The sequence below is a fragment of the Centruroides vittatus genome, unplaced genomic scaffold (genome assembly GCF_030686945.1).
Source record: "Centruroides vittatus isolate TY-2023 unplaced genomic scaffold, ASM3068694v2 contig_3103, whole genome shotgun sequence".
Classification (NCBI taxonomy): Eukaryota; Metazoa; Arthropoda; class Arachnida; order Scorpiones; family Buthidae; genus Centruroides; species Centruroides vittatus.
Genome location: NW_027121999.1, coordinates 1 through 144,179, shown reverse-complemented (window position 1 = coordinate 144,179; position 144,179 = coordinate 1). Strand labels below are relative to the sequence as shown.

The 144,179-nt window shown below is 32.7% G+C and overlaps 6 protein-coding genes and 1 pseudogene across 9 annotated transcripts in view; 3 read left to right on the top strand and 4 right to left on the bottom strand.

Annotated features, from left to right (window-relative positions):
• Positions 1 to 911, top strand: part of LOC136973190 (glutamate receptor ionotropic, kainate 5-like) — a 7,583-nt gene extending 6,672 nt beyond the window's left edge. Inside the window, exons 7-9 of the mRNA XM_067267895.1 lie at positions 15 to 238; positions 314 to 567; positions 639 to 911. Coding sequence (XP_067123996.1) covers positions 15 to 238; positions 314 to 567; positions 639 to 882 — 722 coding nt within the window. The 3' untranslated portion in view covers positions 883 to 911. The remainder of the gene's footprint in view (positions 1 to 14; positions 239 to 313; positions 568 to 638) is intronic.
• A 4,176-nt stretch (positions 912 to 5,087) lies between these two features.
• On the bottom strand, positions 5,088 to 5,981 carry LOC136973167 (uncharacterized). Its single transcript, XM_067267865.1, has one exon. The coding sequence runs from the start codon at positions 5,979 to 5,981 to the stop codon at positions 5,088 to 5,090; it is 894 nt and encodes a 297-aa protein (XP_067123966.1).
• Positions 5,982 to 28,221: 22,240 nt separating this feature from the next.
• On the bottom strand, positions 28,222 to 45,187 carry LOC136973189 (probable glutamate receptor). The gene is made up of 9 exons (XM_067267894.1): positions 45,134 to 45,187; positions 43,705 to 43,752; positions 43,303 to 43,400; positions 43,141 to 43,231; positions 39,943 to 40,101; positions 39,619 to 39,766; positions 39,316 to 39,548; positions 38,150 to 38,403; positions 28,222 to 28,409 (listed from the first exon to the last, which is right to left on the bottom strand). The coding sequence occupies exons 2-9, from the start codon at positions 43,741 to 43,743 to the stop codon at positions 28,316 to 28,318; spliced, it is 1,116 nt and encodes a 371-aa protein (XP_067123995.1). The 5' UTR covers positions 43,744 to 43,752; positions 45,134 to 45,187; the 3' UTR covers positions 28,222 to 28,315.
• A 12,913-nt stretch (positions 45,188 to 58,100) lies between these two features.
• LOC136973187 (probable endopeptidase p60) lies at positions 58,101 to 73,383 on the bottom strand. Of its 4 annotated transcripts, XM_067267893.1 has the most exons (5): positions 73,304 to 73,383; positions 70,941 to 71,011; positions 67,021 to 67,142; positions 58,728 to 58,885; positions 58,101 to 58,645 (listed from the first exon to the last, which is right to left on the bottom strand). In XM_067267893.1, exons 2-5 carry the CDS (start codon positions 70,961 to 70,963, stop codon positions 58,601 to 58,603), a joined length of 348 nt encoding a protein of 115 aa, XP_067123994.1. In that variant the 5' UTR covers positions 70,964 to 71,011; positions 73,304 to 73,383; the 3' UTR covers positions 58,101 to 58,600. The 4 variants fall into 4 exon arrangements, with proteins under 4 accessions (XP_067123994.1, XP_067123991.1, XP_067123992.1 ...); XM_067267890.1 differs by having other exon boundaries at positions 58,101 to 58,885; XM_067267891.1 differs by having other exon boundaries at positions 58,101 to 58,885; positions 70,941 to 71,008; positions 73,301 to 73,319.
• A 6,177-nt stretch (positions 73,384 to 79,560) lies between these two features.
• LOC136973170 (lysosomal alpha-glucosidase-like) lies at positions 79,561 to 116,642 on the top strand. The gene is made up of 19 exons (XM_067267868.1): positions 79,561 to 79,577; positions 82,799 to 83,486; positions 83,573 to 83,739; positions 91,704 to 91,869; positions 91,937 to 92,033; positions 98,372 to 98,610; positions 98,698 to 98,823; positions 98,888 to 98,998; positions 101,921 to 102,037; positions 102,110 to 102,306; positions 102,391 to 102,521; positions 108,833 to 108,984; positions 109,070 to 109,218; positions 111,637 to 111,721; positions 111,789 to 111,970; positions 112,036 to 112,124; positions 112,201 to 112,238; positions 112,321 to 112,467; positions 116,453 to 116,642. The coding sequence occupies exons 2-19, from the start codon at positions 82,923 to 82,925 to the stop codon at positions 116,516 to 116,518; spliced, it is 2,823 nt and encodes a 940-aa protein (XP_067123969.1). The 5' UTR covers positions 79,561 to 79,577; positions 82,799 to 82,922; the 3' UTR covers positions 116,519 to 116,642.
• Positions 116,643 to 117,311: 669 nt separating this feature from the next.
• LOC136973169 (lysosomal alpha-glucosidase-like) lies at positions 117,312 to 128,423 on the bottom strand (annotated as a pseudogene).
• A 3,047-nt stretch (positions 128,424 to 131,470) lies between these two features.
• Positions 131,471 to 139,415, top strand: LOC136973166 (glycine receptor subunit alpha-2-like; the record flags this gene model as incomplete). Its single annotated transcript, XM_067267864.1, has 6 exons — positions 131,471 to 131,523; positions 132,862 to 132,926; positions 133,873 to 133,940; positions 137,728 to 137,954; positions 138,106 to 138,188; positions 139,250 to 139,415. Coding segments are annotated over exons 1-6 (662 nt in total), but the record flags the coding sequence as incomplete, so codon positions are not given.
• Between the last annotated feature and the right edge of the window lie 4,764 nt (positions 139,416 to 144,179).

Below are 144,179 nucleotides of genomic sequence, written 5' to 3'. Positions count from 1 at the left end.
TATCATTATTTAAGGTGGAAACTTGGATTCTGTCAAACGTTTCTCATCCAGATTATCTATTGGAGTCTGGCTTATGGTAATGGTAGCCTTAGCATCGGGCTATGCTAGCACTTTAATATCTTTTCTCACTTATCATTTGTACGAAGATGTACCGACAACATTTGATGAATTGGCTACTGAAATAAATTCTGGGAAATATACATGCGGTACAGTTAAGAGCGGTTCACGATATATACTGGTAATACGTCGTAAAGAAGTAGAGTATAAAATGTAGTAAATGTGTTGCATAATTAATTAATATACGTGTTTTCAGGATGCAAAATCTGAGAGCGGAAAAATAATTGGAGAATATATACGTTCTACAAAGTTTTTATCGGATAAAAATGAAATAAACGAGTTACTGAAAAACAAACGATTTGCTTTCATACAAAGTCGTCACTTGTTGAGAAAACTTATTGACGAATACAGGATGAAGAACGTTTTAATCTCCGAGGATGTTCTTTTCACGTATAGTTCTTCGTATGTAATGAGGAAAAAATTTCCATTGAAAGACAAAATCCACGAGACGTGAGTATCTTGCTTGTTTTCATTATCTATGTTATATTGCACATATTTACGGAAATCCTATTCGTGCCTAGTGTATCTCGATTGTTTGAGGCTGGTATCATCAACGAAATTGAAAAATTAACAGAAGCTGATAACGTAAAAGATGATTCTGAAATCCGACCATTGAGTATCGAAGATTTCTCAAGCGTTTTGATACTTCTATTATTTGGTTACGCGGTATCCTTTATGTGTTTTGGCATCGAATTATTAACTCGAAAAATATCAGATATGACTCGAAACCGCTCCTCCGAAATAATCCCGTTTAAAAGTATTTAACAGAATTCTGGTCGTAAAACAAAACTGTAGTAAAACCTGTCTAAAACAGAAGCCTGCGTAAACAGAATATCAATCTGGTAACAGAACCATTTGCTATGTAAAATAATAATATAAAGCGGAAACCCTGTTTTCGGGAATAAACCAATTAAGCATTACACACAACTAATGTAATAACAAATTAGCAGTTCTTATACTGGCTTTTTGCACAAAATTTTGCTCTTGTATTATTATACTGAATGTTGTACCATGGTGTTATAATCCCGTGTTGTAAGCATGTTGTTGTACTGGGTTTTTAAGGAGGGAAAAATTGTGTATAACCCCATGTATACTTTGTGTATTCAACACTTCCTTAAAACTCAAAATACTGAAACTGGAGTAGGAGCAGTCTAAATGTAGCTGCAATACTTTTTCAACTTAATTGGCAAGATTCTAGGTCCGAATGACGCGGGAGGGGGGGCAAAACTGTCGACCCCCCATGGGGGAGCAAAAAAGTCAAAGGAACCATACCTGTATATGTGCGCGTTCGCGAGATATGGCCCTCGAAAGTTGGGCCGACGTCACGCGGGTTCGCGGGCCAAAAAGCCGGGTCACGTGACCCAATATTTTTTCCGATTTTCCTCCTCTCAGTGTTTAAAAAAAGCGTGCCTCCCCCGCTTTCCTAGTCCCCCGCGCGCCTCCCCCCTCCTGTCCGAGCGCCGCCGCCACCGTCTCCCCTTCGCACGCGGCCCGCGGGCCAAGTCTCCCGCCCGCAGTCGTCCGGAGTCGCCATCTATTGCCTGTAAATACAAGTATCTATTATATATTACACCTCTTACCTGAGCGGGGATTCGAACCCCCGTCCTGGCAGGCGCCGGTCCACTCCCGTACGCACCCGCCCGTCAAGTCGCTCTGCCAGAACCTATTCGGAACTCATATTTCAGGCATGCGAGGCCGAGGAACGCACTGCGCATGACTGACCGTCCACGCGGGCCCCACCTCCGCCAGAGATGCAGCGCGCCGACCACGCGGCCCCACCTCGGCGCGAAGTTGAAGCGGGCCCCTCGCGCGGCCAATGGCGAGCCGGCCGCGGGTCACGTGACCGCGGCACGGCCTACCGAAGTTTTATAAGCCCGTAGCCGCCTTCGGGCATTTTCGGCCGGTGTTTGTCACCGTCAATAGTCGGGAGTGCAATTCAGTAAATGTTCAATAGTTGTGACATTCGAGGCTACGGAAGAAAGTAATGGTACGTGTTGACAACTTTCAAAATCCGAAACTACGTAATTTACTTTAACTTCTCCCAATACGGGCAAGATTCTAGGTCCGAATGACGCGGTGGGAGTTTAACAGAAGCTGTAGACAATACTGATAGGAACAAAAAAAGTCTAATGAACTATGGGTCTACGAGCGCGCCTTCGCGAGATATGTAGTCATTTGGGGTGCCTATGTAACTTTTCGAGACCCTCAAAAATGGCGTAGAAATTTAAGAATTCTTCGCTAATTCTGTCGGCGCGTTTAACGGCAGTCTTGCCCAAATGAAGCCCTATTCTAACGACACTCGTCGACAACGACCAAAGAAAAGCCACCAAACACGAGAGGTGCCACCTTCTCGACCGCCACTTCCGGGAGCGCCGTCGGGACTCGCCGCTCTCTTCGCTAATCTGTCGGCGTTAACGGCAGTTCTTGCCCAAATGAAGCCCTATTCTAACGACACTCGTCGACAACGACGAAAGAAAAGCCCGATTAACAAGTCTAATTAGGCAACGCTTTCTCCGACGCCGCTCCTATGTAAACAGAGCGCGCTTCTTCTATTTCGAGCTATCTCTAACACGCTCTAACTACCGAAAAGGCCAAGAAAACAGATCCTGCACTCACCTTCGACAGATCTCTCCTCCTCTCGCTACCTGACGACGTCTAGCCTGTTTCCGATCTTGTGTAGAACGGGGTGAGGTCGCCGGTCGCCGCCTCCTCCTTGGCTATGTCCCGGAGTCGGCGACGACGAAGATGGTGTCCGAACAATCGCATATAATCCAGGTTTCGCGTACAAGTATCCTTCGGTAACGCGCACCATATACACACACACACACTTCTTCACGACAATCTTTTTACTAGAAACGAAACAAATCGTGCCTTCGCTGTCGATTTCCTGTCCCTCGAACATAAACCGTTGGACAATTACGTACGGATTATCGTGACTTAAACGGTAGAAGGTTTCCTTACGCTGAGATCGGTTATACTGAAGAGTTTATGTACAGAGGACAAGCGATTCACATCACTCGACCATGGCTTTTATGATATCGCGGAACGAGTTTCCGGTTAATGTTACCTATGGTAGCGAATATGGCGGCTCGTCTCTGAAAACCGTGGGAAACGTTCACGTTCTAACCTAGCCTATTCTAATAAATTACCACAATTATTGTCAACCAAAATTATTAATAGGGGTAATTTATTAGAATAGGTTAGAACGTGCATCCCCACTGTTTCAGAGATGAGCCGCCATGTTTGCTACCATAGGTAACATTAACCGAGTTTCCAGCATCATCTAAAACAGTCTGCTCCGTCACTGAATGATGCTGTTGTTACCTCACAGGTGCAGAACTTGCTCCAAATTATTGTGATATTATTCAGAAAACTTTAGGGAAATACCGAAATGATACACAACTTGCGGGAGCCCCCTGTTCGTCTCATTCGGAATCGTTTCGCGACGATTGTCCGATTCGTTCACTTAATCCACACTCGAGTTTGTACGTTATCAAAAGACTTTAGTATTGGGAGAAGTAAAGTAAATTACGTAGTTTCGGATTTTGAAAGTTGTCAACACGTACCATTACTTCTTCTTCCGTAGCCTCGAATGTCACAACTATTGAACATTTACTGAATTGCACTCCCGACTATTGAGGTGACAAACACCGGCCGAAAATGCCCGAAGGCGGCGTACGGGCTTATAACACTTCGGTAGGCCGTGCCGCGGTCACGTGACCCCCGGCCGGCTCGCCATTGGCCGCGCGAGGGCCCGCTTCAACTTCGCGGCCGAGGTGGGGCCGCGTCGTCGGCGCGCTGCATCTCTGGCGGAGGTGGGGCCCGCGTGGACGGTCAGTCATGCGCAGTGCGTTCCTCGGCCTCGCATGCCTGAAATATGAGTTCCGAATAGGTTCTGGCAGAGCGACTTGACGGGCGGGTGCGTACGGGAGTGGACCGGCGCCTGCCAGGACGGGGGTTCGAATCCCCGCTCAGGTAAGAGGTGTAATAATAATAGATACTTGTATTTACAGGCAATAGATGGCGACTCCGGACGACTGCGGGCGGGAGACTTGGCCCGCGGGCCGCGTGCGAAGGGGAGACGGCGGCGGCGGCTCGGACAGGAGGGGGAGGCGCGCGGGGGGACTAGGAAAGGGGGAGGCACGCTTTTTTTAAACACTGAGAGGCGGAAAAATCGAAAAAAAAATATTGGGTCACGTGACCCGGCTTTTTTGCCCGCGAACCCGCGTGACGTCGGCCCAACTTTCGAGGGCCATATCTCGCGAACGCGCACATATACAGGTATGGTTCCTTTGACTTTTTTGCTCCCCCAGGGGGTCGACAGTTTGCCCCCCTCCCCCCGCGTCATTCGGACCTAGAATCTTGCCCTTTATTTTCTTTTGAATTAATAATATTGGTTAATGTTACCCGTGGTATCGAAGATGGCGACGGGGAAATTTTTCCCCCTAGATACTAGACGCCGACGGGGAAATTTTTTTCCCTACGTTCGAGATGGCCGCGTTTCCGGTCGCCGTCTTGTCTGCACGCAAGCTAACGTGCAAACAAGATGGCGACCGTCGACGACGACGACGACGACGACGACAATAAATTATACTTAACTAGATGTTAAAAGATATTTTAAACTATTTTAAACATATATAATATATAGATGGTATAAATAAACTTACATTAGCGTTGGTCCTTCGCGGTCCTTCGACGCTTTGTTGAAATCGATGTTGAAGACTCGGAAATACTTGATGTCGTCGTTCTTTTCTGTTTCTTTTTGGTAGTACTTTTCTCTGCAATCTTCTTAGTTGCCCCCCCCGCATTCCTTTTTTTCCGAACGTTTTTCCGCTATAGGGGCTGCTGGGACTGTCGCGGGTTCCTTCCATATTGGTTCCTTTCCACGTCCGGGATATATATTCCGTAAATGTCGAACGAAGGTAAAAAAACGATCTCCTAGTTTTTTTGAAGGCCAATTCAGGTATTTTCTATACATAAATGCGTACATGTAAGAATCGGAAAGGTCTTCTGTATAGTGTTTTGGAAGGTTTTTTTTTATTTTTCAAATATCCCCACAGTCTTTCGATATTTTGGGTGTGGACTCCCGTTTTTGGATCGACGAAATTTTCAGAGTGATTAACCGTCCTGTGTGATATTTCGATTCCTTCCAATTTGTCGATATTGTAGTAGCCTTTCCATTCGTCAGTCAATACAGTAGTGCCCGAATTAATAAATTTCGATATAATCCAATTGAGAGTATTTTCCGACCTGTCGTTTACTTGGCAAACGAAACAGCTTTTATCTTCTCGGCAAATGCCTCCGACGACCCATTTTGTGCTTTTAAGCTTTCTACCTTTTTCGTATTTTCTTTTACAAATAACGGTCTCGTCTATTTCGACAGTTTTATTTGGTCCTCCTATTTTGAACGATAGAATATTATGTAGTGCTACTAGCATTACAAATCTGATATGGTTCGACCAATCGACTGCAGCTTTGTTAGATATTCCGGCGGCATTAGCAGAAATATTTGTAGAGCAATCGAGCGCAAGGTGATGCCATATAAACGACAAAATCGAATTCCACGGTAAGTTTCCACATTTACCTTTAAACGTACCGTCGAAGGCAGAGCTGAAGTTCCAACATTTGTGGCATCTCATCGCACACGATTTTCTGTCGTTGCGATATACTACTTTGCACGGTTTGGAACATTTCGAACAAATGTCTACAGTGTGCTGTAACCCCAATTTGACAGCTAATTTAAACCCTCTGTCTATTCGCGAGTCAAGTCCAAGTTCAGTATAATCGTGTTCCAACAATTGGAAAAAAGTCTGGGAAGAACATCCCGCCCAAAATTCTTCGGAATTAATATCTATATCACTCATATCTTGAGTTAAAAAAAAACTACAAATTAAATAACAAAGCTATCGTTAATAATATTATCACACAAAATGCGAATTATCTCGAAATATACAAACCTAAATCACAAAAAAAAAAAAGACTTCTCTTACGAATAAATTTTCGGTTTTCGATAGACGTACCGCACGTCGAAACTTTCCTCTCGTCGAAAAATTAGTATTAATTTGCATAATGCGACAGATAGTACGGGTACGCCCCCAGTAGAGATTATCACTCGAGAATCTGATTCGAGATTACCGGAAACGCGGCCATCTTGAAAGTAGAGAGGGGAGAAATTTCCCCATCGCCGACGAGTCGCTAGGGAAAAAAATTTCCCCGTCGCCATCTTCGATACCATAGGTAATATTAACCGTAATATTATTAATTCAGAAAGATTATTATTAATGCAGAAAAAAATAGGACAGAAAAATGCAGAAAATAACAGAAATGCAATAATGCAGAAAAAAACAGTTACAGGACAGGTTTAAATATGAAGCAATGCTTTTTTAAAGCACTGCTTCATATTTAAATCTGTACTATAATAATAGTGATAATAGTGGAAGATATTACTGTAGGAAAATAATTAGAAAACTTACAATAGTTTTACAAGAAAATTCAAATTTATAAGGGAATCAAGAATAATTTAATGTTAAATAACAATTTTAAAGAATCAAATTATTATGAAAGTTTTGTTTTAAAAAATGTAAGAATACAAATGTACAGTACATGGTAGCTTAACTATCTTCACGATGATTTCGTTATAACTTATTTCTTGAATTAAATAAATTTGTAGTCTTTTTCTACATGTACTAAAAAGTGTATGTTCATTATCCTCAATTATAAGTAATTATAGCTAAAAAATATTATACAATTGTCTGTAACTATAAATATTAACTTTGTATATCATTCGTCATATATATACCTCGTAAAATGTGCTATTATTAAATATATTTTATTACAGTGGGTGGCCAAATTATTATAGTCAAACAAAAATTCGTCACTATCTGTGAAAGTGGTGACTGTAATTAATTTATTATTGGAAGAATGTTATTGTTTTTTAATTTACTGATTAGCCACTATATCTGACAACCTATTTATTAGTGTGGTAAACACATACATGTTTTTTTTTTTTTTTTTTAATGGCGGCCACTAGTGTCAGTGCATATCAAAAATTTTACTGTGTTGGCTTGTGAGAAGTGTTGGAAAAAAAACCTTGGCTTCAGTGTTATCGACTTATTATTCGGTAAGTATTGGATTTTTTACATTTAGGATTATTCTAATACTTGATCAATACATCGTGGTCATGTTTTAGTTAGTTTATTTATTTTGGGGGGGTTGTCGACCGACCTAATCTAAAACTGTTTATTAACAGATATGGGGAAGTGTGCTGGCCTCACACCAAGGAAAAAAGCACGGATTTCAACAATGTTATGGCGCTGTCAACATAACCAGTGTCTAATTGCAGATTTGTGCGATGTATCCCAGTCCAGTGTGCGTAATATCAAGCAAAAACTGAACGCCGAAATACCGATCAAGGCGGATTGAGTCGGTAAATGCAGTCAAAAACGCATTACAACACCTCGAACTGAGCGAGAAATACGTCGCATTACACTTGAAACCACCGAAAGCCTTGGCTCATTATAAAAAAAATTCTTAATTGAAAACAGAGTACAAATATCAGAGCGGACTCTCAGGCGAAGATTTGTAGAGATGAGACTGAAATGTTGTCAACAACTAAAAATCCAAAACACTCTGCCATGAAGGCCAAACGTCTGGCCTGGGCCAAGGAGCATCGACACTGGACACAGGAAGACTGGAGCAAGGTTTTTATAACCCTACTACAAGAATACACATGTTTAGAGTATTTTTCTTTATAAATTTATACAAAAACAATTTCTTGCAGGTTTGTTTCTCGGAGGAGGAGTCAATACAGATTCTTTAAGACAAAACCGAGTTTGTTCTGCATGAAAAATTCAATGAAGACTGCATTGTGGAACTAGTAAGGCATTCTGCTTTAGTGATGATATGATCTGTCATCAGCAGCAAAGAAACTGGAAGACTGTATATTGTCCAAGGAACTATGCATCAGGATCAGTATAAGAAAGTTCTGGACGAAAAACTGATCCCACAGACAGCAGAATGGTTCCCTAATAGGAATTTTATATTCATGCATGACTCTGCACCCTGTCATAAAATCAAATCTATCGCAGAATACCTAAAAACAATCAGATTAACACCCTGGACTGGTCGGGAAACTCGCCTGACTTGAATCTTTTAGAAAATGTGTGGGCAGTCCTGAAAACTGAAATTTCAAGGGATAAAATTATAACAAACAAAAGAGAACTGATTGAGAATATCATTAGAGTATGGCAAAACACTCCAAAACTCCAAAAGGTAGCCATATCATGCATTGAAAGCATGCCACGCCACATTCAAGCCATCATAGAAGCTAAGGGCGGAGTAACAAAATACTGAATAATATGTATTTCTCTTTCAGTACACTATTCAACCTATCTACACATGTTTAATTTTTATTCCTAAATACACTTACTAGTATTAAAACGATATAATAATTTTAAAAACCATATAACTATCGTATTTCGTAACTTAAACTGACAAAATACAAAAAAATAGTTTTGAGTATAATAATTTGGCCACCCATTGTAGTTATTAATAAACTAAGTAATAAAATATATGCTACTTTAATTTCTTTTATTAACTGTTTTCTTATATTGACGGTATTAAATTCTTATCAACACATGCCTATTGACCAGGCTAAATTTTCTGCTTAGCGAGCTGATTAATAAATAACTATTTTGGATCTGTTTCTCGAATTCTGTTAGCTGAATACAGGAAAAAGAAATCGATATCAGAATCCTGAGTCATGTTTTTGGTGTTCTCGTGTGCTGGCTTAATCAGTTTGGTTTTATTGACAAAAGTAAGTAGTAAATACACAAATGACTACCTGCAGCATCATTAGAAAATACAGTGAATTAAGATTTCTTTTTGGTCCAAGTAGTCCAAGTATCGATTTCTCCTCTTTACATTCTCAAGATCCTTCTTTTCATTTTCGACATTTATTTACAAAGACAATATTAACGTTTTTTATGTAAGTAGAATTGTCTTTTCCTAGTATTTGTTTTATTGGATGATCATTTAACAGCTTATGTTTACATATATAAAGGAAACAGAATAACATCTTCACAAATGTAGATAATAACTTAATCGGCTGAGAGAATACACTCCAATTAAATGTAAATATTCGGAAAATTAAATTATCAAGTTTATTCCAGTTCTCTCGTTAGTTTCTTCAATAATTAACGAATTTTCATAGCTATATTGATGAATTATAAATACATAAAATAAGGACGAAACTAAAGGACTTAGTCGATCAGACTAAGTTCTTTAGTTTCGTCCTCGACCACACGAGGTGCCGTCGCGCTAACATGCAAACTGCCCTGACGGATGTTTCCTCGACTTGCGTAGTTCTTCTAGTGCGTCATCGTATACCTGCATACTTCTAGATTCGAATACCGTACAGCCTAAATACTTGACAAAAGCTACAAACACCATTTCCAGCAGCGACTCATCATCGTGCTACTTCTTTCCTTCCCTCTTCTTCATGTAAGCTTGCTCTGATGCTTCTTCTAAGACGGTCAATAGTTCGATTTCTTTTGATTTGCTCACGATATTCCGAACCACTGTGACTATTTCCCATCTTTTATGCCTTCTTCAACTTCTAAGCATTCCAAGTGACGCAATTCGGGCATTGGTCTTCTTATCTTTTGAAATTAAATTCTTAAGCACAAACAATCTCTCGCTATTAGTTGCAATAAAGTTTATATCTATCATAAATTATCATAACTTAAAATACTATTAATTATCTAAGAAAACGAGTTTTTCTTAAGAAGGGCATCCCTACCAACTCTACCCTTTTCCGATTATTGTTAGTAGGCCTTGTAATAGTTCGCATAACTAATAATAAATTTATACTCGTAGTTTATTTATAAATACTTTAAAGTAACACAGTTGACGGATAATTTACTTTCCCGACTGTTCCCGACAGAGGGAAAGTACGGCGATGTGGTCAAAAAATGAACCTCAAGATTTTGGATCTCGGAGAATCTTTACAACGTCGACAAATACAAAAAGCATTGGGGTATTTCTGTATCTTATGAATAGTTAAGTGTCGTGTATGTGTGGCAGAGCCGTAACTAGGATTTTGACGCCTAGGGCCAAGAAAAAAAATGGCGCCTTTTTAATTTTTATTATTAAAAAAATAATAATTTTATTCTAAAAAATGCTATTGTAAAAAATTATCTAATGACATTCAAAATACTGTATAAATATAAATATAAAAATTTTTTTGTGTTATTAATTTCAAATACATATTATTCCGAAACCTTCTCGTTGATGCCTTTATTAAATCAGCACCTATGGCGGGGGCCACATTGGCCATACCCTAGTTACGGCTCTGTATGTGTGTGTGTTGGGGCATGATTTTTTCACTCGATTTGAAGTTTAGTAACTTCTGTGTCTTTTGTCGAAAATTTCTGAAAGTTTGCAGGGATGTTTGTGTTTAGGTGGAAATGTTTCTAGAAATTTTCAAGAAAATCGGACTGTTGGTTCGGCAGACATGGCCCATTTCCTCAATACTTCCCTAACCAATCTGAAGGTACAAACAAAAAACCAAAGATATTTTTGGCGCTGTCCGTCTTTCTCCTTACCCATCGAGGATTGGCAAGGCTTACAATTGGAGTAACCATATAATAAAAAATGGATATCGACGTATTCGGGACTAGTAAGTCCTGAATTCGTCGATATCCATTTATTATTATATCCCTCTTTAAAAGATTCATTTATTATTATATCCCTCTTTAAAAGTTTCTTTGGTTGCTCACCCGAATTTGATCCACTATTCCCAGAGCATTAAGCTAATCCCCTTAATTGATTGATTATCATACTGTTGTATACTAAATAAAGGTATACTAGCAGGTACTTCATAGTAATCTAAGAAAAATACAGTATACAAAATGATTCATGACGGTAGTACAAAACTTCACCAAACTTCTCGAAAATGTATAATCTACAAGGATCGTAATATTACGCGTTTTCGACATATTGGCCCGCAAAAAGTTCATCACGTCCCACACCAACATGCCTTAATAAAGAGACAAAGATACAAATGATATGCATGAAACAACTTTATTCTACACAGCCGTAAAATTTTAAAAATAATTCTTCATTGTGGAATGAAATTAATAAATTATTTGCATCTGAACATTTTACTTTCTCGGTTGTTATATATACATAACAAGGGAAAGTGCTGATATCTTATTAAATTCGACCTTCTTTTTGCAATTCTTCACGTTTCGAGACCCGTAACAAAATTTGGCACTTATGTGTAAGGGCATTTATTCCATTAAATTTTGGTGGTTAAAGGTCGAAAGGGTGGGGAAAGGTCGAAGATACACAGGAGACGTGCTATATTTCGAGAAAGATCGGACTTAACGACGATTTTATTTTTTATTATTATTTACATTTGATTTTATGAAACTCATCTCCCCCGAAATTAAGCGTTTTGTCATTTCATAATTAATGATATAATAAGTTTTTTATGATGAAATCTTCTAACAGATGGCACTATGTACAATTTATTTATTAATATTATGATTAATAATATAAAAGTTATTTTTTTAAATAAAATCTCTTACGCAGGGACACAGTACACACAGCTACAAAGTTACATAGCTCATTGCTGGATTTTTTCAGTTATGTAAATGAATAATTTTGCACATGTAAGGTTTCTTTTCTTTGATGAATAAAATGAATAAAGTTATAATGATTCTAGAATAGAATAAATGTCACCGTATTTCAACAGACGAGCGTGATCAAAATTTCAAAGTTTATTGCAAGTAATTGGTAAAAAAAATAATAAAGTAATTTTATAATAAACTACGCTCACAAAATAAACTATTTTAATCACTTTAATTTCTGCCCAATGTTACCAATATCATGCATAGCTAAGATACCTAAGATAATGTATAATGAAAACTCAATATTAAAGACTATATGTTGGGCTCAAATATTGAAAATCGATATATTTTGACGATAAAGTGCGATTTAGGAATTTTAATACAATCACATCGATGTACAGTACAGTACCATCTTGGAATAAAGGAAAAACAATTTAATGGTAATATCGCATTACAGTCAAACCTGTTTTTATGCGGGGGATAGGGACCGCATTTAAAAAAACGCATAAAAAAAATCTCACGAAACTTCACGAATGGCTCTAAATAATAGTTTTCGCGACACAATTAAAAAATATTTTTTTTATGCGGTCAACAGGGACCGCATAAAAAAAGTCTCACATAGAAAATAACTCAAAACCGTACGAAATAGAATTTATTGACAACAGATGTCAGCACTTGACTGCATCGTCTGGTCTATCGTCTGTTTTACAAATTTTTGTCCAGGTGGTGTTTTGTTGACTTAAAAAGTAAATTATTTCATTTTTCGCATATTCATGCAATAATATTACTATAATAAGTGCATTTATGCTATAATAAGTTTATTTAGCTATAATAAGTCAACGTAAGACATGACGAATCGCACGATACTAGTCGCCAACTATACCGCACAAATTAAAAATTCGCATTGAAAAAATCGCACAAATAAAAATCGCACATAAAAAGAGCGCATAAAAACAGGTTTGACTGTATATAAAATCATAAAATAGAACTTGATAGTAGAATTTCTTATGTTTTGAAGCTAGATGCGGTAAAAAGCCAGAAACACTTATAATAATTTAAGAAGTTAGATCTGACTATTTTATAAGTGATATACAGTAGACCCCCCTATAACACGGTAGACACGTTCCGTGTTATATGAACCCGTGTTATAGGGGAGTCTACTGTATCATGAACCAAATATCTTACATCCCTGTTTGTATGATTTGCTTTCTGAGACCCTGCTGGACAACGATTTTTATCAACAGTTTACAACTTCATACATTTTGTAACTGCCAAGTGAACGACATTATTATTCTAGACCAGTGATGGGCAAAGTACGGCCCGCGGGCCAACTCCGGCCGCGAAAGTATTTAATCCGGCCCGCCGAGGGTCCATCGACATGGATAGTATATGGCCCGCTATAATTACGTTTTGACGGTCGAGAAGTATAAAGTAGATTCTACTTAGTAGAATAATAGATGCATTAAAAGCTTTAACACAAAATGCATTTTTTCTATAATTCTGGCCCTCCTCTAGAATTTCTTAAACTTTGTGGCCCCCCATTAAAAAAGTTTGCCCACCACTGTTCTAGACAATATTAATTTTAGGAATAAATATATTCGATTCGTCGAACTGATTTTATGGAAGCATACCATTCTTTCATCGCGGCAAGCAATTCATGGGTTGAGTCATAGAGCCATTTGTAAAGGTTGGCACAATTTACTCGTCAATCCTTTAGAATTAAAGATCGGCATCGCTGTCTTCTTTTTTCTTTACGCATCGTCATTCAGTTTCATGAAAAGCAGGAACTTCACAATGATAGAAAAATTAAGAAATAAATTTTTTCTAGAAAAAATGTTCAACGAAAGAAATTGTATAATGAAAACTGTTAAGTTGCTGTAAACTTAATAACTTAACTTTTTATATTATAATAGTTATTTCAATAATATTTCTAATTCTAAATGTGAATTTCATTTATAAAGTCATAGAAGAAGTACAGAAATTCCAGGTAGAGGCTTTTTTTTTTTTTTTGTAGCATCAAAGTCGGATTGGCGCTCAACATGTTCATTGGTGGAATTATATATGGGATATTGCTATTGTCGTTGTTTATGTTTGTCGCTGAAAAAGAATTTGAACATCTTCAGCAAGAACTGTCTACGATAAGAAGATGTAACGTAAATCTAAAGTGGAAATTGAAGAAATTTATGACGAGTCACGAAGAATTGTGGCTTTTCACAGAACAATTCAAGAATAAAATGAATTACGTACTGACAACATTTTACTTCGGGATCCCCTACGGAACAAGCTGTTTCTATTATTCATTTCTCTACATAGAAGTAAACAATATTATCAACTTTGTAATGTTTACATTGCTTGTCGGTTCCACTCTCATTTGCATAATTTGCGCTTGCTTGTTGTTTTCATTTATGGTAAAATCTGTTATTCATTAAAAATTAACTTAAATGTCATACCTTAGTTGATTACGATTTTGGTTGTATTACAGATGCAGAATTATTTCCAGGACGTAAGACAATTTGCGGAATCTGATCTGGCAGTGAAACAAAAACTAAAAGTATAGTCTTATATGATAATGTAAATTATTACTATACTAAGATTATTTGTGTATTAAGAAATATCTTCAATTGTGTGAGACTACGATGTCACAGGGTCAGTACCCTAATTGCCACTTACACGTCGAGTTGGTAAATGGGTTTTTATCTAGTGGTGAGGGAGGTGAGCAAGTCGGCAGGTGTCCTTGGATAGACAGAAGACAGGTTTAACAAATAAAACAAGCATTTATTATATTACTAACTATAAGATACAGGATGCTACACAAAGTTCGATACATAGACAGGTTATATGTGGCTAAATGCGATTATATAGTCTAATATTTTATAAGAGTACTATCTACCATCTAGGCCTATTTTACGAGAGAGAGAGAGAGAGAGAGAGTGAGCGAGTTCGCTGTCCGCTGATAATTACCTCTAATGTTGGAGGAGAGCTATATGCGGCGATAGCAGTCCTATATGGAAGCGTTGGGCGTCCCGATGTTTTCTCGCTCAGGATCGGGACAGGAGACCAAGATGGACACCAATACCAAAAACAACTTTCGAGTGCGAACTCCCGAGCTTCCGGTACCTCTCACTTTTATACTATTTTCGTGGGAAAGAGGTCACATGATCGTCAAATGTTGACAATGACGAAGCATTTTTGACAGCTAAGTGTCAACTTTCCCACTGACTTGTTATTACAACCAGTGACCTCCGATCTGATTCTCCGTTTTTTCTATCTTCTATACTAATAAAGAGGAAATGTTTGTAAGTTTGTATGTAACAGGTAATCTCCGAAACTACTCATCCGATTTCAAAAATTCTTTCACCAATATTTAGAATGGACCTTCAGGGTGGTCATAGGCTGTATATTATTCCGTTAAACATTCGTATAAATTATATAAATTAAAAGATATCATCTAGGATTAAGGCTTTTATGTCCAACAGATGGCGCTACTCCGACGACCTATGTTTGCTTTACTGTGAGGCATCATGCTTTTCTGTGAGGATGAACTAAAGCAGATCATCTATCTATCCATATAAATAAAAATGTAATGTTTGTTTGTTCCTACCAATTCCTTTGAAATTTTGACACAACGTTGCATTCGAATACGCACGTGTTTTTATATAAAATACATGTCGAAATTCCCCCCACTGGGGGGAGATGGACAGGATTAAGGCTTACCGTGAAGAACTCGGTTTCTATTGAACTATTTTAGATGCGTTTTTTTTTTTTTTTTTTGCTTTTTAATAGGGTATGTCAAGATAATGTATACTAAGAAGGGATTTTTTGAAATTCTCCCCACGGGGGAAGTGTTATACATTTATATTAGTTACATTTCGAGCCACAACCACGCGTGGCCGGGTCTGCTAGTCGGGGATATTTATATTTTGAAAAAACGATTAACATTAATTTTAATTTCGATTAACACCAATTTTAAAATTCCCTTTAAAATCCACGGGCTCACAATTGTATAGATTATTGATTTAATGAACAGATTCGAAAAGTTTCCTTGTGTCTTTCTATCGGTGGTTTCTATGAAGTTAATAAGAAAATTCTTTTGAAGGTATCGTTATTTTAAAATGAAAATTAAAATTCTCCATAAATATTCTGACTAACATGATAAGGCTATATTCTTATTCTTTGATAATTAATATTGCATTGGATTTTACAGTTAAATTTTTTTTCTTTCTTACTGTTAAAATTTCGTTTGCTTTTCAAATTGCATTTACATTTTCCATTTGCAGATGGCGAGTCTTTTACACTCGGTCTTCTCGTCTCTGTTGAAAATCAGAAATATCTCTGATCGAGGAAGATGATGTAGACATTTGCATCTTGCGAACAAGTTAATAATAATATATTTTAATTGTATTAGTATACAAAACCCTGGCTTTCTGGTTAACCAGAAATGTAAATAAGAACCGTCTTTTAAAACATTTTTATTTTCTAATTTTTAGTTTTATATATAGTCGAAATTTTTAGTATTTACTCTAGTTTTAATTCTTTTCACATGCTAATACAAATTTATATCAATTTAATATATAAATATATAATACAGGAACTGATACAAGAAGACAGAATATTCTTAAGTTTTAAAATTATCATCAATAATTTTATGTAACAGCTGAAAGAATTTGGCGTAATTAAGAATGTTACAGTTGGCACTCACGCTATTGTAATTAATAAATTCAGCCCTTGATACTTTCGTATATATTAAATTACATATTTAACATTTTATTTATTTATATATGTTTAAAATTGTAATTATAAAAACTGAAATTTATTATTCACTTCAGTTGAATGCAATAAAAGTTCAAAAAATCAAATAAATTTATTTTGAATATCTGGCATGTTGCTAAACAGGAACATTTTTAGAAACAATATTTCTCACCATGACTGCAATTTTATAGTAACTGCTTAAATACTTTGCATATTTATTGAGTAGTAAAACACTGTAGACAGAATTGAAACATGAATAGAAAAGGAAATAGGATATGAGATATGTACTATGTCGGCGGTTAAAAAATAAAAACAAACGATACAAGTTCCAGACTATATCAGTCAGAATGGCTTGATAAACATGGTGTGATTGAAAAAAATAAAATGACTTTGTGTGTAATTTGTAACGAAAAAGTCACTTCACGTACAGTACATACAATGTAAAAAGACACATTGAAAAGTTTCTGCCTTTCAACAGACGAAAAAAGAACATAATTTTTACAAAAGAAAAAGAGAATCATTCACAAACTAGTGTTTTGAAAATTTTTTTTCATTCCAAAAAATAACATTTCAGCTGCCATTGCATTGCTAGCCACGGGAAACCTCTTTCAGAAATAGAGTTTGTAAAACAAGAGTTTTTACTCTTGTTTTACAAACTCTAGTGCTACTTTGTATGTAGTGCTACTTTGTTTGCAGATTTTAAAAAAAAAGACTTGACTGTAAAGTGTATAAATGAGTTACCAATAAGTTAGCAAATACAATTAAAGATCGAGTAATAGAATTAGAAAGAAATATTTCTGAAAAATGACTGAAAGCATATTAGATCAACCATTATCTCTAAATCTTTTCTGTGCTCGTATGCTTTTGGGTGCAACCCACATAACAGGTTCACTAACTCCTCAAAACATGAGGTAAGATTTATTGATAGAAACATACTCTCGAAATCCATAACCGTCCCAATCTCATTGTCCATTAACGATATATCACGCAGGTTATTAACCAAACTAAACGGGTCCTTTGCGACAAATTGGTAGTCTTCAATTAGTAGTGTTAAATGCCTATGCATACGTTTTTCCAGAATGTAGGTTGGTCCTTTACCATTATCCAGCAATTACCTGCCCAGGTGTACCTAGGTTGTTTGGGTTCGCAAAAATACATAAAAACAGTAAAGAGATCAGATCGGTTGTAGAGAAATGTAAAGGACCAACCTACATTCTGGAAAAACGTATGCATAGGCATTTAACACTACTAATTGAAGAGTACCAATTTATCGCAAAGGACCCGTTTAGTTTGGTTAATAACCTGCATGTATATCGTTAATGGACAATGAGATTGGGACGGTTATGGATTTCGAGAGTATGTTTCCATCAATAAATCTTACCTCATGTTTTGAGTAGTTAGTGAACCTGTTATGTGGGTTGCACCCAAAAGCATACGAGCACAGAAAAGATTTAGAGAAATATTTCTTGCAAATACATAACGACTTAAATTATGCAGAAATGTATTCAATTGTTTTAGATGAGAGTAATGATGTAAATGGTTATGCACAATTATTAGTTTTTGCTCGATATAAAATCAGCAATATAATAAAAGAAAAGCTAATGAAAGGGAAGTGTACCGGTCTTGATATTTTTAAAGAATTTGATATTACATTTAAAGAATTTGTTATTGCATTTAAAGAAACGGATATTGTCGTACAGAAAATTGTTTCTGTAACGACGGACGGTGCACCCAATACGGTGGGGAAAAATATTGGTTTTATTCAGTATCTTATGCAAAATATTACACATTCTCTGATTGAATTTCATTGTATAATACACCAGCAAGTTCTATGCGCGAAGCAAGGTTTAAAAACATTTTCCAATGTAATGCCAGTTGTAATAAAAGTCATCAAATTTATAAACGCAAGAGCTCTTAATAAACGACAATTTGCGCATGGCCAACGGACTTGCCACGTGGAACTTTCCGAGTTTTCTTCACATTACTAACACCAAAATAGGGGACCGCTTTACATAAATCTTTCCGAGATGCATCCTCCTTGGCAGATCGCTTAGGTACCGCGATGCCGTAACTAAAGAAACCAAACAAATTCTAATAATTTTTCTATAAATGCAATATTAACGGGGATATGCGAAACTATCAGGGAATCTGAACAGCTCGCCCGTTCCTTTGATTTCATTTCCCCTTATTAACACATAAACCCATCATCCCAAACTGATACTGCTTAAGATGTTCTAAAGTTCAGCCAAATTAAGGTACTGTACATTACGGCAACGATTTTAAAGGACAAAATAGAGCTTAAAATCTTCTTGTGCCGATGTTTATTTTTTTAATTGTTGTCATAGCAGCATTGCTTCATTCAAAATTTCCTGTAGTTGTAGTCTGTGTAATGTGCACTTTATTCACATGTTGAGTTTCACTGTCAAATCAGCTTCCAGTATGCTTATGCCACAACTTTCAAAACTTTCCTTTATTTAGTTATTTTTACCTTGGTTTAATTAGGATATTCGAGTGACATTTTATTAACTAAGACGAAGTTTAACAGAAAAAAAGACAAGCATACTGTGATGATAATATATTTATGCCATATCCCACTGGTTTCCAAAGGAATAAAACTGTACCGGCAAGCTTTTTAATATGATTATAAATCTAATAATCTCGCAATAAGGATATGGTCATATATAGTGTTCAATCAAAAAACACTGGTAGCCGGTCGTGAGTTCATGCCCGATCAAGCTACTTTCCTATTTTCCAAGTTTTTACTTGTCTACAACCTAGAAAACCCTCTTGCATCGCCTTATCCCGTCCGAGGATTTAGATGAAAGTTAAGATAGGATATGGAAAGCTTAGTGGCAGGAAGCCCCACCAACTAGGGGGCAGGCCCTAGTTTAACTATATAGAAACTTTCGGTTTGGACCAGAAATCACGTTATTTCAATTTAAAAACTTTCTCCGAAACGGAGTTAGATAGATGACCGGTATTGTTAACACGAAAAGTGTGATGTACGGGGACAAGACACTACTAGAATTAAGAGCATTGTGACGAAAAATTATTACAGCTCGGTATTGTCATGATGTCATAATAAATAATTGCTCGTTTTGTATATTATTCCTTTTTCTTTTATTATTAATGCTACGTAGATTTATATTAAAGCTAGGAAATAGAATGACGTAATTCGGGATATTATTCTTTAAAACCGTCGTCTTTAACCAGTGTTCTACGAACCTTCCTCGAGTGTTCCACGAAAAACAAATATTTTAAAACTTTTATTGTAATGTACTAGAATATATTTTCATATTCGTAGACAATTCCAGGTTCCTATTTTATTCAATGCATTAAAGTTTAATATAGTTTATTGCTTCATTGTTTCCTGAGAATAGTAAACGTGGAATTGCTTATAAAGTTTTGAAGATATTGATGATAATGTTTCGTATAATTAAACGTAGATAAATGATATTTTACAGCATCATAAACGTTCAGAATAACTAGATTAAATAAACAATATATACATATCCATTAAAATTTAATATGAAAAATTACATCCTGTAATTTAATATTAACGTAATATATGATCTACATTTATATATATATACACACACACACACACACATATATATATGTATGTATGTATATATGTTAACGAATATGACGAATATCTTAGTTTATCGCAAGTTGAATCCGCCGTCATAAGAATGTAGCGATGTAAGTTACATTAGATTAATCTATTAGTTATACAAAGACTCATATAAGAGAAGTTGCGGCCAAAGTTTTCATCTATAAAACGTGAACTTCGAACGTTGAGCGCCGCCATCCTGTACGTCTAGAAGTTTGACAATGGCGTTCGGAACGTCATTGCAATCATGATCGACGTTCCAAACGCCATTGTCAAACTTATAAATTTACAGGATGGCGGAGCTCAACGTTCGACGTTCACTGTAAAAAGCTAAAATAGTACTAGAAACCCAAAAAATTAAAGCTGTCGGGTGTTCTTGGTTTGTGGAAAATTCTATTTCCATAATTATCATAAAATTTTCTCACTTAAGCCACAAAACCACGTCAAGGTGACACCCACTTTGTGGTGGTTTTTTCGTATCCAGAAACCAACCCTACTAGCTAGACAGCGTAGCAAGTAGAGAGAAAAACTGGATCGCGCGCGAAGTTCTCATAGGTAAAACGACCAATAATGATTTTTGTCTTTTTCTTTCCTCATCCTCTACCCATTCCAACCCCCAAAATACTCCGTCAATAGCGAGGTTGAGGCCGAAGTCTCAAACGCGAAAACGTGTACGTCGGACGTTCAGCGCCGCTTTTCTGTAAGCCTAGAAGTTTGACAATGGCGTTTAGAACGTCAGTGGAATTATGCTCGACGTTTTAAACGCCATTGTCAAACTTCTAGGCTTACAGGAAAGCGGCGCTGAAGATCCGACGTACACGTTTTCGCATTGAAAACGTCGGCCTCAACCTCTCTATTAATTCCAATTATGATATGAAACTATCACTCTGATCCTTTCACTACTTCCCGTTAATTGTATTCGTTCCAAATTTAGGCTAATTGTTTCACCGCATTGTATTTTGCGGATTTTGTCTTTGTTCCTTAGGGGATCGACGATTCGTTAACGATCCATTTTCCATTCGGGTAACGACTTTTCTGAACCACAGTTGGAAATTCCCACTATCAATCACACAAATGTTCCTGTTTAGGAACAATTGGATTTACTACGGAAGCTCTTTTCCAGATAAAGGGTCCGACAACAGCTCTTTTGCTGTTCACGAGCAGCTGTTGGAGAGTTCTATTAAAGCTTTACCTAAGAGCAAGGAATCAAATCGACAAACCGATGTCTTCTGATTGATTCTTATCTATTTTGAAGCTCAGTTCATTCTGCTGCTAGCACTATTGCATATGAGCTGGAAATTTGTCTCATCGTCAGTTCACTCCGTAAGGTGGCCAAGAATAACTGAGGTCTTAACCACGATGCACTCGATTCCATCTACAGTTCTGTCTTTGTCCCAATCATCACATACGTTTCAACCATCTGCAGGCATGACAGCCGCAGTCTCGCAACGTGCAGCGGCTGAAAAGTGCCCAAAGAAAAGCACTTCTGATTCTGGCTGAAACATATTCAACAGCCTTAACTGGGTCCTTACAAGTCTTGAACAACTTGAACAAAACTGTGCCAATCAATCGTTATGTAGAACAGGCTGAATCTCGTTATCTTGTTTCCAAAGGAAATGATATCACTGTCTCCTCCATTAAATTCCCGGCCGCTCCATGAAACTAAAATTTGCTTCAATAAGCTTCCTCGTCGTACTTAAGGTATAGATTGCGCTCTTCAAATGAAGCCACACATGAAATGGAAGCATATACTGATGGTTCAAAGAAATTCATTGGAAGTAATTTTGCATTTGTGACTTATCTCAATGGAATGAAGATTCACTACGAATCTAACATTTTACTTTTTAATTGCTCGCAATTGATTAAGTTATTCAGTGGTGCGAGGTAACATACACTTATAAAGAGTGGTAATCTTCTCTGATAGATCGTCAGCCGTTTTGGCTTTGCAGAATAAGAACAGTTTGCACCCACTCATCAGGAACATCCTAAACACCTATATCTACAGTACTAATCATTGTTCCAATTGGTTGAGAGAACACTGTGGCAATCAGGGATATAAAAAAGCACTTGTTCGAGCTGTGGCAGGTCATGCAGATCAGACCCCCAGATTACAATCATCCTGTCAGTCATATCAAACAACCGCTCTGGAGGGAAAAGATCGCACAAATCCGATTGATAGGAAAGACCGTATACAAACTCCTAGGCGTTTCGGATGATCAATCCGTATTGACAATCTTATGGCCCTTCATTTCATTTCCAATACTTCCTAATAATGTTAGAACTTCTAGTTAATGCTGAAACTATTTTCAGAAGTATCACCAATTCTTATAATTGATTTCATGTCAGTTCCTAGGTTAAACTGAAACTTCTGGAAACGAAGAGGGTGGAGGTAGAAGCGTAGAAGATCGGATGACATAAAGTATGGAAAAAATTAACTGCGAATTCAACCGTTCAATTTTACACCGGCACAAACTGAACTATCTTTCTCCCAAGTACTATCTGAAAAAAATTCTGACTGGGTAGGCCTATAGAAAGCTCAGAACTTACCTGTTTCATTTGTTCTCTTGCCCACATTATAAAAGACATCGGAATGGAGGAAAACTGATCTTCTCTGCTTCCGTATCTAATGAAGTGTCTTGTACTCATTGCTTTCATTTTTACTTTACTGGCATAAAAGTGCTAACAAAAGATGTCTCTGAATGGGAGCTAGGATCCATACAACACAATCCATTACTTTTACCTGCTAAATTTTGTTTGACCTTAGGAATATCCGCCGCCATCCATAACTTAATTTGGACTCATAGTGCTTCCATTCGCTCCAATAATCCCGAACCATCACTCCATTCGTATTGTGACCGTTAACTAATGTTGGTTACTTTTCTCAGGAAATAAATGGCATTAATATCAAGTCCGAATAAATCACCTACCTGAATCTGAAGACAGCGACCAATCCAAGTATATAACAGGATTATCTTGTTTTACGTTTTCATCCTTAGAACTTTTTTAGTCAACAAAAGACAAAACGTCAAAATACTGCAACCGATTTAAAACGGTTTGCATTTGCTCTCCAACAAGTCGAAACTGTCGTCAACGTCTTTACTTATCTATTAAAAATAGAATATCATAATTTCCTGAATAAAACATTGCAACAATACCACATGTAAGTAATCTTTTCTTACTAATGAATATACATATATAATAGTTTATTTTTAATATTCTCGGAATTGGATCCGCCCTTTGAGGCTGCTCCTCTGGTGAATAGACGGAATGTTTCGCGAGACGTATTTTCTCTCCTTCCAAATTCTCTTCACTTTTCACGTAGGCCTATCCCCTTCTAATTTTATTTTATTCTCAATTCCTTTCCTTTCAAGCCATGCCTCTGAATAAAGCCAGTTTATTCTGTATTTCTTTCTCTTTGGAAGACTAATTATCGTCAGAATCAATGCTCTTAATGCTTTCAACACTTACCTTGTCAGACACTAGCAGAAGTTCGAATTTAAAAATAGAACTGTAATTGGAGTGTCCGACGAAAGCTCTGTCGCCTCAGAATGAAGAATATGTCTTTGAAATTTTACATTCTTCTTCTGGAATGAAGGAATCGTCGACGATCGTTATTCTCCATTAATGTGATGTCATTGCTGATGTGTAGAGTCGGACGAAAACCACGATGTTTGCGAATCTACATAAAACAATGTCGTTTTGATCAGAAATAATAGCAGATATTCGTTTTCTGTTTTAAAATTTATATAACTTTCCAATACCGATTGAAGTGACTCGCGAACGGATCAACATTTCATTGAAATGAAAATTTTATCTTTACAAAGTCAATTGTCCGCAAACAATCACAAGAACAATAATATTTTGTTGTTACGGAAGACAATACTTTTCTATTATTTCGATCTCTTCTATGAAAAATTAAAGTTTTGTGCCATTTAAGCTTTTCTTGCAATTAATCGGACATTTTTTATTACAAAAAATAATTTGCGCAAAAAGAATCATTCGTCGTTCGAGTCAAACGTGACCACGATTAAATTTACCTTCTTGAAATGTAATTGGAATTTGTGAATCGTATCGAATGAAATTCTGTCTTACGTCGTCAATTAAAATCGAAATTGCTTTTGTTTTAGGTGTTTAAAACTTAATAATTTCGAAAATCTCAAATATTTATTATAAAAGTCTAATATTAATTTCCTTCGGATTTTAATACTAAAATATGAAAGGAATATGTTAAAGTATGAAAGTGTAATACAATTGAACGTGGTTTCTTTAAAATGGATTTCAGATAAAAACTTATTAATAAATTGATAATTTATAAAAAATATATAGATGTTATATAGTGTAAATGTTAAGTGTAGCATTAACACGTTAATATATTTTAAATGTAAATAAGCTGAAACGAACTTGATGAATGTTGTATACTTCGGCATTTGTAGACATATAATTTTTGCGAATGCATTTTATTGAACGAAAATCTATAATTGCGTTATTAAGTAGATTGAAAATTACTTACGAGATGTTGAAATTCCGTGAAAATATCTTTTCTTTCTTTCTTTTACTCGAATTTCTCGGCTCTGGCAAATCCACGTTATTGTCGAGTGTAATCAATTGTCGGAATGAATTGTTACGAGGGTTTTGTTGAACAAACTAATTTTAGTTAATTAATTTCAGTTGTAACTTTACTACATTTAAACTGTACCGGAAATCCAAAGGCTTAGAGGCGATACTTATTAATTTCAGCTATTAAAATATTTTATCATTATTTAAATTTTGTGAAGTTTTACATTTTTATCATAACACTATTATTAAGTACATTATATTTTCGTGCCTGTCGCCTTAACCAACGGCCAGATAGCCGAGTGGTTAAGAGAATAGCCACCGCTCAGTAGAATCAGGGATCGAATACGCCGTGCGTATTCAATCTCTAGTCCTTGTTTCCTAGTACGGGTCGAAAAACCATGTAAATTTTTCGAGGGTTAACCACATGCCTTACCACCAGGCAGCCTCATTGTGGGCATGTCCGAACCCATAATGGGCTTGTGAAAAGGCTCTCTTACTGCCTATAGGGCGGGAAGAGTTGAAAGAAGCATTTTACTAAGCTGTTGCCGTGTGAAAGTTTTAATTAGGTAAAATTGTCCATAAAAAATACATCTCGAATAAAGATCAGTTAAATTTGCCTATGTTTTGTTGAAACTTTCTGAGGAAAATAATGTATATATTCTGGTTGATAATTGATGAGAACGTTGACGTTAACCCATATTATTTATTGCACTGTGTAAGTACCTCAGGTTAGAGAAGGCCGGGAAACCTATGAGAAATTCGTTGAACAACTGTTGAAAAACTAATTTCGCTATGAAGAAAGTCATTAGGAATGAGTAATAAAAGTGTAAATAAAATATTACGTAGTTTGGACATTCGTTTCCTAGTTAATTAACTTCTTAAGTAGATTGTCGAAGAGATACAGACAAATCTATCTTCCGGGAGATCCGGGTTTGATTTCCGGATCTGCTTCGAAAATTTATACAGACGAGTCGCCCCAATACGTCAAGCGAAATTTATATTTTTAGTCTGGCTTACGGTCGAGAGAGAGACTTCGTCCCCCTAAGGCGGAAAAATTATAATTAATTAATATTTATTTGTTTGTTGTTTGCATACCGCAGCGCGATCGGCGAGCGACTTCCGAGAGGGGATGCTTCTCGGGAGGAGTTTCTAGGGAAAACTGACCCCTATTTAGGCATTACAGAAGCGAAGAAAATCCGAAAAACTCCACGCGATTTCACGACCAACACATTCAAACAACACTTATAACAACGCGTGTATAATTTCTAAAATCGGAACAGAACGAGTAATTAACATTAACATATTTTATAAACATTTTTTCAATTGAAATATTCCGCCGCAATTGGATAATTTTTTTAAAAATTTGTTAATTTTTAAAATAATTTAATAATGCACTTTATAATTTAGTATAATTATATTATTTAATATCACACGGAAACGATTCATCAGCAATTTTTAAATTAGTTCATTTTTTTTATTAGCAAAAACATGATAAAAAGTTTATCCGACACGTTCTACCCACGTCACATATATATATTTTATAAACAACTTCCCCCTAATGGCGAAAGCAGGAACTAAAGTGCAGGCGATAAATAACAAATCGGTTTGAAAATTTGATTTTATAAAGTGGTGTCAAAAACGATTCATTCCGTAAAGTTATGTTAAAGGAAACAAACGTAAGTTACGCATTTTGATGTTTCTCCGTCGCCAATCCTCGAATTGTTTATATTTAGACGTCTCCATTTGTTTAACCTGTCAACAAAGTTCAATAACTCGTTTAGGCCTAAATCTGTTGGCAAGTTTGGATTTCGTAAGCCCATAAAAGTGACGTAAATCTCAAATTTCCTTTTCTAGATCGCATTCTAGGTTACGTTTCTCTCCATGGATCGTCTCTGGCTTTACAAGAATGTCGATTACTCAATTAAGATTTAACGGCTATGTATCTTTCCGTTAAATGGGGTATGATTGAACAGAGTTTAAGTATAATACTCCAAGTTATTTAAGAAATTTAATTGATTTTGCATTTACTAATAACTATTTTATAATTGGAAAAAAATTTTATAAACAGAGAGATGGCATTTTCATGGGTTTAGCAACCAAAATTGGCTGAAATTAGGGTTAATCTTACCTTAGGTAGCCAAGATGGCGGCTCGTCTCTAATTCCAGCAAGGAAACAATGGGACGCACATTCTAACCTCACCTAACCTGTTCTAATAAACTACCATAATTATTAGCAACCAAATTATTAGAATAGGTTAGGTTAGGTTAGAACGTGCGTCCCACTGTTTCCTTGCTGGATCTAGAGACGAGCCGCCATCTCGGCTACCTAAGGTAACATTAACCGAAATTAGTATGGTGAATATAGATAGGAACATTGCCAATTTAAAATGGACGGTACGCAGATGAAATTTTAGTGATCTATGATAGTAAAATACTTTCAGTTAGAAAGATATTGAAATAAATCAACGTATTCAATTTACTCATGAATGCGAAATCAAGGAAAGTTTAAATTATTTGGATATAACGATAAAAATATTTAATGATCGTCTGGAGGATTGTAAGTTTGAAAAACAATATAATACTGAAACAGTTATTCGTTTTGAAACCTATTTCCACAGAATCCATAAAGAAAACGTGTATTTAATGGAAATTAAAAACGTTCTTACAAGAAAACCAACAGTGATGTTTTGAAAAATGAAGTCAGGGAGATAAATAAGAAATATTTATTGAACAGATATCCCTCAAGATTGATACTTGGATGATACGAAAAATGTTCAAGAAATAGGTATAACGATACAGAGAAAAATAGAAATAAAACAGTATGCATCCTTCCTGTATATTAAAGGTTTATTTGACAAATATAATAAAATGTTGAATATACAAATTAAACTATTTCCTTTTCAAAATAATAGACTTTCGAAGTTAACAACGAAAACAAGAAAAAAAAATATTGTAAAAAGAAGAATCAAGGAACATTACGCAATAGTTAAGTAAAATAATGTAGTTAATTTGAATGTCGGAATGATTGTTGATGCTTATGAGGGTAGGTGATAGAGAAGATAAATACAGCAAGGTAGAATGCTGTCAAAAGCAAGATGTTGGTGATACGAGTATTACAAGTTGTATGGCTATTAAGTCCACTGAACAGGCCTTGTTGTGATCAGGGCAAAATGCACTTGGAGGTAATATAGGTTATTAAAGAAAGTTTTTCTGCTGATTCTTTAAAAAAAATGTGTCGTTTGAGTCTTTAATTTTAACTTTTAATAATGGTTTAAAACGTCTAACTTTTCATCACTATCGAAAGAGAATAATTTTTCGGGTATACTACAATACAAACAATTTTAAGAAAAGTAGCAATATTTTCTTATCTGTGGAAATCCGTAAACATGTTCCTAATTAAATTAAGTTTGATAGTTGTTTAAAATTTTTATGTTTTATCTTAATTGATTTAATTTGCATTATTTATGAATACTAACGAATTACATTCAATTCGAGAAGTTTCAAGCATGATAATTAATAACGTAAATTTATGATAGTTGAAAAGAGGATGTTTTTCGGCAAAACAGGAATTCAATAATGAAATAGATTGTAGACAATATATATCCAATTACAAGTACAATGAATGGACTGAGGAAATCGTCGAGAGTCAAAGAACGTAATTCAGATGGAATTGCAATGTCGTTTCTTTTTCAAATCCTTCGACTTTGTTAATAATTCCTGCTTCGAAAAGTCGAATCACTCTGAAAATAAAAAAGACATTAATAATTATCAATTATTACTTATTAATTTTTGTATAATTACTTTATTTTGTAGGTGATAATATAAAACGTGTAAAATAATGGTTATATTGCAAACACAAATTAAAGATAAAACGGTATTGGCCTAAATGGTTCAAGCCCAAGGATCCGTGGTTCGGTGGGAGGAAGCGGAGATCGTCCAACAAGTACACTCTCCAATTTTAGCGAAACTGCCGAAAAAATGGAAATTTACAGGAGCAAACTTGAAGAAGGATGCATTAACGCCAGAGATGCGGAGGGTCTTCCATCAGCATGGAAGTTTGCCATTAAAAAGCTTACAAGTAGCACATGAACTGAAGTTTGATCCATAATCGCTTTAAGAAAATTAGTAACTACTATTTGGTTTTGGTAGAATGTATTAATGTTTAGCCAATGTTAGTATGTTATTTTATTTTTACACTTATGTACCATTTACGTTTTAATTTTTATTCTAATTAGTTCAGTTGTTAACGGTTTTTTGGTATTTTTGAATTTTATACGTGATGTTCCATTTATAATGTATTCCATTTTCGTATGTTCTAACCTGACGATGGTCTATTGAATAGACCGAAAACGTTCGTTTTGTTTTTATTAAACTCCCTCAGCAACAAATAGGATGTTAGTTACTTGATTTTTAAAAATAAAGGTTTAAAAGTTGAATTTATAGATATTAAAACGAAGAAATTAAATTTTTTTTCACAAAATTTTGGTGTTAGAATCGAAGAAAACATCACAAGACAAAAATTTCATGTATTGACATTGATACCCTGTATAATAATTTATTTCAAATTATATTTAAATTAATTTTATATTTTTGTAACAACGATTGAGATTACATTGTCACGCACTTACAGTTCAAACGAATGTAAAATGACATCTAGAGATTGGGAAAAAGTAGAGATTAATTATACGTCATCTGAGGATGGAAAACTATCAGAGTTAAATTAATTATTTTTCTTCTCTTGTAAACTCTATATTTAGATATGACATAATTTATTTCAGCTTACGTGAAAAGCGAATACTTCAGAAGATTATTGGTTTGAACGTCCCAGTTTTTAACAGTTCTCAATCTGGCAGCCCGATCGTGAATGCAATAGAGTTGCCAGATTTAGAATAGTTAAAAACCGGAACATAGATGCAATAACTTATTGGCATTTTCTCTACACATATTTAAAGTAAAATCGATGGAAATATGAAATTAAACTGTAACTTGATTAATGTCCAATCAACTTTTAAAAGTTCATAATTGCAACTGGATTCGAATATGAAGGTAAAAAGCAAGCATGAACAGATCCTAAGTTTTACTTTTGAAATTTTCTTTGCATATGTTTTATATTGGTCCTTGTAGAGTTTTTTCTAATAATGTTCCTCATGAAAATTGTTTTATATACGTAGTAAATAGGGAGTTTTTTCCGGTTTACTAAAATCTATCGGTATCTTTAATAATAACTGAATTTTTAAATGTTCGGCTTTAGATAATGATAATATGGAAAAGTCGTTTAAAGAAAAAAACAACATTCGTAATCATAATTAGATATGAAACCTGCTGCAGTATACGCCCAATACACAACAATGCCTGAATATTATATGGGCGAAAGTAAATTTGTATAAATATTCCAAACAGTTCAAAGATATTCGCCAATTAAAAACTAAACTGAATTTTCTGATGTAAAAATGTTATTAATTAGGTTTGTACAAAAAGAGAAGAATAATTTGAAATAAGTCGCCTAAATAGAAAGGTCAATCGCTAAGAATGTATTGTCTGGAACACAGAGCTAATAAATGTGGTTCATTTTTTGGGAAGGAATATGTCTTCAAATAATTAATTAAATTTGAAATAGTAAATTGAAACTCGGCAGGAAAAATCTGAATTTGTTTTAGTTCAGATAAAAGGGTACAGAATAGAGAAAATAGCTTCGATAGGAAAATAGCGTCGGTTTATCTTATAACATTTCATATTTGTATATATTATATAGAACGTGCTCAGCAAAATATTAAATAATAATCTAACACCTTTATCGTTGCCGAGAAAGTTTAATTGAAAACAAACGTTTTCGACCTACTCCATAGGTCGTCATCAGGTTAAATAAACCGAAAAATGGAACAGTTCCGTTCCAGAGGATCGAATACAAATATTTAAATTTCAAAAAATTGACAACGGATTAAAAGATGATAAATAATAAACGAATATTGTATAAAATTAAAAACAAGGAATAAAATAAAATTAAAATAAACACAGAAAAACTTCTAAATACAAGTACTGTATCAAATAATAAACGAATATTGTATAAAATTAAAAACAAGGAATAAAATAAAAACTAAAAATCAACTTAGAAAAACTCCTAAATACAAGTATCAACTAATACTAATGCAAATTGTTCAATTGCGTGACAATGTAATCAATATTTCAAGTGCGTGACAATGTAATCAACTAATTTTTTTTATTGTTTTGCATTAGTATTAGTTGATACTTGTATTTAGGAGTTTTTCTGAGTTTATTTTTAATTTTTATTTTATTCCTTGTTTTTAATTTTATACAATATTCGTTTATTATTTATCATCTTTTAATCCGTTGTCAATTTTTTGAAATTTAAATATTTGTATTCGATCCTCTGGAACGGAACTGTTCCATTTGTCGGTTTATTTAACCTGATGATGACCTATGAAATAGGTCGAAAACGTTTGTTTTGAATTAAACTTTCTCGGCAACAATAAAGGTGTTAGATTATTATTTAATATTTTGCTGAGCACGTTCTATATAATGTTCTTATGCCGGCACCGGTGGAACATTACAGAAGTTACAGGAAGTTAACGATTAAGCTGATCAAAACTAACTGTAAGTTTGAGTTTTTAAGGGAATGTTTGAAAAACAAGGTTTTTTCCCATGTCAATTTATAGAATCAGCGTCCCAAAAGAATGCCTTTCACTGAAAGTGAGGTTTTGTCTAGCATGCCTTCGAAAGTCTATCAGGATAGCGAAAAACAGAAAGTATGGGCTTTTGCGTGAGATTATCGACTTTGAAAATAGTATATATAATGATGATCCGGAAAAGTTAATGGAAATTAACAAAGGAGTAGTTGGACTAACAGACTAATTTCATAAGAGTTTGACGAAAAAGTATATTAAGAAAATGAAATGGATTATCGCTAAGCAAACAACAAGAAAGAATAAGAAAAACCTTGCAGCATTTGTTATGTGGGACCAAATAGAGGTACCAGAGAAGATTGAAGAAGTTCTAGAAAAAGGCCCGAACTTCGTCCCTGAGAATCCAGGAAGTTGGGAAACCTCGATTCAAGAGATTGAAAGAGGAATCGTTGGGCTAGATTCGTTAGAAAAAGTTTATATTAGATGGAAAACGGTCATTAAAAACCAAGAACGTTGGAAGCTAGGAGAACTTAGGAATAACGATATTCGGATTACTAAGCGTTGGCTGAACGTAAGCGATTTACTGGTAACAAGAGCGGACAAAAGTAAACAATTGGTGATCATGAAAAGAGAAACTTACAAAAAGGCGATAGAGGATTACATCGAAAAGACGGAATGTGAAAAGGTTAACGTTAATATTATTGAGAACATTGATAGACGGGTCAAGAAGCTAGAAGGAACGAAGCTTTGTACTGTATTACCTTTTCTTAAAAAGTGCCGAAACCCAAGGCGTGCTATTCCAAGATTGTTTGCATTCGCTAAAACTCACAAAGAAGATAAACAAATTAGGCCAATAGTAGAAAAGTGCAGGGGACCGACTTTTGTCTTAGAAAAAAGATAACACAAGTTTATCTCCTCCCAACTTGAAAGCAACGCACTAGTGGCACAAGATCCTGGAACTGTGGTTAAGGAAATTCAACACATATCGTTAATGGAAAAGGAAGTAGGAACGGTATTGGATTATGAGAGCTTATATCCGTCCATAAGAATTCTATCATGCAAGGAAGTACTACTCGAATTATTGTTCAGCAGAATCCCTGAATTGTTACTTTACAACAACGATGTAGTAGAACTGGCTAACCTGATATGCTACGAATCTATCTTCAGCTATGATGGACAAGCATATAGACAAAAAAGAGGGATTCCAATGGGAAGTTTGATCTCAGGAATTCTTTGTGAGTTGGTTGTGAGAAAACTGGAGAAAAGTTTTGTTTGACTTCCGTAAAAATATAGTATATTTTAAAAGATATGTAGACGACATCTTTATATTATGGAAAAATAACCGTAAGATTAATGAGTTCATTGAAAGCATCAATCGTAATAACGACGGCCTAAAACTGAAATTAGAACAGAAAAGTTCCGTAACAATTCATTTTTTAGACATCAACATCCAGTTCAAAAACGGGCATTTATCTATATTTGAATAAATGCTCAGAGTTTTAAAACTTTACTACTCAGACACCTTATATCCCTGAGAAATTATTAATTTAATAGTGCAAACGTTTTCCACCTGTTCCACAGGTCATCTTCAAGCAATTTTTACTTTTGGAATTTATCTCGTGCAGGATCGAACGTATATGCGCAAGATATTTCAAATTTTAAAAACCGTTGGAACATTCCATGTAAAATATAAAATATAAACAATGATAAAAACATTAATAAAATTAAATAAATAAACGTATTGATCCGCTAAATAATAAGGGATGTAAGCTGACATAATATATATCTATATACTATACGGGATGAGGATACGCTGTATGCTTGATTAAATGGGGTGTTTGTCAATCATGAATTTCCACGCAATTGGCAAATTCGTTGCATCTTTATAGTTCAAACATCCACCTGTTGTCCCTGATCTGTATATTTCAAATTTTTCCATGGTTAATGCTAACGATGGTGAGCGTACTTGTTTGATAACTTTGGCTTAGGGATCAGTAATTAATTGGAATGAAGCCAAAGTTATCAAACAAGTACGCTCACCATCGTTAGCATTAACCATGGAAAAATTTGAAATATACAGATCAGGGACAACAGGTGGATGTTTGAACTATAAAGATGCAACGAATTTGCCAATTGCGTGGAAATTCATGATTGACAAACACCCCATTTAATCAAGCATACAGCGTATCCTCATCCCGTATAGTATATAGATATATATTATGTCAGCTTACATCCCTTATTATTTAGCGGAACAATACGTTTATTTATTTAATTTTATTATTGTTTATATTTTATATTTTACATGGAATGTTCCAACGGTTTTTTAAAATTTGAAATATCTTGCGCATATACGTTCGATCCTGCACGAGATAACATTCCAAAAGTAAAAATTGCTTGAAGATGACCTGTGGAACAGGTGGAAAACGTTTGCACTATTAAATTAATAATTTCCCAGGGATATAAGGTGTCTGAGTAGTAAAGGGCATTTATCTACCAGTGTTTACGTTAAACCAACGCACAGTCCGCTTTATATCCCCTCGCAATCAAATGATCCATATCATTATAAAATGGCGGCATTCCGGGCTCTAATCAGAAGGGCCTTTCTATATTGTGACAACGTTATGGACAGAGCTAAGGAAATTAACAGAATTCTACAGGTAGCCGAAACCTTAGGATACAGGAAAAGCGCAATAACAGGTATGGTTAAAAGGTACGAGAAGAACGTAGCAAGAGGCTCTAAACAAGGTCCCGCTAAGATCACTAAATTCACTTATAACAGATATGCCAAAAGCATTATGAAAGAAATTGCGAACCGCAATGAGACATCAATAATTCTGAAAAGAGCCCCGAACCTTTATAAGATTTTAAGGAATGACAAGGATAGCATTAAGAAGGAAGAAAAAGCGGATGTGTATAGGATACCATACGAGAACGCACAGCTGGGAATTAAGAAAGATTATATCGGCGTTACGACAAGGGGTTTGAGTGTAAGACTCAAGGAGCACAAGTATAACATCAGAAAAAGCTCCAACGCCACGGTACTATCCCAAATGGCTCAGACCGAAAGCTCGATAGTTAAATGGGATGAAGCGGACATTATAAAACCCGTTAGCCCCCCAACGTTGGCAAGGACCGCTGAGAAGATAGAAATTTACAAGAGAAAACTAGAATGGGCGTGTATAAATGCGAGGGACGCTGAGGGCCTTCCATCGGCCTGGAAGTATATGGTTAAAAACTCTGCAAGGAACTCTTAATTTACATGTTTATCTTATGGTTCTGCATTAGTTTTAGTTGATGCTTTTATTTAGTTGTTTTTCTGAGTTTATTTTTAATTTTTATTTTGTTTTTTATTTTGTTTTTTAATTTTATACAATATTAGTTTATTATGTATCATCTTTTAATCCGTTGTTAATTTTTTAAATTTAAATATTTGTATTTGTATTCGTTCTTCTGGAACGGAACTGTTCGATTTATTTAGCCTGATGATGGCCTATGGAATAGGTCGAAAACGTTTGTTTAAATTAAACTTTCTCGGCAAAGATAAGGTGTTGGATTTCGTTTATATAAATTTTTTAGAATCAAATCATCTATATATTTTATAATGTGGGGTAAACTTAGTTAATAAACGTTCAAACTTCTCAACTGCTACTTTTATCAAAAAATTTTTATTCTGCAGATCGATAGTTCTCTTTAAAGAGTAAATCAATGTTCTAAGCCAGGGGCGGAGAACTTCTTCGAGCCCGCGTGGCATATAGTAAGCATACTTAGCTTTAAAGATGTTTATGCGTGCCAAAGTGTTAGACTTCGAAAAACGTTATTTATAAATAAATTAAACAAAAATATGCTTTAATTAGAATAAATAAAAAAGCTAATTGAAAAAAGATGATCAGATGATAAACCGAAAGTATGAATGAAAAATAGGTTACGTGTCAGATATTTTCTCCTTACGTGTCACTTTGACCACGTGTGCCATAGGTTCGCCTGTCCTAAGCTGTATGTGCTGTTTCTTTGTTAAACTTTTTTATTCTGTTAAATTTGTTTGGTAATCCGATATTTCTTTCCTTTCATTAAATAACCTAATAATATAAAAAATAGTCATCGGAAGAGAATCAACAACTTGACTTAGAAGCGGAAATATTTATCATACAAGTATACAAGCATTGAAAGCAATCACGTGACTGATTCAAATTAAAGTACGAGGGCTTTTTTTTAAATAAGGTCCGTTTGTGAATGAAAATGAGAATAATGCGCAATCACGGCAGTATGCATGCGCTTCTGCTCCGAGCAAGCTTGGCGAGCGTTTTGACGCCATTTGCAGCCATAGCGTCTGTCTGTATGCTGAGCTGTAGAAGTTTAAAATGTTTAAGAAAATTGAGTCTCCCGCCGACTGTGAGATACGATCTGTTATTCGATTCTTGAATGCAAGAAACTTGGCAGCATCGGAAATTCACCGTCATATTTGTGAAGTTTACGGTGATAATGCTATGAGTGACAGTAAAGTTCGAAAATGGGTAAGAATGTTCAAGGATGGGCGAGTTAATGTGCACGATGAGCCACGCCCTGGCCGACCTTCTCTGATTTCTGAGGATTTGATTCGTGATGTGGATAACAAAATTCGAGAGGACCGACGATTCACGATTTCAACGTTATCAATTGAATTTCCACAGATTTCAAGATCAGTTTTGTATACCATTGTTTCGGAGAAACTGAATTATCGAAAATTGTTTTCTCGGTGCGTTCCAAGACTGCTTTCTGACGATCACAAAACAAAAAGATTAAACAGTGCTTTATCGTTTTGACTCGATACGATCATCTACACAGTCCAGACCTTGCACCCAGTGATTTTCACTTGTTTCGATACTTAAAGGAGTTCCTTGGTGGTCAACATTTCAACGACGAAGAAGTGAAAACTGCAGTCGTGGATTGGGCTTCTTGACAGGCGGCAGATTTCTTTGAAGTCGGAATTCAAAAAATTGTTGAGCGGTATGACAAATGTTTAAACAAAATGGAAATTATGTAGAAAAGTAGATAAAAGTATGTAGAATATGGAAAAAAATATATTTTAACGATATTTACAGTATTTTTCTTCTTATTTAAAAAATGGACCTTATTTTAAAAATATTTCCATGAAAAATAAGATTATTAGTGTTATGACATTTTTAAAAATTTATTTTCCTCATTGAAAATCTTCGAAAATCGTTACATCTTTAATTGAATTTTTGCTTTCAAGTATAATTATTTAATGATCAGATACTAGAATTGCCCCAAGTAATGCCGTGTTTCCCTCATTTGTTAGTGCAAAGACTAATAGACTTGAGGGATCATCACCAATTTTTATATGATAGTGTAAATATGCAATCAGTTTTAAATTTAAGATATTAAAGTGATTATAATTTTCGGTATCGACAGTCTTCCACCCAAAGAGCAATACCAAAACCAATCAAATAAAATAGGGAATGGCTTGGGTACTATACACAAACCAATTGAACAGTGTATAAATTATCAACAATTTATCAACGTCTGAATTGGGAATTCAATAGACAACAAGAAGAATTATCGGATTTTTCTTAAAATTATGTTTACATAATCATGACTTGAATTTTTTTATAACGGAATAGGAAATATTTTTTAATATTGATTGTAACTTCTAATTAGGTACGCCGTCTCCAGCAGATGACACTAACAATTTAATTATTTTGCTATCAGAGAACTGTATTCTTTCATGGGGCCTCCTGTCTCTCTGGTTTTCAAAAATGGTCTCGTCTTTCTTCTAACCAACTCTGTTCTCGAGAGTAAGGAAAGACAGACAGACCGACCACAGTGGGAATTTATAGGTTCACCATTTTTTTTTCAAATTGCAGTCAAACAACTATTACAGTTCGAAAAGTATTTATAAATAAAAGTACTTATAAATAACTATACCGAGTTGATATCTCACAGATTACATGTTTGCGGAAGGTCAAATATCGTGAGAATTGATATGTGAAGTAATTTTATGTATCAAGCTTTTACAGCAGTTATTCAAGAAGTTGGGAATCAAACGATTTTATTTTTCTGGAAATCCCCGTGTTTGAAGATGTAACAAGAGAAGGTAAGTTGAATGGACTTAACATAATTTTGTGCTAGATTTAAAACAATCACAGAATAAACAGCAACGTGCAAAAGAACGCTACAATCAAAATTAAATTCTCCCGCAACACTCTGAAAGTGGCAAAGTGCTTTATTGCAAAGGTCTAAGAGAACATAATTTCGCTGCCCGATTTACTGGTCCCTTTGAGGTTTACACGGAGTTTAAATTTGAACACATATCATTGATTTTTCGGTTGTACCTACACAGATAACTCAAACTTGTGTGTAATGTCGCGGCGTTGGAAAGAATCATGAAGACAATGCTTATGGAAGTGAAGATGAGGAAGGTAAAAAGGAAACATCTGTGTTGCATTTACGTTCACGCACTGTCTCACGTTTCTGAGATTTTGGACTGGAATTCAATCTTAAAATATTAAATATGATGGAATACGGTGTCGTATTAAAACTTGTTTGATTGGAAGTTATGATCTGCTTGCTGCGTTATTTCAGATTTGAGGTCGTAATGGATATCAGATGTGTATTAAATACTAATCGCATTAGTATATACATTAGTTATATAAAAGAATTTATAATGATTTTTCCATTAGCACAATTCTCGCAATTTAATGCACTACGTGGCCGTTAGATCTCCGTATAATTAAATTTTTTATTCAGTTTGGTTTTCTTCAATTTTAGTAATCTATTTATAATTCCACTATTTAAATTGACTAATTTTGGTAAATTTAAACTGAAAATAAACGAAATCTTACATTTTATCCAGATATTTCTTGTATGGAAATCCTTTTCTTACTCCATACGCTGTTGTGTAGGTAACAAGTGTATCTTTTGAATTTAGAATCTTACTGAAATCATTTTCTTTCCTCATTACTCCTATGAAAAGATCGGTTTGTATGAATGCAAAGCGGCCTTTCATGACTTTTTCATATGCCTCTTTTAAATAGAATATATTATTGGTCGAAGTGATATGTTCCTTGAGTATCTTTGCATTCCCAAATGTTGATTCCTAAACAGTCAATTAAAGAAATTAATTAACTTTTCTTTGATTAGTTATAACAAATAAAATTTTAGAATTGAAATCCTAAGAAAAATTATATGTTAAATACAGTGGTGCCTCATATAACGTACTTAATCCGTTTCAGGTGCACGTCCGTTATACGAAACGCATTTTCCCATAGAAATGCATGTTAAAACATCGAATTCGTTCCGCAGCATAAAATATCCGTACTGTATCATAAAAAATGAACATGGAATGCGTTCTTTTATTCCTCCGCGTAACTCTGCGCGAGCGACATCCGTTTAAATATTCCTGCAAAACGCGTTCCTAAATTCCGGTGGGAGTGCACGCCGTCGAACGGCAAAAACGGCCCCTTGTAGCAGTAGTTTACGGTGGAAAGAAACATGGCGTCCTCCATGGCTCAGATAGTTTCGTTTCCGGGTCCATTATGTAGTTTTATGAATGAGAATTTAGAAATTGAAAGCGCGAGTTAGCGCACTCGGTGATGTAAGTGTCTTTACGAAGTTTTTTTTCGAGGCCATTTTGAATGCTTCTTCAACAAGTAATTTATTTTATGGTTGAATTTTACAATTGGGACCCTTCTTTTGCCTTTTAAAGCTCATATTTTAGAATTATAGATTCCTCCATCACGATACTATCGATAGTGCGGGCGCCGCCATCTTTCTTTCTTTCACCGTCGTTCCTAAATGCCTAGAAACAGCAGCGCACTCCCGTAGTAGCGGAGACGCAGAGCTACCGCTATTAAAGAACGCACCGATGAAACAGTCACCAATTATGCTGGAAAGTCCGTTGCTCGAGTCACGTAACGGCCAAACAGAAAGTCCGTTGTTCGCAGCGTACGTTATACGAGGCGTACGTTATACGAGGCACCACTGTGATTACAAAATTCAATATTTTTACCAAAATAAAAGAGGTAATAGCCTCGCCGTTTGGAGCTCCACACGAAAATTCTCCACTTTTTACATCACGTGCTAATTCGTCGAATGTGGTAGGGACGTAAGCCGCCTTTGGAGCCATTAAAGATGCCATTAATTTTCCGCTGTAACTTGATACCAGAATTACGGAAACGAATAACCATATTCCCATGGATAGTCTAGCAGGATCTCTATTGCTGTAGCGATTTATACTTGGTACTGCAAATTTTATCATTTTTATTTTTACGGTCAGAAAGTTTATGTTAACACTAAAACAACACCAACTTACCATTAAAAACTAAAGTACCGAAGAGAAACCAGAAGACTTTCGACAGTGATTCTAATTTTTTTATTCGGTACACGTTCTTCTCTAACTTCATAATTCCATATAAGGCTATTCCAAATATTTTGACTGCGAGAAATATCGACAACCAGAGCTGGAAAATATAGAAGAATTATATTAAATTCAAATTAAATAATAAATGCAGCATTATTATAAACGTAAATATTTGCGTTTATTTTGCTTATGAAGTATAATTATACTAAAAGTTTTTTTATTAAAAGTACTTTATTTTAATGTTATGAAATATAAAAAAGTTTACTGAATTTTTACAAGAGGAGTGAATGGTTTTGTAACTGAATCCCAGTTTGATTCCTGACTACCCATTTTTATGATAAATTGGCCTGTTTCGAATATGACGTGAGAAGAATAGTCGAGACCTTGAGATCGTTCGTATGTCATCAAAAGAGGAGTAAAGGCCAAATCCGCTTCCTAGTAAACAGAAGATTAAATTTCATTATGTGAAATCTGAAATTTATAAAATTATAAATTCTGAGAACAGTTATAACTTTCCGTTGATCTAGATTTGAATTATATAACTTAATACAGTGGTACCTCGGTATACGTCTGCTTTAGAATACGTCCTGTTTGGACGAAACAAATTTTGCTCGGTATACGATTTTTGTTCGGTATACGACTTAATTCAATTAGGCGCACCATCTATGAACAAATAGCACTATCGGTGCACTAGACCAGACTACACGTTCGCGGTGCCACGGTCTATAACTTTGTTAAATTTCTTCTGATTTTAATTTGTAAGTACAGTAGAGAACCGAAAATCGGAATCAATTGGGGACTGGGGTTGTTCAGATTAGTGATTTGTTCCGATTACCGATTATGTACGAATAAATATATTAACCTGTCCGATGTTCAAATTTTTCTCCGTTGCGTGTCGCTTCGTGTTGAATTTTCGTCGATTTTAAGCCTAACGAAAATTTTTATAATAATAATCGAGGCTATCGTATCGTTAAAAATTATTTCTGCATTTTGTACAAACAAAATAAATATATTGAAGAATATAAAAACATAAAAATTATACTTTAGAAGTAAATCTAGTATCAAAAACGTTCGATTCAGCACGACACAGTCCGACTGAAAATCATTCCGATTACCGGCGATTCCGATTACCGGGGTTCCGATTAACGAGTCTCTACTGTAAAACTTTATTTTTATCAATCATGAATTGCAAAAAGGCAAATGAAAAGCAACAGAAAACAAAAAAAAAAAAAAAAAAAAAAAGACTAGAATCACAATGGAACTGAAAAAAGAGATTGTTGAGAAATATGAAGGTGGCATGCGTGTTCGAGATTTAGCTGTTGCATACCGTATTCCGAGAACGACGATATCGACAATCGTGAAACATAAAGACATTATTAAATCTGCTAACGTTGCGAAACGGGTTAAATCAATTTCTAAACAGAGATCAGAGACATTAGATCATGTTGAGAAATTGCTTTTGCTTTCGATAACTGAAAAACAATGTGCTGGTGACAGCGTATCAGAAGCAATTATTTGCGATTGTTACTGTAATAACTTTAAAAATTTATAATAAAACTTATTCTTTTATTAATGTGCTCAAACAGTGTTTCAATTATTTTACAATCCCATTAATATTCCATATCAAGAGGAATTTTTTTTTTTTATATGAGAACGGATTAATCATTTTTACATTATTTCTTATGGGAGAGGTTACTTTGGTATACGTCCTATTCGGTATAAGTCCAAACATCAGGAGCGGATTAAGGTCGTATATCGAGGTTCCACTGTAGTCAGTTGTTGTTGAACAAGTTCGATATTTTATTAACGAAAGTAGATTTGAATTCGAATTTTAAACGCTTAAATTACAAGTGAAGCTAAGTTTTTATACTTATAAAATGCGCATTTAAGAAACTATGCCAAAATACAAAATGTATTAATAACTGTTATGTATTTTATTACGTTCCTAGACGAGAAAGGGCTAAATAAAACAGCGTTAAACGAGGTGATTTTAGCACATAGTAAATAGCGAAAGGGAAACACGTGACCAAAAGTAAACAGATTTTATTTTAATTTTAAGTTATTTTTATACTAATTTGCATAATTATATATGTTAAATAACACGTAAACGTATGCACACAGATATATAAAGTTCATATTTTGTGATGAAGATCCTGGCTCTTCTGAAATTCTTGATTTTTTTTCAATGACGTCGTCTAATGTCATTTGTTGCTTTTTTTTTCTTTCGTTAAGAAAATGTCGATAGCAGGATATTGCATCCAAAACTGCTCGTTTTGCTTTCGCACTCTTTTCAAAATCTGGATTATTCGCTACAATATCATCGGCGATTTCGGTTATGTTTACCAAACTTTTACTAAGGAAATCTGTAAAGAACTTCTTTGGGTTCTTCGTTTTTAGAATCACTATTTTCCAGTTCTACACGAATTCCTTGTTCTGCCAGTTCTTGAAGGTCGTCATTGGTAAGGTTCTCACCAGAAATCTGCAGTAACTCCTCAATATCCTGCTCGTCTTCTCCTAATCCTGCTATATCGATTAGGCTAACAATTTGGTCAATGTAACGATACAGCGATAGGCTCTTCTCGTTGAGAAACCTTGGATAATTCCAGCCATTACTTCTTCCACACTCCGTTCGTGCATTTATCAGTTAATTCTTGACAACAAAGTCGATATTGCCTATGGCATCCATGATGTTATATATTTTCCAAAATTGCACCAAACAAACATGTATTTAAAGAAAGTACAGCGCTTCGCCGAATTGCCACCTTTTTCTGAATGAGTCGTGTTCGTAAATAATCGTAGTATATACGAATCAATGAAATGCCGCGATAATTTGAATCATTGTAAATTTTAAACTTTTTTTAGTCTTCGAGCAGACCGCGTTACATCGAATCGCTTTAATCGAGGCAGCGTTAAGCGGGGTCTTATAATACTTATATTGCAAGATCATATAATGTTAATAGCAATGGCGCGTTACATCTTCATGGTGTTTAGGTGAATTAAGGGTTGCATATACAGTTTTGACTTCAGACATTATCTTCGGTTGACTTTCGGTCGGGAAATATTTTTTATACACAATTGATATGGTGGGGGGCCCCAGACAATTGCTATTTTTACCCATAAGATACCGCGCCACTGAATAATAATTTTTCCCAAATTTATTCCAGAACATGCATATAAACATAAATTTGCAAATGCCGGAAAGATATAAAAGACTTTATTTCTTAGATAATAGTAATTTTATACGAGTTATGATGAAAATTACATAAACTTTTCAAAAGAAGGTAATTATTTTACTACAACCCAATCATTTCGGTTTGGCAAAAGTATTTCAGAAATTATTTTACAATACACTAAGTAGGTTTATTGCTAGATCATTTTACTTTTTTGTATGAATTGTGTTTTTACTAAAAAAATTTCATATCAATGAAATAGTATGTCAATAAGGAAAATAAGTTTCTTTTTGTGTTAGATTACCTGATTAATTACTTGTCCAACTGTACCCAACCAGTTTCCATTCTCGTCTTGTTTTCCAAAGAAGTCTGGTAACGGTTCCACAACACGATAGCTACGAAATAATTTAAACAAAACAACTTACAAAACAAGAAAAACCGGTAATAATCGAAATAAAATTTATACCTGAAATTCAGTTTATCGTGAATTATTTTAAAGGTGTTGTAAAATAATCCTCCTAATATTTGTTTGCTATTTTTATCTATCTGAAGGAGGTTGGGATGCTAAAATAAATTTAATTTTTACGTAAAATAACAATAGTAAAATAAATATATTATATTTTAGGGTTAATGTTACCCTTGGTGCCAAGATGGCGGTTCGTCTCTGATTCCAGCAAGGAAACAGTGGGACGCAAGTTCTAACCTATCCTAACCTATTCTAATAAATTACCATAATTTTTAGCAACCAAATTATTAGAATAGGTTAGGTTAGAACGTGCGTCCCACTATTTCCTTGCTGGAATCAGAGACGAGCCGCCATCTTGGCACCAAGGGTAACATTAACCCATTTTAGTAAAGAGAAAATTACATTGATTCCCGCTATCTTCCAAACGTAACTTCTGTTCATCTTCTTGTACTTTAAGAATATTTTGTTTACTTAAATTACTAAATAAAAAAAGGAATTTTTAGAAGACGTGATTGGTTAATTGATTTAAATAGATATTAATTCTTTTAAAATGAATTTAAATTTATTAAAATAAAATTACTCGATAAGTTTTATATTTATATTGTAACTAACATTGCATAATCGTCTCATTTACCGTATTATTACATATTTAAGATGCACTTTTTTCTGATGTATTTGAATTTAAATTTAGGTTGTGTCTTAAATTGAAAGGTGATTTTTCTAGTTTGGATTTTCATTGTCGATCTTCGAAAATTTACATATCATAAAAGCTATTTAGTATTTTCTATTTTATATTTTCTATTAATTATACCTTATCTTCAGAACTCTAACTACGTTAGAGTTCTGAAGATAAGGTATAATTAATAGAAAATTAACAACTTGTTTGATAATTAGCAACTTGTTTATATTTGTTAGTTGTAAAATTAGCAACTTGTTTATATTCCGTAAATAGTTGCATACATCATGACATGTATAGTACTGTACATATATAAATATAGCATCACATAATATGGGATATATACTGTACTTATATAATTTTATTATTACTTCGAATTTAAGATGAACTTCCTCTTAGGTTTTTAGGTGGGTCTTAAATCTGAATTAATTTCGTAATTCAAAATTCTTTCTTGCTTTTTAAAGATTAACATAAAGGTTTTGTAGCATTTTCTATTAATTTTTCAATTATTCTTTTGTCTTTACACAAGTAAAATGAATGGCAACCACCGTATTCACAACCAAAGAGAATTTCGGTTAAATATCCTTTATTTTAATTACACTAAAATAAAGAACAATTTACAAAAATGAAAATAAATAGAAAATACAATACGATTTTCATTACATTAATGTTTTTATTTATTTTATTTTTAAATAAAATTTAAAACTATTTACTTCTAATTATCATCCAGTTGTTTTCTAACCATATCCTTTTTAAACTGCATTTTAAATTAGAAATAATACTATAATTAAGCGAATCGAAGTCATTGTGTATTTATGCGGTTATTTATACTTTTTAAGGAATATAAAAATCCATAATATATGATCAATAAAACAACCTCTCAGTAGAAACTTACATTAAATTATACCGTAAAATGAGTGTTTAATTAACAATCTAATTTAAAACTAAATATTGTAGATACGTTAGTTTAAAATATAAAGATATACATTACTTATTTGAATCGGTCATAAATTATTATAATTGATTTAGATAAAGTATAATTTCAATACTTTATATAATAATAATAATTTAATAATAATAATAATAATTTAATAATAATAATAATAATTTATATAATTAATAATAATATATAATAAGTATAATTTCAATACTTACGTTTACTTTGCGAAATTAAATGTTCGTAATTCCACTGTCTTCTCAAAATGGAAACGTGATGTATTTGTGCCTTGACTGATGATTATTATTTACTCCAATAATTTTATAAATAAAAGTTACCAAGGAAACATATTTGATTATAAAAATCATTTGATTCTAAAAGCAGTTATTTCTAAATTTATAAAAACAACACAATGAACTGTTTTTTCGAATCAACCGAAGCTTTTGTTACTGTACTACCGGTACAATGCTGCTGTTACAATAACTTGATTTATAGATGAGCTTGTCTGTCGTATTTGACTATTCACCTGTAAGGACAACCTTATCTATAAATTATGTTTATATCTATAGAAATAAATTTTTGAATATGTTATGACTCTGGAAACTATTTACTTTTGATATTTCATTATCGTGTTTTCAACTTTTCCCTCTCAAATTATTGATCTTCAGTAGAAAAATCCTTACACGACATTATTCAAGTTTAAATTTAATACGCATATTATGGATGATTTACAGCATTAGAACAACGGAATTTTATTTCTTTACAGAGCCATTTAACGCACGCTTGTTAATTTTAATTAGCTTAATTTCTCATTATTGAATATACTGTATGTAATTAAGTCGATGAAACACAGTTAATCTAAAAAATATTTTATAATTTATCCAAAATTTTACATTTTAAATACAGTAAGCGTCAAAAGCCTCTCAAAGAATGCAGGAAACTGTTTTAAAGAACTGAAAAAAGTTGCAAAGCACATTTAGTACGAAAAACTTTATATTTATTTGCGTAATTATATGTTTACATATATAATTATAATATAGTTATTCGAACAACCTAATTATTTTATTAATAATAGTAATATACTAAGAACATATGCATTGGGAGGGTTTTGACGCTTACTGCATATTCAGTGAAGTAGATTCATATTAATTTTACAAATATAATATTGTATTTTATTTTTTAACTGTTATTTCCTAATAGTTTTTAACGAACATCTTATCGGTTTGGTCAAAGTAACATTTCTATCGTAGAACTTTTACCAAAAATCGCCACAGTCAATTATAAACACACCAATACAAAAACCAAATCAGCAGAAAGGATTACAAACTTAAAGGTTAATCTGTAAAATAAGATCCGCACCTCTGTAACAGAGGTGATGGGATAAAGTACTGTACAACCTCTAATGTATCAGCACTTTGTCAAGAGAAAAGTTAGTATAGGTGGCGTGATGTAATGGTATGTCTATTTATTGGCCAATTTTGAGGCCAATTTTTGGCACTTGGTAGAGCTGGATGCAAAAAATGTACCAAATTTTTGTTTTTTTCAAAATCAAATATGCCTACTCCAATCGATATCGACATTTGACTTATTTCGTGTAAGAATTGGAAGGTTTACGTTGTTAAAAACAAAATAAAACAGTAATACTACATTAAAATAAAGCAGCTTCATCATATAATTTGTTATAACTGTTACTGATGTAGAAGTTTATCAATTACTGTACAATATCATATTTATATCGAATACATTTTTCATGTTCTTAAACATCACTATTACAAACAAACCCAATGCCGACCCCCGAACCTGAAATATTTTCAGTGAAGTCAAATTTGATGTCTACTTTTTGGATCACATTATGAAAAGTAAACGTAAAATACGCAAATCCTGAAAGTATTTTCGTTATTAGAAATGATACAAATTCCGAAAAATCAATTACATAACCATGGTTTCTGATGCAATTCCTATAATTTCATAAGTTTAAGACAAGGAATGAAATCTGAGTCTCCACGCGAGGTAATTAATGCAATCGCATTCATGCGTCTCCCAGGGATTAATTAATTAATTAACACATAGGAAGTTGTGTGCCATCTCACAGATCCAACAGAACATGTTTTCTAACTTTTCTTACATTAAAGCACGAAAAATTCTGAAAAATATTTGTCGTGCTAACTTTTCAACCAATTGACGTGCAGTACAAATACTTTTTCGGAAATAAAGGGACTGGAGTCAAATCCACGCAAGCGATTGTGTATAGTACCCATTTCTGGGAAAACTGGTGAGCATTGGCGCACGCCACTGTCGCCAGCGTGCTTTTACTATGAATCTTTGTTTTTTGTTTCTGTAAACGTGTTTTTAAACCATATAAATTCAATTTTCGATTAAAAAGCGAAGTAATTTAAAACATTATGAAATCACATGCCGATATATCAATGAGCGCTCAACGCTGCACTATAACGATTTAAAATTATTTTTATGCAAATACAGTTTATATTTTGCATCTATTGTCTGTTATTTCTTTATCGCTGTAGAACAGAAACAGAGACAACAGGCGCCGATTTCTGCGTAATTTTAACTATGTATGCCGTGTTGCGTGTAAAATTAAAAAGAAATGAATTTTGCTAATGAGGATTAATACGGCGGCATGTAATCGCGTGCCAAATTTTCGATGCAAATGTTTGATTTTGCACGCATTAGATTCTGGTCTCTCTTTATCATATAGGAAATGTTTTTGGTAACACACACGGCAAAAGTTTTTATACTTTGTTTCAAGCTATATTGGTTTTTAAATTAAGGTATCAATCAGTTTAGTGATTGCGTGATTACATCGCATGAAACGTTGAAATAAAATTAAAGAAATCAGACCTGACAATAGTGGTTTCATGCGTTAAAAAATTCATTATTTTGAATAAAATAAAGTTTAACGAGTTACATAGCTTTTGTTTAGTGTGCAACTTCTCAGTTTGTTAAAATTTGGCATGCAAAAGTGATCTTCTTGAAAAAATTTTAGTTTCAAGACACATCGCTAGATGTCAATGTGGCGCTGTGAGAGGAATCAAACCATGATTTATGTGCTTTGAAGAAGACTGCTTCATGGGTTTGTACGCGTAACCAGCGGTTTACTTGTTCTGGCTTAAGTTTTTCATCTGAGAAAACGTATTCAAGGAGAATAGGCGTGGAAAAAACACGTATTATTACATAAACTTTACAATAAACTCAAACAGGCTAGTACAGTAGTAACAACAGCGGTATTAACGAATTTTAACATTAGCGGTTTTTCCAGATTTTCTCCGCGTGACTAATACGTAATCAGAAGCCATTGACCCACAGGAAATCCTCGCGGAAAGCATTCCCTAGACAGATCCCCGTATATTGTGTTTCCTTATATCATCAAAGCAAATACCAGCTTCGTTTTAAGGTAGGGTTTCTAACCTTGTTTATATATCGACCCCTTTCAAGAATTTTTTCATCGACCCCCTTAAATAAATATATACTTTATTTTTTATTACATTTTTTATAAATATTTTGTGTTAATAAGAAGTAATATAATTGTATTTAGTTTTAAACTTGTTATTTTAACGTAAAATAACCGTGCGTAAATAACAGTTTTATTATCCGAACATATATTTATTGTGGTACTTCCACAATAAGTAAAAAATACATGTATAATCGTGTAAGGTTGCCGACAGGGGTAAAAATGTCAAGATGTCGCGAAGAGTTATATATGGGCGGTCGGCAGTAAGACAGACTCTAAAATTACAAGAAACCGTTTATTTGACACGTTGACATGTCTCCTATCCCTACACAAATTCCTTCTTTTCCCTTTGCATGGATTCGTGCGAAGGGTTAATCTGTCTAAAGATGTCTTTTGTAGCACATACCAAATTGTTTTAAAATTTTTTTATTGATTTTGTAAACTTTTATTGCTTGAAACAGAATTAAATTAAATCATTCTTTTAATTAGAACTTCTGCTAAATATTAGAATAGGTTTATTGCCAACACTTTTAATTAAGCAAACATACTTTATTCGTACAATCTTATATCAGCTCAAGTTTTATACATTTTTGGAAAATTGACTAATAATACAAGTATCTTTTTTGCGTTAGATTTTATCGTACAATGTCCTACTAATTTAACCTTCACAACAATTAAAGTTTTTTACATTGAATTTTATATTTATTTTAGTATCAACAAACTGCAAATAAGGAATTCAACTAAACTAGTAATTTAAGTTTTATTTTATATTCATTTATAGTGCTGTAATTTAATATATATATATAATTGTATTATGATTTATTTCATTTGATTAAATATGTTTTATAATTTTAATAAAATGTACAGTACAATATAAGTTATTAAATATGAGAGTTTGATTTAAAAAAATTTGCATAAAACTGAATAAAATGTGTTTTTCCCAAATTGCTATATTTATATTTTAGTTTAACTGTGCAGACGTGATACAGTGTATTACAATATACCTGTTTCACTGTATTCCAAATTCTCTGTACTCTGTGATGCAGGAAAGCATCGTCTTTCCTTAATTTTATTGACTAACTATGACATTAATTTATATTTCACTTAAAATTAATACCACGTTGTTTTAATAATTTAATTTTCGGCAATGAATTGTAATTTATTTTTGACGTTAGAATTGATTAATTTGAGACAATTTTCAAAGAAAGATTACATCTTCCAATCTTTGAGTGTATTCGGTGGTATCCGTATACAGACAAAGTCTCTTCAGTCTCATATTTAAGGCTTTGTCTTGTAGTAATTAGTTGGGCTTAAGTTTCTAGACTAAGTGTGACGTAATTGTAATGTAATAGTAATTGTATGTGTTTATGATTGTCGTAACGCGGGAAATAATACCTTTCGGGAGGTTTTTTAAGGGTAACCGGCCCCTATTCAGGCGTTACAGACGTGGAGAAAACCCGGAAAACTCCATGTGGCCAGCCCGTCGTGGCGAGGCGCGAACCCACGACCGAAATCCCAGTGTTCAGGGAACGGAACCGCTTGGCCACTGGTTTGCCTTTTAAGGCTTTACAGCCGTATATGAACCGAACGCTATCTACCGTTGATAGCAGGAATCTTACAGAATATTTTTCTTCCCTAAAAGAACTTTCGTGGAATGATTCTAAACGTAATCTCGGACAAATGTATCGACAACATACCAACCGTTTAGTTCACAAATGTTCAAAATCTGCAGTACTTTATGCGGTTTCTGTACTCATCGATTCAATTATCACAATTGATAAATTTATTGCTTCGAAGAATAAGTACCAAAGTAACATAGGTATTTCACATTTACACTTATTCTTCCAAGCCACGGAAATATGTATAATTATGTTCGAGTCAAGTGAAATAAATGTTCATATATCGACGTCCGCTTCTGGTCTGTGGATAAGCACACAACGAAGTTCAAATACTTCGGCCAACAATTAAAAATTTGAACTATCGTGTCGTTACACGATACTTCCTTCACAATTGACTTTATTTTAGTTTTCACTGACTTTTTCTGTTTTTAAATTCCTATCTAACTTGTAAGACAAGAAATATTCACTATTCTGAATCACTTCTGCAGTTTACTACTTCGGAAAGTGTAGTTTATCATCATTATAAAATCGTATTTCTGCCTGAGAACTGAAATTCTTCAAACAATTTTACTTGAAAACTGATACAAGAATAACACGATGGCATTTAAATCGTAAATAAGAGTTTCAATATTCTAACATTTTTTAGGATTTCTCAATCCTTGAATTTCTTTGACAGTTGAATAAAATGATGCACAACTCTCTAAAACCTGTAAATATTTAACAAATAATGGATATTTTAATATACTTTTATTGTACATTTTTATTTAGAAATTCATATTTTACCTCAAGTAAAGAGAATTTGGTAAATGTGAAATCTAAACAACGTAATCCCATCTTGGGTCCATCCAACAACTTTAAAGAACAACTCAACTAGAATAAAAATTATAATATTAAAAGAAAATATTTCCTTAATAATATAAAATCTCGTTGATATTAATTAATATCTTTATTTAAAAATGTTAATTATAGTTTATAAGAGAAAAATTAAAAATAAATGAAAATAATTGAAGACATTTACTTTCAGTCGATCTCTAGTGGATAAGTCGAAATCACAAAATCTTTTTAAACCCATTAGTGGAGATATAGCCTAATAAAAATTAAGTATATTTAATTTTATAAATAAAAGTAATTATAAGTTACTTATTACAATATACAGGGTATACATAAAGGTGCTTTAAATTTCACAAGTGAATAGTATATATCTGTATTGATATACTGCAACCTACTGATATTTAATTGATGCATTAACTCAAAGTTTTTTGACACATGGCTGTTTTATTGCTGACCACATTATTGACTTCTGTTTTTCTCCATAGATAGTTAATACACATAATAACCTTCATATGCTAGTACTATATAATATCCGACGTTACAATCGGCAAACTTCAATCTATAATCACTATCAATAAATGGTACAACACTGCATTGAGCCTTTATTGTGAGAAGATTCCTGAATCATACATTCTCTGAACATTAGATTTGTAGAGATGAGAGAATTCTGTTGCTCCGAGTATAAACAGGAAATATGATTAGAAATTATGTGCCACCAGATGTTGAGGTGGACTTAACATATAAACTTTGAGTTAATGCTTGTCGACACACAAACATCTTTCACTTGTAAAATTGTACGCTATTTACATTTACACCTTGTATATTTTATGATAAAAATAGGCACTATTTTAAGGCGGTTAGATTAAGCAACAACAACAGGAAAAATTCATTAAAATAATAAGTAAATAGAACTTACAGATACAGATATCTCAGCAACAACCATCCATATTACAATACTTAAAAATATAACAAAACTTAAAAAGCTGCAAACCACTGTGACGGCTAAAATATTATCAGAAAAATACAGTAAATTGTACAGTATTATACAAACTAGCGCTACAAGTGAACAATAAAGGGCAGAAAAAATGTTACTAAATAAAATATTGCATTCTTCTAAAAGAAGGGAATGTTCCTTGTACTCATCTCGAATTTTCTGAATAAAATAACTTAAATTTTTAATTTCAGAACTAACTTTAGAAATTTTTCTACTCAGATCATCGAAATTTCCTTTAAGAATAATCAAACATAAGAAAATCGTTGCCAGACTAAAAACTGAGACTGATGATACTAATACAATATCTATGTTAAGAAGAAAGAAGCATACAGAGGCTACTTCGGTGTTTGTAGATTTTGCTATTTCTGGAAATGCAAGAATGCCATTGAAAATGTTAATCGTAACAGCTGCAAAGATAATTATACTTAAAGACGAAGAAACTAAAATAATCTGCCATTTGTATAAACGATTTATTTTTTTTTGATCGTGAATTAAATTAAATCTAATGCCATATCCTGACATTTCGCCGATCATCATGACAATGTAAATGGAACAACCCATATGTCGAAAAACTATATGTATTGCTACATTCGTTGCGTAGTCAGTACCGACAACATACATATAATCGGAGCAATAATAAGATGAGGATGACTTTGGGAGTAAAAGCATTAAATGCATTAAAACATTGTAAAATAGGAGCAGGATTAAAATAGTGTACTGCTTGAATTTAAACCATTTCGATGTTTTCTTTGCTTGATAATGTTGACATTTGAACAATACGTTGATTCCGAACAGCTTGTTAAATTTCAGAATAGGATCAATTAATGCACAAGTGCAGGTTTCGTTAGAGATTATTTCTTCTTCATCGTTTACGTACATGATATTATTATAGTATATGAACTTTGAGAGAAATGTTTCTCGAGAGGCAGAGTTTCCAGGTTCACTTTATACAAATCCAATATAAAATCTAGCTACTACACTATACTCTTGGATATTACACTATATATGAAACTTATATAATACAATCGTATATAAGAATTTTCATGTGACACGAATGATTGAATTACGCTAAATGGCACAGGATACGAGAAACATCTGTGTAACGAATATTATAAATTAGTCCCTAAAATGTTCCATTACGTTTATCAGAAATACTAAATGTACATTATATTTTACGACAATGTTTTACTAGTTACATTTATGTCATGGCGAATAATGTATCCGTCTTTAACGGTTATTGAATTTAGTAATAACTTCATGTACAATAATAATTTATTTCTCAGCATATATTTGGAAATGTCTTTATTTCAATTTGAGATAAAATACAATTTCCATAACAATGACAATAAACCAGATTTATGAGAAAACGTTTATGTGAGCGTAAATGATTTATTTGATAATGTAATTAGTGTCATAATAGATAATTATACTTAAAGCCTTTAATACATTACTGCACAGAGTGACTTGAAGAAGACAGAAAAAATGAAATATATTTGCAAACTGAAATATGTGAAGCTTTTAATGGCACCAGCATCCCTATTAGCAGTTTATTTAATTTACTTATGTGCAAACGTTTCACCCTAAATCTGGAAAACCATCCATGAAAAGTTCCTGGATGTGGCATGGTGGACAAAACCATTGAACACTGGTAGTTGGTCATGGGTTCGCCCCTCACCAACGGGCTGGTCATATGGAGTTTTCCGGGTTTTCTTCACATTGAAAACACCTAAATAAGGCCATTTTCATGTGCAACGCTACATATGGGCACAATATCGCCCATATGTAGCGTTGTCGTACACAAATAAAACAAAGCCTGGACATACACTCTCTGGCAAACTGGCCTAGGGTAGCCACATTTGTGAGTATCATAACCCAGACAGTAGAGAAGTCTGTATGACCCACCCCCACAGCAGGAAGGGGGTTCAAGGAAAATTTTAAAAAATTAAGTTTATAAACTCAATTTTAAAGGGACGGTATTTTCAGCCAGGATAAATAAATTCGTGATTTATTTTTAAAATATTTTAGTGATTTACTCATTAGTTTTGTATAGAACTATGTACTCGGCCCTAGCATACAAGTGGTCAGAGGTACACAGAGAGAAGACGGAAACGATCCACTAATCTGAATTATTCATGAAAATTATGAGATTCTTCATCACATTCGATTCCGGATTCTTCGAATTATAGAATTTCTTAAACCCGCGAACATCTAAACTTTAATAATTTTGTTTATGTATTTGTATTAATGCACATTGTCGCAATCTTCTATCTAAGAATCTTTTGTTTATATCGTATGGCTGTAATTTTAAATTTTAATATTTATAAATTTATTTATTTTATAATTTTTCACTTATAACTTCTATTCTTTGTGTTTTTTTTTTTTTTTTTTATTTATTATTGTACACTATTACCTTTATTAAGTTTTATATGTGTAGATAAATTCCTGTATAAATTTCCAATTGTAATAATGGAAAGTTGACGTATGCTGTTTTCATCATTTTCTTAGAAGTCGTTCATAATCCTAAACAGTGCATTAGATTAAATTGTTGATAATATAAAGATTAAATTTATGTAACCATATTAAAGACATTTCTGAGATTGCTAATCATTTTACTGATGAAGATGTCAAGAACGTTTTATACTACATCTCAAGAAATTGCATACATTTACAAAACTAATCTTTGTAATTAACGTATATTTAAGAATTATTTAGGTTTGTAATGAAGTACTCTTTCAAATTTCCGTTCTTATTGTTTTTAATATTGTGATAGAAGTTTCGTGTAGTAATGTAAACTTCCATATTCTTTGTTAATACAGTAGAGCATCGATTATCCGACCCCCGATCAACCGTCACATCGGTTAACCGACCGCGTTCTAGTCGGCAAATTCAAATGTCCGCTAGTGATGTGGCGTTACAATATTTGGCTATGTCTTGGCTACTTTAATATTATTTTTGTTAAATTTTTGCGTGTTTTAGCTGGAAACACTGGCTCGACCATGAAAGGGAGGCCAGTATTTAAGCCAGGCTTAATTTTCTATTTTTTATTTATTTCTGTATTTATTTTGTGTAAAATAAAGAAATAATTTAACGATGATTATTATTTTTAAAAAAATTTGTTAGGCTTAACATCGATGAAAATTCAACGCGAAGTAGGTTAATAGCGATATACTAATATGCTTATTACATGGGATATACTTTTTTTTTTTTTTTTTTTTTTTTTTTTTTTTTTTTTTTAACTCTTTCCGCCCTGTGGGCACTAAGAGGGCCTCTTTTAGTAGGCCCATTATGGGTTCGGCCAGGCCCACAATGGGGCGACCGGGTGGTGAGGGACGGGGCCCGACATATCCGAACGGACCACCCCCCGAAAAATTCCTGGGGATTATTCGACCCGTTCGGATTCGATCCCGGGTCCCCCAGAGCGGTAGGCTGCCACCTTTACCGCTCGACCATCCGGCCGTCACATGGGATATACTAATATACTAACACGCTATACTAATAATGTATTTTTTCATACTTTTCGGTTATCCGTTTTTTCAGTTATCCGACCAACCTCAGTGCCCAATTGAGTCGGATAATCGATGCTCTACTGTACTTATCTATTGTATATATTCCAGAAGTTAGTCGTAATTTCCTTGAATTTACGAAAATTTTAAGGTATAACTTGTTTAAATTCTCATTTTTAACACTTGAAATAAATCTATATAATTTAGAATTTTTTTAAATTAAAAATAGAAGCATTTCAATACCTTTATAATTATAATTTTACTAACTCGGGTATCTGATTTCGCTGTGGAAAATAATGTACTGTAGAAAATTTTGTTAATCCGTTCTCATTTTTCTTCTTTTTTTTAAAACTCTTTCCGCCCTGTGGGCACTAAAAGGGCCTCTACTAGTAGGCTCATTATGGGTTCGGCCAGGCCCACAATGGGTCGACCGGGTGGTGAGGGACGGTGCCCGACATATCCGAACGGACCACCCCCCGAAAAATTCCTGTGGATTTCTCGACCCGTTCGAATTCAGATCCCGGGTCCACCAGAGCAGTAGGCTGCCACTTTGACCGCTCGGCCATCCGGCTTATCCGTTCTCATTTGATCTTCGAATAGACAGACATAAATTCAATTCTATATATCGAGAATAATTTTTGTGATTAAAAACAAATCAGACGATTTTCAATGCTTTCTTTTCGGAAATTGTTTTCAAAGTATGGACATTATGTTTTGTTAGGCTGGCAACACTTTTCTTGTTGCCAGGTTTGCTTGCATCTTACCTTGGTTGATGTATGACACACTTTATTGGTGTGTGATTGGAAATATTCCAATTTAAACGTGATTGTTTACAGTAATCATAAGATAAACGGTACTCGAGTATAATAAGTATGAAAAATTTTATTTATAATTAATTCATTTATAATTCATTTTAATTTAGAAACAATATTCATTTACATGTCATTTTATCAAAAATTTAATTAAAAATGTATATATTTTAACATAATATTAATGAGATTTTTCATTTTTATTCGGAGTGTAGACTAAAAATCCGGAATAATTTCTTTCATTTTTCTTTCTGCATATGCGCGTGCGAAAATAAATCGAACGCGCAGTTAACTACTGCATGTCATTTGCTTATTATATTCCGAACGTTCGACTTTTAAAAATTAAAGCCTAAAAGAAAACGAACGTAGGAAAATCATTAGAAATTTTTATATAGAAATTTAACGAAGGTAACGTTTCACTGTTGAACATTAGAAATGTATCAGAATTTCATACATGATATAATTTAAGAGAATGGAAAAGACAGAAAACGCTATCTACAACTGAAGAAAGCAAACGATAAACAGTTAACATGAGTTAAATGAAGCATACGCGGCTAATTGTTGCAGGTGCATGGAATATTAAACGAAATAAATATTTTATTAGGAATATTTACACCCAAGTACATTGTGAAGCATTTAAAAAATTAAGCAAGGTTACATCAGAAAAACAACGTGGGTGCCTAGTCTCACCTTATATGAGTAATAATATGAATGTGTTGGAGTGTCAGGTGTCATGAACTCGTTCAATGAATGGTCTCAACGAACGAATTAGCATAACGCGATATTCTAGACACGCTAGGACGACGAGTCTTATTTTAGACTGGATGGTTCTGAAATAAAGGTTTTACAGTGAAAAAGGGAAGTACCCGGTGCGCCTGTACATTGGGGGACTTGTGGCACATGTTTCCCTTTTCGTCTCGATTCTCTTCTCCTAATCCCCAAGGGAACCTCATATTCCATTATCAACAAACATCAAAAAAATTCATGACTTCTAGCCTATTCTACAAATATAAAAGAAACTAATAAACGATATTTGTTCATTTTTCATGCCACCTCGTCGTATGTTGACCAAAGCTTGGTCTTGAAAACAAGGAACATTTCTTGTTTTCAAAGCTAAGTTAGCCTGATTGCAACCAGTGCCATCTTGTGAAAGCGCTGATCAAGGTTGCAGTCTACCGTTCTAGGAATACCGGGATAGAATCCGGACAAGTAGAAAAATCCCCAGGAATTTTTTGGGGGTGGTCCGTTCGGATATCTCTAGGTCCTGTCTTTACTACCTGGTCGCCCCCATTGTGGGTCTGGCCGAACCCACAATGGGGTTTCTAAAAGAGACCCTCTTAGTGTCAACAGGATAGAAAGACTTTTTTAAAAAAAACCTTGTGTCACCTGCATGCGCCGCCGGAAAAGACGTTATGCCAAATATGAAGTTTAAATGTTATGCAAAGTTCCCGACGAAGATTTAGGCTTCGGTTTCAGTCTGCGCGGACAATGTCAGACTTTCATCGCATCATTTAAACTTAGCATTAACACAGAAGTATCGGGTATGGAGTATATCAAGAAGAGACCAGTGATTTTACGTGATTTTTTCAAATACGGTAACATCCCATTATGCCTTTGACTAACATGTAGGAAAATAGTGCACGTAATGTACTCCAACTGACACCAATCAAATTTGATGCCACATAAAGTAGAATGTGTATGACAGAGGATAGGAGGCCTATTCCACCGCAGAACCTTGCAAATGAATTCAGAACAAGCGCCGCTATTTTACGATTGAGGATTTCCAGAACTTTTTGAAACGTACGAAAAAGGTTCGAAAGACGAAGACTCTGGAGTATAGACGATTTCATTAAACTAAGAGACTAATTATATATGTTTTATTTTGTAACCCCATAACTTCCAAAATAAATTAATTTTTATATTCCATATATTTTAGTTCACACACCCTCAGTCGTACAAGAAATAATATAAATCGAACGTTCGTAAAACAGAATATGTTTTCAAGCTAAGTTAATTTAAAGATAATTAATTAATATTGTGACATGCTGTATATGAATAATTTGCACTGTTATTTCTCTTTAAATCTGTAATTTTTATTTCGAGTTTCAGATTCTGAAAATTATTACTAATATCTGTTGTTTGACTTGAAGAAAGACTAATAATTTTACATTTTTGAGTTTATAGTCGAGCTGTAAACTTCAAATTCTGGATTTAAAGTGATGTTAGTAAGTTTCGACTACTAACTAATGGAAGTAAATTACTTCTAGATTTTGACTTTAAAGTAGTTTCTTCGAAATTTTCGATTTACGGTATCGTCATTGGAATTTTGACTTTACGATATGTTAAGAATTAGAATTTACAGCAATTATTTTATGTTTAGGTACTGTATTTGCTGTATCGCTACAGTATTTAGTTTCTGAGTTTTCAGTTATGTTAGTGTCTTCAGATCCCGTGCTTTCGTTAGTTAATTTTTTTATTATTGCTACTGTTGAGATTTTCAGTAGTTTTTAGCAGTGCTAGTGTCGAGATTTTCAACAGTGCCATTATTGGGATTTTCAGCAGTGCTAGTGTTAAGATTTTCAGTAGTGTTATTATTGGGATTTTCAGCAGTGCTAGTGTTGAGATTTTCAACAGTGCCATTATTGGGATTTTCAGTAGTGCTAGTGTCATTAGATTCTGGGCTTGAAGTAGTATAGTCCGGACTAACAGTAGTTTCAGCTTCAGGTGTTGGTGAGGTCTTCGCATCTTTTAGAAGAGAAAATTTAGTTTAAAATACAAAAATATTATTTAATCACGCAAACAATGCTTACGATTTATATATTATGCCATTAAAAATTTAAGATTACTTAGTAATTATAACAAAAATTTAATATAAATTTCAACTACTGTTTAAGTTTTAAAATAATAGTATTGCAGATATATTCAGGACAACAAATTAAATTCCACATTCGTTGACCAAATAAAACAATATAAAACTTTCACCTATTCAGTTCAAACACTCCAATAAACAAAATATATATTATGAAAAAATTTAATAAATATGCAAAATTTTCCCAAGAAATAGCTTGAGGAAAATGAAGAAAGTAATTATTGTGTTCAATATTTTCTGCAGATGTGCAATACATTCTACACGAGAGTCTAGAAATGCCGTATTTACTTTAATCACAACAGTAACATAACAATGCAGAAAGTAGTAGTATACTTAAATTTATTACGTAGAAACTTTTTAAACGAGAAACACGTGTATAGTCCGTGCAGCGAAAGAGTAGACATGAGTCAGTCTGAACGGAATAGGCCGGATGGCCAAGCGATTATGGTGGCAGGCTACCTGTCAGGGGGACCCGGGGTCTGAATCCGGACGGGTCGAGAAATCCCCAGGAATTTTTCGGGGGGTGGTCCATCCAGATATGTCGGCTCCTGTCCCTCACTACCCGGCTCCCCATTGTGGGCCTAGCCGAACCCATAATAGGCCTGCTAAAAGAGACCCTCTTAGTGCCCACAGGGCGGAAATAATTTTTTAAAAAAAGCCTGAGCGGGAAGAATCTATGTCAAATGAAAGGGATGGAACGAGAAATGTGGAACTTGACACATTGACTACAATAATAAAATTTCTAAAAAAAAGTAAAACAATAAAATTATTCTTGGTAAAGATAGTATAAGAAGGTTTTAAAAATGCAAAAAATACAGTTGAGAGATCAGATCCATGTATCAACTTTCACATCCTTTTCATTTGATAGGCTGACTCATGTCTATTCTTTCGCAGCTCGGACTATAACAACACAAACATGATAAATTATTTTAAGTAGATTTGTTTCAGCGTTTGTTCCAGTGTTCAAAACGTTAGCAACAAAATATTGTATTTGTACCACAAGGAAAGTAAAATAAAATTAAACGTTTCTGCTAACTTAAATCACTTATTTATGTTAGGGCTTATCACACCAGTGAATTTGAGCACAAAAATTTCTTATATTTAATATATATTTAAGTTTACAAATCAAAGAAATTTTACAATAATTTTTGTGATGTCTTCATCGTTATTTCGGCCTTTTAATATAACTTTTATGTTTTTATATTGTGAGTTTAATTGAAACACCATCTGAAGAGAGATTATTTTAGAGTCCGAAATGCATTTTAGGGATATTTTATATACAGTGGGTGATCGGTTAACGAACAGTTCAGACTAGTGATTGCATTACCGGTAACCGGTTTACCGATATACCGGTAAAATAGGATAATTATACCCGGTAAATTTACCGGTAATTAATTTTTTTTAATTAATTTTTTTACCGGTATTTCGGTAAAAAAAACCATCTTAATTAATCCGATATTTATTTTCTAAAATTCCCACGGATATTTCCCGTTGGAAGATTTCTTTTTTCTCTCACCCCATACCATAGCGAGAAAACAGTGCAGGTTGTAATGAGTCATTCCATTTGTAATTTAAGGTTACTAAAAGCAATTTTCTAGTCTGTTTATAACTTGATTCCCTATATTATACTCCAAAACGAATCTTGTTTTTGTTTTCAAAATAGCTGAGATGCAAAAGGAAACTTTTTACAAAGTCTTGATAGTTCATAAATACGTGCTGACTGAAAACACGACTTACATAGTACCGTATTTTACGGACTATAAGACGCATTTTTTTCTTCGAAAAGTTGCCTCCAAAATTCAGGTGCGTCTTATAGTCCGTAGCATCTTATATGTATTTTATATGTATTTAAAAAAAAAAAAAAATGTTTAAAAATTAAAGTGCGTCTTATAGTCTGTAGCGTCTTATAGTCCGTAAAATACGGTAAGTAATATTCTTGTTTATTGGTTTGTGCTTTATGAAGCTTGTGGTAGTACGCCATATTATATATATATATATATATATATTATTTTTAATTGAGTGCTGAAAGAGCTCCTTTTATTTCTTCTTTGTTTCATTGTTCTATCCCTTCTAGAATGTTCCTTCTTAACTCGCCTCTTGGGGCTGGTGATTAATCCATAGAACAAAAGAAAAGAAAAAGCCGCGAGGGCTAAGTTGGGAGAGAAACGATCACTTTTTGACTCAAGAGTGAAAATAGAGACTAATAGAAAACGCCACAGAGATTTTTATAGTGAAGACAAGACAGCGATCATATTTTTGTGTAAGAAACAAGGATCAGGATTGTCACCACGCCCAGACTACGTATAAGAACGGGTACCCACTTTCCTATAGATTTATCTCTTAATCCTCTTTACATCTATCACTTCTCTTCTTACTTAGTATCTAATTAGTTTTAAGGTCCTAGAATTAATTCTTTTCTTTGTGTTATCGCAGTCCCAAAGATATCGATATACAGTGGTGCCTCATATAACGTACTTAATCCGTTCCAGGTGCACGTCCGTTAAGTGAAACGTCCGTTATACGAAACGCATTTTTCCATAGAAATACATGTTAAAACATCTAATTCGTTCCGCAGCATAAAATAACCGTACTGTATCATAAAAAAATGAACATGGGGTGCGTTCTTTTATTCCTCCGCGTAACTCTGCGCGAGCAACATCCGTTTAAAAATTCCTGCGGAACGCGTTCCTAAATTCCGGTGGGAGCGCGCGCCGTTGAACCGAAAAAACGGCTGCTTGTAGCAGTAATTTACGGTGGAAAGCAACATGGCGTCCTCCATGGCTCAGATAGTTTCGTTTCCGGGTCCATTATGTGGTTTTATAAATGAAAATTTAGAAATTGTGAAAGCGCGAGTTAGCGCACGCGGTGACGTAAGTGTTTTTACGAATTTTTTTCGAGGCTATTTTGAATGCTCTTTCAATAAATAGTTCATTTTATGGTTAAATTTTACAATTGGGACCCTTCTTTTGCTTTTAAACGCTCATATTTTAGAATTATAGATTCCTCCAACGCGATACTATCGATAGTGCGGGCGCCGCCATCTTTCTTTTTTCACCGTCGTTCCTAAATGCCTACAAACAGCAGCGCATTCCCGTAGTAGCGGAGACGCAGAGCTACCGCTATTAAACAACGCACCCATGGAGCAGTCACCAATTATGCCGGAAAGTCCGTTGTTCGCAGCCAGTCCGTTGCTCGAGTCACGTAACGGCCAAACAGAAAGTCCGTTGTTCGCAGCGTCCGTTATTCGAGGCGTACGTTATACGAAGCACCACTGTATATTCTTTGTCGCGAACCTAATATAAGTTGTGGATTTTTCTAAATCAAATTTTGTTGTTAGCGTAATCTGTAAAAATTAATTTTTCGACTGAAGAGAATTACAATTCAAAGAACCTCGTTCATCACGTGAAATAACGATATTGTTTTTTTTTTTTTTGTATATGTATCTTTGTGTGCACCCTTTCGCGATGAACATTACACATTGGATTCAAATTTCGTAAAATTCAGTTATTGGAATCTTTATTGTGAAATTAATTAAAACAGAAACAAAAGAACGCATTAATATAAATATAAAAATAGTTATAGATAAAAACATAAATAAAAATATAAAATACCATTTTCCCTAATACAGTATGTTTTACATTTATTGTAGTAATGAGTAAAAGTTCGCCGTGGGATTACTTCAATCGCACAACAGAAAGAGATGCTGGAATGTGCGAAATGTGCTTTAAAACAATCAAAGCAGTCGGAGGAAGTACTAGCGGGCTGCATAATCACCTCATACGACGTCATGATATAAACTTACTGAAAAGAAAATCTGAGGAGACAGCCGGAAAAAGTGCACAAAATGAATATAAAAAAAAATAACTACGTTTTTCAAGAAAGAAAATGACGAATCTTTGCCTATAGTATTATTTTCGTATAGCTTCAGTTGACGGACTGCCATTCTCCAAATTTTGCACATCGAAAGACCTAAGACGACTTTTCTCTGCTAGCGGATATGTGAATCTTCCTAAATCTCCTCATTCGATTAAAAAATGATCACTGAATTTGGAAAAAAAAAATTCAGGATGAGATTATTAAAGATATATTGGAACGAAAAGTTCGAGGAGAATCTTTCAGTATATCTTGTGACGAATGGACATCACTTAATAACCGTCGATATATGAATGTCAATCTCCATGCAAGTAACAAATTTTGGAATCTTGGTTTGATTCGCGCACGTGGATCTATGTGTGCTGAAAAATGCGTTGAAATTTTAAATGTCAGATTAAAAGAATTCAATGTCGATTATAACAACCTAATTTCAATTGTCACAGACGGAGCTGCAGTGATGAAAAAAGTGTCAAGATTAATCAACGTAAACAGCCAAGTGCGCTTTGCTCACGGCTTACACTTAGCAGTAGCGAAAGTTCTATACAAAAAAGGCCGTGTTAAAGAAAACAGAACCCATACATTCGAAACTGGATGAGGAAGATTCCGAAACCTCAGACAATGAATCCGATGATGGAGGATTTGAAGTAATACAGGAAAGCCTTGATGACACTATGTTTCGCAGGGATGTTTTTCAAAATGAAACTTTAAATCTTTTAATTAAGAAAATATGAAATTTAGTTAAAACGTTTCGAAAATCACCACTCAAAAATGACATTCTTCAGAAGCATGTTAAAGTTGAATTAGAAAAAGAATTATCTCTACTATTAGACTCAAACACACTTTGGAACAGTATGTTGACCATGCTAGAACGTTTTTGAGAGGTCCGAAATTCTGTCAGAAAAAGTCTAATTGATATTCGTTCAGATACATCCTTTTCTGAAGATGAACTTAAATTGCTGTCTAATACAATACACTCATTACAACCTATAAAAGTAGCAGTCGAATCATTGTGTTGCGAAAACACAAATTTGTACGTTGCAGATCTAACGTTAGAATTTCTGATAGAAGAACTATCAAAGCAGGATTTCTTTCTGTGTAACGAACTAAAGAAAGAAATTATTTTTCATGTGAAAGAGAGACGAACCATTTATTCTGATATTTTAATGTATCTACATAACCCAGAAAAATTAAACAAACATAAGTCACACGAAATATTCAATGATGTTAACAAAAATACAATTTTAAATGGAATTGTAGAGATAATTAAGCACTTATCAGAAAATGAAAACGAATCAAGACCTGTCGATGTCGCTGAAATTAGTTCAGACTCAGATGCTGGTGAGAGGTGTTCATTGCTTACCACACCATCAACTTCTCACGTCGACACGAGAACAAAATCTACAATAAAGAACTCAAATTTAACAATGAAAGAGAAATTGGATTTATTTATTAAACATCAAACAAGCGTAGACACTGATAACAGTAATATTAGTAAATTTAAAAGTGTGAGAGATATAGTTAAGAAAGAAATGAATTATTTCGTAGAGCAAAAAATACAAGGAACGCATCTTAAAAAGGTTTTCAATGCTCTAATGACAGTACGTCCAACTAGTATTGATTCCGAGAGAGCTTTCTCTAATGCAGCTGCCATTTGTACGAAAATTAGATCTAGATTAGATGACGAGAGCCAAAATGTATTATGTTTTTTAAGAGCCTACTTTCAAAATAAAGAAAAACATGATTAATAATTAACATTATTTCAATGTCTGTTATGTCATAATAATTACTATTATAAGAATATTGTTTGTGTAAACCAGCGGTTCCCAACCTTTTTTTGACCAGGGATCACTTTGATTTCATTGTTGTTAGCAGGGACCACAAGGTTTAAGAAAAATAAACTGTTTCAATCTAAAAATAAACTTTAATCAAAACTTTTAACATAAGTAATCGTTAAACTCAAGAGTAACATGCTTTAACAGTACTATTATAATAGAAAACATAACATTTTTAGTAAAAATTAAATTCAGTTTGTATCAATGTGGGAATAATAATTTAAAATGAATAAAAGTTTTAAATCTTTCGCGGACCGCTGGTCTAAACTGATAGAAAACTTAAAAATAAATGGTTGTTCAATAATTCTGTCAGTAATTCAGTTTCGTTTCAAATCATTTCTTAATACGATTTTACCGGTAAATTACCGATAAACCGGTAATTCCGAATATAATTACCGGTAACGTAATATCCGGTAAATTTGCAATCACTAGTTCAGACTGCGAACAAATCGGATAACGAACACTTTCGCAAAGATTTTTATGCTTGGACAACGAACACATCACAGAACAAACACAAAAAAGGGGCGAAAAATAACGAATACCGATTGGTTTTCCATTGTCTGTAGGTGAAAATTCGAAACCTTTTGGAGCGCAGGAGACGTCGACAACGACGCTCAACCCGATACCGATCGGATAGTATTCCTTCGAACTTTGAAACTCTCCCTTGTAATTCCAGCTTTTTGTTTATCTTTCTGAAAAAATAACTTTTTATAATGTTTGCGAGACTGTCGGGCACTAGTTAAGTTTTGCGTCGGTTTTTATTTTCGAAAGATGAGAGTTTAATAGCCAAGGTATAGAGTGGATAGAAGATGTTAACCAGACTGAGGTTAATAAGCTTGGGGGTCTCTACAACGACAATGCTATTAGTTACTTCCGAAAAATCCCGAAGAGAGAAAAGCAATCGACATTGGACAGATTCTTTAACGTCCCACAAACGGAAAAACGACATGACTGATAAAAATGCAAGACTGTGTGTATATGTATTTTTATTATTACATATAAATAAACATAGTAAGAACGTATGTAATTTTTTATTTATTTTTGGGGTCTCCAGAACGAATTAATCAAATTCCCATAAAACCTATACTAAATCGATATTCGGGTAACGAACATGGTCTTAGAACGGATTATGTCGTTATCCGATTTTCCCTTAATTTTATACATATTAGTTTTAATTATTGTAAAATCTTTTTGTTTTGTAAACTTAAATATATATTAAACTAGCAAATGAGCCCGGCATTGCTCGGGAAAAATGTAACGATAGCAAAGATTAACATTATTAGATTATAGCCGATTTTACCCGTTTTTACCGTGTAAAAATTAGGTCCTCCTTCTTCCGAGACTAATTATAGAATTTTTAGATGGGTTTAAAAATGTTCGATATCCCGAAAAACGCAAAAAATTGCATCTAAAATAAAAGCGTAGAAGCCGAGTTCTTCAAAGTAATACTTAACTCTCTTCCTCTCCCTTGCGAGAGAGAATTTTCAAAAATTCCTTCTTACTCTGCATCTCTTCCTCTTATGGCTTATCCTAACTGTGTACCAAATTCAACTTGTAACTCCTAACCGTTTGTGCTCTGTGCTTATTATTATCCACCCATCACGATTATATTATAGCAATAAGATCAAATTTATGAGAAATTTCGTTTGCAATATTCTATTTATCGGATATCTAATAGAAAAAAAATGATTCTATTTATCGGATATCTAATAAAAAAAAATGATTAAAATTATTATTAAATTTTAACTGAATAAATCTTTAGTATATTAAGTAACCTAAAAAATAAAAAATTAAATAACCTATAAAGACTTGGAAGACTTCCCCACTGAGTCATAGGATGGCGTTAAGGTTACTAAATTTTAAGGGAAGACAGGAAGATCGGAAAATCTCGGTCTTTGTCAGGCTCCCGACACCAGATAGGGATGAAATGCATCCTATCACACGTTAAGAAACATCCCTTCTTAGTGTGCATTCTCTTGGCGTATCCTAACTGTGTACCAAGTTTCAACTTTCAACTCTTATCCGTTTGGGCTCTGTGGTCATTGTTATCATCCGGTTTCACCGGGTGTAAAAATTAGCCCCCCCTCTTTCGATGCTACTTAGAAAATTATTAAATAGGTTAAAAGTATTTTTTGATTTTCCACAAAAACTCGAGAAACCGCATCTAAAATAGTATAGTAGGAGCCGAGTTTTTCAGGGTAATTCTTAAAGTTAGTAGAAACGTTTAATGAAATTAAGGACCAAAAGCAAAAAACATAATTAAGTGAGATGTAAAAATGTAAGGTTAAATAAATTTCAGAACTTACCTGAAAGCTTTTTATCTATAACTGCTACAGATATAATAAGGCATATACTCAATATAAGCATAAACAATAATGCTATGATCAATAATCTTTCCAAACTCGTTCTTCCTGACCACACGGAATATCTTGTAAAAATAATCAGAAATATATTTTATATATCATAAATACGCAATATATATGGGTGGATCAAATGAAAGCGGAACAGTGGTCATAATTCAGTGTGTGTGTATGTGAGTGCAACAAAACTGTGTGTAGATGTAGAGCGGGAGGTGAAAGAGGAGAAACCCTATTGAGGAATGGACTCACCCTTGGTAAGCGCGCGCAACCACGTGCTATGAGCTGGCGGTCGGCCAGGAGTGTCCTCCGGCAGGCAATCAGTCTGCGTCATGTTTGCCACTAAAGAAGAGCAATGTGGTACCCTGGAACATTTGCGTGCAGCAATCAAAGCCAAGCGGCTAGGAATGTTGTCTTCTGGAGCGCTTTTGCTCAACGACAATGCGCGGTTACATACGGCCACTCGCACACTGAGCATGCTTGCAAAGTTTCGGTGGTGTGTTGGAACACCCACCATACAGCCCCGACCTTTCACCATGTGACTTTCACATCTTTGGTCCGCTAAAAAAGCATTGCGGGGTCGACGTTTTCAATCGGACAGCGAAGTCATGGACACTGTTCGAAACTGGTTTCAGTCTCAGCCAAACTCTTTCTACGAGCAGGTATTCACCGCTTCGTGCAACAATGGGACAAATGCTTGTGAAATTTTGATGATTGCATTTGAAAATAAATAATGGCTAATGGTGTGGCTCGCTATTGTTCTGTTTTCATTTGATCCACCCTTATAATAAATATAAATATTTATTATTGCTTAAAGTTATATATAAATATAATAAATATAAATACAAATATAAATATTTATATATATATATTTCTTATTGCTTAAAGTTATAGAAAATGTGTAGTGAAAATGATATACATTAATTGACAAAAATATGCACCAATCAGGAGGCGTTGGAATCGAGTGATGATGGTAGTGATTACAATATCACAAGAGTGGGAAAATGTTCTGTGAAATAACGGTACAATCTCGAAACTTTAGTATTTTGTGGGACCTCTTGCCTGGATATATACGACTGTACAACCGGGCATGCAAGCATACAGGTATCGTATGGCATCCTGCGACAAATTTCCAACATACGTTAAAACTGCTGTTCCACATCCCTCATGCTCATAGATAGATCTCGCAAAATCATTAACATAATTAAAAGTTTTCTAGTAACGAGTTGCAGAACCTTCCCGGAAAAAGACATTTAAAATTGTGTGTGGTGCCATCTGTTATGATATTCTATTTTAAAAACTTTTTATATTATTAATTATTATAAAATGACAAAAGGCATAATTTTGAAGGTGGGGATAAGTTTTATAAAAGATTGTAAATGCTATTAACGTGTAAAATCTTCATTAAGTTCAACTCTATTCGATATACCTAAGCTTACCAGACTTCCCGTTTTGACCGGGGTTGTCCCGGTTATTTGGTAAAATTTTAAATGTTCCGAATATACAAGAAGTAAAAATAGTGCAGTCTCGAGTAAAATGGCGATTTGGCAACTAAATAATCTCTTCTGTTACACTGACTGTTGCCAATCTAAATATTTTGTATCTAGTTCTAAGTACTTTTAATGTTGTCTAGATATTTTCCTCCAAAATTTATAGCATATGGCCTAATAAATTTAGATGTTTTATTTTTTCACTCAGATATTTTTTTACAGAATTTATAATAGCACGTAGCCTATGAGATCCAGATATTTTTATTTCATTTTTTATATATTTTTGTTTCAATTAGAGATGGAAACATTGAAACCTATATACCAAGTCTCATCCCAAAGTGAATTTCCCAGGTCGTGCCCTCCCCTTGTTAGTCCAGTTCAAATTGCTAGTCGGCTTTTGCGATTATTTCGTACTGCACATTAAATAAATTTAATCTCTAAAATGCCAAAAGGAAACCGTGTCTTTACTGATAACTGAAAAAAGTCTGTGATCGTATTGACGAAGTGAAGTATGAACTGTGCTTTTCAGAAGTTTCAGTAACTCATGGTGGGCGTTCAAACATTAAAATCACTTGAAATGTGAGAAACATAAAGCAAGCAATAGAAACTTTCTCAAATATATTGTCATATTTTAAATGTACCGATGCTAAGTGACAAAAAATTTTTAAAGAGAGTTCGCACTAGTGATAAATATTAACAACTTCTTAATAATAAGATATATTTAGTTGAGTTATTAAAAATTACTTTTAACTCGTTGCTTTTGTTAACACCTTCTTTATTTAGCCTTTTCAATCATAGGTACTTATCCTCGTACGCTTTATTTTCTGTTGTAAGTATTTTCTCAAAATTGTCCCGGTTTGAGAAAAAATATTATGCTAAGCCTAGTTATACCACACAAGACTCCTCTCTATCTCCCCATCCCTTTGATCTTTAATATTTGTATTAATAACTTACGCAATATCTACAAACAACTTGTTATCTTTTGAAATATTTAATCATATTTTATCTAATAAAGTTTTAATTCGATTCATGGTTAAAATTATGCAATCATTAATTAAATTTCATAACCTAATGGTAATGACTCATTGTTACTGAATCATAATGGTTATACTGTATCACATAAATATTTAATTTATTGTTAGATATAAAACAACTCAATTCAAAGAACATCAAAAATGCAAAACATGTAAACAAAAAAAAAAAAAATCTTACAAAATTCTGTAGGTATGTAGCCTACAAAGAAACGCCATCTCTGCAGTGAAGAATGGTTGTTCCAAGTGATTGGATATGGCAAGCAAGCAAGATACGACTAGTATTTGTAATGCAACTTTTACTTTATTAAATCTGTATGTGTTTGCATCTATTTTGCATTATATCTCAGGAATAGATGAACCAAAAATTTCGAAACTTGGAAGGGTTATTTCTATATATAGAAGCATTGATGTTATTAAATTTTTGTGGTTAAAGGTCATGTGGGTGGGAAAATGAAAGTTTTACTGGTTATTCTCATTTAAAAATTTTTGGAACTATTCTTAACTCTTAGAATTAAGCCTTTTGCATTTTTATAATAATTATTAATATAAAAGTTATTTTTAATAAAATTTCATAACAATGGCAAGACACACAAAACAAAGGAATCAGGAATCTTCTCAGACATTTGAACAGTGTTATACGACAAATCTGAAATTTGTAAAACGTGGTTATTTATGCCAGATAGTTAGGCTACATAAAGAATTAAACAAGTTTTTCGCTTTACTGCAGTGATTGAAAGGTGTGTGTGTGTGTGATATGGAGAGAATTTACGCTTAAATTTCCAAATACATTAACCAGACGAAGAGGAATTGAAAAATTTTCATTTGGCACTGTATGGCACGCGACGACAGATACAAAAACTTAATGTAAAGTCTCAATTTAATTTATTATTACATTAAAATACTGATATTTCAAAATAATTCGTAAAGTAGAAATAATAATTTTAAAAAAAAGTCAAATATATGTAAATATTAAAAAAATTCAGTCAATAATTATTTATGCTATAAAAAAATTTGAGACACAAAAATTTTATAACGATTTCATTATTATTACAAAAATTATAGAGATTTCTTTATGCCTAGTTACTTTCCACCCACCCGTAGTTCAAGTACAGTTACTATTTATTTGCCACTTCACTTTTATCTATCACTTCACTATTGATTTATCACTTATTTCACTTCATAAACGCCCCAAAAATTTGGCAGTTTATCTTAATATATCCTATCTGGCATAAATTTGACAGCATTATCATAAATTAAAATACATTAAGACTTTCGATTCTTTATCATTCCGAAACAAATAAGCTATTTTAATAAAAAAAAAAAAATATTTAATATCGATACATACCTAATAGATATACAGTCGATCATTTTATTTCTGTTCTTAATTCTGTACCTCTTCAGTTATCTTCAGTAAAGCTTTATATTAATTAAAATTGCTTAATTTACATGAAAAATATTAATAAACTATACAATTTATAAATTAGACACTACATTATCGTTAAAAATAGCTTAACGTAAGTGTGCTAATTTTAATGCTCTCTACTTATTTTGCAATGTGTCCTGATAAATACTGATAAATTATTTCTTAAATTCTGCTATTTATATTCTAGATAAAAAGTGTATTTGGTCGTTTTATGTTACGCCGAGAGGAGATATTTTTTATTTAAAATATCTAACTTGCTTTGGAATTTTGTTTTATGTAAATAATTTATAACTGTTTTTAAATAAATCCCTCTTTTTGATGGCTATAAAATTATGAATTTATTTGTTTTTATATTGTATTTTATGTAATTTAATCTGTTTACTAAACTTTATTTCTAATTCAAATTAGGCTGCAATTCAAAATAGAAATATATTATTACTTTCGTCCGTCTGTCTGTCCGTCGTTAATCTCGAGAACAGAGTTAGGTAAATGAAAATCGAGAGCACGTGTGGATAGCGCAGGGTAAGAGGCTCCGATTGACTTCCCAACTGAACTGTAGCCAGATGATTTTTTAAATTAATTATAATTAGAAATTGCGGCCCGGTATAGTCCGATACGTTCTATTTTCATGTTATTTATAATTGTTATTCTTTAATTCGGGTAAATTGCAAGACTGGAATTAATAATTAGGTGTAACGAAAGTGAAATTTAACCGCTCGTAACTACGATAAAGCGCAATTTACGCAAATAAGTTTAAAGTTCAAGTTGTTATTAGCTCTAACCAGGAACTATTGAGTAAAGCCGGTTAATCGGATTCTGGAGCTTCGGCCGTACCATATACGTCAAACATTAAACTCGGGTACACATGTAACAGTATACCTGCCTTAACTCGCTACTCTGGTTTCATTATTATTATTGCATAAAAATCATTTTATAAAATTTAAACACATTTAAATTGCTAATTAAGTTATAACTTTCTTAAAATTAAATCTGTTTCACAAATTCAATAATTAAAAATAAAATCTTCGGGCTACTTACAGTGTTGTAGTGTATTATGCTGCGTGTTTGATGATATTAGAGTGATTATTTATTAGGTATCGTTATTTCGTAATGAAAATAATCTAAATTATTTAAATAAAATCTTCATAACTAGATCAAATATTTAAAAAAATAACCGATCTATTCTTTATGTAAATAAATCACCAGGAAATGTATGATGAAAACCGCATCCATTTCGTTGAAAATAATCCTTTATGAAGAAATAATTTTCATAGAAAGTTATAGTTTTTCGAAATTCAGGGTGTTATTTGAATTTTTATATTTCAGTATGTTTTCTCTTGTTACTCGAATTTATAACTCACCCACTCTTTAGGGGGATGGTGCTTTATAAGAAAATTTTGGTGAAAAAACTTGGGTGATAATTACAAGTAAACAGTGGAATAACTAAAATTTTGTGGTTACTGTTACCTATGGTTCCAAGATGGCGGTTCGTCTCTGATTCCAGCAAATAAAAGAAGGGAAATAGTGGGGACGCACGTTCTAACCTAACCTAACCTATTCTAATAAATTACCCTAATTATTACCAACAAAATTATTAGAATAGGTTAGGTTAGATTAGAACGTGCGTCCCCACTGTTTCCTTGCTGGAATCAGACGAGCCGCCATCTTGGAACCATAGGTAACGTTAACCGATTTTGTTATGGGAGGATAATTCAAAATGTAATGAATTCAGATTGAATGAAAAAATTAAGCCTCTAGTAGGATCCGATACCCAAATCACCCCCGTAAATACCCTACTGCATACTTTACAAAAATTTGTTAAAGAGTATAAAGTCAATAATATATTTAGAATAAAAATAAACGGGAAATACTATAAAATCTTCATTATAAGCAAGCTTTTAAAGCGACAAAAATTCCCGAAAGACGACAAATTTAAAGTTAATATATATATATATATATATTTATTTTTTTTTCCTTCAAAAAATACGTCGTAAATCGAGATAACGAGGATATAAAGAAGATGGTGCAAAAGCCGGTTAACCGAGATATAATTTAGAAACGATTAGAACCAATATGGAACAGCTGCTGGTGATTCAGATCTATATCGACATTCGAGCCACGCTAAACATATTTTCTTAAGAAGTCGCAAATTGATATTATCTTTATATAAATTATTATAATTACGCCATTTAAACAACAGAATATTATTTATAATATTAATAAGAGGGAGAGTTCTAATTATTGTTATTATTTATTAAAATTATATAATAAATAAAAATTATTACCAGTACAAAAGGATTCCCGAAGGAAAATATCAGAGTGCACAAGTGGAGGGTCCGATAACATATAAGAATTTTTATCTAGGATCCTTCGAAAGATAATTTCTTATCACCTTATTACGCGTTACATGTGCAACGCTTTTATTAAATTCTTTACACAAGTAAATATAATAAAATTTTATTAATTATTTCGTCGGTTAGAAATGTTTTATGCATTTATAAACAGATTAAAAGTTTATTTTTATAATATTATCCAGGTATGTATTACATAAGCTTTAATTGTACAGAAAATTGCCTTAACAAATGGCTCTGTAGAAGACAATTCTTAAACTAATATGTACTCATTAATCGCCTTTCACGTGTAATTTCGACTAAGTAAACTGATAAAAATCAATATTTACTTTTTTATAAACTTTTACACCTGAGTAAATATTCAAATCGAATACTTTTCATTAAAAAATTATGCTTAATTTTGTGGAAATTTCGTTTATAAAAGTACTTCTTGTTGGAATTTAATATTTGAAAACTGACTTTTTTTTATACATCCAGTAATTTTAAGTATGTAAATATTGTAAATTTTATGCTTAAATTTAGTCTTTTTATTCGTGGAAACAAAAATATTTATGCTGATTACCACACTTGAAATGAAGATGTAATTAAAATTACAGCACGAAACTTGGTTAATTTAACTAAATAAACGCAAAATATACACACTTCAAAGTAGAAAATACAGTAAAACCTGTCCAAAATGGAAACCTGCCAAACCGGAAAATATTGAATACCGTGCGATTCCGGTTTACAGGTTTTACTGTACATATTTTCCAATTGCATCATCGTATATTTCTTTCTATGTTGTAAGTTTCTATGATGTGAGGATTTAGGATTTACGTCTCGCTTGTTAATAAATGAGGCAAAAAGTGTAAATTGTCATATCAAGGAAGGTAAATTAAACCTTGTAACACAGATGAATAATATAGATATAATCTTCTTGTTTGAATCAATTCATGCAAATAATTTGTCAAAAAATTTTAGTTTTTCGATGGTTCATGGCGTATTATACTATGTAATGCACGACTTAATTATTTCTTTATTTTCTACATAACATATCTGAGTGTAACTTAATGTAAACTACTGTAAACATATCTACACAAAAATGCAATCTGTAGGATATTAACCTCAGAGAGCATGGATGAGAAAATATATATATTCTGATATGCATATTAAACCGATGATGATTAATTGTCATCATCGGTTTAATATGCGTATCAGAATTATTATTATTATTAATTGAAATATTTTATTGGACATACTCTGAACAAGAATTTATTATCACATCCACTTCTTCCCAAGCCTGCAGAATGGCTTTATTTTAAGAGTTCAACTGACGAAAAGAATGGTTATCTGCGTATATCCTACTTTTCTCACGAGAATTTCTCGATGGTCCTCTATTGGATTGAAGTTTGTGAAGCATGCAGCCAATCAGGAAGCTCAATATCGTTACTCTGAAACTACTGGGACGTAATGCGACTAGAATGGAGTTTGCATTTCTTGCTGAAATGTAAAGGGGGTGTGCTGACGTTGAAGAAATGGCAGGAGATGCCCTACAAGAGTCGATTGATAATCGGAACCGTTAATTCTTGATGAAACTGAAAAGCTAAAGGGAATTTTTTTGCAGCGTTAAATACCTCCCAAACCATCACACTACTTCAACAAAGTTACAGTTAGAGACAGGTTATTTTCCTAACTCATGCATATATCCGTTCAATCTATCAGGACGGTCAAAGCATGATGGTTTGCTGGCATTTAGCTATGCAAAAAATAAAAAAAAAAGGTTATCAGCGTAAATATCTATCTCGATGAAACAAAAGCTAAATGTAAATTACCTTTAGCTTTTGTTTCTTCAAGAATTTATGGCTCGGATTATCCAGCGACTCTTGTCAGTCATCTCCTGCCATTTCTTCAATAACACCAGTACATCCAATTTACATTTCAGCAAGAAATGCAAGCTCCATTGTAGTCGCTGTACACTCCTGTAGTTTCAGAAAATAACGATATAGAGGTTTCGGTTGGCTGCATGCTTCACAAATGTCATCCGATAGAAGACCTCTAGGAAATTCTCGTGAGAAAAGTACTGTATACGCAGATAATCATTCTTTTCATCAGTTAAACTAGTCCAAAGTTATGATGAACTGAACTATAGGTCCGTTTGCATGTTGAACATTTAGCAAAGGTGTGTATATTTGTATCGAGAAATTTAACATGTGTTAATTACACCTTGATAATATGGAGAAACGACAATAATATACAATGATTCATAGAAGATAAAAACTAAATACATCATTCTGATGTATCCAAACAAAGGATAAAATAGTCTCAATTATAAAAATGTTTTAAAAATCATAATAATAAACACGAAACTCTCAACTATTGAATTCTGTATAATGCGATACACGGGAGTGATGCAACTGAGATAAAATTTCCTTTCGTCTATTTGAAATGTTCTCAAAATTCTTTAGAAGTAATGTAGAGAATTTTTTACATTTAAATCATTTTCATTTATTAAACCAACGTCGGTTTTAATGGGTATGTTTTCTTATTAGTTTGAAGCGTATCAACCATTAATATATATTTAACATTCAAAAAATAAAAACTAAAACGTTTGTTTTATTCAAGTCTTGTATTTGTTCATAAAGAGTAATTTCTATCGTTGTAACACGATTTATTTGGGCAAACACTGTACTGCATATGTTTCTATCAGCGATTACAAGTTTATTAGTTAAAAAAAAAAAAAAAAAAAACAGATTTAACTCTACTGTCTCGAATTTTTCTGCCTTCTGGGCATTAAGAGGGCCCTTTTTTATTATTAAGCCCATCGTGGATTCGGCTAGGCCTTTAAAGCCGCAACCCTATCGTAAGGGATTTTCATACATCCATTTCAAACAAGCTGCAATGAATTTTAGGCTTGCATTAATTTGTTATAATTAAACACGCGAGTTTCATATTACAGTAATATAGCAAAATTGAACTTTACAGATTTTGTATCGTTTAAAAAAAATTATGAGTTTAGTGGTCTGTAAGGTCAGAAAGGTTGCCGACCGCTGCCGTACAGTATAGTAAAATAATGTAAACCTCTGGTTTTTAATTTTGTGTGTACTTGGAACCTTTGAAATTGAAGAAATGAAAAGTTCTGAAAGTATTTGGAAGTGCATTTGTCTATTAGAATACTATTGAAGCTATTAGCCTAATAAATATGATGTCTATATATCTACGAGTATACATCATATTATGTCCTATCGATTTTGTAACATGTTTTTCTGTTACGTAAGAAAAGGTTGGTAGTGCTGATGTCTGATGACATCCTCTTAGAGAACCGTTAGTCATGGCGACTTCCCCTTATTTTCTGTTTTTGTAGCGCCGACCTTCCATTAGACGAGTTGTATAATCCTTTGTGTAATTTTTATTTTTTCTTTACGTAACAGGCTTTAAGCGTTTAACCAGTTATATCGTAACTAGGGATTGCAATTGCTGGATCCCTCATCCAGCAATCCAGCTGGATCCAGCGCATTCTTCGGCCTGCTGGATCCAGCACCAAGTGTTGGATCCAGCGCTGCGGATCCGCAAATACTCGATTAACTTTCTATATAATGCCGCAAAAGTCTACGTTGTCGCGTTGCCGCTTTGCTACGTGCGCTATCGCTCGGCGGCGAAAGTGACGTTGCCGTTCAGTGCGACAAGTGCTACACCCCCTCTCTACACCGCCCTTTTGCCTCGGCTGATCTAATTGCCAGTTGACTTTGCGCTCTCGCTAAATAAAGTGTCTTCGCGCTAAATAAAATAAGTAACTCCTCTCCTAGTCCTGGTGTATAATTCTAATTTACGGTCGGTTGTGACGTCAATGAATCACGTGACGGAACGATTTATGATTGTTTGATGACCCTGAAACCAGTGCCGTAACTAGGGCGGTGCCAGCGGTGCCCAGGCACAGGGCGTAGACCCTGGGGTCGCAGAAATTACCTGGACCAAGTTTTGAGTCATAGTTTTGGTGCGTAGTTACAGATGCTCGCACCAGGCACATAAAAGGCTAGTTACGGCGCTGCCTGAAACCAACTAACGTAGAGGCAGAAAGGGCTTTCTCCGCAGCGGGATATATATGCAGTTCATTAAGAAGTAGGTTGGGAGACAACACCATCAATACCATTTGTTTCTTGAGATCCTACTTCCAGAAAAGTAAAAAACATAACAGAAGTGACTGATTTAATTGTATTTAATCTTTTAAAATACTTTATTCAAGACAAGACTAATATTTTAAAACTTCTACTCTAATTCTATTGAGTAAGAGTTTTTAACTTTTATTCTATAAGTGGTTAGTGGGCTAGGCTAGTCAATTTTATTGTGAAAATTAGTGAGAAACTGTGACTACCTAGTTAGTTAAATAGTTAATTAAATGAATGATTATCAGTATCTTAGATATATGATGATATGAATGTATGTGATTCTTGATTGTGATAATAATAACTAACTACTAATTACTTATTCACTACTTTACTAACATGAGTAATTAAATTAGTTATAAATAACTACAGACTTACATGTAGAGTCTATATAAGAAAACTTATAAGACTGATAGCCACTGATTATCCGTCCTTACATTATTATAATATATTAATATAAATTAATTAGTAGAATTATCTTTGCTAATATTTAACTTAAAGATTACATTATAATTATAATCTAACTAAACATTTAAAGTTAATTATCTCTATCTCAAGTGTTAAACCGAACCAAAGTTAAGTTTACTACCTAAATGTGTTAAGAAGTTTTACTGATTTATAGTGACCAGTCTAAATAATAAAAGTTTCTTAAGAATTTAAATAAAAATGTTTTATTTCTTTAAAAAAATCATAAATTGCTGGATAAATAGATAGATAGCACTTTATTGCACCAAAAATACATCTGCGCTGGATCCGCGCTGGATCCAGCTGGATTGAAAACACTGCTGGATTGCAATCCCTAATCGTAACTCCCTACAAGCTAAACGTATCTAACATATCGTGGCCATGAAACATCCTCTGGTGTGATGAAGCATAATTCTACCTCAGTGGAATAGTGAACATTCGTAACTGTCTCATTTGGATCATGGAAAATCAATAATCCATTGTGTTATACTCATTTAACAGTCAAGTGTGGATTCACAACCACATTTATTATTGGGCCAATTTTCTTCGAAACTAGTTCCAATGGACTTATGACATGTTCTATGATTGACACTTTTATACTCATACAACATCGACAATGTCTTGATTTAACCAATTTCTTGTAAGATGTCGTGCCTCTACGTGTTGAACACTGCTTACAGTGTTTTCTGAAACATTTTAGAGGCGGTTCATTAATTTCGGGTACAGTTTTTAAGTCACTTTTGATTCTCTCTCTTCCCGTTATGTATCATGAAGTACGTTTGTAATTATTGTCCATAACACACAATGGTGCAAACCTCATCTCTTTTAATTACGCGTATAATGGTTCATGAGACCTCCTGACTCAAGAAATGATTTTAAAAAATTATACAATATTTTCTGATTGTTTAATTAAGTTATTTACACAATAAGTATGAAGACTTGTAACGAACAAATTTGTATGCCATTAACCCCTTTGTAGTCAGTCCTTACTGCTTACAGGACTAAAAAAGCGTAACTTTTTTTTTATATTTTAAAACTTCGCTCTGTGGGCATTAACAAGGCTTTCTTCAGGCTCATTATGGGTTTTTTTTTTAAGTCCAAAATGGAGCGGCCAAGTGGAAATTCCCGAAATTTCTCCCGAATTTGATTTAGGATTCTCCAGAGCGATAGGCAAACGCCTTAACCGCTTCTAATATTGTATATAAAAACTGATATAAACTGTACTTACTATTTTAAGTTGAAAATTACGTTTCTTTTTAAATCAATGAAAAATTTTCAAAGATTACAGATACATTTCATTATTATTTGTATCATTTGACGGCACTAAATTTTATTTCAACTGAATCGATATAACGTTATCATCCGATTTAAATAATCCAATTTCGGAAATAGGATTATCTTAATCCATTTTCAATTAATTATAATTCGTATGCTTTTAAACTTTTTCCGTTTATATTTTCAAATTAAATTATATATAAGTATTCATTACCCAGATTAAAATAAAAATGTGTCATACGAAAATAGAAAGTACGATTAATTTGTAATTAAAGTTGAGCTGGCAACATTGAAGTGTTTTAATGTTTTTGAAATCAGCTGATCAAGGAGTGAGTTTGGACTGACGGTCGGAGTTATTATTTTTTAATTGTAGATTATATTAATAATTATATTCTGAATATTTTTATGTAGACTAGTTTAAAGTCTTGTTGTTTACATGTTGATATGTTTTATGACTGTTGTTATTAAAATATTGGATATATTTTTGGAAAAATTGTTAATTTCTTATCATAAAAGGTACAACACGTGAAATTAACAGATTGTAATAAAAGATATCAACACTTAAACAGGAAGACTTTAAACTAGATTTCTTAATTTGTTTATATAATTATCTAAATATGCATATACTATATTAGGTATTAGTAAAAACGTACACGTGACTATCGAGAGAGGGGTAGCTGGGTATATTTTTTCCCGACCTGTACCCCTAGAAATTAATGGGTTAATGTTACTTTTATGAATAGGAAACAAAATGGCGTGGCTATGCTGTGACAGAGTTGTTCCGTGTTCTACGGTTTGCAAAGTCGGAATTGCTCGTCATTGTGCAACCCGAATGATCTTTGGCTGTAGAATTGAGTCTGCTATGGGAGTGACAACTGGTATGCTGTAGTGAGTTTTGGAAGAATTTGAGTATAGGTTGAATTGAATGTGTCAGGTGACAGATGTACACATTGAGCAATTGTAATAGACAAATGTGAATTTGGATGATTTTCCAATTAATCTTGTTATGGGTGCCTGTACATTGCGGTATGTGCCCCTTTTTGTCTGTTTTTTTTTTCCCTAATCCCCAAAGGGACTCCAAATTCATAACTTATAATCAACAAGCAATAGCAAATTCATAACTTTTAGACTATTCTGTAAATATAAAAGAAACTAATGAATGACATTTGTCTGTTGTCTCATGCAACTTTGTCACATGTTGACAAAAACAGCTTTGAAAATTTTCAAAGCCGAGTTAGTCCCAATTGTGACCAGTGCCACCCACCGTGTAGGACTGCTGATCTAATGTTGAATCATAGTTTTTAGCTTTTTGCATAATGTATATATAATGCCCTTTTTTATAGCTTCTGCCTTCTTTTATAGTCTGTGGGCACCACTGAATCTTGCTTGCATTAATGCTCTCTGATAATAATTAGCATTATTACTATAATTTAAAATGATAGTATTCTTTTTGGAAGATGCTATACCTTTTCGCAAACTAAATTTTAAATTGTCATATTAAGAATTTGCTTAATTAGTGATTTAATTAGTGTTTTGTAATTAGTGATTATAATAATTTGATAATATTTAACACATTTATGCTTGTTAAATCTTTTAAAATACTCATTGCAGAATATATTCATGTAGATACTTTGTCATTTTATTCTGAATAGATAAAACATTATTTTTATATGCATACAGTAGACTGCTCATTGTGATCACTGATAACGTTATGGCAGTTAGTATAAATGTTAATGAAGTTAATGCATCAAAATTAGCAGATTCTGAAACATTCAAGTTATAACATATATATATAAAGATTTTGCTTACTTTAATCAAAATTTGGTTATTGTTATAAATTATCTTAGGAAAAACAGCCATTTTTTTCTTTCTTTTTCATGCTTGATACCTCAAAGTGTGGCTATTAAACATGCAATCATTATCAGTTTTAGACATAAAAATCTGGCACACATAAACTGGAACTATATACTAAACAAACAAAATTCACACCTAAATGCTAATTCCAGCAGTAAAAGAACAAGTAACTTTAATGTTGGAATGTTTTTGGCAGTCTTTCAGAGGCCCTCGTCAGGAAAAATGCACAAAACAGAAAAAACAGTTTTATCTTTTGAAAAGTTTTAGCTTTCGAACATAGCTGTATTCTAATTTTTTAAACATTTAACCAATGTTCAATACAAAAATCGTTACGTATTACAACATATAAATAAATTATTTTTTAAATAAAGCTATAAATAAATTCATTAATAATATAATATATGGTGTTGTAACAGTTAGTCTGATGTTTTAACATATAAATGATGTTTGATAAGGAAAATTGTTTCCTTTACAATGCCTAAAGCTAAATGCTTAATTACACATCAAAAATTATCGTTATGCTTTGTGGCATTGTAAATAATACTTCCACACTTGTGGAACTGGAATATAGTTGGAGTTAATGCAATCTCCCTTCAAGCCAGTTATATAAATTTCAAGAGTTTCCACGAATGTAAGTCATGTCGGTCAAAAACCCTGTATTAAAGAGTAGCTTCATCCCAACAAGGAGAAACCCCATGTTCAGTAGCATACTGCGCTAGTGTAGTATCATCCTTCCCCTTGGACACATCATATTTGCGGTCCCGTATTCTAGCCTCTAATGATCTGTACGTGGATCCAATGTATGTTATACATCTATCGAAATGTTCGTCATGCAATAGAATGCGGTGCACTTCTGGCGCTTTCTTGTCATGGAATGCAAAGGACAAGTCCAATGACAAGAAAGCGCCAGGAGTGCACCGACGGGACTGCATGAACTTTTACTTAATTTATAATTAAACTTAAGTCTTTAAGTTGTTATACATGTTCAAATTGTTTAACTTGTCCTTGTAGTGTTGTTCAGTGAAACCAGACTTTCATGTAATTATAGAGAGAATGATTTTCATTTTGTTTTCACTGCTTAATATGTTTTGTTTTTTTTTTAATGTTAATCAATTTATTTCACTAGCATCTGCAGTGAAAGATTAGACATGAGTCAGCCTGAGCAGAAAGGGTCGATGATAGAAGGATGGAAGGAGACATGAGGGAGTTGACACATGGATAACAGCAATAAAATTTCTAAAAAAAGTAAAACAATAAAATTATTTATGATAAAGATAGTATTAAAAAGTTTTAAAAATGTAAAAAACAAAACATCCAAGAGAGATCAAATCAAAGTGTCAACTTTTTGCATCTCCTTCCATCTGTTTCACTTGACATAGGCATTTCAAGCTCAGACTGACTCGTGTCTTGTTTTGCTGCATGGACTATAGTATTTATAGCTAATAAATTAGCTCTGTCTTTGGATTATTATTCTCTCCATGAAAATATAGTTTGTACTGGGTATCTATAATTTTATTAATGAAGTTCAAAGCATTTTATAAATCACATATATAGTTATTTTATATTATAAAGAGTAGAATTATTAAATTATATTATCTAAGATTGTTTATAAGTTATTAATTAATTTTGTTTTTTAAATTTTTTATAATTTTAATTATAGAATTGTTTTGAAATTTTTAAAAAAACTTTTTTACAGGTTCAGAATGAAATCTATTTATTAATATATCTGAAGAATATTTGTTCTGAAATAACTATTAACATTCTTTCAATAATAAGTCAAGTATTTATATTAAAATGGGAATATATAATTATCAGTAAATATGGAGATGAAAAAAACATTCTTGTCACCACATTTTATTCAACATCTTGAATATACTTTACCTGTAGAAAGAAGTAAACTTATACAAAGAGTATTGCTAACTGCAATAAAAATTCTTTTGCTCTCTCTTCTTGTTTCTTCTCTAATTTATTGGCTTGTACAATATGAATTTCATCATTCATTATCATGGAATGATATCAAACATTGGTTAGATAAAGATGATGTGAAGAACCAAACAAAGAAATTTGAACCAAACTGCAACATTATGATACCAGATAATGAGAAGTTTGATTGCCATCCGGATTTTCCCACGTTGGAGAAAGAGTGCCTTAATCGCGGTTGCTGTTGGAATGCTAGTCGTAGTATCGGTGATAAGAATCAAAATAGTATACCCAACTGTTATTTTCCTTCAAATTATATTGGTTATGAAGTAAAAAACATAGAAAAAGAATTAACAAAAATCTCTGCTCTTCTTCAGAGAACAATTCCATCAAATTTTCCATCAGATGTTGAATATGTTAATGTTACGATATATTTTTATGACAGAAATACTGTTAGAATCAGAGTAAGTTAGTTTTTTGTATTTTAATGATGATGTGAAATAAAATTATACACTATTAAAAATGTAAATTGTGATATTAATTTATTTAGATAACTGATGCAAATAGTACACGATTTGAAATTCCTTATCCAGAGAAAACTAGAGATCTTGGAGGTCTTTACGGCAAATGGGGAGAACGACTATATACAAAATATGCAGTTTTTCTTCGATACAATGGTGAATTACTCGTAAATAGATTATCAAACAGAGAGACAGTGTAAGTTAAATGTTTTTGAAATTTTATATCATTATTATGAATTATTTTATTATTATTTGAATAGTATGAACAATGAATTTTTATTAAGAATGTATACTTCAGGAAATCAAATCTTTAATTGATTAATAAGAAATGTTTTCATCCTGACCCAGGACAACATCAGCTTACAGTTTACATTCTTTTTGTTTAATTTGTAAGCTATTATCCTGGGTCAGGATGAAAATGTTTAATGTTAATCAATTAAAGATTTGGCTTCTTGAAGTAAGCATTTTTAATAAATATTTATAGTAATATGATGCCAAGTATACATGAAGTATATAGATATTATAATCAATCTAAAGGATGTATTTAGTCTGTTTTTATGCTAATATAGAATTAATAATCAGATAAATTACTACACCAACCTTTTAATTTTACTGTTTTAATTATATTTTATTTAATTTTATCATAACCCCCCTTTCATAAAATTGATGTAAGCAAAATTACAATGTCTTAACATTTTCTTAGATAACTTTTAGACTAATTTTATTAATTTAAATACATTTAGAAATATGTATTAAAATTTACTATTATTTATGACCATACAAATACTAACATTTCAACTTTTGCTTATTCCAATAAAAGCATATGATATGAAGTAAAAATAAAAACATTTAATGTTTATAATAGATAACATTTATTTTATATTAAATGAATACACATTGCTTCTTTCAAGATATTGTTGATTGTTTCTAAAATAAGTATCTTTAACAGCTGAGATATGATTTAGTTTGACAAGAAAGGGGGATTTGGGGGTGTTTGTTGACTGTGTCATGAAATAACCACTGCCTATACTCTTTTACACTTTTAATTAGTTAATATGTAGCAGAAGCAAGATATAGGGATATAGGGTAAAGATATGCACATTGTGCACATCTATACCCTAGCACTTCTGCAGTTGTGAGAGGAATTTTTCTGTTACCTCAGATTGTCTAGTGTTTATATTTGTTTTTTTCCTATATTAATTTTCGTTTTGTTTACTTAAAGTTTAGTAGGTCACTCATTTTTAATTATATAAATTTCATTTTTTTAAATTTTGTGATCAGAGATCTGTTATAAATGTTATATGCAGGGTGGGCCAACGAAAACGAAATGGCAGAGTGTTCATGTTTGTCCAAGCAAATCGCTCGGACAGGGCGATTTTATTCTCGAGGGGACATCTTATGCAATAAAGTTTTTGCGAATCTGAATATTAACTAAACAAACATTTTTTTCGAAATAAATGTTTGTTTAGTTAATACAAAATAAATGAGTTTTTTAAAATTTTTTGTTGTCTGTTGTATTCAGAATCGCAAAAACTTTATTGCAAAACATGTCCCCTCGAGAATAAAATTGACCTGTCCGAGCGATTTGCTTGGACGAACACGAACACTCTGCCATTTCGTTTTCGTTGGCCCACCCTGTATATTAGAATTATTAATAATCTTGGGTAATCAGAATATTGTAATTACTGTTTTTTGAATATTTTAATTCTTTATTAGGTAGTATATTGATGATTCTTGGTTGTTTTAATGGTTTTTTTTTAAAAGCAACTTTCTTATATCAGCAACTTCCTGTAAGTTTTGTGTATCTCTCTCTCTCTCTCTCTCTATATATATATATATATATATATATATATATATATATGATGCATATACTATTATTTTCATTCTGTTCTTTGTATCTTGTTAACAAGAGTTCTATTACTTTCTTTTGAATCTAGATATTGTCAGGTCAATGTCATAAAGTTGTGAGAAGCCGGGGGTTAGAACGTCAAACTCTAAACTCCTTTGATCAGCAACGGGTTGGTAAAACCTGCTCGTATTGTCACTGGATGACTAAGAGAGCTTTAAATCGAGTGGAGTGGTTTAGCAAGGTCATCGATAAGAAGTCTGTGCTACACGAGTAAGAGTAACTATTTTTAAATATCAACAAGTTTAATAAAACTAAAAGTTTACAGACACAAATCTAGGTACCAGAAATACAGTTTCCTCAATCTAGTACAAATCACTAGAGAGCATTATACCTATCAAATGAGTGTTATGCGTACCAATAACTATTTCTGCCTGAGAGCTTACATAAGATCAGTTATACATCATACCTCTGTGCAGCAGGAGATGTAATCTCGTAGGCTAATTATCCACAGAGGACTGGGTAGATGCTTGGGATGACACATGCTCCCTTCACAAAGTTAGAGATAAATCCATAGAAACTTTCTCATGTTGGAGGAGATGACACAAAGTTAAAAGTTAGCTTCTTGTAGAACGATTACCCCGATGAATGGGTGTCTGGTCACTGTATCCTAATCGGGGTGGGAATTTGGTGACATGATCGTTTGTTTGGCAGCGATGACGTCTTAGGTGGACAATGAAAATTAAACAAAGTCGATTTGAAAGTTTAGTATTTCCTTCGATTGTTTTAGATTTTCCCTGTGGACTAAGTTAAGTGTCAGCTTTCTCACATTTTATAATTGATTGTTTTAACATATTTTTGTTATTTTCATGGGTTGATGTGAGGGGAAATGACTTGTTGATAGTTAAGTTAATATTCGGTATTCTCCCGTTTTTAACTTTATGGGAAATGGATGTTAAAATGGAAAGTTTCTAAAATGCATCTTTTCATTAAAAATTATAGAAAAACAGCCCCTGGATTCTCACAACATCATATGTCACTTTTCTTCTAAATGACAAATGAGTGAAGTTATGGATGTGATCAGATGTTTAATAAAACCTCCTATGAAAAGAAGTTACCAATGAAAAAATCAGATCAATATAATATCAATCAAAGTTTCTTTATATGGTCTCAAACTTTCTGCTTGCTTTTTTGTAAAATTGTTCAAAATTGACATACAACCTTATAGCATGCACCCAATGATATATTCCTTCTACCTTTCACACATGCACAAGTTCTCTAGTAAAAATATCATTTCATTGTTTTTAAATTATATCAATTGATATCATCTCTAAAGTGATTTTGGACATGATCAAATGATATGAAATGGTGTCATTTGTTAACAGTTGATATCAGTTAAGGTTTTAGGTCAGTTTCATATGATCAAAAATGAGATAAGAATTGATAGGTAAAAGTTGCATTTTTAAAATATTGAGATACTTATACTACCTGACAGATAAATATAGACTTAATGTTTATACCATGAGTGGTCCAATAACTATCACATCTCAATATAGAATTTATATTTGTAGCATTCTCTTTTATTTTTTAAATCTTACATTTAATACTCAGCATATGACATTCTCCATTACTTTTACAAGTGTTAATAATATACTAAAATTATTTATTTTTCTTGTGACTTTAATCAGGACCAGTGTCTTTTAAAAGATTATTAGCAGTTGAAGATTGGTTAACAGACATACACAACTGCCATAAATAATTGGGCTATAATTTGGAAAGAATGACTTTGAATTACAAATGAATTTGACACTAGAGGAAAGTGTTAGGTGCCATCTCATATTAAAATTAATAATTATAATATTTAATTAAATAATTTAGATTAAACTGGAAGAAAATCTTTTTTAAAAGACACTGGTCCTGATTAAAACCACAAGGAAAATAAATAATTTTAGTATAATATTAACACTTGAAAAAGTAATGGAGAATGTCATATGCTGAGTATTAAATGTAAGATTTAAAAAATGAAACCTAAACAAATTTACCTGAGAGAATGCTGCAAATATAAATTGAAGATTGGTCTTGGCCCAAAATGCATTCTGCAATGAAAATTTTACATGATTAATTTATACTCACTTTTGGATTTATTCCTTTATTAGGATAATAGGATTTATTCCTTAATCCTAAATATATCAAATTGTGTGATAATTAAAAAGTACAATAGTTATGGCAAGAAGCTTTGAGCACAATGGACCAATGGAGATTTTGCCAAATTTCCAAATAACATATATCATAGCTATGTATATAATTCATCTCTGTAATCCAAAAGGTTTTTTGGTAGACGGTCTCACAGCAAAACTTTAAGTTAGGAACTCTCTTTTATTCTTTAAAAAATGACATATGCATTTCGGGTTGGTATATTCATCCAACCCCTCCTCAGTGTTATTCTTACAGGGGTTGGATGAATATACCAACCCAAAATGCATATGTCATTTTTTAAAGAATAAAAGAGAGTTCCTAACTTAAAGTTTTGCTGTGAGACCGTCTACCAAAAAACCTTTTGGATTACAGAGACGAATTATATACATAATAACATACAGCAGTCCAGATACAGATATATCATAGCATTGAGCCCAATGTTGCCAATGTATCACAGGATTAAAGACAAACCCTTGTAAATCTTCCTTACAAGGGAAACTGGGGAGGTTATCATCACCGATTTCGACAAAATTTTGTGGATGCGTAGTATTTACTTGTACTTAAACTCTGCTAAAGCTGTAGTAGCCACTATTCAGGTATTATTGAGAAAATCACAGTAAAAGTTCTAATACCTGTGCAGAAGTGCTATTTGCTTGTTCAAGGCATAGACTGATTAGTTAGAGCATTGCTTAAAGAGCATTACTGTAGTGGTTCGAATCCCATGTTTGAGAGTGTTTTACATTTATAATTTAATCTTATTGTTACTAAATTTGTTATGTACAGTTTTAGTCATCAAAAATTTTTTATTTTCATCACTCCATATGTAGAAAATACATATAACATTATAATCAGATTTTGTATTATTTAATATAATGTTGGTTCTTATATTATACATATCAATATATTTATATTACATTTCATATGTAAGATCCTGCAGTACAAAAACAAGTTGGTACTCATCTCCTAATTTGAACACGTCATTGTCAAATCTGTATGATAGGAGTTAACAACAAACCTTTATAAATGACTTAAATTGAAATATTACAGCCATATGTAAAAAATTAAAAGTTTTTATTAATAATAGATTTGTGGAGTGGTCAAACCAATTCCCAAATATATGACAAAACTTTTGTATTTTGAAGTTTTAAAAGAATTGTATAAAAAAATATATACTGTATATTTCTGCAGATAAGACGATAGTTGAATCATAAAAAACGGTCTCCAAAATTTGGGGTCATCTTATAGGACAGATACAAAAAAAATTAGATTGAAATTTACACAAATTACAGTTTAGACTACAGGTAAATAATTAGTTTGTCCGTTTTTTTATAATGACAATCTGTAATTATCTACTAGTGGAGAGTAGAGTATGTCCACAAGATAAAATAGCCCATATGATGTTTTTGTGAATAGTCAAGGTCATTACCCAAATGCCCGAATCAGTGCAAATGTTTGCAACAGTCACAAGGCAGTGGTACCAGATGCAAGAAAATAAAATTTTTGTTTGAAAAATTATGAATAGGACATAATTCTGTATATGCTATACAGTATTATTATTCAGATGATGATCGCTGGTCTAAACTAAATTCACAGTCCGTTGATAGTTGGGGGTCGTCTTATAGGACAGATATATGCTAAAGCAATAAAACTTTGATGAAAATTTATACAGTGGAATCCTGGTTAACGAATGCCCTGGTTAATGACCAAATCGGTTAACGAACTTTTATTTTGAAAAAATTTTGTCTTGGATAACGAACATAACAGTTCTTTTGTATCAAATTTTAGTTGTCATTAGGCATGTGCGAGTTAAGCATTGCTTTTCCAAGTGTTTGTGCTAAACTTCTTTTTTCAGTTTCGTGATTTATATATTTAATCAATATGGCATCCAAGAAAGAGAAAAGTGATAGTGGCAATAGAAAATGACAATGTGATATCGCATTTGAGAAAAATTTTGATTAAAAGAGTAAGACAGTCAACTTTAGATCAATTTCTTGTTCCTTACCAAAAGAGACCTCGACTCGAATCTCCGGATGAAGTGCTACCCATTGCTTTTTTGGAGGGGATTTCCCTTCTAAGCATTAAGCTCCATATATCTCCACTCTTCTGTCACCAAATACAACAAACGAAGGTATGTATAGTGCTATTTTATTAAATAAATTTTACGTTTCTTGCTGTAATGAAAATGTAATTACATTTTCATCAAAGAAAACCTACTGTATTTTACAAATAAAATCACAAAACTTTTGGAGGCCAGAATGGATAAATTGTATTTGCATTAATTTCTATGGGAAAAATTGTTTCGGTTAACAAACAGTGTCACAGAATGGATTAAGTTTGTTAACCGGGGTACCACTGTACCTCATCTTATCTGTGGAAATATACGATAATTTTTTTTGATTCTGTTTCTTTTATTCTTTTCACAGTCCTTAGAAGTAACAGCAAATTGGCTTGAAGATATAGCGTAATCTTCATTAAAACAACGATTATACAATATTAAAAAATTCAGAGAGTTAAAAACTGATCAAAACACCGAAACTTTTATTTTAGGCAATGTACTTTCACAATAAATGATGATAAAAAATTTTTTTCACAATCTCTACTTTGTTTTATAGCCATAATATTTTAACTGCTTCAAGATGATAAAAGAAATAGACTTGAAAAAAATTATATATTCTTTTATGTCTTTTAAAACTTCAAAATGAATATAATCCTGGGTCAAGTTGTCTTTATGTAAGTATTGTTAGATTCTTATGTAAAAAACTTTTGTAGACAACAAAGATATTTCATCTTTCCAATTAAAAAGTATCCTGCCAAAATGTACTTTTCTTTGTCAGCCTTGAGACAATTATTTTATAGACAGGTCAAAAATTTTATCAAAATAGTATGTATCTCCTTAAAAATGGTAGTGAAATAGCCAATCATGAAGATTTAAAAAACACTCTTTAATCACAACCAGTTTTTTGTGTCATGTTAAAATATGCATGGCTTGTGTGGTGAACCTGTCCGAAACATTAAATCTAGAACTGCCACTAAGTGATGAGAGCAAAGGGACTAAAAGGAGGACTAGAAGAGACTCCACCATTCTTCTTCCCATTCTGGATTGTGACATTGAACAATGACTTGCTTCACCTCATTCGATACGTACCAACTCCAACTATAGACGAGATTACAGCACATGCGATATGTAATGTATGTATGGTAGAATTGTATATAAGTGAAATAAAAGCTTTACACTTGAATCTCAAATAACATGCAAAAGAAATATTTTAAAAAACAATAATGAATATATCATCCAAAATTTTGTCATATTCTTGTGAAACAGTAATTGTAAGTATTTATCGCTTGTATATTTTTTGTGACAAAAACTTTTGAAAAGGCAAAACTGTTAAAAAATAATTGTTGAATTTCCTGATATTTTATAATGAATAGTAATGTTTAAATTCAATAATTAAAAATGGCATAAAATTGTACATAACAAATGTAATAACAAATGTAATAACAGAGTAAGATTAAATTAAAAATGCAAAACGAAAAAATATTCATGCATATGGGATTCAAACTCATATAGTTACACACTTTACACACTGCCTTAACTAATCAGACCATGCTGTGAATGTGAAAATGGTGCTTCTGCATAGGTATTACCGTATTTTACGGACTATAAGATGCACTTTTTTTCTTTGAAAAATTGCCTCCAAAATTAAGGTGCGTCTTATAGTCCCTAGCGTCTTATAGTCCGTAAAATACAGTAATAGTTCTATACAACTTTTATCCTGGTTTTCTCAATAATGAAGTGGTTCATGCGGCTTTGGCAGAGTTTAAACACAAGTAAATACTACACATCCACAAAATTTTGTTGAAATTGGTGATGAATCTTCTGGGTTTTCCTTGTTAGAATAATGCACCCTTATGCAGACTAGTGCTCTAAAGATTCCACTGATAAGACATTCATTTAAAAAGACAATTCTACTATCCTGTGCTATGTTATCAAACGTCCCTATCGATGAAAAATCTGATATAGCTTTAATTTTGATTTTACATTCATTTGAATAACAATGCATTGTTACATGCAATCTAAACAATGTGTATCACTGCAAACTTTTTACTTGTTTTTTTAGGTTTAAAACAGATTTGAAGAGATTGATATTTTCACATCAATTTCTGCAGTTATCATCATTACTTCCATCCCAATACATTTATGGACTTGGACAAAACAAAAGCCCTCTATTAAAAAATACAAAGTGGAACCTTATAACTTTCTTCAATAAAGGCAGACATTTAAATGTAAGTTAACATATTTGAATCAATTTATTATTTATTATCTTTAACAAATTTATTTGTATTTTAATAGAATGATGAAACAAGTTCTGGAAGTCATCCATTTTATTTGGTTATGGAAAAGAATGGAAACAGTCATGGTGTAGTTCTTTTAAATAGTAATGCTATGGGTATGAGTTTTTATTCGTTACTTTCTTATGCATATCATTGCATATTGCACATTTGTATATCCATATGTATTTTTAAAGTAAAGAGTTGTCCATTAATTAAGTATACAGTTTGACTGGGAAGGGAATCATGAAAATATATTGTAATGAAACTAATGTACCGAGGTATATTATTTCTATGAGATGGATAGAAAATGAGGACTTCACAAGGTAAATAACAGGAAATTAACAACATGTTTATTTACATATATACCGAGTATCAATTAACTTATAGCTATATATTACAAAGGTTAGACATACGCTTAATTAATTATAAAATTTCGGTCCTTCCGACAAATCGGATGAAAATAACACTCAAAATGAGCATGTAAACTTACAATAATTAAACAACGTGTACTTCCGTCTTCCTGGTGCAGAACAGGAGACCCTTCTAGTTAGCGATCCTTCCTTTATCTTCAAAATATCGTATACGTCCACCACGTGCTCGTTCATCCTTGGTAATTCGTTTTCCCTTGAAGTCCGTCCAAACATCCGAAGTGCCAGTCGAAAAAAGGTCCATTCTTAGGTTGTACGTTCCCTTTTATACTTCCCTCCATCCAGGGAATTTCTAGGTCACGTGATACAGGGTAAACCAATTGGCAGAGCGTAGCTATATGATGCGATACATGGTGAAACGTGACAAACGAAAAGAACGGAACAGTAAAAAAAAACTCGGCATGGTTAATGGAATACGAATACAAATAAAAATTACAAAACAATATAGAAATCAAATACAATAGCCACGTAGCACTACAATATCATTGTACACTATCAGAAGGAATGGTGCAGGCATTGTTTACGTGGACTTTATTACAGTGACATTAGTGGCATGTAAATCAGTTTTCATACTTACTAGTAATGTGAATAAACTATCAAAATTTTTTTTGAACTTTAAATTGTTTGTTCAAATTTAGGGGACCTTGAACTATTATATGCATAATTAACTGGGGGGAGGGGTTTGCTAGAAGTACAGTGCTTCATTCTACACAAAGGGGAGGAACAAAATTGGCTCAAAAGCCATAATGGATAATTCCAAAAACGAAAAAGACTATTTTCAAAATATTTTGAAACATTCTAAAGTTCTTTTATTGATATTAAATTTTATTATTTTTAATTCGCACAGTGACACATTTAGAAATATGGCATCCTCAGCTCACAATATGCAGGTGATCCTGAATTATTAGTGCCACTTTTGAGCCAGATGATTGTTTTATAATTATAATTCTTCAGTAATTGTACTTTTACAGATTTTTAAATAATTGAAAGGTCAAAGGGCACTGCCATTAAAAATTGTCATTAGTACTACCACTCTGTTCATACACAATATATTCATATATTAATACTACTAAAGTGATGTCTTATTTTGTCCCTAAATAAGCTTTTAGTTTGCGCTGACTGCTTTATGAATTGTTTCTACATAAAATTATTTTATCATTCTTATTATATTGAATTTTCGTGCCTTCAAATCGTGTATCCCTGGTCCTAATGGGAAATCTACCATTGAATTTGCAATGACAAGTGAATCAAATTATGTTGTATGTAAATAAATATAGCGTAAAGTCTTTAGGCTAAAGTTTAATGTTAGCATAAAAATTTTGTAGTGACTATATATATTTTTTATCGTGATATCATACATGTCCGATATCATATTTAATACAAAATATTGTCGTCAAATTAATATTAACAATAATAGATTTTTAAATATTAGTCTGATCAAAATATTGAATTTCAATTTAAATTTTTTAAAATTAGAATTTATAGTTATTTTATATTGGAAGAAACTGTTGACATTATTAGAATGAAAATTTTTAAATTAAAAAAGTTACAAATATAAATGCAAATGTATTTATCTTTTGAGTTATATAATTAAAGGATAAGATAAAGCAGATAAATTATTTTCTATTATCGCTATTAGATATTTTTTTTGTTTTCACTATTGGTATTTCTCTTATTATTACATGTCATTTGTTTAGTTTCTGTAATAATCTGAATTAATATCCATGACTCCAAATCTAACACCATAGCCCTAATAACAGCTATAGTTGAATTATACATTAGGACAAAATTACACCTAATCTATAATTCAAGTATAACCATTATTAATTATAATCTACAAGTTATAATGCAAAATCCTGTCCTAATCATCCCAATAATAAATCCTTTTTTCTGCTTATTTTAATATTTGAACAATACATTAAATGAACAGAAAATAGCTGCTTCTATAAGTAATACTATTACAAAAATATTTTGATTAATAAATTCTGTTCTATTTGAATAAATTAATATGACCTCTTATATTTTATCTTAAATTCTTTAAGATAAAATATAAGAGTATTTGATAAATAGTAATTAAAGTCAAAGAATTGCAAGGTTAGATTGGACAATAGTACTGATATTATTAATAATTAAAATGTTAAGTAATTTGACCTAGAGGTAGGTGCTAGGTGTTATCTCTTATTAAATTTAATAATTATATAATCAAATTAATATTTATTAATTAATTTAGAAGGTTCTGTCCACAAACTCCAGCTTACTGGATGGTTGTGTTGCCATTTATGCTACTCAGACGTTTGTCCAATCTTTGCTTCCAGAACTATTAATTTAGATATAACTTTAATAAGAGATGGCACCTAATGCTTATCTCTAGGCCAAATTACTTACCATTTTAATCATTAATATCAACAGTAATATAGTTCAATCTAGTCCAGCAATTGTTTGGCTTTGACTATCAGACCTGTATTTGTTTATGCAGTTGAGTCCACATAATTTGTCATAGGTATAAATAGACACCATCCGTTAAGTAGTCAGTTTTCTGTGATTCCAGCCGACTTACATAAGCATTAATGTTAAAAAAACTCTGGTTTACTCGACACTGTTTAACTTGTCACCACAGGATAAATCAACATACTTTTTCTGTCCCACACTCGTTTAGATGCCTGTTAAGTCGACTCCCCTCCTGAAAAAAATGAGTTCACACCACACAGCTTAACATCACAGCACAATCCAATTTTGCATTTTCTTACCTTTCATTCATGCATTATTTGCAGCAAGTGTTTCACATTTCTGTTACAAATGAGTATCCAAAAGCTAACTATGCTTATGCTGTAGGAAAAATACAAACTTGTATCTGAATTTGAATGTAATAAAACTTCAGAAGCCAAATTTGCAAAACAAGAAAACCTTCCAAGAACAACATTGGTGGGGATTCTGAACAAAAAACAGGAAATTAAGAAACTTTTTCTGGGCCTTCATCGCAGCTGTCTTGAAAATGTCAGAGAAAGTCTCTGTACAAAGATGCTCTGGTATGTTGACTAAAGCAAATTTGTTCATCAAATGTTTCTGTTTCAGGGCCGATACTGAAACAAGTAGCGATGGTAAGTGCTGAGGTACTTGCAGTAGAAATCAACTTTAGTGCCAGTTAGGCTTTCTCAAATGGGATCCCAGCTGTTTTTTTAACCTGGAAAATCCTGCTAATTTCTTAAAAGTTCACTTTTTTCTTATTTTGTGTTAAGTTTGAGGAAATTTTGCAAGTAGAAAGTATAAGTAACTCATAAACTCTCAGAATACATTTGTATTTATTAATTTTAAGCCTGCTTATTAGTTTTTTTAAATTTTTGCTTGTTATGACATCTCACAGATTGTCAATAATCAATATGTATTTGTGGCAGGACTCTGAAAATTCTTTACTTGTCAGAACCTGTAATATCTTGAATAATTGTGCCAATACTGTCTTAATTTAACTATGCCCAGTAGCTTCAATAACTGCGTTAAGCCAGGTTGTGCAAATTGGGCAAGGATAGAAACGAGTACAAAGTCTGCAAGTATGAAGTTTTTCGTCATAAACCTGATTATTAAAGCCAAATGAACTGCCGAATTATCGGGCTATAAACTCGATACTGCTATTAAAGCAGCTGAGATAGACAAATCAAGAATACTTGAGAGTAAAAGTACTGCAATGCATCTCAAAAACAAACTAGAAATCTTCCAGGCTACAGGTGAAAAAACACACAACATCCATCTTCTCTTAAATGCATTAAAGACGATTCCACCCACATCCATTGAATTGAAAAGGGACTTTTCATTATTAAAATAAGAATCAGATTGAATGATCAGAGTATTGACCATCTTTAATTTTCAAGATCTTAGAAAAATTCACAATAATATTTTGTATTATGTTTTACTTAAAAAATGAAAAATACCTTCTAAGTTAGAAGTTTGATCTAAGTTCACTTTTTTCTTTAAATTTTCAACTCAATTCAAAGGCATTTTTTTGTAAAGCCATGGTCACACCATGCGATTTCCAGTTGTGCAGGTAACCACAACTGCAACAAGCGCAAGTTGCACGCATCTTCTCGTGATCACATATTGTTCATTGACGTTGCAACTCGGAAACACGTGATCTTATAATAAACCAATAAAATTACAGTAGCTTGTTTTTTACTACTTTCGTGAGTTTACTGACATTTTACGTTTTACTTCAGAGTATTTACGAAATTTTAGCCACTTTTCTTATTAAAATGACAAGTAGTTCCTTTTCTGGATTGAATAAAAGAAAAAAAGGCAATTATTTTGATAGAGCTGGCAAGAATACACAAAAAGATAAAATCTTTGATAAAATGAAGAATTAAAATCCCACAGGTATTCGTGAGCATGAATAAGCTCAATCAATCTTGATTCTGTAAAAGTATAAATCCTCTAACTATCTGCCATGAGGATGAACTGTTTTCAATGTTGTCACCATATGACATGGCACAAAGGTGTTTTCTGATTGGATGTGTGTTTGCAATCGACGTGAGTAGAACAAACTTTTTGTTTCTAGTCGTGGTTGCAGTCACGCCGGTTTTCAGAGGGGGTTTACTAGTTATAATTATTTTTTTATTTTTTAAAGTAATTTATCATTTTATTTTTAAAATAATTAATTATATCCTGGGGAAACAGTTCACTTTTTTCCCAAAATCCCGGGACAAGCAAACGACCAGGAAATGAGAAACCCTATGGCCAGTGATGGATTGTCAGAGAGATACATTGCATATACTGTTTAAAGTACTACTGTATTTTCCTAATTATAGTTTTGTGGTTTTTTTTCAACTTTGCTTTAGTTGTCATATTGGATTACTCAACACATTTCCACTTCCTCTTGGGGTGTCGACTTATGTGGACTCGACTGTATTTGAATATGATAAATACGGTAATATTAAAGCCACTTCATGAAATCTCCCAGAGAGAATTAAAGAGCATAGATGTGCAGTCAATAAAGGTCTAAAAAACACAGCTGTTTTCACTTTAGCCAATGAATGTGGAGATCTGCATTAACATTTAATGAACATTTCAACTGCAATAACTTTTGGAATGCTGACTCATTATCAATGGCATGGAAACATTCTATAAAATCTACTTTTGTTAATACTACCTTTGTATTAAAAATAAGTGAACAATAAAAATATTTATCATTTACTCTCTTTCTTATATTTTTTGTATTTTACCATTAGATTTTAAATTGTAGCCTATTCTATTCAGTTTAAATTTATGTTGTTTGTTTTTCAATGTTAGATTTTAAATGTATATTCCATTGTAAAAATTTTATACATTTGGTTACAACTGGTCCATCAATTGGATCCAAAAATGTTATTGTTTATTAAAAGTACCTGGTAGAATAATTTATAAGGTGTGAATTTATTTGTTTTAAGCTCTTTCCCCAGTTCCTCTGTTGTTTCTGTTCTGTTCAAAGAATATCAAATACATTTTGTATCTTATCTATTCTTGTATTTTTTTCTCTTGTATCTAATTACAACAATTGCAAATAGCTTTACTTAAGTTCTTATTCTTGCTAGTGTTTGTTTTTGGGCTGCAATTTTCAAATTGCAGATCTGTAGATTTCTACTGTCATCACACTGTCCATCTGTTATCATTAGTCTTGAGAATGGAGTTAGGTGATAATTGAGACCAGATATAGAAAGTTTAGGGCAAGAAGCACTACTAACTATATACAATCTTTGTCTGGAGCCAGAAGTCATACGAATTTTAAATTAAAATATGATTATAAATTGCAGCTCAGTATTTTGACAATGTCACAATAATTAATCACTCATTTGATATTTTTTTCTTACCTCTTATAATAAATTAAATATGATCAATATTATAATTTCTCTATTGAGCTTAGTGAATGTATTTAACTTTCATTTTAAAAATTATAAACATTTGAATATGCAAAACATCAAAGTAATTTAAAACTCAGTACATTCTTTAGTATTAAATTAAGGTTTCGAAAAATACATTTTATTATTATATGTTTGCCATTACAGACATTATGGTTCAACCGACGCCGGCCATAACATTCCGTCCAGTCGGAGGAATATTTGACTTCTTCGTTTTTCTGGGACCCAAACCCAATGACGTTATACAACAATATACTAAAATCATAGGTACTACTTTCATGCCTCCATATTGGAGTTTGGGATCCCATTTGTTTAACCATAATTTCGACGATCTAAAAGAAACAGCGAGTATCTCGAAGAGAACCGAATTAACTGAAATGCCTTTGGTATGATTGAATATTTCATTTAGAATATATAGAAAAAACATTTATCTACTGTTGTTATGTTTGAACAATTCATGTATTTATGCATAGGATGCTATGTGGGAAGTTAATGTGCAGAGGCATAATGGATTCGTTTACGACAATCGCAAATATGAAGTTTTGTCGAAACTTGTTAACCATTTGCATAATATTGGGTTGCATTATATATTTACTCTTGTAAGAAATATATTAATTAGTGTATGATAGAAAAAACTTTGTCTATAATTAATATATTATTTAGGATCCTGGAATTGGATATGCAGAATCTCTAAATCATTATTCACCTTATGATGATGGATTGAAAATGGATGTTTTTGTAAAAGATGAAAATGGACAAATTCTCATTGGAAAAGTATATTTTTATTCTATATTATATTATATATATTTAAAATATTTTCAATTTGTTATGCATAATAAAATTAATTTAACAATTTTTTTTTTGTAGAACATTGAATATTTAAGTGTAGCTTAAAGTCTATCTTGATAATGATATAAGTTGATTCAATATATTCAGTAAAGTCTGTTTAATATGCCATTTTAAAATGTGTGTAATTAAAATAATTTGTTACAATTTTATTTTGTATATTTTACTTTCTTTTTATTCTGTACAATTTACTATGCTGTATAAATTTCTAAAAATATGTTGTTAACTTAGTAATATTAACTGTCAAAGGAAAAAACATTAATTTTAGCAATAATTTTAAGTTAATTAGATAATTGTAAATATTATTTTAATCAAAAATATTTAAATTCTAATTAATAAGTTGGAGAGAGAAGTAAAATTCTGGATATTTATTTTATTAATAATTAACTAGTTAATCTGTAAACAAATTCTTATAAAATATACCAAATGTTATGACTAATAGCTGCATTTATATGCATTTAGTATGCATATAAAAATACCTGAAATATTTATTATGCAAGTTAAAAATGCAATAATTTACACTGAAATTTGAAAAGCATACAAACTTTATTTTATCTGCAAGGAAATTGTACTAACTTCTGTTACATCATACATTTTAGGTGGGAGAGATAAACACAAGACAATAGGTGAAACAAGGAATTTGAAATTTAAGTTACAAAATACACATTATTATAATGTTTCACATAGGATGTGTGCAGTCGAGTCAATAAAATTTTATAAGTTTCTGTGCCATTTAATCAATCATCATTGAATTTATATCTATATTTGCAATTGTTTACACAAGAGTCAAGGTAGAACAAACAGAAATAGTGAACTGGCCAATCAGCCTTCAGTGGCACAGTTACTTATTTTCATTTGTGTGTGTCTGTCTTTTGTTTGTTTTGTATAAATCACTGGAAAATAAGTTAAATACTAAAATATGAATATTCAGATGATCATCTGCCAATAGGGGCTAGACAACAACAAAACTATTTCATTTTTGTTCCTTCTAAAGATCCAGGATGGTAAGTTATCTTTCTTATCCTGTTGTTTACTGACAAGGGTGTTTAAGCTAATTATAGTTATTCAAGAATAAAACATATATTTTATAATAATTTATTACGTATAAAAGCTGACAAATATACATTAATAAACCAACAAACATCTAAATAATTGGGCTATCATATGGCTATAATTAAATAATAAATACAAATGAATTTGGTATAGATGTAAGTGTTAGGTGCCATCTCTTATCTAAATTAATAATTGTAATTTTTAATAATTTAGTAAATCTATACCAAATTCTTTGTATTTATTATTTAATTATAGCCATATAATAGCTTGATTATTTAGGCATTTGTTGGTTTATTAATATATCATCGAGCTTTGAGATGTATTATATTAATATACATCATCAGTAGTCTGTGTATATATCATTTGAAAAATAGCACCTGCAGTCAGCAAATAAGCTCTTAAAGTTTATAAAGTTTATATCTGCAAAATGTGGTAAAAAACTATAAATGGATATTTAGTTTGCATTATTGAACAGTTGTAATTTGATCCACTTGGAAACTGTGTTTATATCAAGGCTTCAACATTATAGCATTTAAGAAAAAATACATTCATATACATATACTTAGTTGTTAGTTATGACTAATGTCCAGATTTTTGGATGCATTTTTAGAATGGATTGGGTACTTTTAAATTCTGTATTAGGACAAAAACCAACAAGAAGTATTATATTTACAAATTACATAGCTGTAAATTACAATGCTCGTCTATGTGTAATTGCAATAAATAACAGTAACCATTTCAATGTTTTTAAAAGTGAAATTTTCTTGTTCGGAGGATAGAATACCTTTATATAGGGAAAAAGATCTTTCCATGTCGACCGAGACTAAAAAGGCATGTTTCATTTTTACTCGGAATTCTACTTCAGTGCAATCCAAAATATTTTTCAAATTGGGATTATTTGATAAACTATATCTGAGTTTGTCCAGGGAAAAACCATCCAGTACATCAAGCACCTGACTTACAAAATTCCACTGATCCCGCATTTTAAGAGAGTAAGCTAATTATTGTTGTTTTTTCATTAGCATACATGGTCCAGTTTAACAAATTTGTTTTTTTTCCCTCAAGTGAATGAATAACAACCACCAAAAATAAGAGATTATTGTCAACATATTCTTTAAAAACATAAAAAAGGGGAAGGGGTTGCAAAATATATACTTTGGGTGCTGGTCACTGTCTTGGAGGCAGGTTTGCATTTTGGGTGCATTTCAGTGCTAAACAATTTGGCAATGAGTGAGCCTACTGCACTAAAACAGACATAGTTTGTCTTTTTACACTCTGCTCCTTTCAAAAACTGAGTGGGTGTGGCACCCAAAAATCCAGACCCTAGTTATGACCCACTTGTGTAGACAGCTGGATGGCTGAGCGGTCAAGGTGGAAGCCTACCGCTCTGGGGATCTGGGATTGAATCTGGACAGATTTAAAAATCCCCAGGAATTTTTTAAGGAGTGGTCTGACCTGATGTGTTAGGCTCCATCCCTCACCGGCCACCCCATCATGGGCCTGACCAAACCCATAATGGGCTTGCTAAAAGAGGTCCTCTTAGTGCCCACAGGAAAGAGTTAAAAAAAAAAAATAACCATTTGTATAAGTAGATAGAAGTTTGAATGCTTATTAAACAATGTGCAGATATATTAAGTAAATATTTCATGTTGCAATGCTGTTTTGGTAGAAAATTCATAAAGAACAAGTGTATTATTTGACTGATTATTATAAATGAGCATAATAAGCAGACTTTACTACATACTGTAACTGTATAAACTGTGTTATTTCTAACATTAATTTTGTACCTTACTCTAGGGAAGGAATGGTACATCAGTAGTATTTCCAGACTTTCTTCATCCAAATATTACTGATTATTGGACTAAACAATTTAAACATCTTTATGCACAAGTAGAAATTGATGGAGTATTGATTGTAAATTTCCTTTTTTAATATATATATATATATTATAAACTTGAAGTTTTTATTAAATATAAGTCTTTTTAGGATATAAATGAACCAACTAATTTCCATTATGGAAAAAATGAATGTCCAAATACAAGTTATGAATATCCTTCCTACATGCCACAAAATCTGAAATCCTTACATTCTTACACACTATGCATGAGTTCTAAACATCATGATGTAATGCATTATAATGTGCATAACATGTATGGATTTATGGAAGCTATTGTTACTAATGGGTCAGTTGTGAAATATTTAAACTTTCTGAATTTCAATTTTTTAGTGAAATAAACATATGAAAATAAAATACTTTTGCCTTTCAGAGCATTAGTAACAGTTTCAAAGAAGAAACCGTTTATCCTTTCACGTTCGTCATTTCCCGGTTTAGGCCATTATGCTGGAGTTTTGGATGACAACAGTTTTTCCTGGAATGATATAAGATTATCTGTATCTTGTAAGATTTAATCTAATGTTAATGTTTAACTTAAACAATTAGAAAACATTAATTAAGTATTGTGATGTGTAGTATGCTTTCAAATGAAATACAGGGTGCCTATAAAGTTACTGTGCAGTAGAAATACAAGTGAAGTTTTATGTCTGATATTGCAGTTTCTCCTACAGTGAATGCTGGAAATATCCTCCAGAGGCTCCAAAATCTGGGGGAGTGACATCCAGAGACCTAGCAGGCCAAATTCCATGGAAGATTATTGCAGTCAGCAAAGAACACTTTCAAAAACCAGAATGTTTATGCAAGCAGTAATGTCATCTACTTGAGTAGGTGGTGTGCGTGAGTGAACCTGGTCAGTTGTGCTTTGTGCTCTTATTCTTGTTTGTGTTTTCATGGAAATTCTTTTGTGTGGGTAACAATATTGGGCATCATTGAATTCACCTCGATGAGAGGAAGACACTGGTACCAAAAGTTTAGAGCTGGACCAAACTGTTCAGAAGTTACAACAAATTAAAGATTCAGTAAGACTTCTAACTGTTTAAAAATAGAATAACAGTGTTTCTAATGGTCGCGTTTATGGAGTTGCATTAGTTTTTAATGATTACTCTGTATTTCATGGACTATTTAGTATCTCCTAATTTTATTACATTTAACTTTAGCAAGGTTGGCTATTAACGTTCATATCGCATTGTCCCAATGGAGCTGAATGGGGGAGAATTTGTGTGGGATTTGAGAAAGGCAGCATACTTGGTCCTTGAGGACCTAAAGGGATACAATAAATAATATTGGAACCAAGATTGGAATTCAGAAACAAACTGAATTCATTACAAGTTGCATTCAAAGGGTGATCGATATATATGAAGATGGCTTAAAAATGAACAATTAAAGAAATCTCCAATAAATTAGACATAATTATAGAAAATGATAACTAAGCAAAAATTTTAGAAAACCAAACTTGAGTTCTTGAAAAAATAACTAAAATAGAATTAAATAACTCAAAGGCTGCTGGACAAACCCTACTTTACAGTCAAGTACTTAAAAATAAAATGGGAACTCAACCAACAAACAAGAAATCTTTACCAGGTTTTTCTGACAATGTATTGTTAATCTATGATAAAAATGAAAATAGCTCCTACGAAAATATGACAAAACTAATTAGGGAAAGTGTTAAACTAGCACAAGGGTCGGCAGTTTCTCAAGTGAGAAGAGCCAAATTGGCATGGAAACAGGATAACAAAAGTACCAGAGAGCCGCATCGAGGCTTAAATGCTTGACCGATCGCCGACCAACTGTGTTGAAAGACACCCCCTAGTGAGCATTACAGGCATTCCGTGACAATAATAAATTCCTATTACAAATATACTGAATTATTTATATTGTTATTGGCTATTGATTAAATGAATAATAATAATTTATACTGTTAATGTAAATAATAATTTATATGTTAATTTAAATGTGTGAAATATGACACACAACAGGGGCGCCTATAGTGGCCTTTTTGGCATAATGTTACATGGACAGACGTCAGATGGATGGACGCGCATTCAATGGGTTATATATGTAGATATGCTTCAAATGCTACCACTCACATGCGATTCACGTTGATCAACGCGAGTGTCGTCATGTGCGGACGGGCTAAAGAGTGGTAGCGAGTATGCCGTACGAGTCGAAGTTTGTTCGGCAGCTCTATCTCATAAACTGGAGTTATAAGGCTACTTGAGATGAAATGAAATTGGAGTTTATGTCCAAAGATCCATAAATGTCTATGCAAAGAGCCGCACTTTTCAACCCTTGAACTAGCAGAACTAAAGATAGGTGTCCAAAGGATTAGAAATATCCGTAAAGGTGGTATTTCAGTCGAGCTACACAAGGAGGAAGATTTAAAAACCTTAAAAAGCATGATTAATGAAACAATCCCACAATTTTTGACAGTGCTACAAAAAAAGAAACTACCACTAATATTAAAATCTGCAGAATAAAGACAATATTATAAATGACATCCACAGACAGAATGATTGCATTAATCAATTATATAATCTTGAAGACCTAAAAAGTAAACTAATCTTAAAATTCCCAGTGGGAACAAGGGGTAGAGAATTCACCAATTGGGTTTTGCAGGCATCCCCTGACATACAAAGTCTATTAATGAAAGAGGGAAAAATTAATATACAATGGTCGAAGTGCAGAGTCACTGACTTCTTCCCGGTGACTCAATGCTTCAGGTGCCTTAGATTCAGACACGTGGCTAAAGATTGTAAAGAGGACCATGAAAAATGCACTCACTGCACTGGGACACACAATTACAAAGAATGTAATGATAAAAAAGAAACTCCTATTGCGTGGAGGAAAGACTTACAAATACTAGTCACAATGCAATAGACCACATATGTCCCGTTTATTAGAAAATTAAAAATATAATCATTACAAAAACAGACTACGGAACAAAAAATTAGATAAAATTAGTATCCTGCAAATAAATCATGGCAGAGGAAGAGACGCCATCTCACTGCTCTTGACAAAACTTCAAACCTACGATGTGGTCCTTGTACAAGAACTGTATTGTATTAACAATAAACTTGCTTTACTCACTAAAAGTATAATACTTTAGGAAACTAATGAACTCATGGAGCATTATTATTCTGGATAATAAGAACATACCTATTTTATTTCACAAAAATTATCGCAACTAATACATTACCTGCTGTGAAATTTATGGACAGGACACTAAACTGCTCATAATTAACATATATTGTCCCAAAGGAATCAATCTTCAAGATGTATTAGAAGAAATCAATAAGATAATTAACGTTGTCCCCAACAATAACATTATTCTTGCAGGGGATATTAACTCACACTCCCCAACTTGGAGAGGTGACAAACTCAACAAAAGAGGGGAACAGTTCTGCAGTTCAAAAAACATCTTCATCTTGAATAACTTTACTCACCTCCAACTTTTGAATCAAGCAGAGGAAAAAGTTGGATAGACTCTCGGCCAGCTCCTCTAACATTTACAAATACATATACAACAGGAAGAAGGTTGAAGATGATGCTACATTAAGTGACCATAAGTACATATTTTTTGAAATCAACATTCTAGACCAATCTAGAGGAACCAAAATATTGCACTGCCCGGACAGACTGGGAAAGATGGAGAACATACATTATGGATAAAATTGACATAACTCCCTCACACTCAAGGGAAGAGGCTAAGAGAAAGATTGAACGAAATCTTAAAATTATTAAGGATGCATGTGAGATCGCTATACTGAAATACGGAGCCAAGAATAAAATGATTCCCTGGTGGAACGATAGTCTGTCTGAACTGAGGCTCAGAAATAATACGGAGCCAAGAATAAAATGATTCCCTGGTGGAACGATAGTCTGTCTGAACTGAGGCTCAGAAATAACACCCTCAGAAAAAAGTATCAAAAAACCAGAGAGGACAAACACAGGTCGATCTACAAGCAACAATACTTACAGCTACAAAAAGAATACAAAAACCACATAAAAGATTCTAAATTGAAATCCTGGAGAGAATACTGCACTAGCAAAGACCTTAGGGAGTTTCTTACCAAGTGGAGCTGTAACATATTAAGAAGAACAGAGGCTGTGACCACTATGGAAACTACAGAAGGTCATACAAATGATCTGCAAACTACCATCAAAGCTATATTTCAAAAAATGTGTGTAGAAGACAACGAAAACAAAGATCTCGACATTCATACTGACTCGACTGAAATCGGAGACAAGATAAATGTAGATATTAACACCCCTGACACATCACCTTTCATGCGCGAAGAAGTTGGCAAAGTAATCACTAACCTGAATAACAGAGAGGACCCCCAGGCTCGACTGAATTACCCCAGAGATCATCAAACAAATTTGGAATATAAACCTGACACTTCTTTTTTACCTCTTCAATACTTGCCTACATTTCAGCATCTTCTCCAGGGAGTGCAAGAGAGCTAAGTTGGTACTTGTCCCTAAAGTAAATAAACCTGGAGGTTACAGACCGATTTTCCTGTTATCTGCACCAGGGAAGTAATGGAAAAACTGCTTAGAAACAGACTCTCTTGGCACCTTGAGTCAAACTACTGAGTGACAATCAGTATGGTTTTAGAAAGCAAAAGTCAACCATTCATGCTATCAGTATGGCAGTCAACAACATCAAAGTACTACTTACAGAAATAAATATGTTTTGGGACTTAGCATAGACATTCAGAAGCCATTTGACAGTGTGGGGCGGCCACTGATTCGTTATAGACTCAGGCAACTACAATGCCCATAAACATCTATCTACTGATGAAACAATACCTTCATGAGAGAACTGTTACCATCAAAACAGGGAATGTTACTTTTAAGAATGAGTATAATAGAGGCTGTCCACAGGGCTCAGCCTGCGGGCCACTTCTACGGTGCGTCTTTTTCAATAATTTTTTTAACTCAGGATTTTGGACAAGACAAAATTATTCCGCATGCAGATGATGCACTCGTGCTGTTGATGGGTAACTCTAGAGCAGAACTCTAAAGCAAAGGAAAGCAAGCTATGTCAAAAATAAGTGAATGAAGAGGGAGAAACAAACTGATCTTCAATCCAGGAAAAATGACAGGTCTCGTCTGGAACAAGCCAGGCACTCAAAACTTGTACAAGAGAGTACGGACAATTTGGATGAGGTCAGAAAGTATAAAAATACAGAAAAACATTAAATATTTAGAGGATTACACTTGACTTTAAGCTTCTTTGGACCACACGTTTGAGAACATTTGTAAGAAAACAGGGTTAAAGGTTACAGAATGACTTCTACTAACAGACTCCAGATAATTACTAGAAAAGCCCCCATGGATCTTAAAATCAAATACCACACATTAAAATGGGAACTGAAACATGATAATGACATCATTATCAGGAATGAGAGACTTAAAAAAGACGATTTCGAATGGAAGATTCCTTATGCACTTATCCAGAACTCAAATAAAATAAAATATTTTTACTCTGAACCATTGACAGACAATCATATAGACGTATACACAGATGGGTCTAAAATTGACAATAACGTTGGTGGCAGTTATGTAATATATCATAAATATATGGAAATTGAGAGTAAACTTCTCAAATTAGACGATACATGCAGTGTTACACAAGCAGAACTACTGGCGATTGCCACTGCAGTGTAAGACTGTATTGCTAAATACCCGCATCATAATGTTAACATCTATTCTGACAGCCAAGCAGCTATTTACATAATTCAGAACAAGGATACTCACCTGATTAATAATAATAATAATAATAGACAATTTTGTAGCATAGTATTGAGAGGACACCAGGGAAATATTAGCAACAAAAGAGCCAATGAATTAGCAAAGAAGGCAGCCACCAACCAAGAAAACGCTGTAATATAAACCAAATTACCACCTTTTTTTTTTTTTTTTCTTTGTGGTTTAAGGCCCTTTACCACTCAGAGAGCACAAAAAGGCCAAACAAATTACCACCTGTGACAGGATACAATGCTATAAAAACTATATTTTAAAAGAATGGCAAATGTATTGGGACAACTTCCATAATGAAACAACTTACTCATACTTACCAGACATTAAAAGTATCTACAAAATGAATTGGCTCGAAATTGATCAGAATACTACCCAATTTATAACAAACCAATGCTGCTTTCAAAGCTTACACAGGTTCAAAATTACTGATAGTGATAAGTGTTCTATTTGTGACAAAATCAATAGGAGTGACCACTACCTGTTTGACTGCCCTATAGTCGAAAAAGAAAGGAAGGACCTATAGCAAATTTTAGGTTACAAACATAGATTGGCCACGTAATAAAAGCCTTCTCCTGCAAGACAAAGAAATCTACAGATCCATCAAAACTTTTATTGACTTATATTTCAAACAGACTTTAGTGCAAAAATCATACTGAATATTGTCGGTTTTCTGGGAAGCATTTACCGTTACGTGCATTTAACATCTTTTTTGTATAATGATGGCTGTATGTAGTTTACCACCCAGTTGTGTTAAGTGGTACTGGGTATGTACTGTACATATCACTTGCACCTGATTAATAAATAAAAAGAAAAGTAATGTCATCTACTGAAAGTTGGAAATGTGGGATATACAACTGAAAGGTCTCATATGCAATGCCATGCATATAACTTTAATGTAGTTACAAATATCTCGCTGCACAGTAATTTTTTTGGACACCGTGTATTCTTAACAGCGGAATAAACTCCCCTAGAAGGGCATTAAAAATTTTTGTTTTTTGCTTACTTTCATATATTTTTATCATTAATAATAATTATAATTATTTTTTTAGCAATTTTGAGTTTTAACATGTTTGGCATTCCAATGGTCGGGACAAATATATGTGGACTTGTCAGAAATGCTGATGTTGATTTGTATAGCAGATGGATGGCTTTGGAATCTTTCTATCCATTTTCTATAAGATGTAATTTAGACAAATATAATGTAAGAATTTAAACTTTAATTAAATTTATAGTTAATGTACTAAAAGATATTCAATATTTTTTAATTAAAAATTAAATTCATACAGAAACAAGATTCTGGTACTTTACATTCTCAAGTAATTTCTGCTGTTAAAGAAACTGTCACGACTCGTTATTTCTTTCTGCCGTATCTTTATACTTTATTCCGTAAAAGTTATCGACTTGGTGATGCTGTTGCAAGACCATTATTTTTTGAGTAAGTATTTTTTGATAATGTTATTAATACTGTATTTCAATTGATTAAACTCTGGATAGTTAAAAATAAATTCTTTAAACACAAAGTTAAAACATGTATACCCTCAGGGGAAACATGTTTTATTACATTGCAACAGGAGAGGGTGAGAAAAGTTGAAAGAAATAAACTGTTTACATTTTTCAAACTATCAAAACATTTTATTGACTGTGTGTATTTATGGGTTACAGCTACAACATTTGAAATAATTTCTGTCTTCATAGTTAACCTGATTTAGCATCTTCCAGTTTGGTTAGGAATGAAAAATAACCATCTTTTGATTTGGTTGTTATATTGTCATTCTTGTAGTGAAGTCAAGATCTTGATTATCATCTTTTGGTTCAAATTCATCCAACTTGAGTTTTCCTAACTACCCTTCAGCCACTTTAATGTTGATTACACTACGGTCACACTGGATATGCTATTATATTAAAGCCACATTAACATGGCTCTCTGCAGAGGGCCCTGATCATGTGGCTCAGCCAAGTGGTAACATCATAACTTTAACTCTTGTTATTTTAACTCCTACCTGTGATGTCTTTACTTTGTTCCTGAATTGTCTCCCATTTTCCTGCTCACCAAAGAGAAACTTTACAATTGCACTGTATTACATTATAAAAAATTTTGGTAATCCAATCCTAAATATTGATTGTCGTCTTACATATCCTTTAAAGATTCAGAATATACATCATCTACCTTAATTTGGTCCCTTTATTCAATCAAAGAGGAGAAAGGTCATTTATTACAACAATAATTAAATTTAAAAAATATTTTCTCTAAGTACATCTTTATATCTACAGGTAATAAGTTCTAAGAACAAATTTTGATTATTATTGTATATCTTTTGAATAATATTTCCTAATATTAAAAATTTTAAATCAGATTTTCCAAAAGAGAAACATTTTGATGCCCTATTGATTTTGGAAACAAAATAAACTGGCATTTCCATAACAAAAATAAATTTTACTCGACAACTTAGTTTATTCAATGGAACATAGTACTGATGAGCAGCTCTGGTTACTCCACAAAATACTAATATTTTGTCCTAAAAGTACTGGACAAATCTGCATACTTCCTTTGGTAGCTCTATCTTTGTCACAGTGTAAAATATGTAAATCAGATTTAAAATAAAATCTGTTTGATTGAATTGAGTATTTTGACTCCTTTTTTGTGCTCTTTTCAACTATCACAATATTATGTAGTAGGCGGTAAACAAAATAGAAGTTGCATTTTTAAAAAGTGTTAAGGGTAGCTCTACTTTCGGCTACTACTGTAAATATCATCAGCCAAGATTGGATTTAATATGTACATCTATTTTGATATACATTAACAGCTGTAATTAAGTAAACTGTTCGATCTGACGCAATTCTGTAAATTGAAAAAGAGAGTGTTGGCCAAGTTGAGCTGATGCTGTCCTCTAAATAGATTAAATGCTTAGTTCAGGATACCAGAAACATTTAATTCTTAACAATTTTAAGTATTTTTTAATCTTTAGCTCTAGTTTTTATCTATAGTTGTTGAACTAAATGTGTTTTTCTAAAAAATTCAATCTTACATAACAGTTTACTAAATCTTCTAGGAAGTAATACTTTGGTTTACAATTTTAACAAAATTTGTTTTATTTGCCAAACAATTACCAGATTGAATTGGGCTATTTCTCTGTGATTAATTCATTTCTAAATACAGTAATTTTTCACTAGATGCAGGTTTTAGGTGCCATCTCTTATTAAATTTAATAAATAAATAAATTTAGAATATTCCGGAAGAAAAGAATCGGCTCAGAGCAAGACTTGAACCTGCAACTCCCACTTGCCATGCAGATGTGTTCCAGTTATTCTACCTGGGCCTCCAGACCAATCTTCTCTTCTAGAAGTATTTAATTAAGATATAACCATCCCTGGTTACTTATGGTCTTTGTCCCTATAATCACCTACTTATGGCACTTGGCTAACCATTGCTCAACTGTGGTATATCCAGTTGAGGAATGAGGTATATCTCATTATCTATTATTTGGAAATATAATTTAGTTTTTGTTGTTATTTTAAAACAAATCTCCATATTTGAATAATGCATTAGAAACATTATACTATTTCAATTTGAAATTATGTTACAAGAAACTAAAGTTTAATTGGATAAACACTGTACCATTGTTTGGCCAGCTTCAGTTCACAGTGGCATTCAAAATGGCTGCGTGGTGCAGGACACATGTATTCTGTGATCATTTTGAAGGTTATCGCAAGCCAAAGTTGGTCTGAATAAAGTCAGAAATGTTTCTCCGTGAATTAGACTTAGTATTAAATTGGTTTCTTTGTGAAAAAAAAATAACTTAAAAATGTATAAAATGATATCAAGCTTCATAGAAATTTCTAATAATTTTTGCAGATATCCTACTGATAGAAACACTTATTTCATAGATGATCAGTTTCTCTGGGGAGAATCCTTGATGATCATTCCTGTCCTTAATCCAGTAAGTTAAATTTTTTATTTTGTATAATTAAAAATTCCATTTGTTAGTTAATCTTCTCCATTTCTAGAATATGTCAAAAGTAAATGCATATTTTCCTCGAGACACTTGGTATGATTTTCATACGAGCAAAATATATAATGACACTGGTACTCGTGTTATTTTACATGTTCCTCTTGGCACTGTAAAATTAACAATACGTGGCGGTTATATTATTCCCAGTCAGGTTCCTGCCAATACAACACTGGAAAGGTGCAATTTATTTTTTTAAACAAAAATTTTTACATAATATTAAATTTAAAAATTTCCTATTTCAGTCGCTTAAATCCTTTTTACCTGATCGTTGCTTTAAATAGTTCAAAAATGGCAATTGGAGATCTTTATTGGGATGATGGAGAATCAATTCGTATGAATTAACTTATTGATTGTTTAGATGTAATGGAATTTAGTTTAATGTATTAAATTTGTATTTATTTTTGCAGAATCTGAATATAATTATATATCGTTCAAAGCAGAAAGTGTATGTATATTTTTCAAAGTGTATGTTTTATATATTTTATAATTTATTTCATATTAAAGAAAATTTATTTAAATATTTATAGAACACACTCACTCTGAATCCAGTTTTAATAAAATATAAAAATATGCCAAAGTTAGGATATGTTAAAGTATTAGGATGTGAAGACTGGCCAAAATCTGTTAATGCCAATTCAGTTCCTGCTTCATTTGATTACTACATGGATGAAAAGGTAATTAAGGAATGACAGACAGGCAAACAACAGTGGGAATTTACGGGTCTACAAGTTTTTAAAATTAAAGAATTTGTTGGGCTGCAATCTCAAGAACTGAGCTATATACACTGCTGGCCATTAAAATTGCAACACTAGGAAGCAATGAAAATAAAAAAAAATATTTATTGTACTGTACGTAAACAGTATGGCATGAAGACAAAGTGATTAAATTTGCAAGCAGTTTGGGGTTTACAGGGGTGCAAAATTAATATAAACAGTTGCCACCCCTGGCAGCTAAAACAGCCCTTATTCGATTAGGCATGGAGTCGAACTGGGCTTGAATGACAGAAACGGGCAACTCATTCCATGTTGCTTCAAGTCTATGCCACACTTCATCAACTGTATTCGCTGGAGAGGGGTGGTAGGCCAATCTCTCAGCAACCCATGACCAGATGTTTTCAATTGGTGAGAGATCTGGAGACCGTGCAGGCCAGGGCAACAATCAAATACCCTCTATATCAAGGAAGGTCAGAACACGACGTGCAACATGTGGTCTTGCATTATCTTGTTGGGAGATGGTGTTTTGTAGGCCGCGAAGATAGGGCACAACCACTGGATGTAAGATGTCAGAAATGTACCGATCTCTGTTCAAATTACCGTCGATCCGAACAAGAGATGTGAGTGTTGTGTGCCAGTGGCTGCCCATATCATCACACCAGGTGCAGGGCCCCTATGCCAATATCGAATGCAAGCAGGCAACAAGCGGTCTCCTCGGAGCCTCCAAAAACGTATACGGCCATCAGAATGCTGCATGCAGAACCGGGATTTGTCTGAAAAGATGACATTGTGCCACTCCTGTATCCAGCTTTGTCGTTGGGTGCACCAGAGTCATTGTCTCTCTCTATGCTGCATTGTCAAGGGAAGCTGAAGTAATGGTTGCTGTGCTGACAGTCCATGTTGCTCCGAACATCATCGCACCGTACAAACATATACTGGACATGCTGCAAACAAGCCCATATTCTGACTAATGGTCCGTGATGTGGTTGTACGGTTTTGCACGGCTGACCTCACAATATGTCTGTCCTCTCAGTCTTTAGTCATGGGAGGGTGTTGAGATCCTGCATGTCATTCAGTAAGACCCTCAGCAACCCATCGATTCCATATGCACTTGACAGTGGTTGGATTTCGACCAGTGCGAGTTGCAATATCACAGAACGATAATCCACACTCTCGATAGGCAACGATCCTGCCTCTATCGAATTCTGACACTTGCTGGTAAGCATTTCTTCTTATTCAAGGCATAACACTATATTCTGCTGAAACCCCAACCTTACAAAGCGATTTCCGAATGAGAAATCCACTGCACAACTTTTCTTTTATGCGGTGCTTCAGACGTCGTTTGTCCCTCCTGCATCGTCTAAATATGCTGAAAATACTAATCATTCACATATCCCAATCCCTTCTTCCTTTCATATGATTTTGATGTTCGTATGATCATTCCTTCCTGGTGTTGCAATTTTAATGGCCAGCAGTGTAATTACTTGGAAGCCTCATGTACCCATGTTTCTATATCTGGTCTCTGCTTTCATCTAAATAAGAACTTCCAATGCAAACCAGAAGTTACATCATTTCAATTCAAAAATTATTCCGAAAGGAGTTAATGACCAGCATGACTCTGTTGCTATCTAACAGGGGCAAGATACTACTAATTTGAGATTGAGAGCATATGTTTTAAATTTAATTAATTAAAAATTGCAGCTGAACATTCTGATGATGTCACAATAAATATTTTCTCAATTTTAAACTTTTTTAGTTTTCATTGTTTTTATTTCTTAAAATGATTTTGTCGAGTAGTTTTCCTTTTAAAAGACCACAATATTATGAAACTTTGTAATAGTTTACAGGAAGTCATGTGATTGCTTTGCAAAAAATAAAAAGTAATTCAAAAATTCACCGCGCCATTTTCCGCTGGTGGTATGCAATATTGTGAAATGCAGTTCTCAACAGTTGCTCTTAGCATATCAGGAGGAATGTTAGACATGTTGGTGTATCACATTTTTCAATTTTGCCAAATTGTTCATTTTCATTTTCAACTGATGTCTTATTTCGTTCAACAATATTGCATATAGCACCATTTCTCGCTGGTGGTGAGTTTTTGAACTATTTTTTGCAAAAAATGAAATCCCACAACTTCCTGTAAACTATTACCAAGTTTGATAACATTTTGTCCAGTAGTTTTTCTGTTATGGTTATTTCAAAGTGGAACTTTAATTATAGAGAGCCTGTATTTTAACTCCAAATTCACTTAAACCCAGTAATGAAACTAATAATCTTTTAAACAAAATCAAAAACATTGTTACTTTCTCTTACACACAGGTAGGGTTTCATTATAAGGATAAGTTCAGTTATTAAATTATTTTTGTTACTGGGTTTAGGTGCATTTGGAGTTAATTATCATTAGTACATCCAGTTCTTGCAGTAATAAAATAATATAATTACTGTAAAGAAAATATTTGCAGTTGTGTCGAATAGTCATAATAGCATCATATTTTAACCCTTAAGACATTACTTAGTATATAATTAAAACAATTGATTTAATGATAGAAAAAACGCAAGCCATCCAAATTTTTTTTGTGCAAACTAAGACGTTTTCTTTTCTTGGGCAGAGCTAGGCAAACAAGCCCAGCTCTGCCCAAGATTTGTCTTACAAATTTCGTTAAATGGGCATGATCTAATTTTAAGAAACTTATTTGTAATATATAGAGATGAAATGGAAAATTGAAAAAGAAAGGATTCAACTAAGTATGGAATCAACCAAATACCCTTCCTTTTGTCTATTTTAGAGATGATTCCCAGTGAAATTTCCTTCTTTGTTCTTTTTGGGAGGTTAACGTATACTTTTATGGGAATCAAAGGAGACTCTTTATCAACAATTAACTGAAGCCTCAGGATTCTTAAGTGCCTTGCTTTGATTATGATCAATCTTTCCACTGTCTCCTGTAGTTCGAAAACCGTTACTTTTCCCCTTAGGCATTTTCTCTCCCACCAAACAGTTCAGAACATCAATCATCAACCTAGTGAAATAGAATATTTAGTTTGTAACATCCGTCCTCGATTTGTCTTTTCCCATTTCTGGAATCTTTCCATTCTCATTTCTAACTTAAAATTATAGCTTACAGCCACATTAAAGCATCAATTTGAGCAGGCTTGATATTATGCTACATTTAATGGAAAGCTTGTGTAAGGATTCTTTGACACCTTACAATAATTCGACATTAATCCAGTCTCAAGTTTTGTCAAACTAGCAAATGGCTGGATTACCAACTTTACTATACCACTTGTAAAGAAAACAAAATTCAACCATTCCTTTTATAAAAATGCTATTCTAGATGGACTGTTCACATTTCTAAGCAGAGAAGAACTCAAAGAAAAGGTGCTCTGAGGCAAAAAGAGTAAAGGATGTAAGACTACAACCTAAAGTTTTATAAGACAAAATAAAAATTTAAATATTTAGAGTCCAGGATAAAATAAGTTTTTTAAAAATAGTAGTACTTTAATTTTAGAGAATGTATTGTAGCATTGATTGCAATTGGGTTAAATTGGCCTAGAAAACAGGAAACATTTTTTTGTTTTCTAGTCCAGAGTTTAGTCATATGGAACGATGGACAAATATCATTCATTAGTTTGTTGTATTTGCAGAATAGGTTAGAAGTTATGCATTTTCAGTTGATTGTTGAAAATGGAACTTGGAATCTGCCTTGGGACTAGGAAAAGGACAACCCAAACAAAAAAGGGGAAACATGTCCCCTAAATAGGTTGTATGTCTTTAATGCTGGGTTATCCAAATACAGTTTAAATGTTGCTTGTGAAAAATGGAGAGTAGATAGATAATTGCTAAGTTTACTACCTTTTGGTTTATGAAATGAACTTTGATTAATAATATACAAGTTGTTCTACAGGTATATTGCTTTTGTATGTCTAAAATGTGTTTATTTTCTTTCAGGTTCTCATAATTTCAAATTTGACATTGTCGCTGTTAGAGAGTAATTCAATCAGCTGGATGTTTTGAAAAAACTGAAGTTGTAACATTATGTAAATGAAACAAATATGAAACCATATTTTATAAAAACTGTAAAGTTGAAAATTATTTTTGTAAATTTTATCAAACAGAATAAATTGTCTTATTATTGGAATATCATTTACATGACAATTGGCTATTCCGAGTAACCTATATTAAGACAGTTTGGAAAAAATATAGCATGTCTGTAAGCAGTGAGAGAATTTGCAACAACCTACTACTGTCTTTTATATAGTGAAAGCTTCATAAAAAAGAAAAGAAGAAATTATGAATTTCAAAACAGTGTATGGCCCCTAGACAGATAACTTGACATAATTCATTTAATATTATGTAGTATGTTCTAAAATATCTACTTTTAGCAGATATCATATCACTGTATTTAGGTAAAATTCAATATTATTTTACAATCAGTGGAAAATAAGAAATCAAATATTTCTAGTAAAACTAACATTTGTAATCATATAACCAGAATTAACTAATTTGTAATGTGTGTTGAATTCATTTCAAAGCAGTTAGTAAAGACTATCAGTGGTAGCCAAGGAAATATCCAATCATAAATATATGAGAGGACAAATGTGAGCTTAATAATTTCCAGTTTATTACTGCCAAAAAATGCTGAAAGTAAAAGCAAAAACTACCAATTAGCAATATAGAAAATTTAGCTAATTTGAAACACGGGTCATTATGATTAAAGTTCCACTTTGAAATGGCCATAACATTTTATCAAAGTGGAACTTTCTTTAATTATAATGACTGTGTGTATTTGGACATAATTACAGCTATGTTAAAGTGACTGCTGATGTTTTTATTGATTCCAGAAACTGCCTTAGTCCTGTTCTGGATTAAAGTTTCCCTACAAATTAGTTTTCTGTATAAAAATAGTCTTCACACTGTAAAGCTGATGATATTCTTCCAATTACAATAACTTAATAATTGCAAACATCCTTCAACAAAATGAATTATCCTGTATAACATCATTAGTTTCACCTATAAAGTTTTTCTAAAAAAAATAACACTAGTTATTAAACAATTTTAGGAAAATATTCTAATATAATCTATATTTATACTTACAGTTTCAGATAAATAAAATTTTAACTTCATTTGGATTCAAAAGAGAGAGTTTTGGGAGAAAAATTTTCAAAACCTAGATATATAAAAACACAATTGTTATATTTATAAACTAATTATAGAAGCTACTAGAATTACTAAGCATAGAAATTTGTGAATGGTCTTTTTTACTGTTACAATTAAATACAATAATTCGCTCATTGACAAAGCTACACATCAAGTAGGAGGAAGCTCTTCATATATTTCATCATTATTAACCTAAAGTCTGGGGCTAAACATTGATGACGATGGTATCATTCTTACACATTTCTTTTTGTAGCACAATTGGTGATAATTATTGGCTGCACATAAGATTTCCCAGGAATGTTTGCCATAATTTTTTTTGACCTGCACCATATAATAGAAACTCCAGATTTCTCTTGCTGGAAAGTGGATGTTGTGACTTTACATTCAGGAAATTCTGAAACAAAATACATTGATGATAATGTCTCTCCCACATTGTCTACATGTGAGCTGGCACCCTGGATTGTGTCAGCAGTGGGGAGAAAATGCACTCACCAGCAGTGTCGTAACTAGGGCGGTGCCCAGGCACAGAGCGTAGAAATGATCTGGACCAAATTTTGGGTCATAGTTTTGGGGTGTAGTTACAGATGCTTGCACCGGGCACATAAAAGGCTAGTTACAGCGTTGCTCACCAGTTGTCCTCCATACAGTAGTCCATTTCCAAATATCTTTAGCAACGAATCCCAATTTTAAGCATGGACCACTGTGTCTTTTCTATAGTACTATACAAAGTTGGGATGCCGATAGCAGGACCTAGAGTGATCACCATGCATGCTAATTTACTTCTACTAGTAGCCTTTTTTCTTTTTTTTACTCTCTTTCCTCTGGGCACTATTACATTTTTCTTCTAGGCCAACCATGGAGTTTGCCTGTATTCAATTCCTGATTCTCAGAGCCATAGGCCATTGCATGGTGGGCAACAGGATTCCACCAGCCTCTGGATTGTGGACAAAGATGCTTGTGTTTGTCTCACAAATGAAGGGTATAGATGCAAAAGTCTCACACTCCCCTTTTTAAGACTTTTGGAAAGATGCAAAAAAGCTATTCATTGTTGACACACATATATCATTAAAAAAAATTATTTATAGCATCATCTTTGTTGGCATAGAAACCACTTGCACACAGCCTCAAACTCTTTGTTGCAAAACTCACACTATCTGTATTTTAAAGTTAAATCCCAGTTTTCCCTCCTTTACAAACTTAACTGTTTTTGTTCATAACTAACATTCTCATATAACATAATCAAAAACAACAAGAACCAAGAAAAATGAATCTTAACATTATTATCCCTCCAATGAAATAAACACCAAAAATCAAACTGCACACAATCTTTATTAATTATACTAGTTCATCCATTGTTCACTATTTTAATTGTTTAACACTAAATACTTATAAAAATTATTACCAAAACAGTAAAAAGAAAGTAGATAGAAAATTGTGTGCATTATTACATCATCAACAGAACTGGAGCAGACAATCCCATGATGCTTTGTGTGCGCCAAGGGTTCTCTGATTGGTTGAATTGGAGCCAGCGTCGGATAAAGGGGCGGACAAGCCGGGCGACTGCCCGGGGCGCCGATATAAAAATAAAATATTTTTTTACATTCATTATTTTTTTAGATTTTATAAATTAAAATTGATCATTTTTCATGAGAGATCGATTTTTTAGCAAGCAATAAATGCATACAATTCTGTCTGGTACGTATCAGTCAACAAGATTATTTTTGTCAATGGGTATAAATTTTGGAATACAGAATAAATATAAAAAGAATACAATTGAATCTTATTAATTACTGTTCTGACTTAAAGACATTTTAAGTTTATGGCACTGATACATATAGAAAATTAGAACACTATCAATAAATTCCCCAAATTCATATCCCATTAGCAGTAAAACTCATGCATGATTATTTCACACTTGGGTTTTACAATGTTCAGTATATTACAGTAAATGTTTACTCAGTAAGTGCTTTTTCAAACTTTATGCTTCTAATAATTAATAATTACCTGATGATATTTGTTATACTGAAATGAGACTGCCACACCATTGGCAAGTATTGATTTTGGTTTCCTTTCACATCCTAATACCTTAACAGTTTCTAATTTTGGCATCTTATCATAACCTTTCATTACTGGGATGGTTTTCAAATAATTCTGTAAATTTTTAAATATTATAAAGGCCTATATCATTTTATAAAAATTTATAATTTAAAATTTATATTTATAAAACTTACATTGTATGCTTTAAATTCAATAATGTTATACTTGCTACTTTCTAACGAATCTGAGAATAAAATTCATATTTCAAAATGCACATTTATTTATTTTAATTCATAAAATCTGTACAATTACCTAAAGAATCTCCATCGTCCCAGAAGAGTTCACCTTCTGCCATTTTTGAATCATTGAGAGCAACGATTAAGAAGAAACCATTCAAACGACTAAATAGAGATTCAATATTACATCTTGATTAATAGAAATTTTAATTCTTTAATTATTTTAATTGCTGTAATGAATTTTTCATGATGTATCAGACATTCCATTAAAAAAATACTCATGTTATTTAGTTGTACAGACGTGAGAAGTTTATAATAGTTTCATTTAAAAGGTACAAATGCAACAATTAATCAGACTTTTGGGATCCTATTAGCATTACTTATTTGTGTGTACACAAATAAATAGAGCCATGGAACTAAAGTCCTCCAAAAATTTTTGGAATATCTTAATCTTTCATTTCTTGCAGCAATTTTATCCATAAAAATAGTGCATATTGAGTTTAAATACTTGAGAAGCTAAGTTTTCAAGAAAAATGATGTTTCCATCATTCTCAGAGCAATTAAATTTGAAACTTGATTTCATGAAGTTTTGCATAATAATAAAAAGCTCACCTTTCAGTTGTGGTATCCGATGGAAATTGAGCGGGTAGAATAAACCCGCCTCGAATTGCCAAATGTACTCTATCTATTGGTACATGTATAGGGATATTACCACTTCTCTCAACGTACATTTTTCCGGTATAGTAGTCATACCAAGTATCGTTTGAGAAATACACGTTTACACTAGAGACATTATACGACGATATGAATAGATAAGTAGGCCTATGTATTTGATAAGGACGCTCAAAAATTTAACTTACCGGATATAAAATGGGTATTATCATTAATGATCTTCCCCACAGGAACTGCTCGTCAATTGCATAAGTGTTAAGATCGGTTGGATATCTGAAAGATATTAAAATTATCTACGCAACAGCAGTTTTAATTGACAAGTGATAACATTACTTACTCGAAAAATAATGGTCTAACCACGGGATCTCCGTACACATGACTCTTATAAAACAACGTGTAGAGAAATGGCAACAGAAAGTATCGTGTAGTGAGCGATTGTTTAGCGGCAGCAACTACTTGAGGTCCGAGTATCACCGGATCTTGCTCCTGAAAAACTTAGCAGATGCTGAAATTGTGGACTTCATTTTATTTCAAAAACTTACTTACAATGGTATCATTAGAGTTGTGATTTCTAGAAAACGGGTAGAAAGCTCCCAAAGCAGACCATCGAGTGCAAAGTTCTATGGTGGTGTTTTCTTCGAAACCACAAATATCTGCTCCGGCCATCGATACGCCAAACATGTTGAAATTTAAAATATCTAAAATGTATGGTAACAGGACATGATTTGCTTCAGGATGTGCTATTCATTATAAATAATAAATTTTGCCATCTTACATGGTATGGACCATCTCATATCGTCCCACGTAGACAAAATGTCTCCATTCCAGTTCCCGGAATAATGGCCTAATCCTGCAAAAGAGGCTCTCGATATTACGAATGGACGTCTCTTGAGAAGGGTTTTCAATAATCTGTAAAAATTTCGATCATTTTTACTATTTTAACTGTTAATTTAGGAATTAACGAAAACCTTACTTATTAGTTATTATAGCCTCGTTAAAGGCATAAATGCTATGGATATTATAATGTACGCTTTCGTGATGTTTAGAACTCATGCAAAGAGTGTGCGTATGCAAAGGCTCGACGCCACCCGGAACGTATTGTGGAAAATCGTAAGTTGTATTTGGGCATCCATTACCTTGTCCATCCAGGAAGTTTGCCGGTTCGTTCATATCCTGAAAATCAATAAGACAATACATCTAATTCCATTACTGGCAAAAATAAATACATAAAAATTGAATGCTGCATACAATCCAAGCACCATCAAATTTTATTTCTGAATAAAATCTTTCGAATTGCTTACTCCAATACTTAGATGCATTTGGATGAGTAAAATCTGGATAAACTGTAGTAACTTCGTTCCAAACCTGAAATTGCAATCAATTTTATATATTTATAACTTTAATAGCATAACAATGAAATGTTTACCTTTCCAACAAAAATTTCTCCAGTGATGTTTTTGACGAAAACATGCATTTCTACGCCATCATCATAAGGAGGATATGTTCCCTGTTCCTCACAATTACTAATACCGGGATCCTTATTTTAAACAATAAATAAATATATAATTTATTTAATTATTTAATTTAATTCGATTATATTTACCACTATAGGAATGAAATGCATTCCAACTTTATGCAGTTCTTGGACAAATTCTGGCAAACCTTTATACCTTGTTCTGTCATACGTGAAATCGTTATATTTGTGCATATAATCGATGTCGTTCCATTGTGTATCCTGTAAATTAAGTAGAAATTGTTATTTCACGTATTGTACGCATCGTTAGTCATTTTGTGAAGATCCCTACAAAGGGTATTCCTGCCGCTCGAGTTCTACTCCATACTTCTATGGTGTGTTTTAACGTAGTGTAGTTATACTTGCAAAGATGAAACCCTAAACTCCAATACGGAGGCATGAAAGTGGTTCCTATGATTCTGGTATATTGCCGTACGACATCTAACGGTTTGGGACCCAAGAAAATAAAGAAATCTAAAATTCCTCCTATTGGTCGATAGGTGATGGCCGGTGCCGGTTGAAGAATAATGTCTACAAAAATGATATTATTTATAGTAACACTTATGATATAATGTAATTCGAAGATATAACAACATACCCATTGCGTTACTATTGATTAAAACAACACCGTGACTTTTACCGCTCTCTTCCAACGCCAAGTAAAATGGGTGAGTTCCGTAAGTGCTGTGGTCTTCCTGTTGTAAAGAATTGCGTGTATATTGGAGAAATATCTATCAAAATTCATTTGCATAATTATCTTACCATAGGACGCCGATCGCGATTAAATATGGTAAATCGTTTCCAATTCACGCTTCTGAGTAGAGGAGCTTTATGTTGTCCTAATCCATAAATGAAACGTGAGGGAAGTCGAGAGGAGAATTGTAATAATTGATCCGAATATATCGTCCATGCTAAATTAGTGTGGAATCTGAAAATGGACTCTCAATTTGGGGAAAGTTTATAACATACTTAATCTATGAAGATTTAAGTTAAATAATTTAAAATTCTTCTCTTTCGTGTGTGTTCGGATTTTTAAGAAAAATCCCCACACACAATCATATTTTCCAGTGTATAAACTTTCCGAAGGAACTTTTCAGGAAAAATGTGCGTCTTATATGCAGGCAAGTAGGCCTACGGTTTATAAAGGAGCAAAAATCGAAAAAATGACGCACAAAGCCCATCAGAATCAGTTTTTCATTTACAACACGTGATTTATATATATATTCTGCCAATCAAACGAGTCTGACATGGCACTCCTTCAACTGGAAGTTCCACCATTTTCTCTCTCTTGCTAGCTTTCGAGAACTTTTAGTACTCATAGTGCATATTGATTTAAAAGTTTGTAGTAATGAGCATATATTTCCAGGGTAGTTATATATTTATTAAATACTTTCTTAATTACTTTCGTGCTTACAGTTGTTTAAGACAAAAATTATTTCTATTCTAGACGATAATAATGGCGGGTTCCAGCTTTGTTACAGTACGTTTGTGTATTTTACGTTTTAAAATTTATTTTTAATGTAATTTTCTAATAAAATGTAAAACTTTTAATATCCTAAATATTCATCATGTCCATAGCCAATCAATGCGATTAATTTAGACTATCTCTGTTTTTTTATTCATAAATATCAAGAGCAATTAAGGGCTGCAATTTTTAATTTATATCATTTAAAATATATGCTCTCGATTTTAGTAATATCTTGTACCTGTAAATCACACTTGTCCCGTTAACAGTAGTCATACCAATCTAACTCCGTTCTGGAAAATTTTTTAAATTGAAATAACATGACTTTCGGACTAAACCGGAAGTTACAGTATAGTTAATCGTGACATCCTGTGTCTACGCTATCCACAACTAATCTCGATTTTCATCTAGTTCACTCCATTTTCAAAATTAAAGGAGGGCAGACAATAGATGCCGGTGAGAATTTATAGGTTTCCAATTTGAAAATTGCTGCCCAGTTATAAATACTTAACTCGAGGATCCAACTACAGCAGGAGTGACTCTAGTATTTAATGAAATTTAATGCAGACAATATCATTGTTATATATTTGTTATTTGTATATGTGTCTGTATTATCCAACATTATGTATATGTACTATAGATAACATACATGACTTGCTTGTCTTCGGTTCTTGTAATCGACAGTATTCCATTACTTTTCAAATTGACTGTGTATTGTTTCGTAAATTCGTAATTTTTATTTAAGTTGGGAATATCTAGATTATGGTTTGGAAATTTAACCTCGTAGCGTGTATTATCCGCATCAGTTACCTAAAATTATACACAGAAATTATTAAAATTTATTCAATAAATTTCTGTCTGAAAAGTTCATTTTTACTGCTAAATATATATTTATAAATAAAACTTTGTTGAGACATTGTTATTTTTCTATATTTTCTAATATAATAATAAAAAGTTTATTTAAAATGCAATAATAATAATAATAATTGAGAGGGATATATATTAATAAGGGATGCAAAGAACAGTTACTCATAGATTCAGTCATTCTACGGCAAGCACACAAACAACACAGAAACATACACATGGCATATATAGACTACAGAAAAGCATTTGACAGTGTTCCACACAGTTGGCTGCTCCATATCCTGCACATGTACAAAATACATCCATCACTCATTGCATTCTTTCAAAACACTATGCAGCACTGGAGAACAACACTACATCTCAGGGTTAGTAACACTTTCATACAAACAAACCAAATCTTTATTAGGCGAGGAATTTTTCAAGGAGATTCCTTGAGTCCTCTCTGGTTCTGCTTAGCCCTGAATCCATTATCCAACATGTTAAATAACACACAATATGGCTACAATATCAGGCATGAAAAAACAACACAGTATACACTGTCACATCTCATGTACATGGATGACATAAAACTCTATGCATCCACACAAAAACAACTTCATCAACTCCTACAAATCACACATTCATACACCAAGGACATACAAATGAAATTTGGCCTAGATAAATGCAAAACAGTTCACATAGAAAAAGGAATCCTGAAGAAAGAAGATTTTGCACTTGGAAATGGAGACGTTATTGAATCCATGGAAGAGGGCGAGTTCTATAAGTATTTAGGATTTCAACAGGCCAAACTAACAGAACATACACAAATAAAGCAAAGATTAATTAAAGAATACCAAAGTAGGTTAAATGCTATTCTCAGAACACAATTAAATGCAAAACACACAGTTAAAGCAATAAACACATATGTCATCCCAGTACTCACATATTCTTTTGGAGTTATACATTGGACTCACACAGATCTTGAGCAACTCCAAAAGAAAACAAGAACAACACTTACTAAGCATAAACAACATCATCCTAAATCCGCCACAGAAAGATTAACCCTTCCACGTAAAGATGGCGGACGTGGCCTGATTGACATAGTTAACCTTCACTACAAACAAATACAGTCACTGCGAGAGTTTTTCTACAAAAAACAAGAAACATCACAATTACATAAAGCAGTAACTCTAGCAGACTCAAATAACACACCATTAAACTTACACTCACATCATATGGACACAACACAACATATAAAAAGCATAGACACCATTAAGCAATCGTGGGCTCAAAAGGCACTCCATGGCAGGCATCCTTACGACCTGGCTCAGGATTTTGTTGACAAAACTGCGTCAAACAGCTGGTTAGCTCGGGGATGTCTCTTTGGTGAGACGGAAGGATTCATGATTGCCATACAGGATCAGGTCATAAATACTAAAAACTACAGAAAACACATACTCAAAGATGCAACACTCACAAATGACACATGCAGAAAATGTCACATCATGCCAGAAACTATACAACACATCACTTCTGGTTGCAAGCTCTTGGCACAGACAGATTATTTACACAGACATAATCAAGTAGCAAATATAATACACCAAGAGCTTGCAAAGAAACACAAATTAGTAGACATCCACGAACCATACTACAAATACATTCCACAGACAGTATTGGAAAACAACACGCACAAAATGTACTACGACAGAGCCATAATCACAGATAAAACAATTTACCACAACAGACCAGACATCACACTCATTGACAAACACAATAAAATCACATACATTATAGACGTATCCATTCCAAACACTCACAATATACAAAACGCATGTACTGAAAAAATTAGCAAGTACACAGAACTCGCCCAGGAAATAAGGCATCTGTGGAGGATGAATAGGGTGCTTATTGTACCTGTTGTTCTCTCCTCTACAGGTGTCATACCACACACACTACACAAAAGCCTGGGCACATTAGAATTGAATAGAAACACATACATCACACTACAGAAGGCCACTATATTGAATACATGTCATATTGTGAGAAAATTCCTGAATACAGACACACACACTGATACACTTCTTTAATTTCTGTTTTGGTTACTATGCCTTGACTTTGGTCCGGCATAGTACACAACCGCCGGTGTTGACCGAGTATATCTCACTTAACCCAACATAATAATAATAATAATAATAATAAAAGTTGTTATTAATAGATTTTATAAAAATAACCAAAGAGTTGCGTAACTTTCCCTGCATAATAATTTAGGATTGGTTGCTCTATCTATTATACCATGCTATATTTTATTTAAAAATTCTTTTATATAATTAATTATTATAAAATGGCAAAAGCTTCATTTTGAGGGTAGAGATGAATTTTATAATAATAATAATAATAAAGTGTAAATGCTAATAACGAGTAAAATCCGACCCCAAGCGTCGGATTATCACACGTGACCTCTCCTCAATCTGCTCACAACTCGACTTTTAATCTCCAAAATTTAATAGCATCAATGTCTCTAATACTCAAACCTGCCTGCAAAATTTCAGAAAAAATGACAAATATGAAACGTTGCAAAGTACAATGTATGAAACATAAACGGACAAGTTTTAAAGTAATAGAACGTCAGTATTCTGAAATATCATTGTCAAAAGAAGTGAAGTAGAGCACACGCTTAATCATGGTTGACGTTTTCGAAGATGACACCAGATGTATTAGAGAAGTTGCAATCGACGTTTTCATCGCGAAAACGTGTACGACGGACGTTTTTGCGATGAAAACGTCGGCAGCAACCTCTCTAATACATCTTGTGTCAACTTCAAAAACGTCATATTGTGACGTACTGTCGTCCTGATTTTCGCCATTGCCATCTTGGTAGAGGGCGCGCTTTTGCTGAAAACCTGCGTCGAAGTTCGGGTTAACGGGGTCCTACCCGTTTACTTTATATTAATTCGTTAGCCGTCCATGTGCCTCACTACTTCCACTCGTTCCTGATTACCCACCTATATACGATTCCCCTTCAGATAAGATTTATATATTTAAGATACTATTAAAAATGTTTAAGTCAATGCTATCTGCTTTATGTTTGTTTATTAAGTTATGGCAACGCAACACTTAGGCGATCTGCCTAGGGAGGATGCCTTCCGGGAGGTCTTATAAGGGTAACTGGCTCCTATTCAGGCGTTACAGACGTGGAGGAAACCCGGAAAACTCCACGTGGCCAGCCCGTCCTGGCCAGGCGCGAACCCACGACCGAACTCCCAGTTTTCAGGGAACGGAACCGCTTGGCCACTGGTGAGCCCTATCTGCTTTATACCATTAACTGACGATAAAAATTTAAGATGAATTATAACATATAATGAAGATTTAAATACAAAATATTAATTATAATTTTGTAAGTTTTCGTGTTTATAAAATATCAACTTACACGTAATCTTAGCGTATCCTGGCTATGAAAATATACGGAAACGTTGACATTTGGTATATCCTTTATAAAACCAGAAGACTTAATCCTCTTTAACAGTGCCGAAATTCCTCTTCTATGTTCTGTAATATACTTGACGTCATAACCGGTGAAATTCGTTGGAAAATAGCAACCTGGCACGCCAGTCGGATAACCTCCATCTTTTCTAATTTCACTATTGTTACGTATGCCGTTCCAACAACATCCTCGATTTAAACATTCTTCTTTAGTGGAAGGAAAATCGGGATGACAATCCAACTTATCCACATCTTCAACACCACTGCAGCTGGAGATTTCTTCCTCGATTTTCACGTTTGTAGGATTTATCTTTAATTTTTCAAATGTAAAAGAATCGAACTTACCATGTTTATAAACAAGCGCTTTTGCACTGTAATTTCCGTCATAATATACTAAACAAATGAGAGATAAGAGCAGCGAAATACTGAACATGATTAATATTTTGCTTGGAAATAATTTCATAGCTTTAATTTAACGTTAATGCTACCAGTCGACCGTAAAATAAAATGATACTTGTCATCCCATTGGGCAATACACAACACTAGACTTTACAGTAGAGGAGTGTTTTGATTATTTTAAATCTGATTTTGTTATTGATAATATTTTTGATAGCTATTTTAATCATAATTTAATATGTAGATGTTTACTTATTTTTCACTCGGCATTGCCAATAAAAACAAGTAAAGTATTGTTACTATTGTAATTTAAAATTGTATGCGAAATACACACTGTAATTAGGCCTATATTAAGAACAGCATTGTTCTGGGATAAAGGAGAAAATAATAATCAAAATTTATATATTTTTTTAAATTGAATAATCTAGAGTAAATTATTATCTTGATATGTTATTTTAAACTTCGAAACATTGACAATTATCTTTACAATGATGTTATCAACATTTCGTTATGCAAGTGTCAGAGGGGTTCTAGTTCATTTTTCATTAGAAACAACTTTCCCCGCACTCAAACAGGATGGAAGTTCGATAATTTTTAATTATACTCCGATATAAAACTTAAATAATAAAAATAAAAAACGTAAACTACTGGAGAATACATCTGTATTTTGAGAAATTGTGTGTGGCGCCATCTGTTATAAAAAATTATTTATAAAATCTAATAATATTTATTATAAAAGATAAACAATTTAGTATCGTGGGTAGAGATGAAGATTTAAAAAAATTGTAAATTTCAATAACAAGTAAAATTTTCCTTGTCTGACCCCACTAGAGATATAATCCCTCATCTTATAATCTCAAAATGTAATAGCATCAATGCCCTTAGACGTATTCCAGACAAATTATAGAATTTTTGGTCCCTGAGGTAGTGAGAAAATAGATGCCGATATACACACAACCTACACGTGTCTCATTTGAAATGGACTATGTCACCGGCTTGCTTATACAGATGTATTACCCACGTGTGATGATCTGAATGTTTTTACGCTTTGTTTTCAGAGATTATAAGATATTATGCCTCTATTTATACATTTATAAACAGTGCCAAGAAAAGACAGGGCAGGTTACAATGTTTAAGCTCTCGGTATATTAAAAAATCGTTTAAGATTTTTAATATGTTGCAAATATCAATACAACGAAATGAATATTTTATAACAACTGTCTTTGAGGCACTTTATAATTAACCATTTATTTTCAATTTTTGGATAAAATTAGAAATAAAAGTTTATTTTCAAAATTTAAATTAATTTTGTTTTACATTACCGGGCCTGATTTAACTGCATTGATTATTCGGCCGTCTAAATTAAATATTATACTTCTACGAAAATATTATAAGCCCATTTAACACTATTTGAAACGAACCTCGTATTAATTACTACCATAACTTTTTATGCATATTTTTCACTTAAAATAATCATTTTTATGTATAATTTAGATTGATTAATTATATAATTATACCTTTGCTATTCTAATTGTTTGTATCTCTGTCCACCGATAACGTCACGTATACAAATACTACTATTAATTGATTTCGTGAAAGGTCTTTATATAACTCTTGTTTCTATTGGTTGGTAGCATTGATTATATCATTTGACATTGGCATAAATATTTACTTAAATATAATTATCTCCACAAATTTATATTGTTTCTTTTGTTTATTAAGTAAACAAAAGGAGGAAAATTTTATAAACTTTTTGAAACAAATTTTGCTCCTATCACCGATAGAACTTAATATCTAACAATAGACGTTAGCTTAGAGATGAAGTGTCGGCACGCAATTGGAAAATCTTAAGCAGCAGTAGAAATGGTTTAAATATACAGTATTGTCATTTTATATAAATGAATAGGCTGAAGGAGACGATATATGGACAGAAAACACACAAACTTGGGCCCAACTCTTTCAAAAAGCCATAAAAATGTATCTAAAAATATCAAGAATACAGACACTTTAAAAAATGATATGATATAAAAAGGTACTTTATAAGTTTTGAAGGTCTACATCTAGAGAAGAGAAATTCAGGGGAGTTAGGAGCTTGCGCTCTGCTAGATCCCTTTGTTAAAATAAATTTAAAAAAAATTACATAGGCTTTAATGAGCAAATGAATTTTACGTATTGATTCTGTAATTGCGCTTTTTCATCTTAAAAATCAATCAGCAAACAGGAAAAAGTTAATTGTACTCGAACCTCCAATGACGGCCACCTCTAAACAGCAGCCATTTTTTTGTGTTCTCCTCAGGCGGCCGTTGTTATGAGGTTTCACTGTATTAGATTTTATCCTCCCGTAATTAGAAATAAAAATCCTAAAGTCGATTCTAATTATCTAGGATAGTTACTAATGTCATTGATTAGTTGGATAAGATCCTTCACAACTGTTCGAACAGGTTACTAACTTTTTACAAAAAAAAAAAATAAAATAAAATAAATACCGGTAAATAATCGATAAATTATAGAAATATTCTTCTGTAAAATATATTGTACATATACATTTTTAATAAAAATGTCGAATTTAATTGTATAAATTACAGAAATTCTATTGAACTTGTATTGCAGCAGCTACTACAGATGCAGACTATGCAATTGCATAGGGGCCATTTTATTAAGAAGGGGGAAAAGACCGAGGAATAAAGTATACAATCGTACATTAAAGTACAAAATGTATAATATCGGTATTCGGAAAGGCCCTGAAGAGGCCAGAAGTTCACAGGAATGCCTTTATTTCCGCGTTTGCACCAAGGCCCAAATGTAAAGATGGTTAAAACCAATTTTAATTAGTTGGGCTTCACTTTTCAAATAGCAGACCTATAGAATCGCACTGTCGTCTGTCTATCCTTCCTTAATCTCGATAACGTGGTTAGATAGATGAAAATCGAGACCAGATATGGAAAACTTACGGGCCGAAACCACGATTAAACCATATTCCGGTCTGAATCGGAAGTCAGCTGTTTTAATGACTTTTAAACCAGCAATGTGCTGTATCGACCATTCCTTTCACTCGACACTACATCGCATGTCACTGTTTACTTGCAAAAATCAATACTTTCGACTTCACATTAAACTATTCATTGCACTTTACCGTTATAGGGTTATTTATACCTTAACCGCTGACAATGTTAATGATTTTCTATGCCGCTTTAATGCTCCTATTAATTACTTTTGCAAGGTAAGTCATTTTTCAATTTTAACTTATAAAAATGTACATAATCGAATATTTAAATTATTGATAGATAATGTACGGGAATCGCGTTGTGGTGTGGGGATCTTGGCTCTGTAGATTGCCAATAAGTACTTGAATTAAAGTACTTATTTTGCTTTCTAAAATTGCAAAAATTGAGTTGTTTACAATGAAGCAAGCTTTAAAAATCAATAAATTTTAATAAATACCGTATTTTACGGACTATAAGACGCACTTTTTCTTCGAAAAATTGCCTCCAAAATTCAGGTGCGTCTTATAGTCCGTAAAATACGGTAACAATTTTTGTTTCGTGTGTTTACGCCAATGCATTTTGCAAGAGGGGTCCTTTAACATTGCAGAATCCATGCTACTTTTTAGGTATAGAGATGGCACATTGTTTACGTATTACCATTATGCCATTTCTATACTCTGTTAGTATGTTTACGTATTACTATTTGACTTATATTTTCTTGTTTTCTGGCAATTATATTTTTAAGAACGTAGGAGAAATGGTAAACAAGTTGACAGTATTAAAAAATACGCTTCTTAAAACTCAATCTTCTTTGAAAAATAACATGTTGACGCTCAGAAGTTACTAAAATATTGACAAAAAACATTTTAATTATTCATATAACCTATTCGGGAGCATATTTACGTATTTAACTTCCACGAGATTTGTCCGTTTATACACTTATAACCGTCGGAAATCATACAATTTAATTCAAAAACTACGGTTCCATGCTATTAATTTCATTGAATACTTTCTAAATTAAAATAAAAATTCAATTATTATTTATAGTTAAGTGAATTATAGCATCTTTGATTATACACGCAATCTCCAGTAGATTGCGTGAGAAATTTAATGCTTTTTCTATGGGAATTTCCTTTATCCAAAATTTCTCGAAAACGGAAGTAGTTAGAATCAAACAGTTTTTTGTAATAGAATTCTAATTAATTATTCTATTAACGTTCGGTTCGGAATTTTGAAAACACAATAGATTAATTTTTTACAGGTTTTCTAATATTTTAAGAATTTATAGAAAATTAACGAATTGTATTTTAAAAATTCTGAATTGTGAGTTAATAGAGGAATTAATTCGAAATTGAACGCAAATAACTGTTTGATTCTAACTACTTTCGTTTTCGAGAAATTTTGTATAAAGGATCTTCCCATAGAAAAAGCATTACATTTTTTATGCCATCTACTGGAGATCGCGTGCGTAACCAAAGAGATTATGCATTATATAAAGCCAGCTTTCTCATATAATATTTATTATAAAAATAATAGTAAAAGTAACAATACAATTTTGTGTTTCTTTCCTGTAGTGACAGTGATAATATGGAAATTGTACCGAAGGACTATAATCGTGACCTCCCACCAATTATTAACGGTAAATTAAGGTTACTATAATTATCCATCTTTGAAATTTACATAATTATATATAAATATAAAGGTTATTTATAACTATCTATAGCAACACCCTTTATATTTTTAAAATATAATTCTAATATTCCAATTAGTAGAAACAGTAAATCCTTCAGTTACTGATATTATCATCAAAATATTCTTTAGCTGTACTGATTATTATTCAGTGGAGAAACGGGAGGCCTAAATTTGTAGGGCCTTTTGGCCCCTTAATTCTACTTTACACGTGTGTAGGCCTGCCTATAAAATGTTATGGCATTCGAAACTACAAAATTATTATAAAACTGTATTAAATGTATTAATTATAGTTAAATATATATGCCACAATGCCGGGCTGCAATTTTTTCTTACAATGCTCTCAATTTTAGTATTCTTGTCCCTGTACAGTACATCATTCTTTTCCTGTTAACAATAAAGTCATGCCGGTCATCTAACTAACTCCGTTCTTAAGATTAAAAGGGCGGACAGGCTGTAGTGGGAATTTATAGCTCAATTATTCCTGGATTTGGCCGGCTTAGGACCGTAAAAATGCCCAAAACTTTGGGAGTAGTGTATTATACTAAGAAATACAGATATAATTTTGAATTTTAAACATTTTATTTTATTTTAAAATTACTTTTTAAATTTGCGTACCAATTTAATATTGAATTCAGATGTAAAAAATAAGGACATTTCAAAGTAAACAACAAGATTGAATATCGAGCGATTAAAAAATCGTTGGGTATTCAAGGACAGAAATTTAAAATATTCAGTTAATTTATTGATTTCTAAAATATTTAAAAATTTATAACAATATTAATTATAATTAAGACGGCCCTTGTTAAAGGGGGCCTTTGTTAAACCAAATTAAGGTTTAATTAGTATTTTTAGTAGTTAAATCTATAATTAATGCAAAAATTCCGTTTTTTCAGATCTTCCAGTACCTGTTTATGTGTCCTGTCAAATACTTGGGATCGATAACATAAATGAAGCAAGCATGGTGAGTGAACCACTAATTAACATGATTAATATTGCTTTATATTACGTAAAGAGCTTTTACCGTATTATTTTTTGCATTAACCATTATAATTCCTGTTATTGTTTTTCTTGTATGAATATTTAAATCGTAACTTCTTTTTTGCTTACATAAATAGGGAATGAGGACCAAAGTATAATTTAAAATCCATAAACACGTGTCCAAATTTGTTTGTTCATTAGGAGTTTTGTCATTCGCTCTTACGCTATGTAAAAACCCTGTATATCTTATATCTATTTCACCCTTATTGAGAACCCTGTAATAAGTTACGTATTAGCTTAGATTGTATCCAAGCTTTCATTTAGAATCGTTGGTAAATGGAAGTTTTCTGGCACTTTAACGTTGAGGAACGTGTGTAAGACGAGTGGGGTAGTTTCGGAACAAGGTATAAACTTAGGCTGAAAACCATTTCTCGATACAAAAATGAGACGGGGGTAGCCTCAGCTGATAAATATATGGTCCATTATCATCATCATTCCTTCGTGAAATATTGCTAGGCATTATTAACAATTGATAATATACTAACAAATGTACCAACAACTATATTGATTTGGTGGCATTGAAAGTCTCAGTTTTGTTTTATAATTAGCATTGCTCTCGTGGATTTAATACTTAATTTCGATTTCTTTTTTGACTATAGCAATTCATGAGTATTTAAAAATCTACATTTGGTTACATTCATACCAAGTAATTAAACTTCTCAATAACTTTATAGTTACAAACAACATACAAACTGAAGTGATGGAATACAGTAACGCAACACTCGGGCGAACTACCAAGGGGAAGTGCTTCCCAGGACTTTTAAACTGGTCCTTATTTAGGTACAGGCACGCGAAGCAAACTAAGCAAACTTCACTTGGACAATATCTTGGATAGGCACGATTCACACGGCTAGCATATTTGGCAGACACGAACTCGCAACCAACTACCAATGTTCATTGGTTTTATCCATTGTGCTACTGGTGTGGCACAAACAAAATGGTTTCTACAAGTATGTTGTAATAGAAATTAAAATGTTTTAACAGCAGCAAAGGTTTGGTGAACAAGTAGGCCTATGTTGATCCTCATAGAATCATTTTCAGGCTATACAAATTTGTATTTTAGGTTGGATATTTGAAAGTCGAAAGTACTTGTTCACTAAACATTTATTTTTTTTCTACTTGGTTTGTTATTTTAGCGGTTCTAGAATGTGGCATGCACCACCAAGTTAATCTATCACGAAACTATCAAAAGTTTAACTAACTATTCATAAACAAACAGCTTAATAACGTTTTCTACTTCCATTAGCTAGTGTATTATTAATCAATACCACCAATTCCATTGATCATTTGACAATAGCAATATTTTATAGTATATTGAGATAGAATTAGTTAATAAAAGGTAATGTCTTATTCACTTTTAATATAACAGGTCCTCAATTTTACCACTAAATGACAGTAGTAGTGTAGACGCTATTACCGACAATTCCGTGAAACGAAGATTCGTTAAATCGAGGGCCTATTATAGTCTAATAAGATTAATATCTAAATAATTAAAGTACATTTGTTTTAAATAAACAAAAAAACAAGTTGCGTAATTTTCCCGGTAAAAGAATTTAAAATTGTTTGTCCTGCCATCTATTATATTTTATTTAAAATCTTTTTATATTGTTAATTATTATAAAATGGACAGAAGCTTAATATTGTAGCTAGAAAAATGCTAACAACAAGTAGAATCTTTATTAAGTCCAACCTACTCGAGATATCACACGTGACCCCTATCTCCCCACTCTGTCGACCTTTAACTACCAAAATTTAACAGAATAGATGTCCCTAACATACGAAACTCCCTGCAAAACTTCAGAAATTTTCGACGAAAGACACAAGACTTATTAAGCTTTAAATTGGGGGAACCATTAACTCCATGTGCGTGTATGGCACATGTAGTTAATCGTTTATTACCCCTATATACAAAAAAAAGACCCGATACTTTTGTTTATATTTATTGATGTTTCAAGGTCCCAGAGTTCAAAAATGTAAAAATCTTCGGGGAGGGGGTGATTTTTTGCCTGATTGCCATACCTCTGTTATATATAATAAATGGAAATTATATTATAAATCTACAATGAAATAATTACATCGATTGTGTATTCGATGAAGTGTACGAAACGAGATTTTTTTTTTTTTTACACAACACCTGTAGCGTTATAAAAGGAAATCGATTTTATTAATACTGAATTTCCGTTTGACATTTTTACTAAATTTATTTATTTAGAATATGAAGATATCAGTTTTACATCTCCCTGAACTTGGAGGTACAATCTCCAACCCGTCGCTCGCGGTAGAGTTACGAATTTATTAATATTAAGCACTCAGAAGTGGGTAGAAATAAATAACTCCACCTCTTAATCACTAATGTGTGTTCTGTTTAATAAATTTATCTGTTCGTTTATACAGTAAAACCTGTATAAACCGGAATGGCACGAATATTTTTCCGTTTAGGCAGGTTCCGTTTTAGACAGGTTTTTCCGTATTTATAACTAGCAGACGGATCCTAGACATTAAATATGAAATATTTATTATTCTATATATATATATATATAGATTATTGTTTACAAAGCTGTGTGTACTGTAGGTGTGTGTTTTGTGTCGTGTATGCTGTTTATTTGTGCGCAAATTTTAAGAAATAATAAATATATAAAACAAAAGAATTTCATTCGTAACTTTAAATCGCTAAATTCGTTTTTAAGCCAGTACATAAAAGCAATTTTTATATAGTTACTAATTGACAATCTGTGTGTTGTTTAACAAAATGCATGTATTGTCTATGATGTAAAACAATATATTATACAAATTGTCAATATCTAAAACAATATCCAAAGAAGAGTAATAGATAAAGAGGGGAAAGTAGAATGTTAATGAATGTGTTAGAAAACGGAATGAAGTAGAAGCAAAGGGCAAATGAATAAACTTGTATAAGACGGTTTACATTGAGGAAGCGTTATAAACAATCGACCAGAGTAATCTCGAGTTACACCAGTAGCAACGGGAACGTGTCGTCGAGAATGTCACTGGAAGCTGTGGAAGCGCTGCTTCCTTTGTATTTTCTAAAATATAAATACACATTGCGCGATTATTTTCATATTTGAATGTACTTTGAATTACTTAAAATTAATATTTTATTATAACCGCATTATGTATTTTATTACAGATTTCTATATGAAATCTGTAATAATACGTAAGTCAAAAAGTAATAATACAACAGATGAAGTCTCCCAGTGCCTTACAGACTTGTCAACGCAACTGTCCCGGGGCCACCTTCGATCGACGATCAAAGAACCAAATCGACGTCCGAACAGCTGATTGTCCTAAAGCAAACAATTTGTACATAGTGTATGTTTACTTTAGGTTAAAATAAACGGCTGTTGTCAGATACTTGTCGTCTTTGTCTCCTCCGCCACCACGCACGTACGAAGGGACCCTAGACCATCACTGGCGCGCAATTAACTGATTGCCCCTGGAAGTCGTCTTCTTACGGAAACACAGCTTCTCTATCATCAAATGTCACGGCACGCCACTGTCACGTGGTACCAACTCGTTCAGTAGGACAGGGACAATTCACCGAACGAGTTCGTTACACGTGACATTCCCAACACACGTGACCCGGATGTATGATGATGATGTGAATTAAAAAAAGGAAAAAATTTATTGATATTTAGATGTTTATCAACTCATTTATTATAAAACATTCTTTTTTATTTATGTTATTTTAGGATTTCCGTTTACTACTATTGATTATAACAGTTTGGAAGGATCCGAGATTGTATTTAAGGCATTTAGTTTCTGAATATCCCGTTGTTTTTCCTTCTGCTGAAAAAAATAAAATCTGGATGCCAACATTTGGATTTCCTAACAGCAAAAAAATCGAGAAATTTGATGAAACGACGGGTTTTTTTGGTGTAAAAGTTTTAAAGGACGAATCATTGTATGGAGTTATCAGGTATATTAAATCGTAGCAATTATTGTTTACAGATTATGTTAATTTAATTAATTTCTAACACTCTTAAAATATTTATTTTACTGTTTAATTCGTCTTTAATATGTTGTGTTTAATTTAAATATTAAATAAATTCGTACAACTTGATTTACAGGACAAATTTGTTAGTAGACTGCCCAATGGAATTACACGATTATCCTATGGATGTCCAGATTTGTCAATTTTTAATTTCTATCAGTAAGTTAACCACAGGTTTATTTTTTTCTTAAGAAACACTTATTTATTTAGAATTATATTTTACACTTTTCCATGTTATTAAATGTCGTAAATAGGGCTAAATCTAATAAGTCAAAGTTCCTCCTCGTAAGAATCTACAAGATGCTCCGGAGAGCCGCTAACACTGATATGGAAGACCTCTTTATGGCGGGTCACCACCCGGTTGTGAAGTAACTGCAACAGAGAATACCCTGTTGCAGTTACCATGCCCCTTCTCTATGTAAGTGTTAAATTACACTAAAATGTCTGGCAGACACTACAGCATGAGTATTCGTAAGATGCCACTTCTGCATTAACCTGCCGTATTATTTTCAAAACAGACATTTACTTTAAAGTCCTCTTTACATATTTTACATCTTTTTATACTGTACCACAAAGCCAGACACTTTAATATACTAGGCATCTCGTGACACCAGCAACTTATTGAAGAAAAAGTATTTTTTAATTTTTCCAATCGATATTTACTCAAAATTTTCTATTTATATCGTGCATTTATAGCTATTTTGGCAAGGTAAATAGAAAGGAAAAGAATTTGATTTGCAGTATTAAATTTTCGTGATGTGATACGAAACCATTAGTGAGTCTTGTTAAAACAATATCTTGACCTACATGCGATATGAGTATATCCATAAAGCAATCTTAAGAGCTGCGAACAGAACCATTTACTAACACAATTCTCGTGTAACAATGTTTAAAATACATATAAATGTCGATATATTTTGATAAAAAGTTTAAAAAATTGAAAGTTTCGCTGCTTGTCAATACATAGAATTGAACTGATTGAGTGATTTTTAAGAGAGTGCCTCACAAAAGGTCACTGTAGGGAAACTGGCCCATATTTAAATGTTAAAAATACATGTTTTACGTTAATTATCATATTAAGTGAATTAAATAATAAAGTTCTTTGTGCTAAATTTTTATTACTTCATAAGTAAATATATTTAATGTAAGACTATAAAGATTGTAGTAAGAATGTAATTTGGAATTTAGCCTGTTTTTAAAGCTATTTTATAATTTTTAAGAGATATATACAGATAAAGAAATTGTATTAAAATGGTTGGGAGAAGAAGGAAGTCCTTATCAGTACCTTGGTAAAAGCATTCATATCAGGAATATGAATTTACTAAAATTTCAGATGAACAATGTTCAAGCAAAGAAATTTACAGCTGTATGGGTCAGCGGTAAGTTGTACCACATTTATTTATTTCTTCTTATATTGTAGTTAAGTTTAATAATTGATTTTTTGAATTATACATTCGGTACTTCAGTACAGTGTGATTCAAATTATAGTTACACTATTTGGCACCTTATGCAATGGGCAAAACCACGTGGAATTTAATTTGCACGTGTTTCAGACAATGGGGAGGAGCTTTATGAGAAGGAATAGCTCTAAAAATTATTGTTAGGAATGCTATGTAGTGTCCATTTAGGTTTAGAAAACGTTCATAGTCAACCATAATTGGCTTACTCAGGCAGATTACGTTTAATTACTGATAATTTTATTAAAAATTGCAATTACTGACAATCAGTGTGAAGAAAGAATTGATTGTCAGTCATTACAATTTACACTGCTGAAATGCAATACAATGCTGGTAAGAGGTGGCTGTTAGTATCAATCAGAGGATGGTAGAAACCAGAAGCTAATACAGCAAGATAGCATTCTTAACTGCAGCATGCAATTGACCTGATGAAATCTGATGTAAGTGCCGCAGTTAGCAATTTTTTTCGCATAAAGATCTTCCCCATGGTCTGAAAAATGTGCAAGCCAAATTTAACGAAGTTTTACCCATTCTGAATAAGTTAACATTATATACAGAGTGATAGAAATTAAAGAAAAATTATTTTAAGATTTAAAGACCTAATTTATCTAATTCTGATGAAACTAATAATATAAAGTTTTTACTTCCCACGAGCAAATAAACTTATTCTATGCTTCTAATTATGAACTTATCATTTTAGAATTTTATAATCATTTGTATCATTACAGCATTTGATAGACATTTACATAAGACCTTATTTGAAACTTTGAAAACAAAATTACGTGATAAAGTTTACATTTCTCTATTATATACTCGATGATGTCAATATTAGTCCGCACGCAGAATGCAGCTTAGTGACTTTTTTGTCATTTAACACACTAAATTCACGTGAGCACAAATGTCCTAAAGATCAATATAGTAGTTTCATATGCATAACCTTAATAAATAAATTCATCATCAGACTTGAATATTACAGCTCTGTTAACTGACTTTATGAGATTTGAAACACACGGACAGACAAACAAATCTATGCACGGAAAATAAAAATCGATGCCATTTTCGGCGCCATTATTCTTTTCAAAAGAAACGGATATGAATAAAATACGAAACAGACAATAGCCATTATATTATTACTGTATCAATAATTCTGTGATTTATAAATATTTCATAAAAATTCTTTATTATTTGCTTTGTGTTTATGTTTATGCAGATAAAATTTCAAATTCAAATTATTTGATATTATTAAATGTCAACTGAAAAAATGGTTTTAAAATCTACTTTATCAGTAAATATTCTATGAATATTTATACACAAATACGTATTAAAATAAGTAACAATTTAAAAGCTATCAAAGTATCAGACAGAGAAAGTAAATTGTCACCGCCATGTTATGTAATGAGCCGTTGTCCCGTAATTTGTCCACTATAATTCAAATTTTCAATATTTTACAGGCCCCCTTCAAAATACGACGCACAGCATATGAATCATTTAATACAAAAAATCAATTTACTAACCTTTTTTAAACAATATTTCGCCTTACTAAAAAAGATAAAACCACCGAACACGCCTGATCACGGGTTGGCCACGTATAGTTTTTCGGGTTGCTGTGTGACGTACTTAGTGACGTAGCGTTAAAAGGAGTCGAATATCGAGAAATTAGCATTTCAAGCCATCTATTCACGTACGCAGGGTGTTCTTTCGTAGTAAATTGATCATGATCTATGACTTTCTAATTGTCCTTTTTCGTATTGTGCATGGTTTCCGAGACAGATGCACTTACTTCCGAATTTTACCGCTGTGGCGCTGCAAGCGATCTCTTCTCGTAGCTTATAATCACCACTAAAATTGGATGAGATTTAATTTAAAAATTGCTGCCCAATTTTAGTGGTGGCTATAAATTGCAGACCTATACATTCTTACTGTCTTCTTTATATGAGACATTCACAAGCCGAATCGATTAACTCCACATTTCGAATTTTTTTAAATTTTAGCGTGAAAGCACTTGATATACTCGTAACTGTTTTATATTCATAAGTTTCCCTAATAATAAGGATTGATACCACTTAATGACAAAATTTTATTGGTCATCGAAAAGAATTTTATTTATTTCAGAAGCCACTCTAATTAACTTTATACTGTAACGTTAATCCGCCAGCGCACACTGCAGCATTGTATCGTAGTGTGTGCTGACCGGTGCTTTGTAGATAACGTGAATTATTTAATGTTATTTGAAGTAAGTATACTTGTGGAATATTGAACGATTGTTTTAGAGAAAAGAAAAGTTATACCCGTTATATCCAAAATGGATGAAACTAAAACTAATTTTTTCATTCTTCCTATTAAACATGATTCTCATAAAAATTTAAAAACAAATCAACATGATGGGATTTCAAATACAGCTGACAAAGAAGACATCGTTTATGTTGATGAATAATCAATTTAAACAAAATAATAACAACAACCATTGTAACAATAACAGAATAGTTATTATACATTTTTGCGAAAAATCTTTCATAAAAATTGTACGATAATGTCAAGATTGAATTTGATGTTATTACATGTTTCAGTTGCAAAATCGATTAACTCTCTCAATCACACCAAAGTTGTAATAATAATAGCATAGATATAAAATGTACAAGATAACGATTATAGCATATGTCGTTAAATAAAAGCTTTATCTACAATAATACATTCTACAATGTTTATTTGAATTTATATTTTATTATTACTTTATCACTTTTCTCCACCTTTTGAAGTTAATCGATTTGGCGAGTGGCACATATATAGATTTACTCCTCGCAATAGATTAATCGCCATTATAATATATTTTAGATATTATTTATATATTTACTTAAAAATAGTTTTAACAACAGAAGCTCAGACTAATTAGTAATTATTGTTTTTCTACGGTCATCAATACTTACGTTTTTATTATTTAATAATTAAAAGATATAAAATTAATTACATAAGAGAAACTTTAATTTAATTAATACGTATTTATTCCATTTACCTAACCCTTAATTACATCTGCTTGTATAAAGATTAATTACCATTCTATCAAATTTCAGTATGGCATTATTATTTATAATTTACGAGGCATTAAAATAGTGATATCATTATGTGCTAATTATGCGCAAAATGTTAATTTCATGCAATATTTCCATAATTTATAAATTGTAATTAAAGTCTAAGTATTACATAATAAATCATGTTAGATTAGGTTCTGTTTTTCTCATAAAACACCCTACAAACACCTTACATGCCCATGGTCAGGATCTGCTCCTGACCATGGCTAACTAAACCTGTAGTGATTTAATATTTGAGATATTCATTTCCCCTTTACTTTCCCGGCGGTTATGTATACGTAACAAGGAAAAGTATTGGAATCGTGTCAAATTTGACATCACGGATTGGCAAGCCTGTATTTCCTTTAATATCTTAGGATGAGTTAAAGACTAAAAATCAAAATTTGGCATGGTAACTTGTAAATCACGGGCATTGGTGGTAGTAAATTTTGGTGGTTAAAGATCGAGGGGATGGGAAGATAGAGGGGGTCGTGTGTCAAATCTTTGTTGGTTGGGTTCAGACTTAATAGAGTTTATTCGTTATTAGCATTTACAGTTTGTTTGTTTGTTTATATATATAAACACGCCACACTACGTTCCTAACTTTTTTCCTATTTTATACTAATTAATAATAATAAAAACTTTTTATAACAAAATAAAATAATAGATGGCGCCACACACAAGTTTATTTATTAAGGTTAATAATATATGTTATGTTTGAAATAACATCTCATAACAGTCGGGAATGTTAAGCAACTCGTTGCTGCATTTTTCAAAATTAAAATACAGTACATTCGTCAATTTATATTTCTAATGAATGTATGAAAATAAATTATATTTCTTTTGTCTGGCAAATTTTTGTCACTTTCTAGCTTTCCAATGTTACTCTAACTTGTAAGCCACAATAAAACATTAGATACTGCAGAGTTTACTGTTTTTCTGTGTTTTTCCCATAAAAAATTTTTTTAGTGGCCAACAAATTGCGGTATCAATTAAAATAAAAATTTCTAACTTTCCTTTAATGGGTCACGTGATAAATACTAAAATTTATCTTGTGTCCGAGATTCCCCACATTTAGATAGGAGGGGTGGTGTAGGTGTTTGCCTATCGTTCTGACAGACATGAGATTAGATCTTGGTAAATAAAGAACCCTAGGAATATTTTCGAAAACTATATATCAACACGCCTCCTCGTGATCATGGCCAAATCCTCAATTGTACTGGAAAAAAGACTTTCTTAGAAGTCCTCTTCGTATTCGAATTCCATGACGACAGACAGGAGAATACATTAATGTATTATTGTTCTGTTCATGTTAACTAACCTTTTTCAGCTACTTGGAAGAAAAAAAGAGACAAGAGTCTAAACATCATAATAAAAATAACCATAAACACAATCACGTTCATATTTTGAATATTCCAAATAAATTTAAGCGTTAAATAATTTATTTACTTTTCTTGCTGTTGAAAAAACAATTGCTCATTCAACTCTCTGAACTTCTGTAAATAATTGTAAAATTCTTTTCAGAAGTGAAAATTTTAATTTAAAATTTATAGATATAACTATTTGTTTATTATATAACATGCTAGTAGTAGTCAAATGAGTGGCACTAATCACAAAATTCCCATAGG

What these genes read in the sequence shown, in the direction of transcription:
- LOC136973167 (XM_067267865.1), bottom strand. Translation starts at nt 5,981, where the DNA reads ATGAGTGATATAGATATTAATTCCGAAGAATTTTGGGCGGGATGTTCT.
- LOC136973189 (XM_067267894.1), bottom strand. Translation starts at nt 43,743, where the DNA reads ATGAACAGAAGTTACGTTTGGAAGATAGCGGGAATCAAT. An exon ending in CACGATAAACTGAATTTCAG is followed by an intron (nt 43,232 to 43,302) that starts GTATAAATTTTA and finishes ATTATTTCGTAG; the next exon opens with CTATCGTGTTGTGGAACCGT. An exon ending in CGGTACTTTAGTTTTTAATG is followed by an intron (nt 39,549 to 39,618) that starts GTAAGTTGGTGT and finishes TAAAATTTGCAG; the next exon opens with TACCAAGTATAAATCGCTAC.
- LOC136973187 (XM_067267890.1), bottom strand. Translation starts at nt 70,963, where the DNA reads ATGATCGACTGTATATCTATTAG. An exon ending in ATCGACTGTATATCTATTAG is followed by an intron (nt 67,143 to 70,940) that starts GTATGTATCGAT and finishes TATTTTTACAAG; the next exon opens with ATATTCCGTGTGGTCAGGAA. An exon ending in TATAGATAAAAAGCTTTCAG is followed by an intron (nt 58,886 to 67,020) that starts GTAAGTTCTGAA and finishes CTCTTCTAAAAG; the next exon opens with ATGCGAAGACCTCACCAACA.
- LOC136973170 (XM_067267868.1), top strand. Translation starts at nt 82,923, where the DNA reads ATGGAGATGAAAAAAACATTCTTGTCACCACATTTTATTCAACATCTT. An exon ending in GTAATTTAGACAAATATAAT is followed by an intron (nt 108,985 to 109,069) that starts GTAAGAATTTAA and finishes AAATTCATACAG; the next exon opens with AAACAAGATTCTGGTACTTT. An exon ending in GGATGATGGAGAATCAATTC is followed by an intron (nt 112,125 to 112,200) that starts GTATGAATTAAC and finishes TTATTTTTGCAG; the next exon opens with AATCTGAATATAATTATATA.